Source organism: Entelurus aequoreus, linkage group LG02 (assembly GCF_033978785.1).
Source record: "Entelurus aequoreus isolate RoL-2023_Sb linkage group LG02, RoL_Eaeq_v1.1, whole genome shotgun sequence".
Classification (NCBI taxonomy): Eukaryota; Metazoa; Chordata; class Actinopteri; order Syngnathiformes; family Syngnathidae; genus Entelurus; species Entelurus aequoreus.
The window spans coordinates 25,314,267-25,439,200 of NC_084732.1; the positions used below are offsets into that span (position 1 = coordinate 25,314,267).

Below are 124,934 nucleotides of genomic sequence, written 5' to 3' on the forward strand. Positions count from 1 at the left end.
TCTAAACATACTACAACTCATAAATTTACAATAAAACATGTATTTATTTCGTCAAAGTATAATTTTGCTGCAGTTTTTCCCTGGCCAGCAGGCACTCTAACACGCACCCGGCGGTGCAATAAACATTAAAAAAATGCACAGAAACAACCCAAACTTACTCACTTACTAACTTATTTATAACCCTCATTTTGCCACCATCTTCATTAGCACAGGACCAACACTCACGGAGAAATTGTGACTTTTGTGTGAAGTATGTCAACTGCGGTGGCTGCCTCCAATGTATTTGTAATCACTGTATGTATCACTTATTATGTATTATTCAAAATGATGTTAATTATTTTGTAACATGCTAAGTGAATAAGGGGACTTTTGTAGTTATTTCCCCATATTTCTGGACAATAACTCAGGTATGGTTACACTGGCGAGCAGTAGAGAATATGTACCGTACTATAAAGCGCACTTAAAATCCTTTTTTACCCTCAAAACTCGACAGTGCGCTAAGCTTAATGTACGGAATAATCTTGGTTTTGCTTACCGACATTGAAGCTATTTTATTTGGTACATGGTGTAATGATAAATTTGACCAGTAGATGGCAGTCAAACATAAGAGATATGTGTAGACAGCACTATGATTGCAATATGACTCAAGTAAACAACACCAACATTTTATAAGTCCATCGATTTTCTACCGCTTGTATGTTCCATTGAAAATATCATCATAGGCGGTCACTCGAACGAGTATGACGATCCTCCTGGTAGGGGGGGTATCCCTTTATGGAGGATACCTGTGCATGACTTTGTTTAACGTGGGGAGACTGGTGCACAGACAGTCACCACACGATCCTTGACAGAATCGGGTCAGGGTCCAGTGGCATGGAGTCCAAGACGACTGGGGACCCTTTTCTGCTGCAGCCTTCATCCGCCATCGCAGCCGTTGTGGTAGTTCTTAAATCTACCGTCTTCCGCCTGCTCTGCCGATGAGGTCTTCACCGTATCCCTGGCTAGGGGGCAGTCAGGTACTAGGCCTTTGCCAAGGGCCACCTGGGGTAACAGTAGTAAAGGGGTTAACCTCCTAGTGCCCCAAGACCTCATAGAGGAGCCTCCACTGCCGGATGCACTTTAACGTCATGCCCAGGACACATTGAAAATATAGACCATTTCACACAACGCTAAAAAATCTATCAACATGTTTTAGTACGACTTTAGTAAGGTATGAAGCCGCACCGCTTGATGGATTGTCGGCGCAATAAACCTACGAGTATTATTATGGTGTGTGTATAAGGTAAGACATATTATCTGGCGTTTTGTTTCGCCATATTATGCAGAAGCAACTTTTCTTACCTTCTGGTACCTGCTGATCTGTATTTGGGATCTGCATAAATCCTGAAAAATTGCGCGGGTCAGCCTTTGTAGACACTGTGGTCAATAAGCTTCTTCTTTTTCTCTATCTTCTTGTTGTTGGACATTCATTCTCCGCTGTTGCCATTTCTAATAAAAAGTAGTGTAAAGTTCTTACTTATATCTGTCAGTAAACTCGTCATGAAAGCGCTAAAACATACCGGTGTAGTGAGTTTTTAAATCATTCACTAAAGGAACTTTAGTTATTAGAGAGTTCCGGTCGGACGGACACATTTCCGGTGTTGTTGTTGTTTCCGGATGAGGAGATGCTGCTCCGTTATTGATTTAAGTAAAGTCTGAATGTCATTAAAACAGTTAGCGCCATCTTTTGACACTTTCATTTTACTTTATTTTTGGTATTATTCTTAACTTTTCTTGCCTTTTTTTAATCTCTTACCTTCCATAAACCACTAATTATTGTTCTTGGGCGCTTTTGTGTGTTTTCGTAACTTTTCTTTTTCTTTTCGGGCCGTTTTGTGTTTGGCTTTGATCAGCGGAGCAGCAGACCTTTTGTTTACACCCGCGAGGAGCTGTTTGCGCTCTCCTTACCAGTGCTATGGGGAACGCGGCCGGACCTTCCCGTGGAAATACGGAAAAAGCGCAGGGGACGCCGTGCCGGCCTAAAGATGAAGGAGCGCAGAAGGAAATTTAAGCCTGCAATCCCCTCTGTCCTCATGGGGAACGTGCGGTCTTTGGCGAACAAAATGGACGAATTGTTTGGGCTCGTCCGAACTCAAAAGGAGTACGCCGTGTGCAGCATCATGTGCTTTACGGAGACTTGGCTACACGCGGACTTCCCGGACCACAGCGCGTCTCTACCCGGCTTCACAACCTCACGGGCGGATAGAAGCACACTCCTTAGCGGTAAGAAAAAAGGCGGCGGGATTGCCATCTTTGTGAACGAGAGGTGGTGTAATCCTGCTCATATTACTGTAAAGGAGTGTGTTTGTACGCCGGACATTGAACTTCTGGCTGTTGGAATTCGGCCATATTATTTGCCAAGGGAATTTACTTCTGTAATCTTCATCGGAGTGTATGTTCCTCCTTCTGCTGACGAAACTGCTGCTTGTGACACCATTCACGCCGCTGTTGCTAAGCAACAGACCAAACATCCCGATGCCCTCATTCTCATTTCGGGTGACTTTAATCATGTTTCTCTGGACTCTATTTTACCCACTTTCCATCAATATGTACACTGTGCAACACGGGAAAATACAACTCTGGACCTACTGTATGCTAATTCAAAAGATGCAAACAGCGCCACTGCCCTGCCCCCCTTGGGACGGTCTGATCATAATCTGGTGCTTTTAACACCTCATTACGTTCCTGCTGTGAAGAGGAAGCCCATCTCAACTAAATCAGTGCAAATGAGAAGCATTGAGGCTGGCATAGCCTTACAAGACTGCTTTGAGACTACAGACTGGGAAGTACTGTGTAAGCCTCACGGGACAGATATCAACAAAATCACAGACTGCATCACTGAGTACATCAATTTCTGTGAGGACTCCATCATCCCGACAAAAACTGTCCACTGTTACCCAAATAACAAGCCCTGGATCACCAGCCAGCTAAAGGTGCTGCTAAATAAAAAGAAGCGAGCCTTCAGATCCGGTGATCGGGACGAGTTGAAGAGGATTCAGTGGCAGCTCAGAGTTAATCTTCAAGAAGGGAAATATGCCTATAGAAGGAAGCTTGAAGCTAAACTCCAACAAAACAACACTCGTGAGGTTTGGAAAGGTATGAAGGCCATCACAGGCTTCAACAATAAAGCCAAACTGCTGGATGGGGGTGCAGATAGAGCCAACGAGCTGAATTTGTTTTTCAACAGATTTAGCAACGCACCCCTTACTGGCCCTCCCCCCACTACTCCTGTTCTCACACCTCCACCTCCCCCTCCTTCTCTTTTACCTGCCACAGCCGTTCCCCCCCCCCCCCCTCTCCCCTCTCCCCTCCCCCACTTCCACCCCCACTGAGAAAGCCAGCCCGGTGTGTCTGACACCTGGACTTGTAAGACGGCAGCTGGAGAAAGTCAATCCAGCTAAGTCAGCAGGCCCTGACCGAGTCAACCCCTGGGTCCTGAAGACTTGCACTGCTCAGCTAACTGGGATCCTGCACTTCATCTTCAACCTGAGTCTGAAGCTAGAACGGATACCAGTGCTATGGAAAACATCCTGCATAGTGCCGGTGCCCAAGAAGCTTAGGTCATTCAATGTGTGCAGCAAGCTGTTGGAGATCTTTTATCAGTCTGTTGTGGCCAGTGCACTGTACTTCGCAGTGGTTTGTTGGGGGAGCAGCACCAGCAAAAGGGACTCAAACCGGATTGATAATCTGATCCGGAAAGCCGGCCAAACTATTGGCACGCAATTGGAGGCGTTTGTGTCAGTGAGGGACAGGAGGTCACTGGACAAACTGCTGGCCATCATGGACAATCCTTCCCACCCACTCCACCTGACAATTAAGGGACAGCGGAGTTCATACTCCAACAGGCTCCTTCAACTTCCTTCCCGCACTGTGCGATTCAAGAACTCCTTCATTCCACACTCCATCCAGCTGTATAATCACTCGCCATACAGCAATAGATGACATCTGCCTATTACCTGACACCTGACATGTTAGCTACTTCTATTTGTTTATAATGTCTATTTTCTATTTCCTGCTGGACCTACTCTCCATTTTATGCTGCTGCTGTCATATAGACTGTATATACTGTAATATTGTACATGGTCATTGGTTTATATTGTATATATGTTATAGACATAATATAATATATCTGTATATAAATTACTCTGTACACATATTATGTATATATTCGTATATATGTTAGATTTTTTATAGCCATATTAGTCTATTTATACCTGCATTGTCCTTTCCATCATATTAACTGAGCTATTGTGTTGAACAATTTCCCTTGTGGATCATTAACGTTTGTCTAAGTCTAAGTCTAAGTCTTTTTCCAATCCCATCCTTGCACGCTACACCGCTACAACAAAGATGACGGAGAGAAGACGCTGCCGAAGGTGAGCCACGTAAATAAGACCCGCCAACAAAACGGTGCATCCTGAAGCGACTGTCAGAAGCGGCTTGAAGATGATCTCTAAAACATAATCTATGCAAAATTTTGACCAAAGAACCACCATTACATGTTGGGTAGACCACAAGGAAGTGTTTTCAGGTTAAAAAAAAAATTATAATAATATGACTCTTTAATGCGCCCTATAATCCGGTGCGTCTTATATATGAAAACAAATCGAAAATAGACCATTCATCAGCAGTGCGCCTTATAATCTGGTGCGCCTTATGGTCCGGAAAATACGGTAGTGATTTTTTTGTCCACAACATATTTTGCTTTATTCATCATTGACATATTTCTTACGACTTTATGTTGTTTATTTTATATGAGATTCCCAGTTCATTTGATTGCCCACACAATTTGGTTTCTTTTACTCTTTCAATGTCCGTCTATTTATATTTGTGTTTGACTTTCTCTTCTACTGTTACTGAATTGGATTATTTTAGTTTCACTGAGATTCAAAGGTAGTCTGTTTTTTGTCTTTAATGTGTTAATTTCTTCTGTTATTATTTGTTTTAGCTTCTGTGTCTTCTTCACTTCTCATACTTGTCTTCTTTCTTGGTTTTTACACGTTGAACAACTAACGAGGAAGCAAACACATAGGATCAGCTCAAGGTTAGTAGCAGTCACATGAGTGCCTTTTGACCAATCAAAGAGGAGGTCACCTGACACGATGTTGCCCATCCTCTATTTATACACAGCTCTGAATATAGGAAGTCCCAGTAGCTGGTAATCAAAATTGGTACTTAACAGTACCAATTTTTGATACATTTGTGTGTGTTCATGTGTTGATAAATCGTTTACTATTACAATCTATTATCGCTATAAAATCGCTCATAATGATAAATTATACTTTTGTGTGTGTTCATGTGTTGATAAATCGTTTACTATTACAATCTATTATCCCTATAAAATCGCTCATAATGATAAATGTCATGTTTGGTTGTTTAATCTTGATTTCTTACACTTCTGAGTGTCATTTGCAAGTATTATATAAATAGTAGACATTATATGACAGTTTTGTCTCCTAGCCAGGTTGGAAGTAGCCTTTGCCAGTCAAGTCTTTGTTTTACCTCTACAAAGGGTTTAAACTGTACTGTACTTATTAGTAAGTAAGTAAGTCCATTTTATTTATAAAGATAAAATCGTAACGTGCTTTACAAAACATGGGTGAATTAAAACAACAATTCACCTAAAGCAGGGGTGTCCAAAGTGTGGCCCGGGGGCCATTTGCGGCCCGCAGCTCGTTTTTAATTGGCCCGCGACACCGACAAAATACAATTTGTGCTTAGGAATAATGGAACCAGACCAAATTCCCCCAAAATGGGACCTGAAAACCAAAATTGCTGTTGACCTGTGCGTCTTTTACATGGTGTTTGATGAACATATGTACACATTTCTTGCAAGATATGGTAAGATTTTGAGTTTGCGAAAGCAAAATTTTAATAATAATAATTAATGATAAAGACTAATTATAAGATGAATAATTGATTGAACTACATTGTACTGTTTTTTTGTTACGTTTCGTTTTATGTATGCACTCCGGGATGCAGAGACGGCAGGCAAGTGCAGAAAACAATGGTAATGGTAAGATTTTGAGTGTGCTCAGCCTTGTAATGTAATAATCATGCTAATATTGATAAATAATAGTAATAAGAATAATTGATTCAACTACATTGTATTAGTTTTTGTTACGTTAGGCACTCCGGGATGCAGAGACGGCAGGCAAGTGCAGTAAACAAGTCTTCTTTACCAGAGAAAGGCAGGTGCACAAATGGAAAAGAGACACATGAAGTGTAAAGGTACAACGTTGAGGTCGTGAAAAAGGACGTTGAACAAAAAATAAGAGCGCTGGACAGGAAATCATGCAAATAAAAAAAACCTAATAATAACTGGCATGTAAGAGGTTTTCGGGTTTTGAATGTACAAAAAAAGTACAAAGTGGCCCCGAGAGCCTTCAACTTTTCTGTATGCGGCCCTTGCTGGAAAAAGTTTGTACACCCCTGACCTAAAGCAACAGGAGCAACATCATAAAAAGGATAAAAAGTGGATTAAAAATTATAGTTAAAAGGTGCATTAACTAAAAAGCTTTACTAAAAAGAGAAGTCTTCAAATGTTTCTTAAAAGTGTCAACACAGTCAAGATCACGCAGGGACTGATGCAAGTTGTTCCAGAGTCTGGCAGCTAAAGCTTGGAATGCCAGGTCTTCACAGGCTTTAAAATGGGTTTTTGGGCCCTTTAGACTTAGACTTAGACTAAGACAAACTGCATTGATCCACAAGGGAAATTGTTCCACACAGTAGCTCAGTTACAAAGGATGGAAAGGGTAAGGATGGAAAGAATAATGCAGGCATAAAGTCGACTAAAAATGTACCATATTAGCAATATAAAATATAACATATATGTAATATGTACATATTATATATACAGTATATAATATATACTGATATATTATATTATATTTTTTATATAATGTATACAATATATAACTAATAATAATTACCATGTACAATATTACAGTATAGGTAACAGCTGGCCTGCGCCCTGAAGTGATAGGACATAACAAATCAGTGATGTACTGAGGGGCCCTACCACGCATCGCATGGAAAGTTCGGACTAAAATCTGTTATTACGCACCAGCTGTTTGATTGCAACGTGTGTCTTGGTTTTAGTCTTGATTGCCATATTTGAAGGTGTTAAAATCGCCATGTAAAATCGCTAATGCTATTCAGCAGCATGTATATGGCAAATCGACTGTAAATTACCACCAAGCTAGGGCATTTTAAAAAGCGGAGCCTTACTTTACGTCTGAGTTTTTTCCATCAAGCACCCTTGCTTTGTCGGTCGGCATGGAGAATTAAAAACATTACCTAGAGGCGGTATGCGTGTACATTCCGGTGGAGATTCTCCACAATTGTTTTTTTATTACAATGTTATACACTTCTTTAATATGTCATACTAGTGCGAACATTATTGTGATTTCACTTTTATTGTGTGAATGTGAGTGTGAATGTTGTCTGTCTATCTGTGTTGGCCCTGTGATGAGGTGGCGACTTGTCCAGGGTGTACCCCGCCTCCTGCCCGATTGTAGCTGAGATAGGCTCCAGCGCCCCCCGCGACCCCGAAGGGAATAAGCGGTAGAAAATGGATGGATGGATGCCACACTAAATCCGTAAAGGAGCAATATGACAGCTGTTAGGAATGAAGTGATACCATGCAAATCCAGCAGAGGGCGTTAATACAGCTGCTTGGTCAGCTGATCTCTTTTGCAGCCCAGAAAGTCTCTGGTGATGGTCCTGTGGGAGGAAGCAGTCAGCCTTTTTTTGTGTGCTATGTTAAGCATTGTCCTCCTAAGTCAGGGTTATCGAATGCAGACAATTGCAAGGGGGGTAAAAAAAATCTAACTTTATACTTTTAGCTTGTCTTTCAAGCCCATTTTGTTGTGATTAATTCAATGCTACTCAAGTCAACTCATTTTCTTGTATTAGCTGCAAAACCTGCATATTTTCCTCTCTCTGCAAACAACGTAGCTTCCTGTTTGATGAATGAAATGTAAAACAAAGTATGTGTTCGTTTGTGTGTGTGTGTTTGTGTGTGTGTGTCTCTGTGTGTGTGTGTGTGTGTGTGTGTGTGTGTGTGTGTGTGTGTGTGTGTGTGTGTGTGTGTGTGTCTGCAAAAAAAAGTTCTCCCCACTGGGACTTGAAATATTTCCTGGCTTTGCTTGCCTCACCCTGAATTCCTTCCATGAAGAACAATGTTATTAGGTGCAGTGACCACTCTGATGTCTTTGTCCTGGCTGCTCAGTCAACATGAATAAGAACACCAGAAGGTGATCTGCCTTTGATGTGAAGAGACTCCCCGCCAAAGCACAATCATCGATCTCCTTCATGTGAGTACAGAATGTTGTTTGCGTTTGACAGCGGTTCACTTCTTCTTACGCTTTAACGACAGTTTAGAATGTGAAGTGGGATTGTTCTAAATCTGAAGTGATTTCTTATCCGTTCCAGATGCCACACATGAAGATACAACATCAGGCATTGAACAGCTGTGGGGTGTGTTACAACAACAGAAAACGTAACACATCACGCACTTTTTGATTCTGTCCCAACACCATCACAGACTCTAGCCCTCAAAGCCCAAAATCACCTGAACAAATGTTATCTTACAAAATCAACTACATTTATCATTTAACCATAAAGATCACCATAGCAACAAGCAGGACACAAACACAGGCACCATGACAACTTTTATCCTGGGACTATTTTTTTTTTTTTACATTGTGTGATGAGCTAAGTATACTACTAAGAGCTAAATGTGATCTAGCAAATATAAAAAAAAACACATACCGTATTTTCCGGACTATAAGGCGCACTTAAAATAATTTTTTCCCCTCAAAACCCGACAGTGCGCCTTATAACCCGGTGCGCCTAATGTATGAAATAATTCTGGTTTTGCTTACCGACCTCGAATAAATGTTATTTGGTACATGGTGTAATGATAAGTGTGACCAGTAGAAGGCAGTCAAACATAAGAGATACATGTAGACTGCACTATGGTGGCAATACGACTCAAGCGACTGTCAGAAAGCGGCTTGATGATGGTCTGTAAAACATAACATATGCAACATTTTGACTAGGGATGTCCGATAATGGCTTTTTGCCGATATCCGATATTCCGATATTGTCCAACTCTTTAATTACCGATACCGATATCAACCGATACCGATATCAACCGATACCGAAATATACAGTCGTGGAGTTAACACATTATTATGCCTAATTTGGACAACCAGGTATGGTTAAAAATGAGATAAGATAAATTAAAAAGTAAAGTAAAACAATATAAAAACAGTTACATAGAAAGTAGTAATTAATGAAAATGAGTAAAATTAACTGTCAAAGGTTAGTACTATTAGTGGACCAGCAGCACGCACAATCATGTGTGCTTACGGACTGTATCCCTTGCAGACTGTATTGAAGAAACAACCCTTTTGTGTGAATGAGTGTAAATGGGGGAGGGAGGTTTTTTGGGTTGGTGCACTAATTGTAAGTGTATCTTGTGTTTTTTATGTTGATTTAAAAAAACAAAAAAACAAAAACAAAACAAAAAAAACGATACCGAAATTTTAAAAAACGATACCGATAATTTCCAATATTACATTTTTAAGCATTTATCGGCTGATAACATCGGCCTGCCATATTCATCTCTAATTTTGACTAAATAACCACCATTACATGTTATGTAGACCACAAGGAAGTGTTTTCAATTTTGAAAAAAATTATAATAATATGACTCCTTTTATGCGCCTTATAATCCGGTCCGCTTTATATATGAATTAAAAAAAAAAAATAGACCCACTCATCGGCAGTGCGCCCTATGGTTCGGAAAATACGGTACTCTGCACATTGAACTTGTGTTGTCAAATGATAAAAAATTTAAATCAGATTATTCACACTTTTGCATTTTAATTAATCACGGTTAATTGCTTGCGCGCATAATTTTAATTCATTTTAAAAGAGACCCCAATATTTTGACAAAAATTCAATTTCAATGTCAGAATGTCATAAATGATAATTTTTTTACCTGAATGCACATCATTTATTTGTTCAAAACTTGCTAACAGTTTTATCTAAAATCCCGTCAGGATGTATTTTGAAGTGCAACTGACCACCGAGCACACTAGTCCCAGTCTTCTTGTCAGGACCTGTTACCTCAAGCCTGACCATTTTTTATGTTTTTGTATTGTTTTTCCGAGTTTACTGTTTGGCGTTCTTATTTACGTTCCACTTCCTGTTCTGATTGGCAATCTGTGCACACTTGTTCCAGGTTGCCAATCAGGCGTCTTTATATGGTAGCCCTATAAATTATCTCTTCATTTACCACTCATGGTAATTGTTGCTGGTAAATGCTTTGCTAAACTTGCACAACTTTTCTTGTGCTTCCTGTGCACTTCCCTGCTGCACTCTCCTTGCGTTTTGAGAATTAAAGATATTATTAACTGCACATCGTCTCCTGTGTCCGGGTCTTGGGGTCACAGCTACTGCAACGATGCGTAATCGTAACACTTCTCTCCCGTATGCATTGACCTGCTTTGCCTTTCAGGTAGCCATTCGTGGTTAGGTAAAGGCGCATTATGGAAGTAGAATTGTCTCACATCAACTTATATATACTGTAACAATATGATATATGAATATGTATTAATAAATATATAAATACAAATGTGATATACAAATAAATAAATCATTTGTATAAATAAACGCGTATTTGTAAACATATTTTTGAGATTTGAAAATATATACAAATAAAATGTATACACTACCGTTCAAAAGTTTGGGGTCACCCAAACAATTTTGTGGAATAGCCTTCATTTCTAAGAACAAGAATAGACTGTCAAGTTTCAGATGAAAGTTCTCTTTTTCTGGCCATTTTGAGCGTTTAATTGACCCCACAAATGTGATGTTCCAGAAACTCAATCTGCTCAAAGGAAGGTCAGTTTTGTAGCTTCTGTAACGAGCTAAACTGTTTTCAGATGTGTGAACATCATTGCACAAGGGTTATCTAATCATCAATTAGCCTTCTGAGCCAATGAGAAAACACATTGTACCATTAGAACACTGGAGTGATAGTTGCTGGAAATGGGCCTCTATACACCTATGTAGATATTGCACCAAAAACCAGACATTTGCAGCTAGAATAGTCATTTACCACATTAGCAATGTATAGAGTGTATTTCTTTAAAGTTAAGACTAGTTTAAAGTTATCTTCATTGAAAAGTACAGTGCTTTTCCTTCAAAAATAAGGACATTTCAATGTGACCCCAAACTTTTGAACGGTAGTGTAAATATAAAAATGTGACGTACAAATAAATAAATCTTTTTTATAAATAAGCGTGTATTTGTAAATATATTTTTGAGATTTTAATATAAATATGCTTGATTTTATATTTGTATTTGTATAGAATTTGCATATGTGCATCGCTTCTTTGCTTTTGTGTCGATGAAAGCAGATGCACAAATAAATGTTATTTACATACTCCCCTGAACAACCAGCAGAGGGCACTGCAGCCAGAGCGGTCTGGGTCACAGAGCATTATATGCATTATATGCAAACTGACCGGAGTTCTCTGCACAAAAACAATCCCCGTCTTTACAGAGAGAACACACAACGGGCCTGAGCTAGCTAAGGTTAGCGTTGTATTAGCTAATAGTAATTTATCCAGTTAATCTGAAAGACCGTGTTAGCTGCTTATTTTATTGTATCGATGCCGTTTAATGACCGTGTCCCGATGTAGATATTGATCTCTTATCAGTGCAATGTGTGTCAAATTATACCAAAAGTCATGATGTAATATGACCCTCCCTAGTGTGCCTCTGATTGGCTCGCCAGTGTCTGACCATGTCTGTGACCCAGACCGCTCTGGCTGCAGTGCCCTCTGCTGGTTGTTCAGTGGAGTGTGTAGATCACATTTATTTGTGCATCTGGTTTGCGGTAGGAATGTCTCATCGACACAAAAGCAAAAAAGCGATCCACATAGGCAAATTCAATACAAATACAATATCAAGCATATTTATTTTCAAATCTCAAAAATATATTTACAAATACACGTTTATTTATACAAATTCTTGATTTATTTGTATGTCACATTTTTATATTTATACATTTTATTTGTATATATTTTCAAATCTCAAAAAATATATTTACAAATACGCATTTATTTATACAAATGATTTGTTTATTTGTATATCACATTTGTATTTGTATATTTAGTAATATATGCATATGTATTAATATCATATTGATATATAAGTTGATGTGAGACAATTCTACTTCCATAGCGCATGAGGGGTCCAAATAAATTATGCTATCAATCTGTGTTTATACTTGATTAAAACGATAATGTATTCTGATTGCATGCAAGAGTCAAAACTTTAACCAGTTAAAACACAATAAATGGCTATTTTACCAATCCGTGCCACATCCCAATTAGCGGAGCAAATACATGGGAGACGTGAAGAGTTTTGGAGTCGACTATCGGGACAGATTCACTTTTAACACAACTCAGACCACAGGACAATCATATCAGACAATCTAATAAGATGTTGAACTCGTTTTCATTGGGGGCCACATGGCAGTTATGGCTGCCCTTAGAGGTCCACTTGTCACAGTAATTGAATAATATATAAATATATCTGTATTCGGAATTACCTTATGATATCATTACACAATTGCCCATGCATTTGATTATTTGATTAAATAATCTGTAGATTTTGTGGTTAAAAAAACTGGTAGCTCAGTTGCCAGAATTTTAACATTAAATTTACTGTGTTTTCTAGCATTATATCCATCCATCCATCCATCCATTTTCTACCGCTTATTCCCTTTTGGGGTCGCGGGGGGCGCTGGAGCCTATCTCAGCTACAATCGGGCGGAAGGCGGGGTACACCCTGGACAAGTCGCCACCTCATACCTTACCACTGAATTTGACGGTAAAATCCTGACAACTGAGGTGCCTGTTTTTATCGTAAAAATCCATTGTCATTTTTCACAGTGTACAATTTAATGGATAACCTGCTGTGAAATCATAAGTCTGGCAGATATTTAAGATTTAAAACAATTTTTCGAATGTATGATATTTGTGGGATTATCAGAAAATATATACAGTATATGTTACATTACAGTACATGCCAAAAGTTTGGACACACTTTCTCCTCATTCAATGTGTTTTCTTTATTTTCATGACTATTTACATTGTAGATTGTCACTGAAGGCATCAAAACTATGAAGGAACACATGTGGAGTTATGTACTTAACAAAAAAAGGTGAAATAACTGAAAACATGTTTTATATTCTATTTTCTTCAAAATAGCCACCCTTTGCTTTCATTCCTGCTTTGCAGACTCTTGGCATTCTCTCGATGAGCTTCAAGCACACATGTGAAGTGAAAACCATGACTACCTCTGGAAGCTCATCGAGAGAATGCCAAGAGTGTGCGATAAAAGTAATCAGAGCAAATGGTGGCTATTTTGAAGAAACTAGAATATAAAACATGTTTTCGGTTATTTCACCTTTTTTTGTTAAGTTCATAAATCCACATGTGTTCATTCATAGTTTTGATGCCTTCAGTGACAATCTACAATGTAAATAATCATGAAAATAAAGAAAACATATTGAATGAGGAGGTGTGTCCAATATACATATATATAAAAGATATGTAAGTGTATGTAGTACATGTATTTTTTTTCGGTCAAAATGGAAAGAATTAATGCATTTAATAAGAAAAGATAAAGTACTTTATTGAGGCTTATTATTTCCAGACTTTTGCGTGTCACGTAAAATGATGTGGTGGGCCACATCTGGCCCCCCGGCTTTGAGTTTGACACCTGTGACATAAGATAATCAGACGTTTCCTCTCTTTAGTTGAAAGGGGGGAAACTGGGACAAAAGTAAATGTCTTCATGTGTGCACCCCGCTTTACTAAACCATTACCTGAACTGGATGGGTGCAAAGGCGGACGCCGATTATCTTTTCTTCAGTCCTGATTGACCTAATGAAGGCTGTAGTGGTGGCAGTCTGAACCTGGGATGAATAAATTCCATTTTCTTTAGTTACCGTAGGAAAAATGGGGTTCAAAATGTTCAAAATCAAACAGCGCCTCAGAACGGATTGTGTTCCAACACTTATAAAGGCGTCTATTTCAGGTGGGATGTTTATTTGTTTAAGAGAAGGACGCAGCCAGTGATGAATTGAGACATGTCGTTTATTAACGATAATGCCATTGCAACGTGATACCTAATCTACACGTACAACAATAAGTGGCTGTGACCAATGGTGTAACCTGATAAGTCACGCCTATCGGAGCTGCGTGCCTCGAAGGGACAAAGTGCTAGGGCAGTGGTTCTCAAATGGCGGTACGCGTAGCCCTGGGGGTACTTGAAGGTATGCCAAGGGGTACGTGAGATTGTTTTTAAATATTCTAAAAATAGCAACAATTCAAAAATCCTTTATAAATATATTTATTGAATAATAATTCAACAAAAAATGAATGTAAGTTCATAAACTGAACATCAAATCAAGTAGGCTATTCCATTCATTACCATAAATGCAGAGTTTCCCCCATGCCATGATGGTTTGACCCTCACTAAAATGTCTGTCAAAAAGAACTGTGAAAAGAAATGCAACAATGCAATATTCAGTGTTGACAGCTAGATTTTTTTGTGGACATTTTCCATAAATATTGATGTTAAAGATTTATTTTTTGTGAAGAAATGTTTAGAATGAAGTTCATGAATCCAGATGGATCTCTATTACAATCCCCAAAGAGGGCACTTTAAGTTGATGATTACTTCTATGTGTAGAAATCTTTATTTATAATTGAATCACCTGTTTATTTTTCAACAAGTTTTTAGTTATTTTTATATATTTTTTTCCAAATAGTTCAAGAAAGACCACTACAAATGAGCAATATTATTATTACAATTTAATAAATCAGAAACTGATGACATAGTGCTGTATTTTACTTCTTTATCTCTTTTTTTCAACCAAAAATGTTTTGCTCTGATTAGGGGGTACTTAAATAAATAAAAATTCACAGGGGGTACATCACTGAAAAAATGCTGAGAACCACTGTGCTAGGGTATTCCATTGTTGTAAACCGCATGCAAAAGTGCCTAAAGTGGGACCTGCGGACCAAATTTGGACCATTGAGTTGTATGGTTTGTCCCACCAAAAATAATACATATTCATACGGACCTCTTTCAAGCTCATACAATCATTGATGGCATGTCTGCAAGGCTAACTAGTTGCCATGTATTAGGGGTAGTGTTGTACCGATACCAATATTTTGGTACCGGTACCGGTACCAAAATGATGAATGAAGGTAAAATTCCCCCCAAAATTGACACAGTCGTGATTTTAGGCTTGTTAACGGGTTTCAGCACATTTTAGATCGCACACTTTTAGCTCCGAAATGTGGGTAGGCCTGCATCAGCCTGCTGACGTCACAGACTGGAGGCAATTTCATATTGTGTAGTATTTGTTTTGGTAGCATCTTCATCCTGAAACGTGATATTTTTTTGCAGAATTTGAAGGAATTATCAAATATGTCTAACAGATGCATTGTTGCAGGTTGTAGCAATACAACTAAAGAAGGGGTCAGCCTGCATGACGGGAATATGAAGAAAGTTTGCACCTCTTCAGTCCAATTGACGTACAAAGCGAGACGAGTCTAGTTTGCAGCAAAGGTTTTGACGATTTTGACTTTAAAAGAATAAAAAAGTGAAAATAAGTGTTTTGGTCGGATTTTAAATGCATACGATTTAAAAGACTCAAGCCAAATGCAATCAGAAAAATCAACAACACCCTTGAGGGAAGAAAGACTGAGTCCGAACCTTCAGAAAAAAAAAAAAAAAGAGCAGACTCAGCGTTCAAATTGAGATAAAAAGGTGAGCTGCAAGTATTCTATTTTTTGAGTACTCTTCTACTGATGTTTTCTTCAAGATGCTCGAAGAAATCGCTGAACGAGCACAAGGAAACACAGGCTACAGTGTCTATTGAAGAGCCACGAAGTTCGGAAATGGGGATTATTTTATATTTATTTTTTTACTCATAATGTTAACTGTATCAGGTTTGAAGTAATCATGGACCAGGGTCACAAAACAGGCAATCAAGTGATCAAAATTATAATTTTACATGTCTTTATCCACACTGTCTATGCGGGCAAATGTGCTCCAATTTTGTAGATGACGTCACACTAATAGTAGGAAACAAAGACTCTGGAGATGGAAGAGAGTATTCAAAGTGCAGTTAGTTATCTACAGATTACACAAAAACTGACCGCCAGATATGTGTTCAGGAGCAAAATAATAGCTAAAGATTTTGGTCATCTGGACGCTATGGCTCCTGGACAAGTCATTTTTGTCATGGCCTTGAGAGTACAACTGATTTGTAGACTTTCAGGTGCGTGTGAACGTTTTAAATACAGACTATACGGACTGACTACTCACGTTTGACTTTCTTCCGACACAAAGCAGAATATAAACACTTGATTGTGATCCAAAACATGATCAATACTGCTAAGACAACTCCAGCTAGGAACAGATACACGTCCACAGAGTAGTAGGTGTACCAGGGCATCTTGTAGGATTCGGTCCGCAGGTGAGCTGCACCTTTGTGTCTCATGACAAACTCGATCCAGAAGATGGCGTTGTCGAGCGGTGCAATGGGCTGATCTCTGTGCAACCTGGAGAGGCTCTGCATGTTCATCCTGTAAGACGAATTTGTAAGAACTTCCTGCATGGCCTCCAGGAAGTTGTTGTCTTTGTCCACTGAGGTTAACTGGAGTATGATGGCTGCTCCTCTTTCTGAGAGACGCAGCAAGTTGTCATACTGGTCGAAAAACAAAGGTATTCCCACAACGGGCACTCCGTGATACATAGCTTCCTGGACACCGTTTGTCCCGCCGTGAGCCACAAAGAGTTTCATCTTGGGATGTCCAAGGAGGTCGTTCTGTGGCATCCAGTCCACCAGGAGAGTGTTGTTGCCAAGAGTTGAAGGTTTAGCACCTTTATATTTCCAGATGACCTTCTGAGGCACCTTGGCAAATGATGTCGCTATCTCTTCGGTTAAGTCGGCAGGAAGTTCGCTCACAAAAGTCCCAAGAGACATGAGGATGACTCCATGTTCTCCAGAACTTTGCATGAACTCCTCCAGGTGGTCTGGTAGAGGCTTGGCAGGTTGACACTGGAATCCTCCTATGTAGATGACGTTGGGCATGGTGGGGCGAGGAAACTCAAACACGAAGTCCACTCTCATGAGCCAAAGGTCTGCAGACTGCAGTAAATGGTGCATATCGTTATCCGGCCCCAGATATTTGTCACATATTTTCTGGTAAATGTACTTAATCACCAAGTTATGTTGTGTGTAGCCAATCCAAAACACAATCACATTTTTGACTCTTTGAAAAAAGCTCATCTTGTTGGTGTTTCCCGTTCCTGTAAGAGGAATGTAAGATAGCGGCGAAGGAGCGATGGCGAAATGACCTTCAGTAGCAATAATCCAGCGAACGTTGTACACAAGAGGAAGGTTCAAATATTTGGCAACAATGACACCTCCACCCCAGCAGGGGTCAGTGAGCATTAGGTCAAAGTTGCTGTCTTTTAATCTCCTCATTAGGTCGTTGTCATCCAGCATCGCTGTGGTAAATTCACCCACATAATTGTGAGCTTTAAAGAAGACTCCGAACATGCCAACGGTTAAATGTAGAAAAGTCGTCAGGGGTAAGGAACCCCTCTCATACTCCATTATCTCAACAATCATGCTAGTGATGAACTCTTTGTCCAAGGTCTTTTCCACTGGGATGGTGACGGTGTGGTAATAGGAGGCGTTGTCCTTGATGTACCATGTCTTAAGGGGACGCACCATGGTAACATTGTGCCCCCGTGAGTGCAGCTCTCGGATGAGGATGTCCATGTTCACCCAGTGGCTGCCCTCGATCGGAAAGACCAAAATGTTGCCTCCCTGACAACCAGCAGGAAGGACGACGAGGAGCAGCAAGGCGCCGCAGAAACACATCAGTCTCATCTGAAATCAAACAATGTAAGACTCAGCAGACGTGCTGCAACATTGGAATGTATTCAATTGCCTGTTCCTTTTATACAAAACCCAGCAAGGCCGCGATCAGATAATAGATCTTTGAAGCTTGATACCAGAGCTTTAACAGGTATGCTGGCATCTTTATAAAGGGGAATGCCAAAAACCCAGCATATCCCAGCACTGCAGAATATATTTACTTACAGTAATGTGAAAAACTAGGCCACCCTATTAATTTATTTGTTCATGTAATCTAAGTAGGAATGTTCCAATCTGCTGATTCCGATCACATGAATTTACTGTCAATGTTTCAGTGTATTTATGATGAATGCTGTCAAGAGCACTCACCATAAATACATTCATATTGCTGTACATACCATTTAATAATCAATTCAACTTTTGTTTTTTTAACCTCAAAGTCCTCCTGTGTCCACAGGACTCTCTTAGTTTGTAAACATTAACAAAAACAAAAAGGATTATGAGAAAATAAAAATATCGACCTAATCACTTTAGTATCGATCATATACTGATACTACCCTTGGTATATACACCACAAACGTATGTATCTCCTTTTACATAATATGTACGGACTGACAATCCTGACACAGCATCAGTTGTTGTTATATTATATTCTCTCTAGACTTTTAATTTACTTGTTAGTTTCCTTTTAATAGCTGCTTTCTTTCGGCTGTAACGTGGTTCTATCCACACTTTTTTAACTTTGCTTAGCACTTATTTCTTCTGTTGCTTCAAACTAATTTAGAATATATAAGAAAATGGATGGATGGAAATTAACAATATACAATAAAATAATAATATACTATAAAATAATTATAATTATAGATGTATGACTACTCTTATTTATAATCAAAACATAGCCACAGAATCGTAATTCTAATCGTTTTACGAGCTGCCCAAAGATTTCTACCTTAACCTCCAGTGATAATGCTGCTTGATAATGATTGTTAAGATCAGATGTGGGTGTAGAGTAGCCAAAGATTGTACTCAAGTAAGAGTAGTAGTACCGTTACCTCAGAGTAATTTGACTCAAGTAAAAGTAAAAAGTAGTCAACCAGGTATTTACTTGAGTAAGAATAAGTAAGTATTCAGTAACTGCGTGACTGGTTACTAACTTCTGATTAATTTAGTGTCTAATTTTTAAATAGTACTTTCACTGTAACCATAGTTTGTGTGTGTATATATGCATGTGGGTGACTTGAGGCCTTACTACAACATGTACTACAATAGATATTACCGGTACATTTTACAGTCACCTATGACGTTATAACTGTAATAAAGCTTGCAACTGACTTGAACATAAAAAATAAAAAATGTTTTCTACAGTTGGAAGTTAGCTAAAATGTGAACTACTGACACACAGATGACAGCATATGATAAAACTGTTATTTTTCCTAGTTTGTGAGGTAAACATTGAAGAGTTGCGCTGCCTCGTCTGACGTCATGTCACTTTTCATATTGTATAGTTCGAGTGAGGTCATGTGACCACCAGGCTGTGTTTGATTGGTGAAATGGAGTCAAACTTCACAAGTGAAACAAAGTCACGTGACATATTGCTCGTTGAAAGAAATATCTCTAACAAGCCCATACTTGCCAACCCTCCCGAATTTTGCGGGAGACTCACGAAATTCAGCGCCTCTCCCGAAAACCTCCCGGGACAAATATTCTCCCGAAAATCTCCCGGTTTTCAGCCGGAGCTGGAGGCCACGCCCCCTCCAGCTCCATGCGGACCTGAGTGAGGACAGACTTTTTTCACGTCCGCTTTCCCACGTTATAAACAGCGTGCCTGCCCAATCACGTTATTCCATACGAGGCGTCTGGCATACCGCCGATGAGCATGGTGCAGATGGAGAAGATCTTCTCGGCGTCCGTGTTGGCGCACACATTTAAAGTTAAAGTTAAAGTTAAAGTTAAAGTACCAATGATTGTCACACACACACTAGGTGTGGTGAAATTTGTCCTCTGCATTTGACCCATCCCCTTGATCACCCCCTGGGAGGGGAGGGGAGCAGTGGGCAGCAGCGTAGCCGCGCCCGGGAATCATTTTTGGTGATTTAACCCCCAATTCCAACCCTTGATGCTGAGTGCCAAGCAGGGAGGTAATGGGTCCCATTTTTATAGTCCTTGGTATGACCCGGCCGGGGTTTGAACTCACAACCTACCGATCTCAGGGCGGACACTCTAACCACTAGGCCACTGAGTAGGTTATCAGTAGGTCAGCAGCCTGACCAGCCGACGCTGGTCAGGCTGCTGAGGGTGAAGTAGAGGGCGGCGATGTACGAGCTGCGCACCGACGGGCCGCAGACTGTGTTGTTGACGTAAGGCCGATTACCGGTCCGTGGATCGATTGGTACCGGGCCGCACCAGAAAAACATTTTTTTATTTTTTTTAAAAAATTAAATCAACATAAAAAACACAAGATACACTTACAATTAGTGCACCAACCCAAAAAACCTCCCTCTCCCATTCACACTCATTCACACAAAAGGGTTGTTTCTTTCTGTTATTAATATTTCTGGTTCCTACATTATATATCAATATAGATCAATACAGTCTGCAGGCATACAGTCCGTAAGCACACATGATTGTATTTTTTTATTAACCTCCGTCTGACAAAATTTCAAGCGTTGACCGGTCCGCAGTTACAAAAAGATTGGGGACCACTGACGTAGGGCATCTCCAGGCGTTTGCCCAGCTCATGGAGCCATCCTTGGGGAAGAGACAGGAGGACAACAGGGTGACAAGAACTAAATCATCCAGACTAGAGATAAATTGTATTATTATGTTTATCTTACCTAAAAATAAATATATACAGTATATGTATTTTTTTTAAAAACTAAAAACATTTTTACTATATTTTGCTAAAAACATCAAAATTAATTGTATTTTTATTTGTATTTTTTCTGACTCCTTATTACATCCAGCCATACAATTATACATTAAAATAAACATATTTGAAGTAATTAATTTTAAATGATCATAATAATTAATTTAAAATGACCATATTTAATTATTAAAATAATTGCTTGTTTATCAACAACTTTAGCATTTTATTCATTACATTTTGAAGCTCTCAGAAGCCAAGTTATGTTATATTCCTTAAGATTTATTTATGCAAGTTTGAAGTATCAATTATCTAAACACAGTTTTGATTGCATATTTTCAGGATGTATATATATGTATATATATCTACATATATATATGAAATACTTGACTTGGTGAATTCTAGCTGTAAATATACTCCTCCCTTCTTAACCACGCCCCCACTCCACCCCCGACCACAACCCCACCCCCCACCTCCCGAAATCGGAGGTCTCAAGGTTGGCAAGTATGAACAAGCCTAAAATACGTTTTTGCAAACAGTCATCAATAGATTATGAATAAACATAATGCCAGTATAAATCAATGTTATGCATGGAATGAAAGACAACGTAACAGAATAAAAGTAGTGTTTCTTCTTTTTCACAAAAATACTCCAGTAAAAGTAAAAAGTATGTTGCATTAAACCTACTTTGACAAAAACAAATTATCCAAAAAGTTTATTGAATAAATGTTACAGAGAAAAATGTAGCACGTTACAACCTACCTCTTATTGCTGGGGTGCAATCACGTGACCAAGAGGTACTTTCAGGTTTTTAAAAAGATAGAGGCAAATGTATAAAACGATCATGAAAAAAATATTTAAAATGGGATGAAGTGAATTTCTACACTGTTAAGAAAAATATTTTTTGAAAGATTTAAACCATTCATCATCACCAAGACGTTATTGCTCGCGTCGACCTCACTTCATTTGACACTCATTGATTGATTGATTGATTGAGACTTTTACTAGTAGGTTGCACGGTGAAGTACATATTCCGTACAATTGACCACTAAATGGTAACACTCGAATACGTTTTTCAACTTGTTTAAGTCGGGGTCCACTTAAATTGATTCATGATACAGATATATACTATCATATATACTATCATCATAATACAGTCATCACACAAGATAATCACATTGAATTATTTACATTATTTACAATCCGGGGTGTGTGTGTGTGTGTGTGTGTGGGGGGGGGGGGGGGGGGGGGGTTTGGTTGTCTATAAAAGTCTAGTCTATAAAATCCGCTACACCTCCCTGATACCGAAGTACATGTCAAACTACTTCCTTAACGTAAATGACCGCCATAACCACAACACCAGGGGGAGCTCCACTAACCACGTTAAACCCAGATTCCGAACTAACAAAGGTCTTAACTCATTCTCTTTCTATGCCACATCAATGTGGAATGCGCTCCCAACAAGTATAAAAGAAAGGGCATCTCTATCCTCCTTCAAAACCGCAATAAAAGTTCACCTCCAGGCAGCTACAACCCTAAACTAACACCCTCCCCGGATTGCTAATAATCAAATGTAAACAATCAAATGCAGATACTTTTTCTTATGCCTTCTGATCTCTCTCTCTCTCTCTCTCTCTCTCTCTCTCTCTCTCTCTCTCTCTCTCTCTCTCTCTCTCTCTCTCTCTATGTCCACTACTTGATGTCCATATCCTACCCCCCCCCTCCACACCCCTGATTGTAAATAATGTAAATAATTCATTGTGATTATCTTGTGCGATGACTGTATTATGATGATAGTATATATGATAGTATATACATCTGTATTATGAATCAATTTAAGTGGACCCCGACTTAAACAAGTTGAAAAACTTATTTGGGTGTTACCATTTAGTGGTCAATTATACGGAATATGTACTTCACTGTGCAACCTACTAATAAAAGTCTCAATCAATCAATCAATCAATGTTATCATCAGTCATCAACAATTGAGAACAGAAATCCTCACACGGATTTAGAGAAGAAAATGGCTCTTTCGCAATATTAAACACTGATTAGTTTGTCCAAGTAAAAAAAAGATGAAATATTTAATTCTACTGTACGATGATAACACTTCTTAAATTGGATAATTTTGTTGCCATACTGCTTCCAGAGCTGTCACCATCAACAACACAACATGATTGCCCTAATCAGACATATTCAAATGGGTCCAAAGTACAGTACCGTTCAATCACAAATGACATATACAGAAATATTAAATAGTACAGTAGGCTACAGTATAAAATCACATTAATAGTTCTACACAGATCCACAGTAAAACTGTGACATTTTTTCATGCTCCAATCCTGGTTAGTACACGTTTCCGTGTTTCTGTGGCATACTTTACATCGACACAAAACCAAATCAATACAGCAATATAATGAACACAATGCAGAGCGTGCAAAATTAATTTTAGGTGCGTGTTGCTTACTTACGGTGCAACTGTGTTGTTTTTTCACATGGAAACAACTCGCCGACTTGTTAAGTCGCGTCTCTCTGTCGTGTGGCGTTCAGGGGCGGTGAAGCAGCGTGGGAGAGGCCACATTTCCGCTAATCTGTGTTCCAGAGTTCAGTAAATTATATGTGGACAGTACACGCAAGTTAATCGTTACACACCTCGAATGGAGTGCTAATATTACTACTGTCTTGCCTTTATTTCTTTACGACTCTGTTCGAATTATGTAGGGTTAATTTACACTCGGCTCCGTGAATTTTCCGACCGTCTGTAAAGTACACCTACTTTACTGTAAACAACTGTTGTTTCAAACTCAAAGAACATATGCAACTAATTTGTAGGAAGGGAACTGGCTTGGCCCTGAAATGTAATTTGTTTTTATTATTTTCACATTGATGTTTTGTATTTAATTAACTCGAATTGAGACACTCGCTCGCAGACTGTTGTCGAAGTGAAGCGCGAGTCCAAGCCCAGGATGCTAATGCAGATAATTACCGGGATGAGGCTACTTGCTGGAGTGGCACTGTAAGTAACTATTAACTATTTAAAGCGACCATTGTTTATCTGGTAGTAGACAAACTCCTATCTATTTTCGGAATAATAAAAATAGGACTAGAAAAAAAACTTTCCAGTAAATTAAGCTGTATTAATGACTACTATTTAGGTATTGTATTATATTGTTGACAATTGACACATTTTTAAACAAGACAAAAGTGTAAGTCGCTAATGTTAGCATATTAGCGTTAGTCTTTGCCTTTTATCAATTATAAAGAATACCTAAAACATTATTCAATGATTATTAAATGAATATAGAGGTTGAATATTAAATTACTCAAGACTGTTTGATGGTATATACCAGGGGTCGGCAACCTTTACCACTCAAAGAGCCATTTTGGAAAGTTTCACAAATTAAAGAAAATAAATGGGAGCCACAAAAAATTTTTGAAAATTTAAAATGAAAAACACCGCATACAAAGCTTAAATTGCTTTGCGCTATGTTAACCAGGGGTCTCTGACACACGCACCGGCACGCATAAGGAAATTTAATGTTAGTGCGGCCCGCGACTTTTAATTGAATGGCGCTTGATAGCGTCTTTCTTGCCAACCCTCTCAATTTTCCGGGAGACTCCTAAATTTCAGGACGTGCTGGCACTGCTTTTAGCGCCCTCTACAGCCTGCCCAAACAGCGTACCTGCTTGGCCACATGTAGAATGTAGCTTTTACTTGCTCAAGAAGTGCCAGCAAGGCATACTTGTTCAACAGCCACACAGCTTACACTGACGGTAGCCGTACAAAAACAACTTTAACACTGTTACGTTACAAATATGCGCCACACTTTGAACCCACACCAAAAAAGAATGACAAACACATTTCTGGAGAACATCTGCACTGTAACACAACATAAACACAACACAACAAATACCCAGAATCCCATGCAGCCCTAACTCTTACGCTCAACCGACGCACGGAGAGGGGGGGGGGGGTGGTATGTGTGGGAGGGTTTGGTGGTAGCGGGGGTGTATAATGTAGACCGGAAGAGTTAGGGCTGCATGGGATTCTGGGTATTTGTTGTGTTGTGTTACGGTGCGGATGTTCTCCAGAATTGTTTTTGTCATTCTTTTTTGGTGTGGGTTCACAGCGTGGCGCATATTTGTAACGTAACAGTGTTAAAGTTGTTTTATACGGGCACCGTCAGTGTAAGCTGTGTGGCTGTTGAGCAAGTATGCCTTGCTGTCGCCTACGTGTGCAAATAAAAGCAACATATAACATGTGGCCGGGCTGGCACGCTGTTTGTAAATGCTATAAAGGTCAATTAATGCAGTGCCATTAGGGCACGCCCTTGATTAAGTAATTAGAGTGAAAATAGGATAATATTTGCCCTTGGAGATTTCTAGGAGAGGCAGTCTCCTGGGAAAATCGGGGGGGTCGGCAAGTATGCAGCTGAGCCGCATCAGAGTGGTCAAAGAGCCGCATGTGGCTCCGGAGCCGCGGGTTGCCGACCCCTGGTATATACACTACCGTTCAAAAGTTTGGGGTCACATTGAAATGTACTTATTTTTGAAGGAAAAGCACTGTACTTTTCAATGAAGATAACTTTAAACTAGTCTTAACTTTAAAGAAATACACTCTATACATTGCTAATGTGGTAAATGACTATTCTAGCTGCAAATGTCTGGTTTTTGGTGCAAAATCTACATAGTGTATAGAGGCCCATTTCCAGCAACTATCACTCCAGTGTTCTAATGGTACAATGTGTTTGCTCATTGGCTCAGAAGGCTAATTGATGATTAGAAAACCCTTGTGCAATCATGTTCACACATCTGAAAACAGTTTAGCTCATTACAGAAGCTACAAAACTGACCTTCCTTTGAGCAGATTGAGTTTCTGGAGCATCACATTTGTGGGGTCAATTAAATGCTCAAAATGGCCAAAAAAAAGAGAACTTTCATCTGAAACTCGACAGTCTATTCTTGTTCTTAGAAATGAAGGCTATTCCACAAAATTGTTTGGGTGACCCCAAACTTTTGAACGGTAGTGTACATATTTACATTACTTTGCTGAAGTCCGGAGCCATTAAATGTGTTGTTTTAACAATGCTATAATGTGTAGGCTATCTATGAATCGGGTGCTATTTAGTTAATTACCATGATGCCTTTATCTGTATTTTTTTACATTTTGATGAGGGCGTTTTATTTATTTATATATTTTTATATTTTAACTTTTTTTTTTTAAGTTATGTACATTTATATGTATATCTAGGAGTGACGTGCGGTGAGGTTCATGGCTGGTGAGGCACTGACTTCATCACAGTCAGATTTACAAACATATGAACCCTAAAGAGTATCTTATTCACCATTTGATTGGCAGCAGTTAACGGGTTATGTTTAAAAGCTCATACCAGCATTCTTCCCTGCTTGGCACTCAGCATCAAGGGTTGGAATTAGGGGTTAAATCACCAAAAATGATTCCCGGGCTCGGCGCCGCTGCTGCCCACTGCTCCCCTCACCTCCCAGGGGGTGAAAAAGGGGATGGGTCAAATGCAGAGGACACATTTCACCACACCTAGTGTGTGTGACAATCATTGGTACTTTAACTTAACTTTAACTTTACACATACAAACTAGCACACAAAAAAGCACATTTAATAAAACAACGTTATTATGGTCTTACCTTTATGTAATATATTGGGTTGGAGGCAATAACCAGGCGAGGTGATGAAGTACGTCTCTGTATTGTAGACTTCTCTTTACTGTAGACATCAGAACAGACTCAACACACTTGACATCAGGTGCGCAACACCACGTAAATCGTTGGCCAACCAAAAAGTAAACCCAGTACGCTATAGCCAACATTAACCAGGTGATGGCAACAGACAAACATAGATCCCTCTATTACATCCCTCCCCTTTTAGAAATGTAGAAATTACTCAAAAGAAAAACAACCCAACCAAAAAATGCAGCAGCTCAATAAGAAGCCAAAAAGTGCAAAAATAATGTTCGTGTTGGAGGAGTTGTGAATAAATGAAATATGAAATCTGTGCTGCAGTCTGCAGGTGTACCTAATGTTGTGGCCCTGTCATTCACAACTCCTCCAACACGAACATTATTGTTTTTGCACTTTTTGGCTTGTTATAAATACATTTTTTAAATAGATTCAATCTTGCACGTGGAAAGTTTAAGTGTGGGCTTTAGTTGATACAACACTCCCGTCAGGGGGTGCATTCTCCACCAGGAGGCGGGATTACTGCGAGCCTCACACAGTGCGTCTTCGCAGCAGTTTTATGATTGCTCAGCACAATAAATACTTACACACATACAGTTGTTGACAAAATACACTGTACATGATATACCTCAGCTAACTAAATTATGGAAATGTATAATATAGTTAATATAGCAATACGGTCTCACTGCACAGCAGGCCAGCAGTTAGCCGAGTCATTGCGCAATCCATGTTGCGGCACAACGCAGTGACGTGCCTCAACTGGCTGCTGATCACAGCAAGTCTCTTCTCAGTATTTGAACGGCAAATGTGAAAATTCAGCGATTTTGAATAAAAATAATCTAAAACTGGTGAAGTTAAATGGAAAATAACTTTATAGTATAATCACTGGATACATATAACAATTTAATTATTTTTTTTTCTTTTTACAATTTTTTCTTTCCATGATGGCAGGTGAGGCTGGGCCTCACCTGCCTCTAGTGACTGCACGTCACTGAGATATAACCATGTTACAACAGAAATTAACCAGCTAATAAAGAGGGAACTGCACTTTTTTTTGTAATTTTGCCAATCATTCACAATTCCTGTGTGAGATAACAACACATAGGTTTTCCTCTTTTTTATGCATTCTAATTATAAAACTTTTATTAGTAACTATTTAACTAATTAAAGTCATCCATTCCGCTTAAAAAGCCCTCTAAAAATATCCAAAAGCCAGCAACAGTACTACATTTGCATGTCGTGAAATGCATATTAACCAAGTTTTAGCAACATTGTTATTACAAGAGCTAACACGGAGGAACTACTTTTAGGGGTGCCTTGATCACAGAGAGGTAACTAACTTCTGCAGTAACGACATATTGATTCAATAAGGTGCTGCATTGCCTCTGAGTTGGTAAAAGTGTGTGCTAGAATATAAATCCTGTCTCTTACTTGTATACTAGAAGGTTATGGCCATAAACCTGGAAGTTGGTCAACTTTGACATGGCAAAATTCCAAATAAATTGCATTTTCTCTTTTCAGAGTAAATTACCAAGACGATCAATAATAGTTTTGATAAAATACTACAACCTGAAAAGACCCAATATGTTACTGCATACGTCAGCAGCCAAATTAGGAGTCTTTATAACATATTTTGAAATGGTTCTATTATTTTTTACATGTCAAATAATATATTGTAATATATATCGTTATCACAAGAGGCTGAAATATATCCCGCAATATTGTTTTTCGACCATATCGCCCATCCTTAGCACTAATAAGGAGGGAGCGCTTGGAAATATGATGAATAGCTAGATAACACAGTCATTAATTGGCAGGATACCCCATTGTAGCCTTGTTCACATCCATCGACGCCAGATAACAGAAATGTGTTTCTGCGGTACATCACCAACCACGTTTGCTGTCCAAAATTTGAGTTTTGAAGACAGTAGTAGTGGTTCAAAATGCTGTTGATTTGCTTCATTAAAAAAGCTTCATTAAGTGGGATAGTGAGACCTCCAAACCTATAGAGCTTGTTGCTGAAAGATATCATAAATTGAAAGACTGTTGTCATAGTGACAGATTATTTTTTGAAGTTTTCAGGTTTCCATGCAGATATCCAAACTGGGTCAAAGTGAATGTGCAATAGCATCGTATTTCATCCTTTTGTCTTCCTCAGGTGTTCCTAAACTTTACTCCTATGAAAAAGCGGAAGACAAGCTGTTCATGCTGTCATTGGCCGTCTACTTGTTGATCATTACCCAAAGTATTAGCAATTAATAGGCATGCCACTCCCACTTTAAGCAGATATTGGTCAGTAATAATGTCAATATCAGTCCCATCACCTGTTTTCTGTAGCATACGTTGCTTGACTGGCCCCTCTAATGCTGACAACAATATAGGGCTGGGCGATATTTCCTTTTTTTAATATCTCAATATTTTTAGGCCATATCGCGATACACGATATACACTGTATATCTCGATATTTTGCCTTAGCCTTGAATTAACACTTGATACATATAATCACACCGGTATGATGATTCTATGTGTCTACATTAAAACATTCTTGTTCATACTGCATTAATATATGCTCATTTTAAACTTTCAGGCAGAGAAGGAAATCACAACTAAGTAAATTTACCAAAACTATATTTATTAAACAGTTATTAAACAATGGCACAAACATTCATGTCATTTCCAAAACAGAAAGTGCAAGATTGTCAGAGACATTTTAAAACAAGCTATTAGTTCACTTTTGTGCATGACGTCACTAAGATGACTTATCAAAACAACACTAAATTAAAGTGCACTTTTTGTACAGAACGCCACTACAATAGTTTAACAACATGATGTCACACAAGATATTTCAATAAGTGTCAAATAAAAATGAGCTGCATAATAAGAAATCAAATAGTGTACGTCTTTGCTATGTGGTAGGTTCCTGCGGACATTATCTCCTTTTCTCGTGGACTCTTTTTTTCATACGGTGTTGATCTGGAAATGTTTGCCTCAGCATTTTGATGGTGTGGGCGTGTGGCACCGAACGGAGATGTTGACATGCGGAGTAAGCACTCTTGATTCTCTAGCAGGCGACTTTTCAAATGATGCTACATATTAGCAGTAATGCTACTTTTTGTAGCAACACTTTTGCGCCACACTTGACAAATTACGGTTGTCTGTTCGACATATTCCCACTTGAAGCCAAACCACCGCCAGACGATGGACCCCCTGCTGTTTTTCTTGGGAATTAATTCTTCCTTCATTTGTTACCAGATTCGCACCTTCTTTATCTCGTATTACCGCTCGCATCACAGCTAACTTTAGCCATGCTGCCACGTCTCTGCGCCGCGATGGCGTGTACGTATGTGACGTATGACGTGAAAGTATGTGACATATGTAAGAATGTGCGCTTGCTGTCTGTGAGAAGGAGACACAAGAAAGAGTGGGAAGAGCCTGTCGTGTAATGCCAGCAGCTAAAAGCAACTGCGTGAGAACGTATACTCCGATATCACGATATAATCATTTTCTATATCGCACAGAGACAAACCCGCGATATATCGCGTATATTGATATATCGGCCAGCCCTACAACAATAGCACTTATTTCCTATTTCATTCTAAAAATGCCATAGCATACCAACTTTAATAATGTCTACAGGTAAAATTCCCCCTAAAATAGACACAGTAGTGATTTTTTTCTTACGAGTCTCTGCACATATTGGAACACCCACTTTTAGCTCTGAAATGTGGGCGGGTCTGCATCAGCTTACTAATGTTACTACAGAAGACTGAAGGCAATTTTATATTGAGTAGTATTTGTAGTATCTTTATCCCAAATAACGATATTTACATGCAGAATTTAAAGGAATGATCAAATATGTATAGATGAATTGTTGCAGGTTATAGCAACACGACTAAAGAAGGGGGCAGCATGCATACATTTCCAAATGATGGGAATATGAGGAAAGTACGGACCTCTCAAGTCAAATTGACAAACGTAAAATAGGATGGACCATGCGAGAGGAGTGTAATTTGCAGCAATTAAATGATTCTGACTTCCAAGAAGAAGGGTTTGGTCAGAGTTGCGATTCTAAAAATCAGGAACACTCTCTAGGGGCGAAATACTGTGTCAGATGCTGCAGAAAAACAGAAAAAAGAGCAGACTCTGCACTCAAAAATGAAGAAAAAAAAGGTAATCTGCAATTTTTCTATTTTGCGTGTTCTTTTACCAATGTTTTCCTCAAGATGCTAAAAACTGTATCACAATATAAGTGTTTTATGACGGTTGATATCGATATTTATTGATATTATTTATGACCCATTGAAAATAAGGAAGAGGAGGAAAATATATTAAATGTTGACATTTTTATTGAAAATATAATAGTCCCCTCATTATACTTTCCGCTATCAAAGTAGAAAGGAAAGGAAATGTCAACACAACCATGTAAAACATTCAAACAATCAATGTAAACACAATTTTTAAATCTCATTGAACACTTAACAATAACCTCCTCAGGGGGAGCTGCACTTTTTTAGGATTTTTGCTTATCATTCACAATCCTTATGAGACAAGAACGCATGTATTTAATTTTTTTTGCATTCAAATTTGTCAGAAATGGCTGGTTGGAGGTGGCTAGCAATGGCGCTAATGGGAATAATCTATGTTGCCTCTAAATAACTCTAAAAATACATTTAAAAAAAACACCAACACCAACAATAGTTAATTTAGATCTTGTGATGTGAATATTAACCAAGTATTAGTGTTATTATAAGCATTATTTTTTTAGCCGTGCCGTGATCACACAAGACTAACTTGTGAAGCCACAGTGTTGACATACTGAGCTGCTGCTTATGATCATCTGTTAGATGGTTAACACATATTTTTGGGATATTGATTACATGTCTATCGCTGTATACATTGATAACGTTTTATCATCCAGCCCTAGTTCCAAATACAGTTAGTCATCGACCAGTTACACAAAAACAAATATAAATTATGGTAAATAACTGACAGCTTCATCTTCAGGAGCAAAAATACATGAAGAAAACTTTCGGCCATTTGGACGCTATGGGTCCCAGGTTTGTTATGGCCCTCAGAGAACCCAGGTTTTAAAATGACATTAAAGTACAACTGATTTCTGGATTTTCAAGTGTTTGTTGACTTTTTAAAAAGACTGACTATTCGCGTTTGACTTTCTTCCGACACAAAGCAGAACATAAACACTTGATTGTGATCCAAAACATGATCAACCCTGTTACAACAACTCCAGCTAGGAACAGATACACATCCACAGAGTAGTAGGTGTACCAGGGCATCTTGTAGGATTCGGTCCGCAGGTGAGCTGCACCTTTGTGTCTAATGACAAAATCGATCCAGAAGATGGCGTTGTCGAGCGGTGCGATGGGCTGATCTCTGTGCAGCCTGGAGAGTCTCTGGATGTTCTTCTTGTAGGATGAATTTGTAAGAACTTCCTGCATGGCCTCCACAAAGTTATCTTTGCTTAGTGAGGAAAACTCGAGTATGATGGCCGCTCCTCTTTCTGAGAGACGCACCAAGTTGTCATACTGGTCGAAAAACAAAGGTATTCCCACAACGGGCACTCCGTGATACAACGCTTCCTGAACACCGTTTGTCCCGCCGTGAGCCACAAAGAGTTTCATCTTGGGATGTCCAAGGAGGTCGTTCTGTGGCATCCAGTCCACCAGGAGAGTGTTGTTGCCAAGAGTTAAAGGTTTAGCACCTTTATATCTCCAGATGACCTTCTGAGGCAGCTTGGCAAATGCTGTCGCTATCTCTTCGGCTAAGTCGGCAGGAAGTTTGCTCACAAAAGTGCCAAGAGACATGAGGATGACTCCATGTTCTCCAGAACTTTGCATGAACTCCTCCAGGTGGTCTGGTAGAGGCTTGGCAGGTTGACACTGGAATCCTCCTATGTAGATGACGTTGGGCATGGTGGGGCGAGGAAACTCAAACACGAAGTCCACTCTCATGAGCCAAAGGTCTGCAGACTGCAGTAATTGGTGCATATCGTTATCCGGCCCCAGATATTTGTCACATATTTTCTGGTAAATGTACTTAATTACCAGGTTATGTTGTGTGTAGCCAATCCAAAACGCAATCAAGTTGTTAAATCTTTGAAAAAAATTCATCTTGTTGGTGTAGCCCGTTCCCGTAATGGGGATATAAGATAGTGGCGAAGGAGCGATTGCAAAATGACCTTCAGTAGCGATTAGCCAGCGAACGTTGTACACGAGAGGAAGGTTCAAATATTTGGCTACAATTGCACCACCACCCCCGCAGGGGTCTGTGAGCAGTAAGTCAAATTTGCTGTCTTTCAATCTCCTCATCAGGTCGTCGTCTTTAAGCAATTCGCCCACCACATTGTGAGCGTCAAGGAACATTTCGAACATTCTCACGGTTAGGTTGAGTAAAGTCGTCAGGGGTAAGGACCCCCTCTTAAACTTCATGATCTCAAATGTCATGCTGGTGATGAAGTCTTTGTCCAAGGTCTTCTCCATTGGAATGGTGACAGTGTGGTAATAGGAGGTGTTGTTCTTGATGTACCACGTCTTGCTGGGACACACGATGGTCACATTGTGCCCCCGTGAGTGCAGCTCTCGGATGAGGATCTCCATGTTCACCCAGTGGCTGCCCTCGATCGGAATAACCAAAATGTTGCCTCCCTGACAACCAGCAGGAAGGACGACGAGGAGCAGCAAGGCGCCGCAGAAACACATCAGTCTCATCTGAAATCAAACAATGTAAGACTCAGCAGACGTGCTGCAACATTGGAATGTATTCAATTGCCTGTTCCTTTTATACAGAACCCTGCAAAGACGCGATCAGATAATTGATCTTTGAAGCTTGATATCAGAACTGTAACAGGCTGGCATAGTTATAAAAGGGAATGCCAAAAATCCGGCCTATCCCAGCATTGCAGAATATATTTACCTACAGTAATGTGAAAATAGACCACCATATTAATTTATTTGTTCATGTAATCTGAGTAGGAATGTACCAATCAGGGTTTTATGCTGTGGCTTCCATCCATCCATCCATCCATCCGTTTTCTACCGCTTGTCCCTCTCAAAGGTCGCGGGGGTGGCTGGAGTCTATCCCAGCTGTATTCGGGCGAAGGCGGGTTACACCCTGGACAAGTCTCCACCTCATCGCAGAGCCAACACAGATATACATTCACACTCAAAATCACACACTGGTGCCAATTTAATGTTGCCAATCAGCCTATCTTCAGGTGCATGTCTTTGGAGGTGGGAGCTAGCCGGAGTACCCACGCGAGCACGGGGGAGAACATGCAAACTCCACACAGAAAGACCTTCTTATTGTGAGGCACACACACTAACCCCTGTTTCACCGTGCTGTGTTGTGGCTTCCAATTACATTAATTAACTGTAACTTTGAAATATATTTATGATAAATGTTGTCAACAGCACTCACCACAAATATTTTTATACTACTGTACATATCATTTACTAATCATTTAAAGGCCTACTGAAACCCACTACTACCGACCATGCAGTCTGATAGTTTTTATATCAATGATGAAATCTTAACATTGCAACACATGCCAATACGACCGGGTTAACTTATAAAGTGCAATTTTAAATTTCCCGCGAAACTTCCGGTTGAAAACGTCTATGTATGATGACGTTTGCGCGTGACGTCGATGGTTGAAACGGAAGTATTCAGACACATTGTATCCCAATACAAACAGCTCTGTTTTCATCGCAAAATTCCACAGTATTCTGGACATCTGTGTTGGTGAATCTTATGCAATTTGTTTAATGAACAATGGAGACTGCAAAGAAGAAAGCTGTAGGTGGGATCGGTGTTATAGCGGCTGGCTACAGCAACACAACCAGGAGGACTTTGACTTGGATAGCAGACGCGCTATCCGACGCTAGCCGCCAACCGCATCGATGATCGGGTGAAGTCCTTCTTCGCGCCGTCGATCGCTGGAACGCAGGTGAGCACGGGTGTTGATGAGCAGATGAGAGCTGGCGTAGGTGGAGCACTAATGTTTTTATCATAGCTCTGACGAGGTCCCGTAGCTAAGTTAGCTTCAATGGCGTCGGTAGCAACAGCATTGCTAGGCTTCGACAGGCGGCACAGCATTAACCGTGTAGTTACAGGTCCAGTGTTTGGTTCGGTGTCTCCTGATAGTAGTATTGTTGATTTTCTGTCTATCCTTCCAGTCAGGGGCTTATTTCTTTTGTTTCTATCTGCATTTAAGCACGATGCTATCACGTTAGCTCCGTAGCTAAAGTGCTTCACCGATGTAATGTTGTGGAGATTAAAGTCACTGTGAATGTCCATTTCGCGTTCTCGACTCTCATTTTCAAGAGGATATAGTATCCGAGGTGGTTTAAAATACAAATCCGTGATCCACAATAGAAAAAGGAGAAAGTGTGGAATCCAATGAGCCCTTTTACCTAAGTTACAGTCAGAGCGAAAAAAGATACGTCCTGCACTGCACTCTAGTCCTTCACTCTCACGTTCCTCATCCACGAATCTTTCATCCTCGCTCAAATTAATGGGGTAATAGTCGCTTTCTCGGTCCAAATAGCTCTCGCTGCTGGTGTAAACAATGGGGAAATGTGAGGAGCCCTTTAACCTGCGACATCACGCTACTTCCGGTACATGCAAGGCTTTTTTTTATCAGCGACCAAAAGTTGCGAACTTTATCGTCAATGTTCTCTACTAAATCCTTTCAGCAAAAATATGGCAATATCGCGAAATGATCAAGTATGACACATAGAATGGATCTGCTATCCCCGTTTAAATAAAAAAAAAACATTTCAGTAGGCCTTTAAATCCTTTGCTTTTTGCCTTTAAAGTCATCCTGTGTCCAGGTGATTCCCTATGTTTGTAAAAATTACCAAAAACAACAACAAAAAAGGATTTTGAGAAAATAAAAATATTGACTTAATCACTCCAGTATCAATCATATACGGATACTACCCTTGGTATTGACACCATCCATTTATAGTTTGATCCGCCCTCCTTTTACATAACGTACTGTACTGACTGTGACAAAGCTGACACATGACAGCAACAGTTATTATACCTTATCCTCTCGTTAGACTCTTGTTAATTTCCTGTTAATAGCTGCTTAATCTCTGCTGTAACACGGTTTCATTTACACTTCTTGAAGTTTATTAATCACTTATTTCTTGTGTTGTTTCAAACTAATTTAGTGGCTAGCCTAGCAATTACAATGCAGCTGCTGGCAGTCTCTTGATGTGTAACATGTTTAGTCTCGTTCTCCAGTGATAATGCTACATGATAATGATACTCAAGATCAGAGGTGGGTAGAGTAGCCAAAAATTGTACTCACTACTTTAGAGCGGTGTTGTATGTGACCTCGGGGAACATGCTTTTTTTTGCCGTACCAGAATATGATAAAGCGTATGTTGCACTTGGCTTTACTGTAACCACGGTGGGAGACGAGGAACGGCCGTGTGTTGTTTCTTTTAATGTTAATAGGCTTACAATGTTATGCAGAGGTATAGTTATAGCAATTTTATAGACAAATTATCCAATTTATAGTCATGGTGGAGAGTGGTCGCAGAATATTTTCTTCTTCCAAGGAGGGGAGTGACAGAAAATAATTGAGAAGCACTGCTTTAGAGTAATCAGTACTGTGATTTTAGTCAAAGTAAAAAGTGACAACCAAATGATTAGTTGAGTAAGAATATGTAAGTTTTCAATAATAAAAAAATACTCAACTAACTGGTATGAAACTTTTGATTTATTTAGGTTTATTTTATTTTCTCTTAGTAGTACTTTCATGAAAACCGTAGTTGGTGTGTGTGTGCGTCTGTCTGTGTGTATACAGTATTTGTGAGAGACTTGTACAGTCACAGTCACTTCTGATGTTATAAAAGGGATAATGCTAGCATCTGCACGGCTTAAGCATAAAAAAAAACATCTACAAATTACCGCAAAATGTTTTCTATTGTTGGAAGTGGAATTCTTGTAGGATGAAGTGTGAACATTTCTACTGACAATGTGTGATAAAGCTGTTACGTCGTCTAGTTAGTAAAGTAAACATCGAAGAGTCTTGCTGTCTGGTCTGACGTCATGTCATTTTTATAGTGTTTAGTTTGGGTGGGGGTCATATGACCGCCACGCTCTGTTTGATTGGTGATATGAACAAACTTCACTAGTGCTTACGTTGGATTGGTGAAACAAAGTCATGTGACATTGCACGGTGGAAGCAGTCTCTTTAACCAGCCAAAAGAATGTCTTTGCAAGCAATAATCAATAGATTATAGATAAATATAATCCATCCATCCATTCATTTTCTACCGCTTGGCCCTTTCGGGGTCGCGGGGGGTGCTGGAGCCTATCTCAGCTGCATTCGGGCGGAAGGCAGGGTACACCCTGGACAAGTCGCCACCTCATCACAGGGCCAACACAGATAGACAGACAACCTTCACACTCACATTCACACACCAGGGCCAATTTAGTGTTGCCAATCAACCTATCCCCAGTTGCATGTCTTTGGCGGTGGGAGGAGGCCGGACGATATATAAATAAATGCAACGATTGGAATGAAACTCAATGTAACGGAGTAAAAGTAGTATTTCTTCTTTAAAAAAATACTCAAGTAAAAGTAAAAAATATTTGGCATTAAATCTATTCTGACAAGTACAATTTACCCAAAAAGTTACTTATGTAAATGTAACGGAGTAATAATGTAAATGTACGGCGTTACTCACCTTTGCTTAAAGGGGAACTGCACTTTTTGGGGAATTTTGCCTATCATTCGCAATCCTTATGCGAGACGAGAACACATATGGCTTCCTTTTCTTTCTTTAAGCAATCCAACTCGTAAATAATCGTATATAAAAGTCATCTAACAAGGGAGGCAATTGGAGTCGCTCTCTTCCGCATATAAAGCACTCTAAAAACATCCCAACACCTCTATCAAGGTTTTATATACATGCTGCCTGTACGTATATATGTATTGTAGTAACAGGCACATTTTTAACATGTAATATGTATGTATTTTGCTAATTTTAATCATATGGCGGAAAATTAATTTCATAGACATATCCTTGAACAACTACTACTAATCATGACAGGCAACAAATATAATACAATAAATACTTACTGTACAATGGCTGCTCTCACTAGGATGCTGACTTAAAGGCCTACTGAAACCCACTACTACCGACCACGCAGTCTGATAGTTTATATATCAATGATGAAATCTTAACATTGCAACACATGCCAAAACGGGCGGGTTAACTTATAAAGTGCAATTTTTAATTTCCCGCCACACTTCCGGTTGAAAACGACTAAATATGATGACGTATGCGCGTGACGTTAACGGTTGATATGGAAGTATTCGGACCCATTGAATCCAATACAAAAAAGCTCTGTTTTCATTTCATAATTCCACAGTATTCTGAATCTTTTGCAATTTGTTTAATGAACAATGGAGACTGCAAAGAAGAAAGTTGTAGGTGGGATCGGTGTATTAGCGGCTGGCTGTAGCAACACAACAAGGAGGACTTACTTGGATAGCAGACGCGCTAGCCAACGCTAGCCGCCAACCGCATCTGTGATCGGGTGAAGTCCTTCATCGCGCCGTCGATCGCTGGAACGCAGGTGAGCACGGGTGTTGATGAGCAGATGAGGGCTGGCTGGCGTAGGTGGAGCGCTAATGTTTTATCATAGCTCTGTGAGGTCCGGTTGCTAAGTTAGCTTCAGCGTCGTTAGCAACAGCATTGTTAAGCTTTGCCAGGCTGAGAATTATTAACCGTGTAGTTACATGTACCTGGTTTAATAGTATTGTTGATCAGCTGTCTATCCTTCCAGTCAGGGATTTATTTATTTTGTTTCTATCTGCATTTGAGCCAGATGCTTTTACGTTAGCTCAGTAGCTAAAGAGCTTCGCCGATGTATTGTCGTGGAGATAAAAGTCACTGTGAATGTCCATTTCGCGTTCTCGACTCTCATTTTCAAGAGGATATAGTATCCGAGGTGGTTTAAAATACAAATCCGTGAGCCACAATAGAAAAAGGAGAGAGTATGGAATCCAATGAGCCAGCTTGTACCTAAGTTACGGTCAGAGCGAAAAAAGATATGTTTGCACTGCATTCTAGTCCGTCACTCTAACGTTCCTCATCCACGAATCTTTCATCCTCGCTCAAATTAATGGGGTAATCGTTGCTTTCTCGGTCCGAATCGCTCTAGTTGCGTTGAAAACAATAGGAAAATATGAGGAAGCGAACAACCGACTACGTCACGCTACTTCCGGTAGGGGCAAGGCTTTTTTTTTATCAGAGACCAAAAGTTGCGAACTTTATCGTCGTTGTTCTATACTAAATCCTTTCAGCAAAAATATGGCAATATCGCGAAATGATCAAGTATGACACATAGAATGGATCTGCTATCCCCGTTTGAATAAAAACAATTCATTTCAGTAGGCCTTTATGGGTTATTCATATCTTCCCTTTTAGATGAAGAATTAATCTTAATCCTCATGAAGGGCTAAAAAAAGACGGTTTCGCAGACGTGCGTCTTTTTGTGTCTGTCTCGCTATCTACGGGTCCAGTGTTGGATGTCACTGATGACAAACTTCTCGGTTTATGGTGATCATGAGCAGAAGCTGAATATGTTTTTTCTGCGTAAACGCTTATAATAACAATGTTTTTATTTTGTGGTTAATATTCAGATCAGAAGATGTAAATTGGGTGTTGTTGGCACTTTTTTCCAAGATGGTGCCACTGTAGTGGCTGCTGTTGGCAGGAGCTCTGTGCTCTTGTGTCATCCTTTTGTGTTCCTGATGTTTCCCTCTAGTTTTCATGGGGTTTTTTTGCCTTTTGGTTCGGGGCCCTTTGGGACTGTGTGACACTGGGTGGCACTTTCGTGACTTCTGCGGTGATTTTTTGTGAACTTCTGGATCTGCCTCCCTGTAGCCTTTTGGCCATGGAGACCAGCTGCTGGGTCTCTGCCACACCAGAGTCAGTGTGGAGAGACTTGAGGAGATGCGGATGTAGAGACAGGGTTTGCGGAGCTAGCGCTGAGCGCCGGGACGGACAAGCTTCACAGTGTCTTGGCTGAATGAGCAGGTATCGGACACCTCGGTCTCCTTGGACTTATCCTCGCTCATCCATGCAGACTGGACACTGGCCGAGAGTTGGTGGGCGGCCGAGGGTTGAGTCGGCTCTCTTGGTTGCTTTGTTGGGTCTGCTCCTGTCTCTGGCCATGCTCCCCCACCCCAGCAGACGATGGCGTGAAGCACTGCAGAGGCCACCACGGTGTATATGTTTTTATTTGTATTTTTGTTGTTGTTTTACTTTTGTAGCTGTGTGTAGAAGTGGCTGGTTGCATTAGCTCTGCTCGTTTAATGTCCTTTGTGTTCTTTGATGTTTCCCTATTACACACATGTTTATGTGTGCTATGGCTATGATTTTTTTTTCCCTTGCCCCCCTTCCCCAGTGTTTACCTGTTTCTCACCTTTTTTGTAAGGAGCGCCGGAAGTTCGCAGACCAGTCAGCAATTCTGTTCTGTCTCCCTGTAATGTTTGTCTGCTCTTGAATGAAGGATTGTTCTGAAAATCTTAATTTCCCCTCAGGGATTATTAAAGTATTTCTGATTCTGATTCTGTTTCTGATTTTTGGATGCATTTTAAGAGTGATTTAAGCGCACAATGGATTACTCCCATAGCACCATAACTAGCCACCTAAAAGGAGAAATAAATATTACAAATCATAATGCAAAAAAAACCCAACAACATATGTGTTCTTGTCTCATGAGGATTGTGAATGATAGGCAAAATACAAAAAAGGGCAGTTCTCCTTTAAGTTACAGAAATGCAGTTTATGTTCCATAATGGAAGTGATTATTATTAGCTAGGAGCCAGATGAGGTGGTTGGGGCATCTGGTCAGGATGCCACCCGAACACTTTCCTCGGGAGGTGTTTCGGGCAAGGCGGACTGGCTGGTAGGAGGCCACGGGGAAGACCCAGGACACGTTGGGAAGACTATGTCTCCCGGCTGGCCTGGGAACGCCTGGCGATCCCCCGGGAGGAGCTGGACGAAGTGGCTGGGGAGAGGAAAGTCTGGGCTTCCCTGCTTAGGCTGCTGCCCCCGCGACCTGACCTCTGATAAGCGGAAGAAGATGGATGGATGGGTGGGAGTGTTTTCACACTGCATTGAGACACTTAATTAGCTGCAGCCAAAAGGGATCAGCGTTTGTGATCAGCATTAAAATGCATTAATCGGCAATGGCGAGCACATTCTTTTTCACAAAAATCCGCTGATACTTATCGGTGGCCGATCGATTGGTACATCCCGAAATATAACTGTTGTTCTGTGTGAAAAAGGCTATTATTAAACACTTTGTCCTGGTTAAAAAGTTCAAATATTTAATCTGTACTATGATTAGACTTCTTAAATTGGATCATGTTGTTGCCGTGCTGGCTACAGAGCAGTCACTATGAACATTACAACATCATGGCAGCTCCCGCCATCAGTGTGTGAATGTGTGTGTGAATGGGTAAATGTGGAAATACTGTCAAAGCGCTTTGAGTACCTTGAAGGTAGAAAAGCGCTATACAAGTACAACCCATTTATCATTTATCATTTATTAGACAAATGGAAAGACAGGTCCAAAGTACAGCACAATCATAAATGACATACAGTATGCAGACATATTCAACGTGCAGCTTTGTCTCGCATTTCCACAGGTTGTAGTGTAGTATAATAGTAGTTCTGCAGACCCACAGTAAGATTAGGTGACATTGTTTCATGTTGTAATCCTGTAAGTACACTTTTACAGTAAATCTTCAGTACATGCTTACTTTGTGACAAACTTTGCATCGACCCAAAACCGAACTGATACACAAAGCAATACAACGAACTTATTGGAAAGCGTGCATGTTGCATTTTAGGCGTGTGTTGCTTACTTACGGTGCAATTGTGTTGTTTTTTCTCATGGAAACATCTCTCCGGCTTGTTTTGAGTCACTTCCGTCGTGTGGCGTTCGGGAGCGGTGCAGCAGCGTGGGAGAGGCCATGTTTCTGCCAACCTTTGTACGAGAGTTGACTGAGTACACGCAAGTTAATCATTACAACCCCTCAAATGAAGTTCTAATATTACTATTGTCTTGCCTTTATCTCTTTACGGCTCTGTTCAAATTATGTAGGGTTGTTTTACGCTTGGCTCCTGGAAATGTCCGACGGTCTTTAAAGTACACATACTTAACTGTAACTAAGAGAGGGACAAGCGGTGAAAAATGGATGGATGGAAGAACCTGTTGCCTATTGCTCCAAATTCAAACAAAATATGCCACATATGTTAAGTAAGGGGGCTGGCCTGGCCTTGAAATGTTAATTTTTTTTGACTATTTGACATTCACATTGTAGTTTTACATTAAATTGACTAGAAACGAGACACTAGCTAGCTGGCTGTTGTCGAAGGCAAGTGCAAGCCCACTTTGCATGTAGATCCTTAAGTGGATACGGCTACTTGCTGGAGTGGTACTGTAAATATTCATCCAACCATCCCATCCATTTTCTACCGCTTATCCCTTTCGGGGGGTGGGGCGGGGGGTGGAACCTATCTCAGCTACAATCGGGCGGAAGGCAGGGTACACCCTGGACAAGTCGCAACCATTCACATGTTAAAGCGACGCCTGGGCGAGACATTGTTTTTCAGGAAGTAACACATCCCTTTCTATTTTTGGAAGATGCCACCGTTAATAAAATATGACTGGGGGGAAAAAAACTTCCGGTAAATTAAGCTCAGTTAATGACTACTATTTAGTTACGGTATTGTATTGTAAACAATTAACATGTTTTATTTAACACAAGACCATAACTTCAGGAGCTAATGTTAGCATATTAGCCTTAGTTAACATCCATCCATCCATTTTTACCGCTTGTCCCTTTTGGTCGCGGGGGGTGCCATTTATTGATTTAAAAACATGCAATATTTCTGAACTATATATGATTAAATACGGTTGAATTTAAAACCACTGAAGACTGTTTGGATGATATGTATGTATTATACTACTACTTTGCAAAAGTCCTGAGCCATTTAATTTGCTGTTTTAGCAATGCTATAATTGCTAATTATAAGTATTATTACTAATTATAAGTATAGATTCAATTTAGTAAAATATGATTCAATATTATTGTTTAATTTGTCCTAATATGCCTGCAACCCTGTGATGAGGTGGCGACTTGTCCAGGGTGTACCCCGCCTACCGGCCGAAAGCAGTTGAGATAAGCTCCAGCACCCCCCGACCCAGAAAGGGACAAGCGGTACAAAATGGATGGATGGATGGATGCCTGCAACCTCTATGCTGATGAAATGGTGAAGAGGAGGAGGAGACTGTTATTGGTAAGATTGCCCTTGGTCTTGATGAGATGCTGCAGGGAGGATGCTGAATGAGCGCAAGGAGGAGAGCATCCTCTCTTGTGATGCTTGACCTCAAGAACTGCATGGAGCTACAATAGGGGGCTTTCGCTGGGGTGGAGAAAACGGGGCAGTGCTTTCCAGAGGCGAGGAGGAGGAGGAGGCTATTTGTCAAAGGCAGGAGGAGAGAGCGACGCCAGCATCTGCGAGCATCACTTCTCTGCATGGACGACACTCAGAGCAGGTATGTGCACACACAGGCTTTGTGGTGGATTAAATCAGAGTTTATTATTATGGTCCTGTTTCCAGTGAGTCAACATGGTGATTTAGCTCAGTATACAGGAAGCCTAAAGCAGTACGATAAAATGTCTTCCAGCTTTGTGATGCCCGAGGGACCCTTTGTTGCGTGGTGATGCGATGCCGAGAGTTGGGGGGGCAGCCGCTTCTCTCGCACTGCTGCTGTTGTTGCCGCTGCTGCGTTGTTGCCACCTGTGCCACTCACTGCGTAAGTTGCCCCACCTCAACAACCTCAGGCATGACATGAGCCTATAGCAGCCAGGGGTACAAACAGCAGCCACGTCGTAAAGACATTGCTGATAACAACCTTGGTTTGATTCAACTGACATGGTCTTAGAGAATCTAGCACATGGGAGGGTACCCTGTGCTGAATATGGAGATATATATATATATATATATATATATATATATATATATATATATATATATATATATATATATATATATATATATATATATATATATATATATATATGTATATATATATATATATATATATATATATATATATATATATATATATATATATATATATATATATATATATATATTTTTTTTTTTATTTTGTTTTGACATGCCTGTTACATATATATGTATATATATATATATATATATATATATATATATATATATATATATATATATATATATATATATATATATATATATATATATATATATATATATATATATATATATATATATATATATATATATATATATATATATATATATATATATATATATATATATGGAGAATTAGTTTTGGACCACCATGCAATTCTGAAGATAAAACATCAGCAGAACTGATCTAAAAAGATCAAAACATTTAACACCATAAAGGGGAACAGGCATGTCAAAACAAAATAAAGGTATTATACGGTATTTCATCATATAGTAAAAAAGAGCGTTTTTCTTACGACAACACCTCTTTTTAAAGAACCATCCATCCATTTTCTACCACTTGTCCCTCTTGGGGTCCCTGGGGTGGCTGGAGCCTGTCATAGCTGCATTTGGGCGGAAGGTGATGTACACCCTGGACAAGTCGCCACCTCATGACAGGGCCAATACAGACACTCACATTCTCACACTTGGGCCAATTTAGTGTTGCCAATTCTATTTTTGAAAAAGATTTCGAAATACAACAAAAATCATGTTCTCTATATTGAATTATTGATGAGCTTCTGGTTCATTGATCATTGATTACCATTACTGTATCTTAAAATTTGAATCAAAACTCCTCCTCTGTCATTTGCTAACTTACTCGATATTTAAGCACATTCTTTTTAAGTGGGTCTTTATGTTGCTGCATCTTTCCAAGTCACTGGTGTGTGTGTGTGTACTGTGTAGTGTGTGAATGACAGGAAAAAAAGCTCTGACTTGCTCCTGGAGATGTCGTTTGGCGCCACCTGTTGGTGTGCATGTGCTATTCGCAAGACCCAAATTACAGCGTAAGACGATGTCAAGTCTTTTTTAAACTTGTTCCAAGGAAATTGGGTACATTGCAGTATTCACGATTCAAACTCCCGAATGCTCTTGAAATTCTACTGTAAAGGTCAGTTTCACGAATGCAGTGTTTACTTGTGTTAAATAGCTACACATTTTGCTATCAGTAATAGCAAAGGCAAAACTTCACATATTAAAGTCCCTGATATTTTGTAAGGCCTGATCATGTTTCAAAGCCAGAGTTTCACTTGACCGGCTAAGGTTTGTTGCTTTATGGACCTCATAAATTGGATCAATGTTATGTGCATTTGGCTGCTACTAGCAATATGTCACCATTAAGCTGGACTGCAGTGAGATCACCCTCTGGCTGCCTCTGGCCAACATCGATTTCTCTACAGCGCTGCAAGGCAGAATGGTGCTAATAAGGAGAGGAAGCTTGGAAAGATGATGAATAGGTGGATAACACAGTCATTAATTGGTAAGGGGCCCTGTTGCAGCCTTGTTCACATCCATTGACACCAGACAACAGAAATGTGTTACTGCGGTACATCACCAACCACGTTTGCTGTCCATAATTTGAGTTTTGAAGACATTAGCAAGAGTTCAAAATGCAGTTTATCTGCTTCGTAAAGAAGGCTTCATAATATGACACAGTGAGACTTCCCTCAGAGAGTGGCTGGGACCTCCAAACCTATGGAGCTTAAAGCTATGTTGCTGAAATATATCATAAAATGAAAGACTGTCGTCATGGTGACAGATTGTCTTATGTTTTTATTGATTTCCATGCAGATAGCCAAACTGGGTCAAAGTGAATGTGCAATAGCATCTTATTTCATCCTTTTGTCTTCTTCAGGTGTTCCCAAACTTTCCTCCTATGCAAAAGCGGAAGACAAGCTGTTCAAATACCTCTTTGGGAACTACCAGAAATGGGTTCGCCCCGTGGAATATCTGAATCAGACCATATGCGTGAAGTTTGGACTGGCCATCTCCCAGCTAGTGGATGTGGTGAGACTTAACATTGTGTTAATGTGAATAGCATAAATGGCGTTCTTCAAAATAAAAGCTTGTGTGTGCATCTACCATCCAGGATGAAAAGAACCAGTTGATGACTACTAATGTGTGGATGAAACAGGCAAGTAGCAACTATTACACATTGTTTCAGTGATGGGTCGTCATGTCACGCCTACTTCATGCTGACATTGATACTATGGCTAATGACCGACGTGATGTAGTTAGACCGAGAGCTGGGCGATATGCATGAAAAAGTATATCTCGATATATTTTTACTTAAACTCGATATTCGATATATATCTTGATATATCTTCTGGTGAAAGTATACATATAAAGATATTCATTTTTGAGCGAGATTCACTGAAATTGAAGTGAATGACAAGTGTACTGTAAACAGTCAGTGGCACTTTTATTAACCCAGTTAGTCAAGATAGGTATTAACAGCACAGAAAAGAAACTGTTTAAGTAGCACAGAATTACATAACATAAATAAAACAGAAACATATTCTTTCTACGTAAAATAAATAACATAGCTGTGCAAATAATACAAAATGTATAAAACTCAGATAAAAAATACAGTTGTAGGCAGGCACTTTTTAATTCCCAGTCGACGATGTAATGACTGTCACACGCGTACGGTTCTGGTCAGCGCCAAGTCAGTGACTTGACTTAATTGTGCGCCTATGATCTTCCTCACTTTGGCATACATTTTTGGCAGCATTTCTCGTGCGAAATGGCAACTCGAGAACCGTTTTGATTTGGGCTTACATAGTAAACAACTCAAATTAATATTTTATCCAGACATTTGTCCAAATGTGGCCAAGTAGACACATTGTGGGTTTCCTGGACGTCGTCTACATCGCTAAAGGAAAAATATAAACAAGAAAATCCCTCTGCCATGTTCGACTAGTTTTTTTAATATATTCATCGCCTGTTTGAAAATGTCCTCTTCTCTTCTACAACTCTCTCGTCGTCATTTGGGATATCTGTTGTGATTTCACTTCCTGGTTCCATGACCCGCCCTATCCTGCCTCTGATTGGCCTGTCCCTAATAGTTTGCTCTAATCTTAACCAATCGTGACTCATCATAGTAAACAACCAACCAATCATGGATGTTCTTATACGTGCAAGCATGTCTTGGAAGGAGGAAGGGGAAGGGTTTAGTAGGCCATGAAGTGTTGAGAGGGAGTGGGGAGCAAAGGAAAATCAACAAATAAGCGGTGTTTGGTCATTTTAACGTGAAATAAATTATATCGATATTACGATATTTTCTTAATTCATATTTTGTTTAAAAATATAGCAATATATCTTACAAACTCCATATATCGCCCAGCCCTAGTTTGACCATTGGTTGATCAGTGTGACCCTCCCACTTCCAGCAGACATTGGCCAGTCCACATGTCAATCATTATACATTGTACATTGTACAAGTGATTAGTCAGTGTGTCAGTCACCCTAAAAGCAGACATTGGCCAGTCTTCATGTCAATCATTACCATACTACTAGCAATTGACCGCCATCTTATTCCAACTTTAAGCAGATATTGGCCAGTATAGTAATAATGTCTTCATTACTCCCCTCACCGGTTTACTGTAGCATACAGTGATTGACTGACCCATCCCCAGTTACCATTTAATGCTGACAACAATAGCACTTATTTTATAATTCTGGACACTAAAAATACTATAGCATACCAACTTTAATAATGTCTACAGGTAAAATTCCCCCTAAAATAAACACAGTACTAATTTTAAGCTTGTTTTCTAACAAGTCTTAGCACATATTGGAACACCCACTTACAGTGCATCCGGGAAGTATTCACAGCGCTACCTCAAAATAACAATGTGAACAGATTTTTTTGTTTTTTGGGGGAGAAATTTATTAAAACAAAAAAAAACAAAAAATCACACATTTGTATGTATTCACGGCCTTTGCTCAATACTGTTTACCTTTGGCAGCAATTACGATGCCACAAGCTTGACGCACCTTTTACAGTTTTGCCCATTCCTTTTTGCAGCACCTCTCAAGCTCCATCAGGTTAGATGGGAAGTTTTGTTTTTCATCCAGGATGACAAAACATTGCTGCATTCATCTTAGTCTAGTCAGGGAGGTGACTGAGAACCCAATGGTTACTCTGTCAGAGCTACATCATTCTTCTGTGAAGAGAGGAGAACCTTCCAGAAGGACAACCATCTCTGCAGCAATCTACCAGTCAGGTCTGTATGGTAGAGTGGCCAGACGGAAGCCATTTCTTGGGAAAAAAAAGTTTTCCAATATGCACCTGAAATACTCTCAAACCATGAGAAACAAAATTCTCTGGTCTGATGGGATAATAACTGAACTCTTTGATGTGAATGTCAGGCATCATGTTTGGAGAAAGCCAGGTACTGCTCATCACCAGGCCAATACCATCCCTACAGTGAAGCATGGTGGTGGCAGCATAATGCTGTGGGGATGTTCTTCAGCGGCATGAACTGGGAGGAGACTAGTCAGGATGGAGGGGAAGATGAATGCAGCAATGTACAGAAACATAATGGATGAAAACCAAAGCTTACCATCCAACCTGATAGAGCTTAAGAGATGCTGCAAAGACGAATGGGCAAAACTGCCAAAAAATATGTCTGCCAATCTTGTGGCATCGTATTCAAAAAGACTTAAGACTTAATTGCTGCCAAAGGTGCATCAACAAAGTGTTGAACACAGGCTAGATAATAATGTACATGTGATTTTTTTTGTTTTGAAATTTTTTATACATTTTAATAAACAAAAACTCAAAACATTTTCACCTTGTCATTATGAGGTACTGTCCGTAGAATTTGGGGACACAAATGAAAATGATTCCAGTTTGGAATAAGGATGTAACATAACAAAATGTGAAAAAAATGAAGCACTCCGAATACTTTCCAAATGTACTGTAGAGCTCCAAAATTTGGGCTGGCCTGCATCAGCCTGCTGACATCACCTACAGAAGACTGGAAGCAATTTCATATTGCGTATTATGACCCACTCGACATCCGTTGCTTTCAGTCTCCCCTAGAGGGGGGGGGAGGGGGGGTTACCCACATATGCGGTCCTCTCCAAGGTTTCTCATAGTCATTCACCGACGTCCCACTGGGGTGAGTTTTTCCTTGCCCGTATGTGGGCTCTGTACCGAGGATGTCGTTGTGGCTTGTACAGCCCTTTGAGACACTTGTGATTTAGGGCTATATAAATAAACATTGATTGATAAACATTGATTATGTATTTTAGTAGCATCGTCATCCCAAATCACGATATGTTTGTGCAGAATTTGTAGGAAATAGCAGATGCATTGTTGCAGGTTGTAGCAATACAACTACATACATTTGCATACATTTGTAAATAATGGGAATATGAGAAAAGTATAAACCTCTGCAGTCAAACTGATTCGCGTAAAATGGGACGGACTAAAGAGACGAGTGTAATTTGCAGCGATCATTTTAATGTTTAAAAGACACAAGCCAAATATGATCCCGAAAATCAGGAGCACCCTCGATGGTAGAAAGACTAAGTCAGAACCTGCCGAAAAAACCCCAAAAAAGAAGAACAGAAGATGGCCCTCAAGTGTTCTATTTTGCATCCTCTTCGACTGATGTTTCCATCAAGATGCTGTAGGAAATGCTAAAATAGCACAAGTAAACACTGGTTCTGGTGTCTATAGAAGAGGAGATGACTGTTATATTTTTTTTTTGCTCATAATGTTAACCAAATCTGTTTTGAGGTAATCATGGACAAGGGCACAAAAACATGCAATTAAGTGATCAAAATTATAGTTTTATATGCCTTTATCCACACTGACTATGTGGGGAAATGGGCTCCAGTTCTGTGGATGACGTCCTTTAAAGGGTGAACACTTTTGTGTTAATTTTAATTGGACCAAATTTTGCAAATACGATTTAAAATACCTTGTGCAAAAGGCATTTGCTGGAAGTCTCTATGCAGTGTTTCCCATAAACTGCCAAGATACCTGTGGCGGTGGGGGCGTGGCTATGGGCGTGGTCACCATGACATCATCGAGTAATTTGCATAATTTACTACAATGATTTGATTTTCTTTAAAAAGGCTCAAAAAAGTTATACTTACTAATTAATAATAACAGTTTTGTTTTAAACGTCCATCCATCCATCCATTTTACAATATAATTACAACACTTTATGTACATATTTATATACAGATTTGAACAATAAGTTATTCACTGAAATATATTTATTAATTGTGGGTCTTACAAAAAATATATCTTATAAAATACAAAAGCTAAAATGTCTCAAAGCTCTGCCCCTTTAATTAGTGCATACTAAATAATTTAACTTTAGCCTACTACTACAACCATATTTTTTTTACCAGCAACATAAAGTGAAACAGAGGCAGAGGTGTCCTGCCACAGTCAGTAACAAATAAACAGAAAACAGTAGTGGTGGTAGATAGACACAGAGCTTCATCAAACATCTGATCCACTGAACAAAGAGCTCCAAAAATCTTGAACTTTAGACTGCCATCAGTTTTACTCCCTACACTTAACCATGTGTTTCCTACTGCCTGCAGACTTTGCACCCTTTGTTATATACACATGTTGTGTTTCTAATATAAATACATTTAATAAAGTCAAATACAAATAAGGCAACAAGAGAAGTATCCTACACTTCTCTTTTGTAAAGTAAATCTGAACAGTCGATATGGGCATCTACATCAACTATATAATTTGCCTGAGAAGCTGGAGAGGACCAAAAAAAAAAAAAAAGAAAATTGAATTGAATTTTTTTATTTTAATTTTATTTGTGGCGGACGTAATTCTTTCGTGGCGGGCCGCCACAAATAAATGAATGTGTGGGAAACCCTGCTATGCAAACCACCTACCAAATGCATGACATACAGTAGGTGGACTACCATGCATCCCAGTATATTATGACCGGTGGCATTTACCTGACACTTCTCATCAAGAGTCCTCTCAGCACTATGCCTGCTTCCACTCCCACCAGCCTCCTCCCCACTATTGCAGGCCTCATTCATGATCCTTTGTGTCACGTATCATAGGAACAAAGACATGAACATCCGCCCCCTCCACTACAATGAATTATGTTGCACACACATGGAAAAGGATACATTGATAATCCTATCGGTCTTATAAGCTGTTTTGTAAATGTTTGTCATTTTTGTCCCATATATACATATAACATATATTCACTCAAGCTGTGCCAGGTTGTTGGCATATTATCATTTAAATGTTTGGCAGATGTTCAACAGTTACTGATTTTTGCTTATGTTTGTTTTTAGAGCAAAGTACATTTTTTTTTTATATTTAAAATATAAATATGTTGTTAATTTTCCATGTAGGAGTGGACTGACATGAAGCTAAGATGGGACCCTGATGACTATTTGGGCATCACAGCGATACGAGTGCCCTCTGACAGGATTTGGCTCCCAGATGTTGTACTGTATGATAAGTAAGTGGTATTATGGATCAATTTTATACTTGCATAAAATGATCTTGATTGATCAATTGGGGGGGGCGGTATAGCTCGGTTGGTAGAGCGGCCGTGCCAGCAACTTGAAGGTTCCAGGTTCGATTCCGACTTCCGCCGTCCTAGTCACTGCCGTTGTGTCCTTGGGCAAGACACTTTACCCACCTGCTCCCATTGCCACCCACACTGGTTTAAATGTAACTTAGATATTGGGATTCACTATGTAAAGCACTTTGAGTCACTAGAGAAAAGCGCTATATAAATATAATTCACTTCACCTCACACATCAATTAATTGATTTATAGCTATGTCTTAACACCTATTATGCACCTCTTGTATTGTGCAAATGTGTCAGGAAACAACAATGAGACACAACTTTTATTTTGAAAGTCATCAGTTGATGCTTTTCTTCATACAGTTCGGATGGTCGTTTCGAGGGTACTGTCACCAAAGTGGTGGTCAAATACGACGGAACCATAACGTGGACGCCACCTGCTAATTACAAATCTGCGTGCACCATCGACGTCACCTTCTTCCCGTTTGACCTGCAGAACTGTTCCATGAAATTTGGCTCATGGACCTACGATGGGTCACAGGTTGTTTACATTGCATCAATGTCGATCATACCTGAGCACAACATGACTTTACTCTTTATTTGACAGGTGGACATCATTTTGGAGGACTTCCATGTAGACAGGCAGGACTATTTTGACAATGGCGAGTGGGAGATTGTTAAGGCCACGGGCAGCCGCGGTATAAGGATGGATGGCAGCGCTTCATATCCCACCATTAGCTATTTCTTCATCATCCGCAGGCTGCCTCTTTTCTACACCCTCTTCCTCATCATCCCTTGCATTGGTCTGTCCTTCCTTACCATCCTCGTCTTCTATCTACCCTCCAACTGCGGCGAGAAGATCTCCCTCTGCACCTCCGTGCTGGTGTCGCTCACCGTCTTCCTTTTGGTCATCGAGGAAATCATCCCCTCCTCCTCCAAAGCCATCCCGCTCATCGGCGAGTACTTAGTCTTCACCATGATCTTTGTCACGCTCTCTATCGTCATCACCGTCTTTGCCATTAACGTCCACCATCGCTCGTCGTCAACACATCACGGCATGGCGCCCTGGGTCAGGAAGATTTTCCTGCATCAGCTGCCGAAGCTTCTGTGCATGCGCAGCCATGTGGATCGCTACGGCACGGCGGAAACAACACGCACGGGAAGAACCCTGGGAATGGGAATGATGAAGGACTCTGCAGCTGAGGTCAACTCTCACTCCCATACCAGGCACAACATCCAAGCTGCACTGGATTCTATTCGCTACATAACAATGCATGTGGTGAAGGAAAATAAGGTCAGGGAGGTGAGTCTGTTACTTTGAGCTATATCATTTTCTCCTTATTTATACTACTTAACCTGTTTAAGGTTAAGGGCTTAGTTTTGAAGTCGTTTTGGAAATGTTATGCCCCCAGAGGTAGTATAAGAGCCAAAACAGAGGCTGGATGACACATGTGTGAAAGGAAAAAGCAAAAAAAATCCAGACCAGGATCATGTTAAGTTTTACACTCACCTTTCCCACCTTGTTGTATTTAAAAGATCCCACCTCACTCCTACCCACTTCTCTAAAGTGGGCTGGCTCAAGGTGGAGGACAGAGTTCAACAACTTGCACTGAGCCTAGTCTATAAAATCCGCTACACCTCCCTGATACCGAAGTACATGTCAAACTACTTCCTTAACATAAATGACCGCCATAACCACAACACCAGGGGGAGCTCCACTAACCACGTTAAACCCAGATTCCGAACTAACAAAGGTCTTAACTCATTCTCTTTCTATGCCACATCAATGTGGAATGCGCTCCCAACAAGTATAAAAGAAAGGGCATCTCTATCCTCCTTCAAAACCGCAATAAAAGTTCACCTCCAGGCAGCTACAACCCTAAACTAACACCCTCCCCGGATTGCTAATAATCAAATGTAAACAATCAAATGCAGATACTTTTTCTTATGCCTTCTGATCGCTCTCTCTCTCTCTCTCTCTCTCTCTCTCTCTCTCTCTCTCTCTCTCTCTCTCTCTCTCTCTCTATGTCCACTACTTCATGTCCATATCCTACCCCCCCCCCCTCCACACCCCTGATTGTAAATAATGTAAATAATTCATTGTGATTATCTTGTGTGATGACTGTATTATGATGATAGTATATATGATAGTATATATCTGTATCATGAATCAATTTAAGTGGACCCCGACTTAAACAAGTTGAAAAACTTATTCGGGTGTTACCATTTAGTGGTCAATTGTACGGAATATGTACTTCACTGTGCAACCTACTAATAAAAGTCTCAATCAATCAATCAATCAATCAATCAATCAATCAAAACAACAGTCACAATACCAAACGCTGCCACTGATGTCATGCATCTTAATACTGTAATGCAGGATGTAATGTCACTTTGTATAAGTTCACAGTTAAATATTTTATATATAAAAGGCTTCGCTGATACAGCTCTAATGTGAAAATAAACTGCTCTGACAAACGGTTTTTTTGTTTCACTTTTTTTTTTGACCCAGGTGGTACAGGACTGGAAGTTTGTCGCCCAGGTTCTGGATCGAATATTTCTTTGGGCGTTCTTGCTAGTGTCCATCCTGGGATCAGCTCTCCTATTCATCCCGGTTATCTACAGATGGGCCAGCATCATCGTCCCTAACTATGTCGGAGGTACCCTCTGAAGGTTACCTGATATGGAGGTGAGGCGTATCAGCAGCTAAGGTCCACATTTTGATAGGAAAATCTCCCATAAATAATTTGTCTATTCATGTATCCTATTTTAAAATACTATACAATGGACATCATATAAAAAAACTTTAAAACAAAAATGTAACCAAAGTATAACAGTCCTACATTAAAAGGTAAACCACAACACAAGCATGTTTTGATGCATACTTTCCATGAATGATAAAGCAAAAAAATTCCCTTGAGGCCTTACAAAAAACAGGCCTCAGGTTTGCCATTTATATTCATCATTATGCTAATCCCCTCCCTACAGGCAACAAAGTCGGTTGAGTGTGCAGCCATGAGCATGCAGTTAATCACAAATCCGCATTGTGCAGCAAGTATAAACATGTTTCTTGAAGCAACTGGAACACTTAATAAAGAGACATTCACACTACTGGACACTCTAAGACAGGGGTGTTCAAACTTTTTCCTCCACGGGATGCATACTGAAAATTCAGCGTATGCAGGGGCCATTTTGAAATTATTTTTTTGGTAAAAAAGAAAACCAGGCACATATTTTTAAAGACAAAACTTTGTCAGATTTGTGTTATCAGTGACAAAGTATAATATAAATAATTAATATTAACAAAATGTAAATTTTATTAAATATTTTTGCTCTTTTTTTCTTACATTTTTATAGCTTGTTTTCCCTACAATAGCCCCCTCCTGTAAGAATAGAATAATAACAATGGTATTACAATTGTATAACTGCATAGCATAGTGTGTCAAAAATTATGTCCATAAAAGTTGTAAACAGAATCGGTGATAGGCGGGGTCCAACCTTCACTGTAAACAGGTCTGACTTACTGCGGGCAATGTGGACCAAGTTCTGACACTGATCATACAGGGAGCGGACTGCCACAATCAGTCAGTTCGATACCCCATACTCTCTGAGCACTCGCCACTGGACTTCCCGAGGGACACGGTTGAATGCCTTCTCCAAGTCCACAAAACACATGTAAACTGGTTGGGCAAACATCCAGGCACACTCAAGGATCCTGCCGAGAGTTTAGAGTTGGTACACAGTTCAACGACGAGGACAAAAACCACACTGCTCCTTCTGAATCCGAGGTTCGACAATCTGGCGTAGCGTCCTCTCCAGTACACCTGAGGAGCTTCTTCACTACCTCTGCAACCTCAGCCCCAGGAATAGGAGAGCCCACCACAGAGTCCCCAGGCACTGCTTTCTCATTGGAAGACGTGTAGGTGGGATTGAGGAGGTCTTCAAAGTATTCCCTCCACCAATCCACAACATCCCAGTCGACGTCAGCAGCACACAGTCTACACTATACACAGTGTTGACAGTGCACTGCTTCCCCCTCCTGAGGCGGCTGATGGTGACAGCATCCCTCACCATTGGTGTCCACCAGCGGGTTCTGGGATTACTGCCACGTCAGGCATCGACCACCTTGCGGCCACAGCTCCTATCAGCAACCTCGACAATGGAGGCACGGAACATGGTCCACTCCAACTCAGTATCCAGCGCCTTTCTTCGTAACATGTCCGAAACTCTCCCGGAAGTGGGAATTGAAACTCTCTCTGACGGGCGACTCTGCCAGACGTTCCCAGCATACCCTCACTATGCGATGGGCCTGCCAGATCTGTCTGGCATTCTCCCCCACCACCGGAGTCGATTTATCAGCAGGTGGTGATCGATTGAAAGCTCCGCCCCTGTCTTCACCTGAGTGTCCAAAACATGAGACCGCAAATCCGATGACAAAGTCAATCATCGAACTGCAGCCTCGGGTGTCCTGGTGCCAAGTGCACATATGGACACCCTTATGTTTGAACATGGTGTTTGTTATGGACAATCTGTGACGAGCATAAAAGTCCAATAACAAAACACCACTCTGGTTCAGATTAGGGCAGCCGTTCCTCCCAATCACGCCTCTCCAGGTGTCACTGTCGTTGCCAACGTGAGCGATGAAATCCCCCAGTAGAACAAGAGAATCACCAGAGGGAGCACTCTCCATTACTCCTTCTTGGGACTCCACTGCTGTTTGGTGCGTAAGCACAAACACCAGTCCAGACCCGTCCGCCCCGGAGGCGGACAGAAGCTACCCTTTCGTCTCCAATGTACAGGCTCTGAGCTGCGGGGCTGGAAGAGAATCCAGCCCATCTCAAGAGGACTGGTTCCAGAGCCCTTGCTGTGCGCCGAAGTGAGACAGACTAGATCCAGCCGGAACTTCTCCATCTTGTGCTCCAGCTCAGGCTCCTTTCCCCCCCAGCGAGGTGACGTTCCATGTCTCAAGAGCTAGATTCTGTAGCCGAGGATCTGACCTTACTGCTGTCCAACTCACAAAGCATCCGACTTCTATGCCCGCTCCTATGGGTGGGGAGCCCGTTTGAAGGGGGGGGGGGACACGTAGCCTCTTCGGGCTGTGCCTGGCTGGGCCCAATGGGGGCAGGCCCGGACAACAGGCGCTCGCCATCAAGCCCCACCTGCGGCCTGGCTCCAAATAGGGGCCCCGGTGACCCGCATGCGGGCGTGAAACACCTTGGTCCTTGATTTTGATTATTCATAGAAGTCTTTGAGCTGCTCGTTGTCTGGTTCCTCACCTAGGACCTGTTTGTCATGGGAGACCCTATCAGGGGCATAGAAGCCCTGGACAACATAGCTCCTAGGATCATTGGGACACACAAACTCCTCCACCACAGTAAGGTAGCAGTCAGAGTTCATTCTTGTTGTAATTTTTTTTAATTAATTAATAATTAGTTAATAGTAATTTTTAAAATATATATATATATATTAGGGCTGTGAATCTTTGGGTGTCCAACGATTTGATTCAATATTGATTCTTGGGGTCACGATTCGATTCAAAATCGATTTTTTTTTCAATTCAACACGATTCTCGATTCAAAAACGATTTTTTCCCAATTCAAAACGATTCTCTATTCATTCAATACATAGGATTTCAGCAGGATCTACCCCAGTCTGCTGACATGCAAGCAGAGTAGTAGATTTTTGTAAAAAGCTTTTATAATTGTAAAGGACAATGTTTTATCAACTGATTGCAATAATGTAAATTTGTTTTAACTATTAAATGAACCAAAAATATGACTTATTTTATCTTTGTGAAAATATTGGACACAGTGTGTTGTCAAGCTTATGAGATGCGATGCAAGTGTAAGCCACTGTGACACTATTGTTCTTTTTTTTTCTTTTTTATAAATGTCTAATGATAATGTCAATGAGGGATTTTTAATCACTGCTATGTTGAAATTGTTACTAATATTGATACTGTTGTTGATAATATTCATTTTTGTTTGACTACTTTTGGTTTGTTCTGTGTCGTGTTTGTGTCTCCTCTCAATTTCTCTGTTTATTGCAGTTCTGAGTGTTGCTGGGTCGGATTTGGTTTTGGAATTGGATTGCATTGTTATGGTATTGCTGTGTATTGTTTTCTTGGATTGATTAAGTTAACAAAATAAAAATGTAATTAATTAATAATAAAAAAATAAAAATCGATTTAAAAAAAAAGAGAATCGATTCTGAATCGCACAACGTGAGAATCGTGATTCGATTTCGAATCGATTTTTTCCCACACCCCTAATATATATGTATATATATATATATATATATATATATATATATATATATATATATATATATATATATATATATATATATATATATATATATATATATATATATATATATATATATATATATATATATATATATTTATATATATATATATATATATATATGTTAGGGGTGTGGGAAAAAATCGATTCGAATATATATATATACATATATACAGTATATATATATATATATATATATATATATATATATATATATATATATATATATATATATATATATATATATATGTATATATATATATATATATATATATATATATATATATATATATATATATATATATATATATATATATATATATATATATTAGGGTGTGGGAAAAAATCGATTCGAAATCGAATCGCGATTCTCACGTTGTGCGATTCAGAATCGATTCTCATTTTCAAAAAATCGTTTTTTGGGGTTTTTTTTCAATTTATTTTAATGTTTTTATTTTTATTTTCAATTTTTATTTTTTTAAAATTAATCAATCCAACAAAACAATACACAGCAATACCAAAGCAATGCAATCCAATTCCAAAACCAAACCCGACCCAGCAACACTCAGAACTGCAATAAACAGAGCAATTGAGAGGAGACACAAACACGACACAGAACAAACCAAAAGTAGTGAAACAAAAATGAATATTATCAATATTAGTTACAATTTCAACATAGCAGTGATTAAAAATCCCTCATTGACATTATCATTAGACATTTATAAAAATGAAAAAAATGAACAATAGTGTCACAGTGGCTTACACTTGCATCGCATCTCATAAGCTTGACAACACACTGTCCAATATTTTCACAAAGATAAAATAAGTCATATTATTGGTTAATTTAATAGTTAAAACAAATTTACATTATTGAAATCAGTTGATAAAACATTGTCCTTTACAATTATAAAAGCTTTTTACAAAAATCTACTACTCTGCTTGCATGTCAGCAGACTGGGGTAGATCCTGCTGAAATCCTATGTATTGAATGAATAGAGAATCGTTTTGAATCGGGAAAAAAATCGTTTTTGAATCGAGAATCGTGTTGAATTGAAAAAAAAATCGATTTTTCGAATCGTGGGACACCCAAAGATTCACAGCCCTAATATATATATATATATATACACTACCGTTCAAAAGTTTGGGGTCACCCAAACAATTTTGTGGAATAGCCTTCATTTCTAAGAACAAGAATAGACTGTCGCATTTCAGATGAAAGTTCTTTTTTTCTGGCCATTTTGAGCGTTTAATTGACCCCACAAATGTGATGCTCAAGAAACTCAATCTGCTCAAAGGAAGGTCAGTTTTGTAGCTTCTGTAACGAGCTAAACTGTTTTCAGATGTGTGAACATGATTGCACAAGGGTTTTCTAATCATCAATTAGCCTTCTGAGCCAATGAGCAAACACATTGTACCATTAGAACACTGGAGTGATAGTTGCTGGAAATGGGCCTCTATACACCTATGTAGATATTGCACCAAAAACCAGACATTTGCAGCTAGAATAGTCATTTACCACATTAGCAATGTATAGAGTATACTTCTTTAAAGTTAAGACTAGTTTAAAGTTATCTTCATTGAAAAATAAGGACATTTTAACGTGACCCCAAACTTTTGAACGGTAGTGTATATATATATATATATATATATATATATATATATATATATATATATATATATATATATATATATATATATATATATATATATATTGTAAATTCACTACTTCGTTCGTATGTTTATTTTATTTTATTTCAAGAGCTGCTAATATATTATAGATCGGGGTGTCCAAACTTTTTCCATTAATGTTTATGGTTTGAGTTTTATTTCGAACATGCATACACAGTATATATATATATATATATATATATATATATATATATATATATATATATATATATATATATATATATATATATATATATATATATATATATATATATATATATATATATATATATATGTATATATATATATATATTTATACATATATATATATTGTAAATTCACTACTTCGTTCGTATATTTATTTAATTTTATTTCAAGAGCTGCTAATATTTTAGATCGGGGTGTCCAAACTTTTTCCATTAATGGTTATGGTTTAAGTTTATTTCGAACATGCATACAATTAGAACATGATACATCACAATTTCCAGTTTCTCTTTTCAACATGTTCGAAAAGGAATAGGAAGAAGAAGCGCCTATGTATTCTGACCCCTTTTCCATTACATAGTAATTGCTGACACTTTTGTTCACTTCCTGTTCTCAATTTATTCACAATATACTCCATAAATAATAACATTTAAAAAATGAATAATAAGTAGTGAAGTAAGTTGTATTTTATATAGTGTACTGAAAAGTCAAAGTATTTTCAGATTTTTCGCCACATATTGCTATTGTATCAAAAGTTTATGGTATTTTTTCAGTTTTTACTGTTGTTAGGTTTTTTTCTACACAATATGCTGTGGGCCAACAAATCTTTCAGTAAATGCCCCCTGGGCCGCGTTTTCAACACACCAGCACCAAGACACTTCATTGTAATCCACACAAAGAACACTAAAAAAACCCTGAACTTTAGTCAGTCAGTCCAGGCACATCATTTTATTGTTCAATAAACACACCCACAAACAGACATATTTAATATACAGGAGCTGAACTCAGTCAATATTTTAAAGTATATGATCAAATGGAAAATTTTTAGTTACACTTAACGTCTTGAAAATGGGAAAACAAAGAGAAAAGAGGCTCTGGAGGGAAAACATTTCAAATAAAACACTATCATGGGCAACCTAAACAGAAATCAGAAAAATCACCAATTGAAGAAATGATCTGAAAACCTACCCTAAATAAGCTGTGAAACCGTCAAAGTGGAGAAAGGGTTAAAGAGAAAACACTGATCAAGAGGTTATCAATATAGCACACACGCGGTTATGTAAGCTTTGCTGGGCTTTGAAGTTATCTGTCCGCTCTGTATTTTACCCCTGCGACTGAGGAATACAATACTGAATGAGTGATCGCAGCTGCTCTACCTCGATAAGGTACGTCATGAATATGTTTCTTGGAAATAAAACCATAGGAACACGTCATGGACTTGACTGATCTAGCTGAATTTCTTTGCTTGTGTGTTTAGGTTAAAATGCCTTTGCGTGGAAGCTCAATTTTCCTCCTGTTATGCATTGCTCTGTTGTCATCATGGAGAGCTTGCGAAGGTGGCAAGATTTTAGTAGTCCCTTTCGAGGGTAGCCACTGGGTCAATATGGACATCATGATCAGAGCTCTCCATGCTCAAGGACACTCTGTTGATGTGATTCGCACTGACACGAGCTGGTACATCAAAGAGAACTTACTGCACTACAACTCCATCACCGTATCGGGCAGCAAAGGGCTTGACAGTGACTTTGTCAACCCAGTCCTTGCAAAGATTTTAGCCATCGAGAGGGGACAGAGCTCTGTTATGATGTTTGCTAGTCTGACGTATGAGTCGTTCCAGGTGGGTTTTAGCTTGCATGCGCTCATGAGCGACATGGCGAGGAATTTACTAAAAGATGAAGATTTAATGGCCCGTCTGAAGGAGCATCAGTATGACCTGGTCCTTACTGACCCAGCGGGGGGTGCAGGCATCATTTTGGCTCATGCGCTAAAGCTACCTTTAGTCTACAATGTGCGCTGGGTGACAAGCGGGGAGGGGCATCTGTTCATTGCACCATCTCCTTTGTCTTACATTCCCATGACCGGCTCTGGGTTGTCTGATAAAATGACTTTCTTTGAGAGGGTAAAGAATCTTGTCTTCTTTAGCCTTTGGAAGGCTCAGTTTGCATTTTTTATCAAACCCCATTATCAAGCAGTTTGCACTGAATTCTTTGACTCAAAGGTTGATTACAATGACTTAGTACAAGCAGCAGACCTTTGGCTCATGAGAGTGGACTATGTGTTCGAGTTTCCTCGCCCCACCATGCCCAACGTCATCTATATTGGAGGATTCCAGTGTAAACCTGCCAAGCCTCTACCAGAACACCTGGAGGAGTTCATGCAAAGTTCTGGAGAACATGGAGTCATCTTCATGTCCCTTGGGACTTTTGTGAGCGAACTACCTGCCGACTTAGCCGATAAGATAGCAGCGGCTTTTGCCAAGTTGCCTCAGACGGTCATCTGGAGGTATAAAGGTGCCAAACCTTCAACTCTTGGCAACAACACTGTCCTGGTGGACTGGGTGCCACAGAACGACCTCCTTGGACATCCCAAGATGAAACTTTTTGTGGCTCACGGCGGGACAAACGGTGTCCAGGAAGCTATGTATCACGGCGTGCCCGTTGTGGGAATACCTTTGTTTTTCGACCAGTATGACAATTTGAGGCGTCTCACGGACAGAGGGGCAGCAGTGTTGATCACATTAGCCTCAGTGGACAAAGACAACAAATTCCTGAAGGCCCTGCAGGAAGTTCTTACAAATTCATCCTACAGGACAAACATGCAGAGACTCTCCAGGCTGCACAGAGATCAGCCAATCACATCGTCCGACAGCGCCATCTTCTGGATCGAGTTTATCATAAGACACAAAGGTGCAGCTCACCTGAGGACCAAATCCTACAAGCTGCCCTGGTACGCCTACTACTCTGTGGACGTGTTCTTTACTTTATTTTCAACTGTCGCAATGATGATTCTTCTCCCACTTATGTTTTTGAGGAAATATGTAACAAACAAACAGAAAATAAAGTTAAATTGATGACCATTCACTGTGTATTATCTCTGCTAGTTGATAACACGTAAAACTGTCTTGTAATCTGTCAACTATGTTTCAAGCCCCAACCATTAAAATAGTAGCTCCCAGATTATCTTCTACTAACTTGTTTATGATCATGTTTGACCCATTTGTTCCATAGTTCTTGTTTCATACTACAAAACTGAAAGTTTCTTCTGGGCCCTAGAGATCTGATTGCTCATAAATATGACAAAAGGTACTCTTGGGCTATGTCCACACAAACACATATGTTTTTTGTTTTGTTGTTAAACGCACGCCTCATTCCGGTTTGAAAAAAAAAGAAAAAAATTCACTCATAACTTAAGTTAAAAGTTAAAGTTAAAGTTCCAAAGATTGTCACACACACACTAGGTGTGGTGAAATTATCATTTGACCCATCACCCTTGATCACCCCCTGGGAGGTGAGGGGAGCAGTAAGCAGCAGCGGTGGCCGCGCCCGGGAATCATTTTGGTGATTTAACCCCCAATTCCAACCCTTGATGCTGAGTGCCAAGCAGGGAGGTAATGGGTCCCATTTTTATAGTCTTTGGTATGACTCAGCCGGGGTTTGAACTCACGACCCACCGATCTCAAGTCGGACACTCTAAACACAAGGCCACTGATACGATGCCTCTTTGTATCAATGTTGTGAAATAATAGATGAACAATTAAGTGTGAGTTATCTTTAAAAGCTGTGCACACTTCCAAATAGCTAGGGAAGCATGTTTTCAGCCACACATGTGCGTCCATCACTATATGCTCTATTTGCTCAATCAGCTCACGGCACAAAGTGGCAAAAAGGAAGGGAAGAACACTGAAACAGAAATAAACGCTGGAAAAGCAATATTCCAAAGTCTGACCTGTCTAGTCAGGTCATGACACTCAGCTCTTACCGCAGTTCTCCAAAAAGCTACATTTTCAAGGAGGCGCAAGTAAACCAACAAAGTATCTTGAAACTGAAATGTTTCCTCTTATTACTACTAGGCTGCAACAATTTTGAGAACAACCCTTATAGAGGAGAGCAATAGATTAAGAACTAGTAAGCATCATGAGAAATGGTTTACATGTTACAATCCAATTACTTAGGAATTTAAACAACAACAACACAAAAACATCTTGCTGGAGTATGTTTCTCATTTCAGCTGAAAGAGCAACATTATTTCTAAATCCATCTGTACTGGTCTAAGTCATATTACAATGTGCGCAAATTGTCTTTAGGCTTTTCAGATTTCCTATGATGTCCTCCAAAAATAAAACAGAATGGACATGTAAAAAAACAACTATTGAGTCTTGTTCTGAAAAGGATTATGTATTATTCATATGATCTTTGATAACCCCTATTAAAAAACGGGCAAATCAGAAAAAAGTCATTTTTCGAGACTCATTTCCATTTACAAATGCGGTCCCTATTAACATTCACTCTCGCAAAGGCAAACATTTACAATTTAATGGAGTAGGTCATGATATGAACATAAGTTATTCATCTGTGACGATGTGTGACTTCCATCTGATGGATTTTTACCACCTGGTTGCAGAAAATATGCCTCTTTCTGCAAGGAAGTGGGTCTCAATGGAGAAAAGCAAGGAGTCCTTTATCACTTGCTCCCAATATTGATTGTCCTATCAAATGACATTGCTCTGAGGGAGCCCAGAAGATGTGGAACAGAGTGATAAATTGAGCCTTGGAGGCCTGTTTTTTTAGGTCTTCACTTCAAAGGCATTCGCAGACATTTAATTTACTTCCAAACAGATTAAGGAAGTCAAACTAGTCTGGAAATACTTATACCGTGTACCTTATTTGCTATGTCATTTTTGGTGCATCTTTGGATAGCCTCCCAAATTTTACATTTTAAAACTGGTTTCTGTAGGGAGATGTAGTAGCGCTGTATTACCACAGAGTGTCGCTCTTTGATAATCTTTTTAGAGACTAAACCATTGGTCAAACAGTTCATGCTCTTCTCGAGGACAAATAATACAGTGCAGTGCATATATACAGTTGTATTATTATTTACATTGTCATTTAGTAAAAATGACTTGACATTGTCCTCTTGGTAAACTGTCCTCCAAAATGATGTGCATCTTTTTTTTTACACTAAACTGTGTTTTAAAAGTTTGTTCAAATTCAATCAATCAATCAAAGTTTACTTATATAGCCCTAAATCACTAGTGTCTCAAAGGGCTGCACAAGCCACAACGACATCCTCGGCTCAGATCCCACATCAGGACAAGAAAAAAACTCAACCCAATGGGATGCCCAAAATATACTTCAAACATATTTATATGTCATCCCCAAGTAGAAAAGGCTAGAGGAAAAAGCCAGCGGTTCAGAGGATACACACTAGGACAAAAATCCACAGGAAGATGCGGTCAATCACCATGGCAACATATTTCCAATCATCTTGAACCTATAAGAGGTTAAAAAAACAACAACAATGTATTCAAGGCATGGACTGTTGGTTAAATCATGTGATTATACTGCCTCCTACTGACATTTTGAGCTCACACTCAAGTTACCAAATATTGTTCCTCAAGTTTTCACTCCTATTAGTTGGTTGCAGCAGCATATTCCACACGTACAAAAAACAGCTGATTTCCCAATAAACGTGGAAGTGTGACGTTCATGTTCACATTGGAAACCCTGCCACAGATAGGCCTTGGCTTCCAATGACTGTGGGAAATGGATAGATAGCTTTTCCAAGTGTACCTCATGACACAGATCCTCCCGTGTGCTTTGGTGAGCTCTCACCTCTTTTGCCTCGTTCTGCAGTCTCATATTCTCTGCGATGTATTTGACGCTCTCGATGGCTTCCTTCACCTCTGTGGAGATTGATAGCAGAGACATAGCTCCAACATCCAGCAACTCCCAGCTGGGCATTGACTCCTACCGCCAGGCACACCGCCTCCAGTCAAGGCCCCGAGGCTGCCCAGGCCTCCGCCGACTCCTCTTCGTCCACAGGGAGTTTTCCAGACCTCTGGTGCCAGCACAACGAGCCCGATCCGGCGCGTTTGGTCACCTCGCTTCTGCTGAAGTTGTTAAGATTGGAGAGCTCTGTGTTGTTGAGAACCCTCTGGTGGTTGGTCAGGCTGGACACCACGCTGGAGGCCAGAGCTTCAGCCTTGTGCTTTTTCTGCTTGGAGGAGTGGACACCGCAAGGCCTTGACTGGATCATCTGATTGGCGTTGTTGATCTTTTCTGGATCCTTCTCAGGTCGGGTTATTAACATGATTTTAGGCAGCAACCCCAAGAAGACCCTACTTACATATTAGGGTATTGTGTGGATGTTGGGGTGCGGTAATGGACGTTCATAAAGAAGACTGTCATAATGTCGACATATCTTTTTTTGATAAATTATAGGGCTGTATTCCATTGAGTAGTTAGATTTTTTTGCTCGTCTCTGCTTTTTGCAGGAAGATTTAGACCCTTTGCGCACTCAGATAGTTTGCGATTCTTGCTGCACAACAGCAATCTTAACTTGGTTTGGTTGACCACCACTGTTTTTCACTTCCGGGAAAAAGTAACGTCACGGAATACAAGCAATAGCATCTTATTTCATCCTTTCGTCTTCATCGGGTGTTCCCAAACTTTCTTCTCATGCAAAAGCCGAAGACAAGCTGTTCAAATACCTTTTTGGGAACTTCCAGAACTGGGTTTGCCCAGTGGAATATCTCAATCAGACCATATGCGTTTGGACTGGCCATCTTCCAGCTTGTTAAAGTGGTGAAACTTAGCATGGCCTTAAAGAGGAACTGCAACTATTTTGAAACTTTGCACATCGTTCACAATCATTGTGAAAGACATGACGACGGAAAGATTTTTTTTAATGCATTCTAACTTGTAAATAAAAGTCCACTTACAGCGAAGCCAATTGGAGGTCCTCTATTTCGCCCACACAATCCAATAAATAACCATCCAAAAACAGCCAACAATACTCTATTTACATTTCGTGATTTTAATATTAACCAAGTATTAGTGGTATTGTTATTATAAGCGCTAATGCATGACAAACTATTTATAGCGGCGCTGTGATCACAAGCATGTGTACAATTTTGACTGACGAGGGGTTTCCTTGCTTCCTTGCTCTCTGAAAGTTTTTTGTAGATCATAAATCAAGCATCTCACCTGGACAGAAGTCTGAGGACATATTCCGACAAGTTGGTACACTTTGAATGCCATTAAGAACCTGGAAATGGCAAGAACAACACCAAAAGACGCTTAGTCCCCCCCACCCTGTTTCTTCGCGAATATTATGAGACATTCCGCATCTAAATGGGAATATATGAACATCTGAGCAGTCGGCATCCTAATGACAGGAGACCATCTACAGTAAGTGACGTTTTATTATGTTTGTTGGCTCTCATGAAGTGTGCAGTGAGTAATATTAAGTGATGAAGAAAAAAAAGCAAACGTAATATGTTTTGGAAATTAATGTGCCATGTATGCTTAAAATTATTAAAATACGTAATTTAAACATTTTTTATTATAAATGTGCCCATTACGACATTACATATACTGTATACTTACATTGAGTGTATAAAACCTTGATGGAGGTTTTTTGATGTTTTTTCAAGGGCTTTATAGGCGGAATAGAGCGGCTCCCATAGGCTCCATTGTAAGCAGACTTTTTATTGCATTTATTTAATAATTAGAATGCAAAAAAATAATAACATCCATCGTTGTCATGTTTTACATTTCCCCTATTTGCATTTTTATGTCTGCCTTTTCCTGTAGGTGTTTCACTCTCTCTCTCTCTCTCTCTCTCTCTTGAGTTGATTACAGACTTGGTTGCAGCTACGCAATTTGGCACCCCTGTTTCATGTTTGTCTTGTTGCTATTTAAGCTGAGGGGAACAGGCAACTCGTAGCTGGTTTTCTCACTTTGTCACCTTTTCCTGTGAAACCTGCCAGCACTCCACTGTTTCCAGTTTCTCCTTTGTTACTTTTTGCTATTTAATATTTGCTCAGTTGTCCGTAGCTTTCCAAATGACTACTTTTGTTATAGATTTAGTCCAAAAAATATTTTTTGTTTCACTTGCTGTTCCGCCTCTGCATCTGGGGTCCAGACCTAACTGAGACGTTACAGAAAGAACCAGCCATACGAACAATGGACCTTGCTGAAGCGGATTCACTGAAGCAGGTTCCCCGCCACCAAGGGCAGTGCCTGAGCAGACAGGAGAAGCAGTTTGGCTCTTTTGGAGCAAGCCTAAAGGAATTTGGTGATTGACAGGATGCCCACATGGAGGTATTAAAATCTAAACTAAATGCCCTGTTATTATTAGGGCAGGCCGATCCCTCCGGGCCAACTAATGTGCCGTGCAGCTGACTGACAACGACATTCCCTCCTCCATGAACACTGACTCACCTGCTCTGTGCTCCGTACTCTCTCGGCCAGAACGCTTCTCTGGAGACTCGGAAGACGTCCGCTATTTCCTCACTCAATTTGAACTTTATTTTGAACAGCAAGCGTCAGCTTTCCGCTCCGAGCGAGCACGGTTGGCTTCTGACATTTCCCACTTCTCTGGGCGAGCGGTGACATGGGCTACAGCGCAGTGAAACCGCCGTTCAGCCATTTGTTCCTCCTACTCCGCATTTGCCAAAACAATGGAACAAGTTTTTGAGCGCAATTCACCTGGCCGAGGAGAGGCAGCGAGGTCTCTATTCAAGATCCGCCAGTGCACGCGTAGTATTTCCGACTACGCCATAAACTTCTTCAAGCTTGCGGCAGAGAGTGACTGAAACACCTCCACTTTGCTTGACGCATTCTTCCGGGGTTTGGCGAACCATATTCGTTGCCAGATGGTTTCCCTGGACAACCCTAATGACCTTGACGACTCAATCTCCCTGGCCATTCGTATTGAGAAGAGACTCATCGACCTTTAGGAGGACAAGGCACCGCAGCGTGCACTTGCCACGCCCATCGGCTGTGTTGTCCCCGGGGAGCACTTGTTTTGGGTCACCCCGCTATCTCACAGCGACTTCAGCAGAGTTGGTGACAGAGGAGCCGATGCAGTTGGGAGGGAGCCGCCATCTTCGCCTGGTCTGTGCATCTATTGCGGGGAAGCCGGTCATCTTTTCACCCGCTGTTCTCGACGCCCAGACCGACCACACACTCAAGGTGCTCATCAATCACGTCGGGGATCAACATTGTAACACCTGTATCAGCTGACCTGCCAGCTAACCAGATGATCAACTGAATTCGACTGCAAGGTACGCTCTCTTGGGCCAATAAGAACATTGATTTTGAGGTACTAGTCGACACTGGATCGGACGATTGTTTTTAGATGAGACTTTTGCATTACGTCATGTCATTTCTCTGTTGAAACTACCTCAATGTAAGGTTGTTCGTTCGCTAGACGGACGTCTCCTCGCCAATATTACATATCAGACTGATCTCCTTTCGCTCCAGTTATCTTCGTCATAGTCTTTCCCGAGCTGCTTTGGTGGTGTTAGGGCTAACTTGGCTTAATCAACACAATCATCATTTAGACTGGATGAAATGTGCTCTTGTTAATTGAAGTGTGTTTTGTCACACCTGGGTCTGTGCGGCCACACCCAGCCGTCAAATGTGTCTCCCCTCAGATAATCGATTTGTCTTTAGTCCCTTCCACTTATTATATTCGGGAGGTTTTTAGCAAGGACAGCTTATTTATCTCTCCCTTTGCACCGCCCATATGATTGTAGTATTGATCTTCTCCCGGGTGCTATATAATATTTCCAAACCTGAGAGTCATTGGAAGACCACATTACATCTTCCCTTGCCTGTGGCATTATTTGCTCATCTTGTTCAGCAGTGGCTACCTTTTTTTTTCTTAGTAAAGTGCATAAACTACCGTGCACTAAATAATATAACGGCAAATAATAAATATGCTCTCACTTTATATCGCCCCAACATTTTTTACCAAGCCCAACCGCCGCAATGCTTACCATCTTGTTCAGATCTGAGAGGGGGATGAGTGGAAGAATGTTTTTAATACCCCACTCTGCCATTTTGAATATCTGGTTATGCCTTTTGGACTTACAAATGCCCCTGCTTAGACTTAACCCTTAGATTTAGTCAAATATATATATATATATTTTTCCACTGCTGTTCTACCTCTGCATCTAAGGTCCAGACCTAGCTGAGAGGTTACACATCCTTATGTTTCTCATAATGATTATAAACTTTAGGCAAAATGAACGAAAAAGTTCAGTTCCCCTTTAGATAGATAGATAGATAGATAGATAGATAGATAGATAGATAGATAGATAGATAGATAGATAGATAGATAGATAGATAGATAGATAGATAGATAGATAGATAGATAGATAGATAGATAGATAGATAGATAGATAGATAGATAGATAGATAGATAGATAGATAGATAGATAGATAGATAGGTAGTACTTTATTGATTCCTTCTGGAGAGTTCCCTCAGGAAAATTTAAATTCCAGCAGCAGTGTACAGAATTTAGAACACATTTAAAAAGTAAATAATGGGGGTATAAATGGAAATAAAATAGAAAGTATAACAAAAAGAATAAAAATAAAAAGCAATAAGAATACAAAAATAACAGTAAAAATATGAATATAACAAGAGAAACTAAGCAGTCGTGACCATGTTATGAAAATGTATTGCACTTTAAAAAAAAAAATGTGAATAGCAAAAATGGTGTTCTTCAAAATTAAGCTTGTGCTGTGCTTTTACTATCCAGTTGATGACTACTAGGGATGATGAATGTCGAAACCGGTTCACCCGATTTTTCGATAAGAAAAGAACCGATTCCATGGGTTCTAATCTCTTTTTGAGAACCGGTTCCCGTTATCGAAGCCGTATTTTCGAGACCATAGGGCGCACCGTATTGAAAAGCGCCGTGTCAGTTACGGGTGCTATTTTTGTATTTAACGCATAAATAAGGCGCAGCGTATTTTTGGGCGCAGGCATGGTTAAACATACGCTATCTTAAAACATACGCTAGCATGCATGGACACTGTTTTAAAAAGGCAGCAGGAGCAAAGCTGAGTTTGGTTGTACTTTATTGAAGTATATATCAATGTACTCACATTATTTTTTGATCAATCCTCATCCACAAATCCATCAAAGTCCTCATCTTCTGTGTCCGAAATGAACAGCTGGGCAAGTTCTCCATCAAACACGCCAGATTCCCTCTCCTCATTTTCAAAGTCAGTCTCGTTATCCATTAGCATAGCAAGCTAGCACAACAGTAAAAGCCGACTTCTCTTGCCCCGTTGTGCGTATGGATTCGCTACCTTACTGGTCCCCTTCTTCTCCAGTGTGCTTCACCGGGATGTTGAAAGTGAGCTGCACCTCATCCATGTTGGTGATGTGTTTGTCGGCAATTTTTTTTATTTACAACGCACATAGCAGCACTATATGCTCACTGGGGGCGTGCCTTTAGCGTCCTTTCTCACCTGAAACCTTCACCCTATAACGGCCGCATACTGTCCTCAGTCATGTCCGCTTTTCCTCCATTAAAACAGCGTGCCGGCCCAGTCATATAACATCTATGGCTTTTGGAACTCAGTGCACACACAACAACCTATCTGGATTCGATAAGAGATTCGATAAGGAATCGGTTCGATAAGAGGATTCGATAATGGGCTCGAACTCGATAATTTCTTAACGAACATCATCCCTCATGACTACTAATGTCAGCATGAAACAGGCAAGTAGCAAATAAGTGTGTGGTATTTTGCTGACTAAATTCTGTCATTGGCTAGTCTTCATGCCAACTATTAAATATTGTTTCAGTGATGGATCTGCATGTCACTCCTACTTCATGCTGACATTGATACTTTGGGTAATGCCTGACGTGATGAAGTTTGATCCGTGTGACCCTTCCACTTCCTGCACACATTGGCCAGACTTGATGTCAATCATTATACATTGTACAAGTGATTAGTCAGTGTGTCAGTCAACCTTTAAGCAGACATTGGCCAGTCGTCATGTCAATCATTACCCATACTACTAGCAATTTACCGGCATGTTACTCCAACTTTAAGCAGATATTGGTCAATAATAATAATGTCAATATTACTCCCCTCACCTGTGTACTGTAGCATATGATGATTGACTGACCCCTCTAATGCTGACAACAATAGCACTTATTTCATAGTTCTGGATCTAAAAATACCACACCATACCAACTTTAATGTCTACAGGTAAATTCCCCCTATCATAAACACAGTAGTGATTTCAGGCCTGTTTTCTAATGAGTCTCAGCACATATTGGAACGCCCACTTACAGTGCATCCGGAAAGTATTCACTACGCTACCCCATAATAACAATGTGAAAGTTTTTTTGTTTTTTTTTTATCGGGGGGAATTTATTAAAACTAAAAAAAAATCAAACGTACGTAAATATTTACAGCCTTTGCTCAATACTTTGTTGATGGACCTTTGGCAGCAATTACAGCCTCAAGTTTGAATACAATGTCACAAGCTTGGCGCACCAGTTTTGGCAGTTTCACTCATTCCTCTTTGCAGCACCTCTTAAAGGCCTACTGAAACCCACCACTACCGACCACGCAGTCTGATATTTTATGTATCAATGATGAAATCTTAACATTGCAACACATGCCAATACGGCCGCGTTAACTTATAAAGTGCAATTTTAAATTTCCCGTGAAACTTCCGGTTGAAAACGTCTATGTATGATGACGTATGCGCGTGACGTCAATCGGTGAAACGGAAGTATTCGTACCCCTTGGAATCCAATACGAAAAGCTCTGTTTTCATCTCAAAATTCCACAGTATTCTGGACATCTGTGTTGGTAAATCTTTTGCAATTTGTTTAATGAACAATGAAGACTGCAAAGAAGAAAGTTGTAGGTGGGATCGGTGTATTAGCGGCGGACTACAGCAACACAACCAGGAGGACTTTGAGATGGATAGCAGACGCGCTAGCCGCCGACCTCACCTTGACTTCCTCCGTCTCCGGGCCACCGACCGCATCTATGATCGGGTGAAGTCCTTCGTCGCTCCGTCGATCGCTGGAACGCAGGTGAGCACGGGTGTTGATGAGCAGATGAGAGCTGGCGTAGGTGGATAGCTAATGTTTTTAGCATAGCTCTGTGAGGTCCCGTTGCTAAGTTAGCTTCAATGGCATCGTTAGCAACAGCATTGTTAATCTTCGACAGCCTGGAAAGCATTAACCGTTTAGTTACATGTCCATGGTTTAATGGTATTGTTGATTTTCTGTCTATCCTTCCAGTCAGGGGTTTATTCCTTTTGTTTCTATCTGCATTTAAGCCCGATGCTATCACGTTAGCTCCGTAGCTAAAGAGCTTCGCCGATGTATTGTCATGGAGATAAAAGTCACTGTGAATGTCCATTTCGCGTTCTCGACTCTCATTTTCAAGAGGATATAGTATCCGAGGTGGTTTAAAATACAAATCCGTGATCCACAATAGAAAAAGGAGAAAGTGTGGAATCCAATGAACCCTTGTACCTAAGTTACGGTCAGAGCGAAAAAAGATACGTCCTGCACTGCACTCTGGTCCTTCACTCTTACGTTCCTCATCCACGAATCTTTCATCCTTGCTCAAATTAATGGGGTATTCGTCGCTTTCTCGGTCCGAATCGCTCTCGCTGCATTGTAAACAATGGGGAAATGTGAGGAGCCTTTCAACCTGTGACGTCACGCTACTTCCGGTACAGGCGAGGCTTTTTTTATCAGCGACCAAAAGTTGCGAACTTTATCGTCGATGTTCTCTACTAAATCCTTTCAGCAAAAATATGGCAATATCACAAAATAATCAAGTACGACACATAGAATGGATCTGCTATCCCCGTTTAAATAAAAAAATATATAATTTCAGTAGGCCTTTAAGCTCTATCAGGTTGGATGTGAAGCGTTGGTTTTCATCCAGGATGTCTCTGTACTTGCTGCATTCATCTTAGTCTAGTCAGGGAGGTGACCGAGAACCCGGTGGTCACTCTGTCAGAGGTACAGCATTCTTCTGTAAAAAGTGGAGAACCTTCCAGAAGGACAACCCAGAACAACCCAGAAGGTCTCTGCAGCAATCTACCAATCAGGCCTCTGGTGTAGTGGTCAGACGTATGCCATTTCTTATAAAAAGGTTTTCCACAATGCACCTGAAATACTGTCAGACCATGAGAAACAACATTTTATGGTCTGATGAGACAAAAATGTAACCCTTTGGTAGGAATGTCAGGCATCATGTTTGGAGGAGGGGCAGCACGGTGAAACAGGGGTTAGTGCATCTGCCTCACAATACGAAGGTCCCAGGTTTGATCCTGCGCTCGGGATCTTTCTGTGTGGAGTTTGCATGTTCTCCCCGTGACTGCGTGGGTTCCCTCCGGGTACTCCGGCTTCCTCCCACCTACAAAGACATGCACCCGGGGATAGGTTGATTGCCAACACTAAATTGGCCCTAGTGTATGAATGTGAGTGTAAATGTTGTCTGTCTATTAGTGTTTGCCCTGCGATGAGGTGGCGACTTGTCCAGGGTGTACCTCGCCTACCGCCCGAATGTAGCTGAGATAGGCTCCAGCGACCCCCCGCTACCCCGAAAGGGATAAGCGGTAGAAAATGGATGGATGGATGGATATTTGGAGGAAACCAGACAGCGCTCATTACCAGGCCAATACCATCCCTACAGTGAAGCATGGCGGTGGCAGCAGAATGCTGTAGGGTTGGTTTTGCGGCAGAAACTGGGAGACTAGTCAGGATAGAGGGAAAGATTAATGGAAGCAACGTACACAAACATCCTGGATGAAAACAAACGCTTCCAATGCAACTTGATACAGCTTGAGAGATGCTGCAAAGAGGAATTATTTGGCATGGTATTGAAAAAAAAAGTTGCTGGCAGAGATGCATCAACAAAGTATTGAGCAAAGGCTGTGAATACTTATGTACATGCATTTTATTTTTATTTTTTTAATACATTTGCAAAATTTTATATATATATATATATATATATATATATATATATATATATATATATATATATATATATATATATATATATATATATATATATATATATATATATATAAAGATTTACATTGTCATTATGCAATAGTGTCTGTAGAATTTTGAGGACAAAAATGAAAATTATTCCACTTTGGAATAAGGCTGTAACAATAAAATATGGAAAAAGTGTAGCACTCTGAATACTTTCCGGATGTACTGTAGAGCTCCAAAATGTGGCGGGCCTGCATCCGCCTGCTGACATCACCTACAGAAGACTGGAGGCAATTTCATATTGCATATTATGTGTTTTGGTAGCATCTTCATCCCAAATCACAATATTTTCATGCATAATTTGAAGGAATTAGCAGATGCATTGTTGCAGATTGTAGCAAAACAACTAAATAAGGGGTTAGCCTGCATGCATTTCTAAATAATGGGAATATGACAAAAGTATGGACCTCTGCAGTCACACTGACTCGCGTAAAATGGGACGGACTAAAGGGACAAGTGTAATTTGCAGTGCTCATTTTAATGTTTCAAGAAAAGGGTTGTTTGGAGTTGTCTAAAAAAAATTTAAACGACTCAAGCCAAATGTGATCCCAAAAATCAGGAGCACTCTTGAGGCTAGAAAGACTAAGTCAAAACCTGCAGAAAAATAAAGAAATAAGAGCAGACCTGGCACCCAAAAAGAAAGAAAAAAAAGGTAGTCTGCTAGTATTATATTTTACATCCTTTTCTGCTGATGTTTTCCTAAAGATGCTTGAGGAAATGGTAAAAGAGCATGAGTAAACACTGGTTATGGTGTCTATAGAAGAGGAGATGAGTTATATTTATTTTTTGCTCATGTTAACCAAATCTGTTTTGAGATAATCATGGACAAGGGCACAAAAACATGCAATGAAGTGATCAAAATGATAGTTTTGTATGCCTTTATCCACACTGACTATGTGGGGAAATGGGCTCCAGTTCAGTGGATGACATCTTTAAAGGGTAAATACTTTTGTGTTAATTTTAATTGGACCACATTTTACAAATACGATTTAGAATAACTTGTGCAAAATGCATCTGCTGCAAGTCTCTATACAAACGACCTACCAAGTGCATGGCATACCGTTGGTGGACTACCATGCATTCCAGTATATTATGACACAGACAGCCAGCTCCTCTACCAATCATGTGAGCTTTAGGGGATTCTCATTTTACCTTGTTATCCAGTACTAAAACAAACAAAGACGGGCATGTCCAGACATGTGAGGTCAATTCAGTATAGAGTTGGTGACTTGCAAAGTGCACATCTCCAATTTGCAGCATGCAAAAATGAAAATAGATTTACAGTGAGAAGTTCTGGATAATATTTTTGGTGAAAGTGAGGGAGAGGATACAGAGCAGCATAGTGATACGGATGAACAGGTTTCTGAGGAGGAAGACAATGTGGAGTATCATCCAGAAGACACAGACACATCTGATGAGTCTGATGAGGAGGTCATACCAAAGACTATAAAAATGGGACCCATTACTTCCCTGCTTGGCACTTAACATCAAGGGTTGGAATTGGGCGTTAACTCACCAAAAATGATTCCCGGGCGTGGCACCGCTGCTGCCCACTGCTCCCCACTGCCCCCCACTGCTCCCCACTGCTCCCCTCACCTCCCAGGGGGTGAACAAGGGGATGGGTCAAATGCAGAGGACAAATTTCACCACACCTAGTGTGTGTGTGACAATCATTGGTACTTTAGATCGGTAGGTTGTGAGTTCGAACCCCGGCCGAGTCATACCAAAGACTATAAAAAAGGGACCCATTACCTCCCTGCTTGGCACTCAGCATCAAGGGTTGGAATTGGGGGTTAAATCACCAAAAATGATTCCCGGGCGTGGCCACCGCTGCTGCTTACTGCTCCCCTCGCCTTCCAGGGGGTGATCAAGGGTGATGGGTCAAATGCAGAGAATAATTTTGCCGCACCTCGTGTGTGTGTGACAATCATTGGTACTTTAACTTTAACTTTAACTTAACTTAACTTGATTTGCTTGATTGGTTGTTGTTTGTTTGACCTTGCAAATCTATATTCTGTGTTATGACTTGTTCTGCTTTTCATTTTGTGTTTGTATTAAAGTTATGTTGCTGAAAAAAATACTTTTTTAGCCTTTTTCTTGAAGTAAATTTATATGGGTCGAAATTGACCCGTGTCACCATAGATCTTACTATAGTTAAAATTATTAAAATGAAAAAATAAATGAAACAAATGTATTCAAGAGATGTGTTCTAATACCCCTCAGTAATAGTCAGGTAACACAACAACCTTTTATTTATTTATACGATTCTCTTGAGGTTAATTTTAAAATTTTTAAAATTGAAATCGAGAGGTATACTGACAAAACAAAAGGCCCAATGGCCCACACCAAAAATATTAAAACCAATATTTTCATGGATAAGGGAGCCTAACAAGGTAACCAAGAGATGAAAAACAAATTGGATGATAGATAATTGTTTTTAGTGTATTTTACAGCTGATTTAAGACATGGGTCAAAACCGACCCGTTAACATAAGAGATGGTAACAGAAAGCTAACACAAGAGGAAGGTTAATTAGTGTATTTTCCGAGTTTTTTCCTGATGTTGTGACACACGCAAATAATATATTTATAATGGGGGATTTTAATATCCATATGAATATGCCATCAGACCCCGTGCGTGGCGCTCCATACTATAATTGATAGCTGTGGTCTTACACAAAATATAAATGAACCCACGCATCGCAACGGTAATATGATAGCTCTAGTCCACCTCCAAAGTTATGGTACTTCCGTACACTAATGTAATGTCCGATCATTACTTTATAAAATGTGAAGTTCTGAGTCATTGTCAACAAGCTACTAATAACCAATGCTTTAGCAGTCGCAACATTAATGCTGCCACAACTACAACTCTTGCTGGCCTACTGCCTTCGGTAATGGCACCATTCCCAAATTATGTGGGCTCTGTCTGTGGGGCGGTATAGCTCGGTTGGTAGAGCGGCCGTGCCAGCAACTTGAGGGTTGCAGGTTCGATCCCCGCTTCCGCCATCCTAGTCACTGCCGTTGTGTCCTTGGGCAAGACACTTTACCCACCTGCTCCCAGTGCCACCCACACTGGTTTGAATGTAACTTAGATATTGGGTTTCACTATGTAAAGCGCTTTGAGTCACTTGAGAAAAAGCGCTATATAAATGTAATTCACTTCACTTCACATAACCTAACAACTTTAACGATGCCCTGAGCAATGGTATTGATAGCATAGCACCGCTAAAGCTAAAAAAAAAAAAAAGCCCCTAAAAGGCTTACTTGACCCACTTCCTGGGAAACTTATCAAGGAGCTGTTTGGAATATTAGGACCATCAGTGCTAAATATTATTAACTTATCACTTTTTTCTGGTACTGTTCCCTAGCATTCAAAACAGTGGTTGCTCACAGGTCACAGGTTCTTGGCATTGCATCAATGTCGATCATACCTGAGCACGACATGACTTTACTCTTTATTTGACAAGTGGACATAATCTTGGAGGACTTCCATGTAGACAGACAGGACAATTTCGACAATGGCGAGTGGGAGATTGGGAAGGCTACGGGCAGCCGCGGTATAAGGATGGATGGCAGCGCTTCATATCCCACCATTACCTATTTCTTCATCATCCGCAGGCTGCCGCTTTTCTACACCCTCTTTCTCATCATCCCCTGCATTGGCCTGTCCTTTCTCACCATCCTCGTCTTCTATCTACCCTCCAACTGCTGCAAGAAGATCTCCCTCTGCATCTCTGCGGCTGTCTTTTGGGGGGGTTTTTTGGCCCGCGACATATCTTGAAAATTTAATTATTATTTTATAAGGTATATTATTATTATAGTATACTATACTATTATTCATACTATTAAGGACAATGTAATTGACATTGTGCCATCTTCTTGTCTTGAGAGCAGTTCTGAGTTAAATAGTTTTGGGTTGATGTCGTTAGTCTTTCTATTTCCCAAAAATTATCCGATATGAGTTATTTTCTTTCCAGGAGGTCTTGATCTGCTATTGAACAGCACCTGGCATTCCATATTGTGTCGTTCAGTGCCACAAGCCAAACAAAAGCTGAACCAAACACACACTGAGTAAAGAAAGTCTGGTACACTACAGGTAAACTATCACTGCTATGTACAATATATTCTTGAAAGGGAACTGCATTTTTTTGGAATTTTGCCTATCATTCACCATCATTATGAGAGACAAGAACACAAAAGTTTTGGTGTTTTTTTCCCGCTTTTTAAATATATAAAAATCTACTCGTTCTCGGTGGCTAGCAATGCAGCTAATAGGAGCAATCTATTCTACCTCTAAATCACTTTAAAAAGCATTCAAAAACCATCAACAATACTTCACTTATGTTCCATAACCTGTATAATAACCAAGCTGTAGCGACATTGTTATTGTAAGAACGAACACTGAGGGACTCTTTTTCTATCGTAGTAACACTACGTGCTTCAGTATTAGCCGTAAAAGCTAACTATGGCAAGAGATTAGCTAGCTTCTACAACAACACAAAATGTGTTTGGGTTTGTAATGCACAACACTGCGATACAACACCAATTTGTACTGACTGAAAAACATGAAAAATCATATTACAGTATCTGTAAAGTATTAGCCCACATTTAATATTTTGTTTGTAAACAGCTGAGCTTGCCAGAAAGCGTATGTATTGTAGTTGTACTAACACGCATGGTGTGCTGCCTATGTCATGATCGATATACAAGTGACTCACTCGATGGACAGTTGTTCGTCTGCCTCCACCACTTTAATATGAGTTTTTTAAAATCATTTTCTGCAAATAGCATGTGTTAAGAAGCCTACCATAAATAAATCGCGCAACATTCATATCGACTTTCTTTTCAGACGAATCAACACCATTAAAACCGGCAACAAATCCTGGTTCAATCAGACAGTTACCTGGGATTCCAAACGTCACATCCGTATAGATCCTCGCACTCCATTGAGGGTACGCTAGTTTTGTATTTTCATTTTTTCCGATACAATTTCTTGACCAGGAATATTAAAACCATTATTTTTTTTCGACTTTAGGCATGCAACTTGACAAGTTTGAGAGCCATAAGTACCTAACACACAATTAGTTTACCGATACATAATGTATCAAATCTAGAATGAACAATCACAAATGTCCCCGTAGTCTTGGAAGTTTACACGTCCTGTGTGATGATGAGGATGGATGACTTGGAGGCCACGGTGAAATCCCTAAATGCAGGAAAACCGCACGTCACTTGAGCCTCCTCAGCAGGTAGATTACTTCACCATGCAGAACTCCAGCTGAACTGGAGGAGCTCGACAGGATTCTGGCACAACCTGAGAAGAGGAATGCAATGGTAATTAAGTGGGCATAATCCATCATTAATTACAATCTCATAACTGAACTGATTTATCTTACAAATTAGATTTTATAAGTATGTCACATTCATCTCCTTTGCATAATTGTGTTTTTACAGCATCATTTCCTTGAAACAAGGGGAGGGGCAAACAAAGCGGCAGCTACTGGCCATATCCTATGCTGCGTGGCCACAAATTATCTGCTTGCACACTATAGCCTGCAGGGCTGAAGTTCTAAGAAGGAAAAACCGGATCCTCTGCAAAATCCTTGCGGGCAAGTAGTAAAATATTGGTCACATCAGTTTTATGCCAAGCTTGATTGACGAGGCTTTGATGAATAACTTTACTTCATTTTGACTTCTACCTTAGCTGCTTGTCTCAAGAACCTCCACAGAAGCAAACTTTGAGTAGTCCATTAGGCACACTCTCAAGTTCGCCCCACACAGACGATAAATTTGAAAATCCTATTTCTCTTGTTTCGAGTGTGTTCACAATAAATAGATACATTTGAGGTGATCAGGAAGTTAATGGTTGGTGGTACTTGAATTTGTTATCCTTTGAAAATTTGTTGGCAATCTTCTTGTTACAATTATGTGTTTTATTATTTTTTAGGACAGTGGAGGAAAAAATGGGCAGCAGAACACTCTAAACAACTGTTTACACCTTGTCATTGCATTTGTATATACTTGTATTCATCTTATTTACAATTTACATAGCTGTTTCCTCTAATTTATGTAGTTTGTTTTATAATAAAATTTACAAGATGTCCTGCCAAATGTGCCTCTTAATTTATTACTGACAATATGCTCATGTACAGTAAGTTATAAGTATTACATTTATAATACCAAAACATTTTTAAAGGTTGTGGGGGTCAATACAACCAAGAAACAACACTCAGAGAACGTAATATGTAACATTCCGAGAACCAAAAACTACCCAAAAGCTACCATTTGGGAACGTTATTTATGGGTCAGGGGAACATTAGGTAACGTTAAAAGAACGTCAAATGTAACGGTCCGGGAAGTGTAAAGTGTTTCCGTTCGAATCAAAATGGAACCAAAAATAACCCAAAATGCAACCGTTAGCGAATGTTAATTGCCCAAAGTTTAACGTTGTCACAATATTCTGGGAACCAAAAATGGTTAGGTGGGACTCTTCCCACCTTGTTGTGTTTAAAACAATAGTCACAATACCAAACGCTGCCACTCATGTCATTCATTTTATTATCTTAATGCAAGATGTAAATTAGATGTGTTCAAGTTCACAGTTAAATATTTCATGCATACAATGCTTCAATGTTACAGCTCTGATGCAGAAATAATCCACTCTGACAAATTGTTGGTGTATTGACTTCTTTTTTTTTTGGTGGGGGTAGGAGGGCAGGTGGTACAGGACTGGAGGTTTGTCACCCAGGTTCTGGATCAAATATTTCTGTGGGCGGGCTTGCTGGTGTCCATCCTGGGATCAGCTCTCCTATTCATCCCAGTTATCTACAAATGGGCCAGCATCATCGTCCCTAACTATGTCGGAGGTACCCTCTGAAGGTTACCTGATATGGAGGTGAGGCATCAGCATCTTAGGTCCACATTTTGGTAAGAAAATCTCCCATATACGTTTGTCTATTCATGTATCCTATTTTAAGATACTATACAATGGACATCATATAAAAAAAAAACTTTTGAAAAAATGTAACAAGGTAATTACAGTCCTACAATAAACGGTACATCATAACACAAGCATGTTTTGATGCATACTTTCCATGAATGATAAAGCAAATAAATGCCCTGAGGCCTTACAAAAACAGGCCTCAGGTTTTACTTGTTCTATTCACCATTAAGATCATTTTGACACTTTTGTTCACTTTCTGATCTCAATGTATTCACAATATTCTCCATGAATAATAACATTCAAAAAATACATGAATAAATAATATATCAATCAATGTTTTCTTAATCACAAATGTCTCAAACGGCTGCACAAGCCACAACGACATCCTCGGCTCAGATCCCACATCAGGGCAAGAAAAAACTTAACCCAATGGAAACAACGAGGAACCTTGGAAGTTATCACAGATGTGGTTGACCGGTGCAACGAATGCCGAGTGGATTCAGGTAATAATGTGAGAGTAAAGACCATAGTGGGTCCAGCAGGGGATCCTCTTGCATGTAGGCACGTCTGGGTGCAGAGACGTCACAGACTGATGCATAAGGAGTGGTCCATCCTGGGTTCCGACTTGGAACAGCTTGTGCCTCCTTCGTGGAGGTTGATCTGTGGTCACCTGATAACCTCTCCATGCAGAAAAGGGGGGCAGAGCAGAAAACATAGACAGCAGATCAACTGGTCTAAAAAGGGGTCTATTTAAAGGCTAGAGTAAAAAAAATACTTTTAAGATGGGACTTAAAAGCTTCTCCTGAAGTAGCTTTTCTAACTGTTACCGGTAGGGCATTCCAGAGTACTGGAGCCCGAATAGAAATAGCTCTAAAGCCCGCAGACTTTTTTTGGGCTGTGGTGAAGTAAGTTGTATTTCATATAGTGAGATGAATAACATTTCCAATAAGTGTACTGAAAAGTCAAAGTATTTTCAGATTTTTGGCCAGATATTACTATTGCATCTAAATGTCAGCTTTTTGTTTTACGGTATTTTCTTTACGGTTGTTTTTTTTCTCCACAATATGCTGTGGGGTGACAAAACTTTCAGCAAATGGCCCATTGGCTGCACTTTGGACACACCGGCATCAAGACATGTTATTGTAATCCACAAAAAGAACACTAAAAAGACACTGAACTTTAGTCAATCAGTCATAATTGTATTGTTCAATAAACACACCCACAATATGCAAATTAAAGATACAGGAGCTGAACTAAGTCAATATTTAAAAGTATATCATCAAATAAAATGTTTTTTAATTACACTGAATGTCATGAAAATGGGAAGTCATAGAGAAAAGAGGCTCTGGATGAAAAACACTTCAAATACAACACTACCAAGGACAACCTAAAGAGAAATCAGGAAAAACACCAACTGAAGAAACGATCTGAAAACCTGCCCAAATCGTCTGTGAAACAGTCATAGTGGAGAAAGGGTTAAAGAGACCACATTGATCAAGAGGTTATCAACATAGCACACACACGGTTATGTAAACTTTGCTGGGCTTTGAAGTTATGTGTCCGCTCCGTATTTTACCCCTGCGACTGAGGAATACGATACTGTATGAGTGATCGCAGCTGCTCTACCTCGATAAGGTATGTCCTGAATATGTTTCTTGGAAATAAAACCATAGGAACACGTCATGGACTTGACTGATCTAGCTGAATTTCTTTACTTGTGTGTTTAGGTTAAAATGCCTTTGCGTGGAAGCTCAATGTTCCTCCTGTTATGCATTGCTCTGTTGTCATCATGGGGAGCTTGCGAAGGTGGCAAGATTTTAGTAGTCCCTTTTGAGGGTAGCCACTGGGTCAATATGGACATCATGATCAGAGCTCTCCATGCTCAAGGACACTCTGTTGATGTGATTCGCACTGACACGAGCTGGTACATCAAGGAGAACTTACTGCACTACAACTCCATCACCGTATCGGGCAGCAAAGGGCTTGACAGTGACTTTGTCAACCCAATCATAGAGAATATTTTAGCTATAGAGAGGGGACAGAGCTCTGTTATGATGTTTGCTAGTCTGGCGGTTGTGTCGTTCCAGGTGGGTTTTAGCTTTGCTGTCCTCATGAGCGACATGGCGAGGAATTTACTAAAAGATGAAGATTTAATGGCTCGTCTGAAGGAGCATCAGTATGACCTGGTCCTTACTGACCCAGCGGGGGGTGCAGGCACCATTTTGGCTCATGCGCTAAAGCTACCTTTAGTCTACAATGTGCGCTGGGTGACAAGCGGGGAGGGGCATCTGTTCATTGCACCGTCTCCTTTGTCTTACATTCCCATGACCGGCTCTGGGTTGTCTGATACAATTACTTTCTTTGAGAGGGTAAAGAATCTTGTCTACTTTAGCCTTTGGAAGGCTCAGTTTGCATTTTTTATCAAACCCCATTATCAAGCAGTTTGCACTGAATTCTTTGACTCAAAGGTTGATTACAATGACTTAGTACAAGCAGCAGACCTTTGGCTCATGAGAGTGGACTATGTGTTCGAGTTTCCTCGCCCCACCATGCCCAACGTCATCTATATTGGAGGATTCCAGTGTCAACCTGCCAAGCCTCTACCAGAACACCTGGAGGAGTTCATGCAAAGTTCTGGAGAACATGGAGTCATCCTCATGTCCCTTGGGACTTTTGTGAGTGAACTACCTGCCGACGTAGCCGATAAGATAGCGGCGGCTTTTGCCAAGCTGCCTCAGAAGGTCATCTGGAGGTATAAAGGTGCCAAACCTTCAACTCTTGGCAACAACACTCTCCTGGTGGACTGGATTCCACAGAACGACGTCCTTGGACATCCCAAGATTAAACTTTTTGTGGCTCACGGCGGGACAAACGGTGTCCAGGAAGCTATGTATCACGGCGTGCCCGTTGTGGGAATACCTTTGTTTTTCGACCAGTATGACAATTTGAGGCGTCTCACAGACAGAGGGGCAGCAGTTTTTGTCACATTAGCTTCAGTGGACAAAGACAACAAATTCCTAAAGGCCCTGCAGGAAGTTCTTACAAATTCATCCTACAGGACAAACATGCAGAGACTCTCCAGGCTGCACAGAGATCAGCCAATCACATCGCTCGACAACGCCATCTTCTGGATCGAGTTTGTCATGAGACACAAAGGTGCAGCTCACCTGAGGACCAAATCCTACAAGCTGCCCTGGTACGCCTACTACTCTGTGGACGTGTTCTTTACTTTATTTTCAGCTGTAGCAGTGATGATTCTTCTCCCACTTATGTTTTTGAGGAAATATGTAACAAACAAACAGAAAATAAACCTAAAATGATGACCAATCACTGTGCATTATCTCTGCTAGTTGTTGACATCACATAAAACTGTCTTGTTGACCATGTTTTAAACCCCAACCATTAAATTAATATCTCCCAGATTCTCTACTACTTATAATTTTTTACCCATTTGTTCCATAGTTCTTGTTTGATACTACCTAACTAAAAGTTTCTTCTGCACCCTGGAAACCTCATAGCTGATAAATATGACAAACAGGACTCTTGGGCTATATCCACACAAACACAGATGTTTTTTAAAAACGCACCCCTGACTCCGGTGTAAAAAAAACCAACTCACTCATAATGCCTGTTTGTATCAATATAGTGAAATAATAAATGAACAATGAAGTGTACTCTATCTTTAAAATCAGTGCACACCTCCAAAGAGCTCGGGAAGCATGTTATAAGCCGCACTTGTGCGTCCATCACTATATGAAATAAAACCAACAATGTTTATGTTTAAAAACATGAGATAATGTAACATTTAATTTTGACACAAACCAAAAAGGCCAGTCATACCCATTCACAAAAACTGAGTTTTTAAAAATGCTCAATTTTAGAAACCCTCAATTTCACAGTTGGGGTTTGGCATTGTTGGCGTGATCCCAGAATGGAGATAAGGTAGGGAAAATGCAAGCAGAAGGTCCCTAATTAGGTACCAGGAAATAGTCAGAAAATAGGAAGGACAGACATGGCTGAAGCGGCAGTCCATGGGTGAAAAACAGAAAGCCTACGTTTAAGCATCTTGCAAATGGCACTGTGAGAAAAAAGAAATAAACAATGAACCAGCATCAGAAGGCAGGCAACACTGGTACATAAACCCTTTTAATTAGTCCTCCTGGCAGGTAAGTCTCCTAATCACCGCACTGTGTGCTCAATCAGCTCACAGCATGAAGTGGCAAAAAGGAAGGAAATAACAGAAATAAACGCTGGAAAAGCATTATACAAAGTCTGACCTGTCATGGCAGGTCATGACACTCAGCTCTGACCGCAGCTCTCCGTTAAGCTACATTTTCAAGGACAATTAGGAGGCACAAGTAAACTAACAAAGTGTCTGGAAACTGAAATGTTTTCTCTTATTACTACTAGGCTGCAGCATTTTTGGAAACAACACTCATAGAAGAGAACCATAGGTTCAGAACTCGTAAGCAACATAAGAAATGTTTACACATTACTTGGGAATTACGAATTTACACAAAAAAAAACATTTTCTTAGAGTATGTTTCTCAATTCAGCTGAAATAGCAACATTATCCACCTCTACTGGTCTAAATCATATTACAATGTGCACAAATAGTCTTTAGGCTTGTCAGATTTCATGTTTCTCCTCCAAAAATAAAACAGATTGGACATGTAAAAAAACAACTATTGAGTCTTGTTCTGAAAAGTATTATGTACTATTCATATAATCAGTTTTCAAGATTAATTTTCATTTACAAATGCAGTCCGTATTAACATTCACTCTCGCAAAGGCAAACATTTACAATTTAATGTAGTAGGTCATGATATGAACATAAGTTATTCATCTGTGACGATGTGCCACTTCCATCTGATGGATTTTTACCACCTGGTTGCAGAAAATATGCCTTTTTCTGCAAGGATGTGGGTCTTAATGGAGAAAAGCAAGGAGTCCTTTATCACTTGCTCCCAATATTGATTGTCCTATCAAATGACATTGCTCTGAGGGAGCCCAGAAGATGTGGAACAGAGTGATAAATTGAGCCTCGGAGGCCTGTTTTTTAAGGTCTTCAGTTCAAAGGTATTAGCAGACATCTGATTTACTTACAAATTGATTAAGTAAGTAAAACTGGTCTTGAATCACTTAAACTTGTTACTTTATTTGTCATGTCACTTTTGGTGCATCTTTGGATAGCCTCCCAAATCTTACATTTTAAAACGGGTTTCTGTAGGCAGATGTAGTAGCGCTGTATCACCACAGAGTGTCGCTCTTTGATAATCTTTTAGATACTAAACTATTGGTGAGACAGTTCATGCTCTTCTGGAGGACATCCATCCATCCATTTTCTACCACTTGTCCCTTTTGGGGTTGCGGGGGGTGTTGGGGCCTATCTCAGCTGCATTCGGGCGGAAGGCGGGGTACACCCTGGACAAGTCGCCACCTCATCGCAGGGCCAACACAGATAGACAGACAACATTCACACTCACATTCACACACTAGGGCCAATTTAGTGTTGCCAATCAACCTATCCCCAGGACAAATAATACATTATATGTGCAGTGTTTGTATACAGTTGCATTATTATTTACATTGTCATTTAGTAAAAATGACTTGACATTGTCGTCTTGGTAAACTGTCCTCTAAAATAAATTGCATCTTTTTTTTACACTGAACTGTTTTTTTTTTAGTTTGTTGAAATTGCCCATAATATACTTCAAACATATTTATATGTCATCCCCAAGTAGAAGAGGCTGGAGGAAAAGGCCAGCGGTTCCAAGGATACAAACTAGGACAAAAACCCACAGGAAGATGCGGTCAATCACCATGGCAACATATTTCCAGTCATCTTGAACCTATAAGAGGATGAAAAAACAATGAATACAAGGTATGTACTGTATTTAAAAACATAACAGTGAATGACATTCCACTGTGTTATGCTAACTGATTGATTAAATCATGTGGTTATACTGCCTCCTAGTGACATTGTGAGCTCACACCCATGTTACCAAATATAGTTCCTCAAGTTTTCACTCCTATTAGTTGGTTGTAGCAGCATATTCAACATGCACAAAAAAACAGCTGATTTCCCAAGATACGTGTAAATTTGACGTTCATGTTCACATTAGAAACTCTGCCACATAATTCAGACAGCAACAATGGTATGATCCCACCGTGATAGGCTTTGGCTTCCTATGACTGTGGGAAATGGATGGATAGCTTGTCCAAGTGTACCTCATGACACAGATCCTCCCGTGTGCTTTAGTGAACTCTCACCTCTTTCGCCTCGTTCTGTAGTCTCATATTCTCTGCGATGTATTTGACGCTCTCTATGGCTTCCTTCATTTCTGTGGAGATCGGTAGCAAAGATATAGCTCCAACATCCAGCGACTCCGAGCTGGAGCATTGACTCCCACCGCCAGTCGCACCGCCTCCAGTCAAGGCTCCGAGGCTGCCAAGGCCTCCGCCGCCTCCACTTCCTGAGTCCGCAGGGAGTTTTCCAGACTTTTGGTGCCAGCAACTGTTGCAGTGACCCTCGCAGCACAGTGAGCCTGATCCGCCGCGTTTGGCCAGCTCGCTTCCACTAAAGTTGTTAAGATTGGAGAGCTCTGTGTTGTTGAGAACCCTCTGGCGGTTGGTCAGGCTGGACACCACGCTAGAGGCCAGAGCTTCAGGCTTGTGCTTTTTTTGCTGGTAGGAGTGCACACCGCAATGCCTTGACTGGCTCATCTGAATGGCGTCAGTGATCTTTTCTGGATCCCTCTCAGGTCGGGTCATGAACATGATTTTAGGCAGCAGCCCCAGGAAGACCCTGCGCACCCATTGGGGCATTGTGTGGGTCTTTGGGGTGCGGTAATGGACGTTTAACACAAACACTGTGATGACTATGGAGAGAGTGACGAAGATCATGGTGAACAGCAGGTACTCGCCGATGAGGGGGATGACCAGCGATGTGGAAGGAATGGTCTCGGTAATGACAAGGAGGAAGACAGTCAAGGAGAGCAGCACGGAAATACACAGCGTGATTTTTTCACCACAGTCTGATGGCAAGTAGAAGACGAGCACAGTAAGGAAGGAGATGAGGAGGCAAGGGATGATCATGTTGACGGTGTAGAACAGCGGCAGGCGGCGGATGTACAGCGAGTACGTGATGTCCGTGTAGATCTCCTCACAGCAGTTGTACTTAATGTCGTGCTTGTAGCCGGGGGCATCGATGATCATCCACTCGCCGCTTTCCCAGAAGTCCTTGAGGTTGATGGTGGAGCCGATCAGCACCAGGTCGATCTTGGCCTTGTCGTAGGTCCACGAGCCAAACTTCATTGTGCAGTTCTGGTAGTCGAAGGGGAAGTAGGTGACATCAATCTTGCAGGAGCTCTTGAATATGGCGGGAGGTATCCAAGTGACTTCGCCGTTATACCGGAGCAGGGCCTTCGTCTTGTCGTCAACCTGGAAGTCTCCGACTGCACTGTGGAGATGGAGGAACGCAGGTTGGAAGGAACACTTTACACTCTCCAAGATGGTTCATCATTTGAAATGGTTTTATTTACTGGAATCAGTCCTTATGCTGGTCGACTAGTCCATGATCACCCAAGGCTACAAATGCTGCTACAGGACATCATTCACTGGTTCTCACATATTTTTGTGCTTATATTGCAGATTCATTTGGAGCACCCATCAGGTCCCCTTTAGATCCGATAGGATCTCAGAACTCTTTAACGTTTGGTCTATCTCATTATCTTTCAACACACAGAACTAACATACTGTAATTTCCGGGCTGTGTGGCACACTTAATTATAAGCTTCATTACCTAATTTTTAGACAAATTTTATTTTGTACATATTGACCGCACACATGTATAACATGTGTACCTCCATGGTTGTTCCTTCGTCTTCGGCCACGGCAGTCCTTTCGGTAGCCGAGTGGTGGTGGATTTCTGTTCGGTGCGGCAGCTATGTTTCCTTTTTCGATGGCAGGGTCAATCGCCTTTTGCGTTGGAACGGCGTTGTGTCTTGATGAGGGAGTGAATGAGTGTGAGTGCTTTAGATTTACTGTGAACATTTTTATTGGTCCACCGTGACCCGTTTGGTGTTTGGATGGGAGGAGGCCGAATTTATTGGCCGCATGTGAAGCTCGTAAACCCGGAAAAATCCATAAGTTGGCCACATAATAGTATAAAGCGCGGGGTTCAAAGTGTGGGGAAAAAACTATCAGGTTATAGACCGGAAATTACTGTTCACTCCTGAGGGGCAAATCAAACTGAATGCTTTGGTTCCGCATGTACCAACTAACACTTAATCAGACCTGAAGTAAACCAAGATGATTCACATTTTTGTTCACTTATATTTTCATAGAACAAAAGCACATGGACGTACTTGCGAGTTAAGCTCTAATTGGTTAGATTTTAAGACAAAATTGTATGTACAAATATTTGCATGGTGCAATATCATTCCCCTTTAAACAAACATACTCACTTGTTATAAAGCACAATGTCGGGCTTCCATATCCTGTTGGATGGCACGCGTATAAACTCAACACCACCAAATTCTTTTGGATTCCACTTGAGTTTGTAGTCATTCCAGATCTAACACGAAAGAAAAGACGACAACTCTGTTGAAAATAGGCAATACAGCAATTTGAATAATATATACAAAGTAATTATTGTATTTTAAGACAAGAAACACACACGGTGGACTCCCTCTTCGTGCATACTGTCCAGAAACGTGCTCACTCATTTCATTTAAATTTACATGCGGAGAGAGTGATAAATTGAGCCAATTTGACAGCTCAGTGGTGGATACAAACATAAAGATTTTACTGCCTGGGATAAGTTAAATTTGAATAAAAAAAGGCCATAAACGGCACTATATAATGCAAAATTAAACATAGCGGATAATTTGCACATTTCATTTTCAACTTATTCTCCGGCAAAAGTACCCGCCAACGCTTTCCTCCTATAGAGACCGTAAAAACACGCAACTTCTTCCATTTGAAAAGGAAATAAAACGCACCACAGTGTGTTTAATGGGGCCTTTATGCGAGTGTTTTTGCTTCGCTACAGCTGGCAATCCACGCAAGAGTTTTAAGAGACAATAGTGGGGCAGCCTGTGGGTGCTGTAAAACTTTCACTTAATTAAAAAACAGTAGATGTCAAGTTGAAGGAGGATGCGAGCCATCGATCGCCTCCCTCCACTGTGAAACTATGCAGAGTGGAATATGTGACTACTGTATGAACTCAGTGGTTAGCATGTTGGCTGGGAGATGCTAAGGTCGAAGGTTAGTGTGGAGTTTGCATGTTCTCCCTGGTTCTTCCGGCTTCCTCACACATTCAAATATATGGACATTTTGTAAGTGTGTGCTAATTTTGAGGATCACATACACGTCATTGCACATCTAATATATCACTGCACTGATTCATAGAGGTGTTTTGTGTCAGTCATCTGTGGTGTGGTTGCTTATTTTAGCTTGAACAAAATGTGCAAGTGTGGACCTTTTTTTTTTTACATTTCACATGTGCATATGGACTTTTGTTTTACCCTTATGTGGAGGAAATGTGCATTCCTGCTTGAAGAGTTCTGTTTTCTGACATTCTAAGAGTCCTTAAATGTGTCCTGACTAGGGTTGGGTATCATTTGAATTCGAACGATTCCGATTCCGATTCCGATTCTTTGTTTCGATTCCGATTCCTGTCGATTCTCGGTTCCGATTCTTCTTGTACCATGCCGGGATCAATGTGTTTGACAGGTAGTCCCTGGAAGGTGGTATGTATTTTGGGTTGAGAGTTTTCACCATATCCCTGCAAACATAAACAAACATGTAATGTTGCTGTTACAGTTTAGCCCAGTATCAATTAGCTTAGCTCTAACGTTATTGCTTAACTAACCTAAATGTTGGAGATTCCACCTCTGAAAAGGGATGCAGTCTTTTGACTATGTGTGCAGTGACCTTTCTGTGGCACTCTTCCGTCTGTGGCACCGACATCTTCCCCATTGCCGCTACGGTGAACGGAGTACGCTGAGCACATCGCGGAGCCTGGCTAGCAGGTTGTAAATTGTCTATGAAAAAATATGCGGGCTAATTTGTTAGCTGCCTCGACGTTGGCGCAAAACACATTATTTATTGCATATATATTGTTTTACTTACCGGATCCGGACTGCAATGCAATCACCGAGGTGCCAGGCTGGGCGTCGAAGCCAGAGGAAGAGGCACAGGAGGACGGTCGGCGCAGCGCGTTGAAGACGGGACACGCATTTCTTTGTACTCGGAGGTGCTTCATCATGTTCGACGTGCACCCTCCTAAGCACGAAACAGTCCTGTCGCACGTGTTACATTTCGCCGATATTTCATTTTTTTAAGTAAAATAAAGCCACACTTCGACCTCCGACGCCCGCTATCCATGCTTGACTGACTCGCTCGGCTACATAGGCTCTTCCGGCGGTGGGCGCTTCTTCGTTGGTGTTTAGCGGCTTCTTCTTCCGGTCGGCGGACTTATTCTTTTTTTCCGGTCGGCGGACTGGGTATCGAAACTAGGAATCGAAATTTAAACTTTTGAACGATTCCGGGAGAATCGGAAAGTTAGTCCCGGTTCCAATCGATACTCGATACCCAACCCTAGTCCTGACTGATGATTAGATGAACGAGGGGAAGACAAGGGAAGGGGAGAGTGAGAGAAGCATGCCGCCGTGTGCGATTTAAGAGGGATAACTAGATATTCTTTGCCGTGGTTGTTCATTTTTAGAGGGGACCTACAATGCAAACCAACTTTTGATACCTGCTGTTGTGTATTTGGGATTTGCAAAAGTCCTGAAATTGTGAAATCAAACCATGGAGGCAACAATCTTGCCATTCTTCATATGTTCGGGAAACGAGTCGTTTGGAATTTGCCCAGTTGGTGACGTTTTTCCCAAGTTTGATTATCCATATGCAGTAAAAATATACCCAAAGGGTTTTGTGCGGGTCCACCATTGTCGTCCAACAGTGTAGTCAATAGGCTCCTTCTTTTTCTTAATCATAATGTTGTGGGGCAGACTGGCTCGTACATGGACATGCATCCTCCGCTGTTGCCATTTCTAAAATAAAGTAACATACGGTTTAAACTTAATCTGGCATAAGACTCACTGTGGAAGCGCTAAAAACTACGCCAAAGATGGCGGGGAGAAAACGCTGTCGAAGTGGAGCCACGTAAACACTCAAGTATTAGTGTGTGAATGTGTGTGTGAATGGGTGAATATGATGTATAACGTAAAGTGCTTTGAGTATCATTACGGGTATAGCAAAGCGCTGTATAAGATTATTGACAATTTACCATTTCAATAAACAAAACGGCGCATCCTGAGGAGAAGGTCAGAAAAGTGGCTTAAAAATGGTCTGTAAAACATAATCTATGCAACATTTTGACCCAAGAACCACCTTAACATGTTATGTAGACCACAAGGAAATGTTTTACATGTAGGAAAGTTAAATTAAGTATAAGTGAAATTACTGCCAAAACTCCACTAACACACAACAATGTATTTACTTATGCCCAACGATTTGCAAGTAAAGCAAACAATTTTCTTCAATTAAAAAAAGAATCGCAAGTATAAAAATAATTTTCTACAAGTTAAAAAACGATTCACAAGTATGAAAACAATTTTCTTCAAGTTAAAACTTTTGGCAGTAATATTCCGCCCTACCATATCCTTGTTTTTCTTTTAACATCCAGGCTAAATATTCAATATTTTATATGCACACACAAACAGCAGAATGCGGGAGATTTGTAACTCGGTAGGCAAGGGAAACTTCCTAAAGTCTTCTGCAGAAACTGACAGAGTTGTCAGGTCTGAGGCGGAGGCGTTTCCCAGCATGCTTTGTTGTGGTTACGGTCAGAGTGGTGTATAAAGAAAATGGCCAGCGAAACAACAGGCGCCATGATTGCTACCACGGACATGTGCGGCATTGCTGTCATTTTTCTGACGAAATAAACTAAAATAATGTGTCTACATAGTTCTAAACATACTTCAGCTCATAAACTCACAATAAAATATATTATTTTGTGAAAGTATAATTTCTCTGCTGCTACATTCCTGCAGTGTATCGTGACCAGCAGGCACTCTAACGGTGCACAAAACGTAAACAAATACACAGAACAAGCAAAAAACAACTTATCACCCTCATTTTGCCAACATTTTCATTAGCTTTGGACCAACAATCACAAAGTTGTGACTTTTGTGTGAAATATGTCAATTGTTGTGGCTGCCTCCAATGTATTTGTAATCACTGTATGTATCACACATTATGTATTATTACAACTGATCTTACTTTTTTTTTAAAAATTCAAATAGCTTTATTTGTCATACCCGTACATATTTGTAACATAGTAAGTAAATAAGTGTGCTTTTGTAGTTATTTCCCCATATTTCTGCACAATTACTCAGATATGGTCACACTGGCAAGCAGTAGAGAATAATGAGTGCTTTTTGGTCTGGAACATATTTTGCTTTAATCATTATTGACGTATTTTTTGCCACTTTATGTTGTATATTTTTATATGAGATTTACAGTTAATTTTATCCTCTATTACACACAATGTGGTTTCTTTTACACTTCAATGTCCGTCTATTTGCATTTGTGTTTGACTTTCTCTTCAACTGTTACCGAATTGCATTATTTTAATTTCAATGAGATTTAAAGAGTCTGTTTTTGTCAAACCATCCCTTTAATTCATACATTTCTTCTGTTATTATTTGTGTTACTTCTGTGTGTTCTCTCCTGAACAAAACGCAGATGTTGTGTCATGTGTTTACCTTGCACAAGACGCTGTAATTGGTGAGTCTCCTGTGTTGTTCGCAAACATTCACTTCTCATATACTTGTCTTCTTTCCGGGTTGTGGGGGAAAGCGATATAAAAGCTTCCCACAATTTTCGCGGGTAGGTCAACCCCATGCTGCACAACAGGGCATTTGAGCATCTGCTCAAAGTTAGTAGCAGCCATGGCGCCCTGTAGTCAAGTGAGTGTCTTCTCACCAATTATTGAGGAGATCGCCTGAAACCGGGTTGGCCATACTCTCTTTATACTCAACTGTGGTTACAGTTATGATGTTTGACTGTGTTTGACGGGAGCCGAGGAACCATATGGGACCTTAAAGCAGTGAAGCCTTAATGTGTGTTAAGTTATACATGACAGCAGTTGCTCTCTGAGAATTAAAAAAAAAAAGCCAAAACATTCCGAACATATATTTTTTTGTTTGCTAAACTGAGGTTGAGACAAGTTTTAGGCACTATTTTTGCTGAATTCTTTGGGCGAATTCCAAATCATGCAACTTTCGAGGTTCTGCTGTAGTTGTTGTTGATCCACCTCTCCCTCTGTAAAGGTCGACGATTACATCGGTCACAGTCTTTTAATTTAAAATCCATCCCCTCCCTTGTACTCATATCAGTAGGGCCTGGACTCTACTTGTTATGATGCATATCGGTTAAGAACACAGGGCTACAAAGATCAATGTGCTTAAATGCCCCCCTTCCGTCTGTCGGTTGGATCCACACATTTGACGATTTGTGTGGTGAACTTACATGTCTCAGCCACAGATTGGTCGCCATGATCTGATTGACTTCATCCTAAAAACAGAGCACAGAGTATTTCAGGACAAGACAAACTTTGAATATTTTAGCATCACATCGTCTGACTGGCCGCTCGCGTGTTCCTCTGCATCAGTCCTCCAGCTGAGTCCTCCATACCTGCAACCAGGACCGGAGCGGCAGCCTGGCTGCAGCATTTGCTCCTATTCTGACAAAATACGTTTAGTGGGGGAAGCACATCTGTGGGGGGTGTATGGCCATGTTTGGGACTTAGACCGTGAAGGAATCAATCTCCAGTGTTTTTTTTTTACATGACACATTCAATGCCACTAGAGCTTGAAAGGGAAACTCCCAGTGTCTTTACACAGGCTAGTGAACATAGGTTGGGGATTGGAAGTGGCAAAACCCAAGCAAGGACTGTGTAGACCACATCTTTATACAACTGTTTAGATTTATAATGAATCGCAAATTATCTGATTCATAATGGGGTTGAATGAATTTACTGCTGCTCATTTCAGTAACAGGCTTCCAGTCTTTTTGCTGACCTAATTCAATTGGGTTTTGGCAGGAGTTTTAAGTTGTGAATCGTCTCAAACAACAAGTCAATACCACCGAGATTGGGTCCATTGCCATAATGAGGTGACCATCCCCTCATAGAGATGCCTGACCGTAATATTCTATGCCAGTACGATGAGCTGTCGACACTCACAATTGGTTAAGGCTCATCCACGCCAATTGCATTAGGATGTGAGGGGCAGCAGGTGCAGGAATGGAATTACAGTCATTCATCAGCATAGACAGCAAGACGGCTTGCTCTTGTCAAGAGCAAATCTGCCATGTAGCATAATGTAAACAGATGTTGCAAATTCATTTTCTTTGCAAATGAAAGTTTTATTACAATATCCCTTTTTGTACCTGTGATAATTCAAGCTAAATCAAATGTGTCAGCAGAGTGGCATGATCTTGTTCACGTTATGCATTTGTCCATCCCAGAAATGTGTAGCACGGATCAAGGAGGAAAACAACTCATTGTTGTCCGTATGTGGATAGTAGGCCCAGGATTTTGGTGTATCATTTAGTATACTGAAGCTGAGCTGAAGATTGGGGAGATTCCAGTCTTGAGTCATACAGGATGCAGTGAAGGTATACGCATGTTAGCTTTATATGTATTTACAGTAAGTAACTCCACATGTCGCAATACATGCCAGCCTCAACAAAGAGATTAGCGCCAGGAACTGCAAGGCCAGCCAAGTCTCCGTGCCCGTGTCGTCTACCAGCACAACATCAGAATGTCCGCCAAGCTGAATGTTTACAGCAGGGGTGCTCACACTTTTTCTGCAGGCGAGCTACTTTTCAATTGATCAAGTCGTGGGGATCTACCTCATTCATATATATAATTTATATTTACTTATTTATGAAATATATGTTTTGTTAACAAGTTAAAGGTGTTTAATGATAATGCAAGCATGTTTAACACATATAGTTAATATTGTTAATAAATTAAAGGTGTTTAATGATAATACAAGAATGTTTAATACATATAGTTAATATTGTTAACATGTTAAAGGTGTTTAAAGATAATGCAAGCATGTTTAACACATATACTTAATATTGTTAACAAGTTAAAGGTGTTTAATGATAATACAAGCATGTTTAACACATATAGTTAATATTATTAACAAGTTAAAGGTGTTTAAAGATAATACAAGCATGTTTAACACATATAGTTAATATTGTTAACAAGTTAAAGGTGTTTAATGATAATACAGGCATGTTTAACACATATAGATTCCTTTCTTTCATGAAGACAAGAATATAAGTTGGTGTATTACCTGATTCTGATGACTTGCTTTGATTGGAATCAGACAGTGGTGCTGATAACGTCCGCATTTTCAAATGGAGGAGAAGAAAAGTCCTCCTTTCTGTCCAATACCACATGAAAGTGGTTGGTTTTTGTCATCTTATTTGTCTAGCTTCCATACTCCTTTGTATACACTTTACAAGAAATACATTGGCGGCAAACTCCGTAGCTTGCTAGCTTGTGCACGCCAGCTTTCTGAGACTCTTAGCGCAGGCAGGATGAAGCAGAGCTTTTATTGTGAAGGCAGGAACTGTGCAGTCGGTCTTTGGAGTTTTGACGACAGGTACGGCGCCAGAGTCTGTTGAAATAAAAAGTGTTTCTCGCCTTCTTGTCCGTAATTTTTTCTTAATAATGAGCTGGCAGCAGCCAGCGTCATCTCAGAAGACCCTCGGGTGCCGTGAATGTCAATCAAGTGACGAAAGTGACGTCATAGTGAAGATTTATGATCGCTCATTTTTAGGATTATTTTTTTAATGCCTGGCTGGCGAACGACTGACACAACCTGCGCGATCGACCGGTAGATCGCGATCGACCGGTAGATCGCGATCGACCGGTAGATCGCGATCGACCGGTAGATCGCGATCAACATAATGAGCACCCCTGGTTTACAGGGTTGTGGTTCTTACCAACTTTCTCTACGGATATGAGTCTTCGACCCTGTACAGACGATACCTGGAGCGACTGTTGCGTTTCCACACGCGCAGCAGCGATCCTGTACATTCGATGGCAAGACCGAGTCTCAAACATCTAAGTGCTTGACAGAGCTGGAACCATCAGCATCGAGTCTGTGATAAGGAAAAGCCAGACATGAGAGTGGCATGTTGTCCCACGATTGACTACCGCCTCCCCAAACAACTACTTTTTGGTAAACTGAGCACTGGCAGAGAAAACCAAGGCAGGCCACGAAATGGGTTTAAAGACGGCGTGAATGCCAACCTCTCCCATATGCTGGCAGGCCCATGAACACTTTGAAGAGCAGCTCAAAGATTGGCCTGCAAGGCCAGATTTGAGCCCACAGCAAAATGGACAGACAACGTAGAACTCCACACATACAAAGTGTGTCAGAAAAGTTCCAGCACTGATGTCACAAACGATATATTTCAAATCCAAACTACAAGGTTTCTGAACTAATCCCCCTGGAGTCCAAACCACTCTTACAGCCGTCTTTGCCAAACTAAAACCATTCAGTATCTCTGTTAGCATATAGCAAGGACATTTGCCATGACCAGAGTAGAACAATTATTGCAATTATTCTTGACTTCTGACATATTGCACTTTAAATGAACCCTCTCCTGTCAATGAGAAAGGACGCAAAGAAGAAAAGCTCCGCTTCTGCTACCGGAGTTTTTGTTAAGTCTGAAGATTTTGACCACTGATTTGACCACTGATTTGCGATCACAGCCACAGGAGAGTCACCTGGCATCTTCGATCTGATTTTGGTCAGTTGAGAGGCACTGATACGCTGAAATAAGGCGAGTGGAAGAGCCGTTAGCCTCAAGCCAAAGGCGCCTCCCGCAGTTCAAAGCGGTTGCCTAGCAACCAAAAGTTACGGCGAGTTTACAGCTGTTGTAAAGTGATCCCGACGTCGCAGAGTGATATAAGTTGACAGGCTGACACCTCAAATTGCTCTCTGAACGGCGCAGGGTACGAAATTGTTGAAAAAACAAGTTAAAAGTGCCGCAAGTCGCTAAAGAAGTAACTGCCCTTAAGACATAAGAGGCGCTGACGTCAGTAACTGCCGCGATGCCAAAAGTTAAAGGATTGACTGGAAAGACTGATTTGAAGCTGGGCACAGGACATGATGGGATTCAAGAAGGGATACTACAAAAAATACTCCAGGAATTTAAAGAAGAAATGATAGAAAAATTGGAAGAATTGATGGATGGATGGAAAGAGGATATGAAAGAAATGAAAGAAGAAATTAAAGAAATGAAAAAAGACAACAACTCCAGAAATAAAGAAGCCACTGAAATGAGCAAACAAATGAAGATCCTTCAAGAAGACAACAACATGCTGAGGAACATCATAGATGAAATGGATCAGGATAAACGAATGAATGATATCATCAAGACAGGGCACCGAATTAAACCAAGATCCTATGCGAAAGCTGTGAATAATGAAGGTGAACCAGATGAAATGGATATGGTCTCAGCAGAACAGCAAGTGGTCAACTTTCTGCAATCAAAAGAAATTGAAATTGACATTAATACCATCGAAACATGCATCCCACTGAACGGAAGAAACAACAACGCCACTCCAGTCGTGCTCGTGAAACTCGTAAACAGAAAATCTAAAATGGCATTGCTGAGACAGGGAAAGAAGCTGAAGGGAACAAATGTGTACATGAATGAGCATCTCACAAAACGTAATGCTGGAATCGCCAAGAAAGCACGCGACTTGAGAAGGCAGGGAAAAATCCAGGGAACTTGGAGCGCCAACTGTAAAATCTACATCAAGCTGAATGGAGGTCCAGAAGCAAGAGTAATTGTTGACCATGACATCAAGGACCTGGACAATTTTTAAAGTTTACACAGCTACCACAACAACGATGATAATGGACTCTGACAGAAAACAAGCACCTAAATTCAGCATCGGCACTACTATGTTCCAAGGGACGACTAAACAAGAGGACCTAGATTCAGGATTGCATCCACCTACACTTATAGAGATTATTGAAACAACATCAAAGTTTGTTGAACAAGAAAATATGGAACTAAAAAATTTCTGCAACAAAGATCACAAAAACCAGGATTTGGAAAATGATATAGATCCAGATACAAATTTTTTCTCCCACATCAGTAATAGTTGTTTTTATTATACAGATGATCAATATAATAGCAACATTGAATGTGATAACAAATTGTCAATTATTCATTTTAATAGTAGAAGCTTGTATGCAAATTACAACAACATTAAGAACTTTTTGGAACACATCAACGAACCCTTCAAAGTGATTGCTGTCACAGAAACATGGATTGATGATAAAAAAGGAATAGATTTTGATCTGGAGGGATATGAACTAAACTACATCAACAGAACCAACAAAAATGGAGGAGGAGTAGCTGTGTACGTGATGAAGAACCTGAACTACAAAGTGGTAAAAAACATGTCATTTGCCATAGATAATATCTTAGAACGTATAACCATTGAAATATGTCAGGAAAAAAGCAAAAACATAGTCATCAGTTGTATATATAGATCACCTAAGTCAAGTATAGAAACATTTGAAGAATGGATCAAGGCAACTTACATGGACAATGGTCAAAGAATAATGTTCTTATGTGGTGACTTTAATATTGACTTATTGAACCCCAACAAGCAAAAGTCTATTGATGACTTCATTGATACAATGTACAGCATCAGTCTATATCCTAAAATCACAAAGCCAAGCAGAATCACAGGACAATGTGCCACGCTTATTGATAATATTTTTACCAATGATTTTGATAATAACACTACAAGTGGTCTACTTATAAGCGACGTTAGTGATCATCTGCCAGTTTTTACAATATATGATGGAAACTACAAGAAGAACATGGATGACAAAAGGACATTTCGAAGACTATGCACAGAGAAGAGGATGACTGCCTTCAAAATTGAGCTACAAAAGCAAGATTGGGACAATGTGTATAATGAAAAAGAGGTTGATGAAGCATATGAACATTTCTTAAACAAGTTCATAATACTTTATGACAAATATTGTCCACGGATACAACTCAGTAACAAGCAGAGAAAGAATAATCAACCATGGATGACAAAAGGATTAAAAAATGCTTGTAAGAAGAAGAATACACTATATGGAAAATTTATAGCACAAAGACCTATAGAGGCAGAAATTAAGTACAAAAAGTATAAAAACAAGTTAACAGACATACTACGATCATGTAGAAAATAATATTACAGTGAATTATTGGACAGGAACAAAAATAATATGAGAGCAACATGGGGCATCCTCAATAGCATTATTAAAAATGGAACTAAGAGGGACTACCCTCAATACTTCTTAGATGAAAATAAAAAAAATGACAACATAAAGGAAGTAGTTGAAAGCTTCAATAATTATTTTGTAAATATTGGACCAAAATTGGAAGAAAGGATTCCAGACCCAGTTCCAATTGAGGACTATAATGATACCATAGAGCGAAATCCCAACTCCATGTTCCTCAGTAATGTGACACAGGAGGAAATAGTTACAATCGTGAAAAAATGTAAATCTAAGACTTCAACTGATTGTAACGGAATTGATATGGAAACGATAAAAAAGGTTATTGAAGAGATCTCAGGACCATTAATGTATATTAGTAATCTATCATTTCAAACAGGTACATTTCCAAACAAAATGAAAATAGCTAAAGTTGCACCAATTTATAAGACTGGAGACAAACATCAATTTACAAATTATAGACCTGTTTCTCTACTTCCACAATTTTCTAAAATCATTGAAAAACTGTTCAATAACAGATTAGAAAGTTTCATAAATAAAAATAGAATACTCGAAGAGAACCAATATGGATACAGAGCTAATGTTTCAACTTCAGTGGCTTTAATTGAAATTACAGAAGAAATTACCAATGCAATTATTAGTAAAAAATGTATGGATCTAACTAAAGCATTTGACACAATTAATCACAATATTTTAATCAAAAAACTAGAACGATATGGCATCAGAGGGTTAGTCTTAAACTGGATAAGAAGTTATCTAACGAACAGGAAACAATACGTGAAGCTAGGCGAACACATGTCTACAACGCTAAATATATCCTGTGGTGTACCTCAGGGATCAATACTAGGACCTAAATTATTCAATCTCTATATAAATGACATTTGTAAAGTTACAAAAGATTTAAAGTTAGTATTATTTGCGGATGATACAACAGCGTTTTGTTCAGGAGAGAACACACAGGAGATAATACAAATAATAACAGAAGAAATTAACAAATTAAAAAGATGGTTTGACAAAAACAGACTATCGTTGAATCTTAGTAAAACTAAAATAATGCTATTTGGTAATAGTAGAAGAGAAAGTCAAACACAAATACAAATAGACGGAATAGAAATTGAAAGAGTAAACGAAACCAAATTTCTAGGTATAATGATTGATGATAAATTGAACTGGAAATGGCGTGGCGAAGTTGGTAGAGTGGCTGTGCCAGCAATCGGAGTGTTGCTGGTTACTGGGGTTCAATTCCCACCTTCTACCTTCCTAGTCACGTCCGTTGTGTCCTTGGGCAAGACACTTCACCCTTTGCCTCTGATGGCTGCTGGTTAGCGCCTTGCATGGCAGCGCCCGCCATCAGTGTGTGAATGTGTGTGTGAATGGGTAAATGTGGAAATACTGTCAAAGCGCTTTGAGTACCTTGAAGGTAGAAAAGCGCTATACAAGTACAACCCATTTATCATTTATTTATTTATCACGTAAAAAATATACAACATAAAGTTGCAAGAAACACGTCAATAATGAATAAAGCAAAACATGTTCTAAACCAAAAATCCCTTCATATTCTCTACTGCTCACTAGTGTTACCATATCTGAGCTACTGTGTAGAAATATGGGGAAATAATTACAAAAGTACACTTCATTCATTAACGGTGTTACAAAAAAGATCAGTTAGAATAATACATAATGTTGGATATAGAGAACATACAAACCCTTTATTTATTGAATCAAAAATACTGAAATTCCACGACATAGTGAATTTGCAAACAGCTAAAATTATGCACAAAGCAAACTATAACCTGCTACCCAAGAATATACAACAATTCTTCTCAAAAAAAGAGGAGAAATATAATCTTAGAGAAAAACGTAATTTAAAACATTTGTTTGCACGTACAACACTTAAGACCTTCAGTATATCAATATGTGGAATTACATTATAGAATGGATTAAGCAAAGCAATCAAACAATGTACAAATATGATCCACTTCAACAAACTCTTCAAACTTAAAGTGTTTACAAAGTACAAAGAAGAAGAACCATGACAAACATTCTCAATTTATTTCATCCATCCATTCATTCATTCTTAAAGTAATCTTACTTATTATTATTATTAGCCTTTATTTAACCAGGTAAAATCCCATTGAGATCAAAGATCTCTTTTCCAAGGGAGACCTGGCCAAGAGGGCAGCCGCAAGGTTACATTAAAAACAGTCAACAAATACATAAAACATCACATTTACGACATTAAAACTTGCTCACATAACACATGTGCATACAGACAAGGTAGACTGCAGTCCTTTCACAGAAGCTTTAAACTCATTCAACGTAACAAGGGTTTGAAGTTTAATATTTGATTGTAGGTTATTCCAAGCCTTCGCTGCTGAAAACCTAAATGCTTTCTTGCCCAGTTCAGTTCTTACTTTGGGGACGACAAATTGCAGAACATTCATTGAACGAAGATTGTGACTTCCTTGTTTCTTTGTTAAAAGACAAGACAGATAAGATGGAGTGATACCCAGAATGGTTTTGTAGATGAACACATACCAATGATTGAGGCGTCGAGCTTCAACTTATCTCATCATATGAAATATAACTTACTTCACCAATTATTATTATTAAATTCTTACTATTATTTATTTATTTATTTTTATTGTGATTACTTATGGAGTTTATTGTGAAAAAATTGTGAACCGGAAGTGAACAAAACGTTTTGCAACTGTTATGTAAAGAAAAGGGGTAGGATTAAATAAGCTCTGCTTCTTCCTACTCCTTTTCGAACATGTTGAAAAGAAACTGGAAATTGTGATGTATCATGTTGTATGCTTGCATGTTCGAAATAAACTCAAACTCAAACTCAAACTCAAACCTTCTTAAAATGAGATTATTTTTATAAAATCGTATCTGTCGTTGTTGTTGAGGACTTTTTCACCAAGTGACATTCAAATGGTTAAACAAGACCTTTACGATTAGAGCACAATAACTGTTACTTCACTGCAATAACTTTTTCAGTTTCTCAGTTTTTAAATAACTGCAATAAGAATGTTCTGTTACAAGTTTTTTACTTCCAATATGATACCAATATTATTAATTATTTATTAATATTGATCCAATATCAGCATGAATAATACATACTTTTTTGTTATTTTGTAGTGAAATGTTGGAATGGGCTCTGCATGCTGGTTCCTGGCACTGCTGGATAGACCGCATAGTATTTAGTTGTTATAACTTGTTTTCTTGTACTCTTCTGAGTCTCATTTGAATGTATAATTTCCGTTTATACAAGGTATGTTGCCGTGGTCGGGAAGTAGTGTTTGCCTTTGAGTTGAATGTGCCAGTCTTGTAGTTTGTTGAGCCCTACAAAGTGTTGGTATTGTAAGTAACACCAGCTGATTGTAATGTGCATCTTACTTGTAGTTTTGATTGCCAAATTTGGAGGTGTTGAAATTGCCATGTAACCTTGCTGATACTAATTAGTGGCATGTATATGGCGAAACCATTGTAAATTAGCATCAAGCTAGCACATGTGTTTAATGCATTTTTTTAATGTTGGAATGTCACAGAGAAGTTAACAGTTATATTGACATGATTTGATTCTAAATAGACTCTTAAAAGGCTCTCAAATGAAGAAAACCTGTATTGAAGTTCTTGTAGCAGACCTTATAGATCAGGGGTCCCCAAACTTTTTGACTCCGGGGCCGCATTGGGGTAAAACAATTTGGCTGGGGGCCGCGCTATATATATATATATATATATATATATATATATATATATATATATATATATATATATATATATATATATATATATATATATATATATATATATATATATATATATATATATATATATATTATATGTAAATGTGTGTGTGTGTGTATATATGTATATGTAAATGTGTACATATGTGTGTGTATATATGTATATGTATATGTCCATGTATATATATATATGTATATGTGTATATAAGTATATATACTGTATATGTATATGTGTATATATGTATATATATATATATATGTGTATATATGTATGTGTCTATATGTGTGTATATATGTATATATATATATATATATAAGAATAACAAATAAAAATAAAAATATATATAAAGAGTGCACTTGCTGCATGTCACGTTATCGATGGTAAAATGCATTTTTAGACAATATGATTTGCCTGAGTGGCTAGGAGACGGTAGAAAATGGACTAGTAAGGACAAATGAAAATTAAAAAAATAATACAAAAAAAACCAAACATTTATTTATTTATTTTTTTAACTTGGGACTTCCCGCGGGCCGGATTTTGGACGCTGGGGGGCCGTATCCGGTTTTCTCTATGCTTTTTTAACCTGTAAAGCACTTTGGTTCAATTTAAAAGCTGTCGTAAAAGTGCTATATAAATAAAGTTGACTTGACTTGACTTGACTATAATAATTTGTTTGCTAATATTGGACCGATGTCTGATATTGATCTATGAATCGGGACACTCCTAACTGCATCGTCACAGAACAAGGCTCAAACGCAAAAAAGACACACGTTACTTTGTTGTTGGCCTTGTTTTTAGCATCAGCATTCCAAGTAAAAAAACAAACCAAGTGAAGGTATATTTTTCCTGAGTCCACCAATTGTCACCTGTTGCCCTCCTGCAAAATCCAATCCAAATTGTGTCAAGTTGTCAAGCTGCCTCATTGTGCTGTTGGCCATGCAGGCTGATTAAGCGGCGTGATGCACGTTTGTATGTCAGAGGACTGTAGTGACGGAGATTCATAAATTGCACAGCTATAGGCATTCATCTATCAGTCAGCCTAACGACTCACCACTTTAACAAGCTGCGACATGGACACCTCGAACTGTACGATGACCGGCTCAGTCACGTTCTGCACTGGTCGTATGAACTGGTTGTAGTTGGAGAAGATGATGGAGAAGAGCTTGTGCTCGGCTTCCGAACATGTGACCCCTATGTCAGAAAGCAGGTTTAGGTCATAAAAAGTAGGATTGATCAGTAGCAGATTGTATGAATTAACATTTCACTTTTTAAATAATGATAACATAATTTATAATTGCCTGAAAATGCATTGTTATTAATTAATTATTTTTTTTTTGCAACCAAAATTAAACTAATGAATAAACAAATTATGAAATACATGTATTTAATTGAATAACAACAGTGTGCTCTTTCAACTTTTTTTTTTAACAAAGCTATATTAGAATTACTTGGAATTTTTTTTTGTAATTTCAGAGTATTACATGTGAAAATTATATATAACCTATAATGCAAAGCCTTATTTGCATTATAGATTTGCGCTTCATTAAGCAAAATCTGTTAACCTATGCTGTTGTTTAAAATAGACACATGTAATATGTCGTACCCAATCAATGAACACTTAAATCCTAATTAAAAAGCAGTATGTAGCGTTTTATTGTTTATAATCGTATCTTCTTTCAATGCACTCCAAACTGAGTGCTCCGTAAGATGCATTTTACCATGTTAAAACATGCTGCTTATACGGTGTAAACGATCTGCCTTTAACTTAACTCTACATCATCAACATGTTAAGTAACAGTAGCTCTCACACTCACCCCACAGATGCAACTGAAGGAAGGAACAGGTGGAAACAAAAAGGAGATAAAAAGTGGTTTTCATCTTCCTGGACGACTGATGGACCCACAGGAGCAGGAGAAAGTGGAGTAAAAGCGTGTCCGCGGATGCCGAGAGGGAAGGAGAGCGAGCGCAGGGAGGGAAGGGGGCAGGCTGAGCCAACCTCTGATGGGATGCTGATCGCCACGGCAACCGATATGGTAAGCTGATCTGATCCAACGAGGATCTGCAAAAAGTGTGTAATATATTATATTATATTATAGATCAGCGTTATAATCAGTGTATCCTGATCCTTATGCTCTGATTTACATTTAATTTACAACATGTAATGTCTGCAATTAACCCCATCGGTTTATTAGCACACTCACACCACTAGGGGGAGCCATTAGGGAAATGTAATGGTTAGTTTGCCTGCTCCAATAATTACAGCTAGCTATTAGGAGAAAAAACTAACTCTTGCAACGCAACAACAGAACAACATAAAATTAAGATTAATGTTTTTTTCCATTAACTGCATTATAAATGTTTTTTTCATATTGTTCCTCTAATTTGCACTCAAAAGTAACATTAGGCTTGTGTGTGGAAGTCGAGGGCGTGGCTCACTGGCTGGTCTTCTGGTCACAATGTTGCCAAAATAATGTTTGCGGAGACATTTTTACACCATGACTTTCTAATTTGTACACTATTGAATCTATAACCTGTTTCAAGTTTTTAATGTAAGATTAATATCATTATTCCTTATAATCCGACTATAAAGGCTTAGACTTAGACAAACTTTATTGAGCCACAAGAGAAATTGTTCAAAAATTAGAGAGCCTCTTCTAGTACTCTGACCCGCCACACTGTGAGAAGTGGAGATGCATGTTGCTACCATGTTTTATCAGCGAGGAAACCAGCGTTTGTGGGGGATTTTGTCGAATACAAGACCGATGAATAAGTCAATGAATGAATGAACCAATCGATATGGAGGATTATTTATCCAAGATCAAATACTTCTCTAAACTAGACTTACAGTCAAAACAGAGGTGATCATACAAAGTACATTTTCATGGATGATTTTGCATGTACTTATGATACAAATACCGTAGACCAGTGATTATCAAACTGTGGTACTTGTACCACTAGTGGTACGCAGGCTTCATCTAGTGGCATGCCAAAGAATCACTTATTAAATATTCAAAGTAACACAGTTTTACTGTTCTAACTGTGCAAACTGTCAAAATATTAAATATACTTGTTAAATAAAACCTCTGCCTTGTTTTTAAAGAATATTTAGGCCTACCATGCTATTGTATTTTAATGTTGGTCATTGTGGTGATACTTGGAGAGCCAAGTGTTTTCTGAGGTGTTACTTTCCTGAAAAAAGTTTTGAGAACCTTTTATTTTATCAAATTAAATGAATGTGACCAATAAGTATTAGATGACAACATTTTCATGACAGTAAATGACTCAATTCTTTTATCATCTCAATGAGCTACAGTGATTGGAACATATACATTTAATAAAAAAGAAAGCATGAAACTCCAGAGGTTTTAAAAAGCTTTTTCCTACCAAAAGTTCCAGTTCCTGGAACTAAAGGTAGAAGGTAGAAGTTTGAGGTTTGTGTTTGTTCCGCATTTCAGAGTTCAGGGTAGTTTATACAAATCAGGCTGATGATGAATAGATGAGTGGTATAGTATATTTTTACACTGATACCGTGTAAATAAACAGACATATATGTTAGGCCACCGAATTTTACATAAAAAGTCAAGCTTTTGTCCACAGAGTCCAACATCTGAAAGTCATCCCCTCAGTAGAAGATTAATTCATGAGGGTTAGGCGAGTCCTTATGGTCCATTTCAGCTGTATCTCCCGGCAACAATATATACGCATCAGATTTAGCATTAGCTTGTCAGCATTCAGTTCACTCGGGTTGAGACGAATGTAAAGTAAATAGTGAATATTTCATGTCATTTACCTTCGTTCCACTCGTCCTTACTTTCACTTTCATCTTCAAACTACAAGGTCGGAGTCCCAGTGAGCAGATCGCCTCGCCGCTTCAAGTCCGAATACTTTGAATGAATACCTGATAATCCTCTGTAAATACGTTAAAAAAAAAAGTGCTTAATTTCTCGCAGCTTCTCGTATTGAAATGAAGTTTGTAAAAATGAATAAACAACATTAAACTGCATACTAGTTTAAAGACTACGGCTTGCAGGATAGTTCCACTAATCAGCGTTGTTCAGCACAACGATGCCACGCAGTTCTTACATGTCGAAAGTTTTTTTTCGTTCTTCTTTTTTTCTGTGATAGAAATACACAAAAAAAAGAAACAAGCATATGTAAATGTAAAGTTTTAGAAATGCCCCAACTGTGTCCAACCAATCAGCCAATCACCCATCTAAGGTTCCCAGGAACTTCAGAAAGTCCCACCTTGCTACTAGGAACCAAAAATAGTTCCTGAAGAACTAAAGTGGTTGGTGGAAACACAGGGGGGTACTTTATTTACATGGGAAAGTTCCTGTCAAGGTTTCTGTGGTGGAAAAAGGCCTCTTGCCTCAGCTGGTCTTAATGTGTCACTGGGAAACAGAGGATGAGGTGATTGAGGTATTGAGGTTAGGCATTCATTTTCTTCCACAGACTTCATTATTTTGAGCCACAACCTCAAAGTCCTGCTGAATGTTTTATTAAATAGTCTATCGACTTCACATATCACAATGAACATTTTATGACTGAATTAAAATGTTTGCAGGCATAAACATGGCCTAAACATGGCGACTGCAAGTGTGTTCCACCAATCAGCATTGAAAGTTCCTGAAAAAAGATTGCCTGAAACCTTCCTGGCCACTAGAGGGACCTTTTAACACAGCTAGTTTTTTGGGGGGGTGGAAATGCAGTGGGTGTTTAAAAATACCAGGGTAAATAGGAAAGATAAAAGGCAGCCAGCCACACCAAGCCCTGTCAATTAACTGAGGAATGGCGTTTACAGTGTGTTTATTTAAGGCACTGCTTTTCAATTATTTGCTGTTATGCCCCCCACAGATAGAAGAAAACATTTCACAACACCCCCACTCTCCGTAGCATAATTTGTCTATACAATTGTTAGAAGTACACCTCTGCATAAAATTGTATCCTCGTTAACATTAAAGAAAAGACAAAAAGAAAGAAAGAAATATCAACTAACAGCAAAAAAAACTATTAACATTGTTTTTAATCTGTAACAGAAAATATTTAAAGTGCATCAATTTGCCTGAAATCAAATTTAAAAAATCCTATATAAACTGTAAAAATGTTTTGACCGACTTGAACCATTTGATACTAAAAATTCAAATTAAATGAACTCAATAATGATAAAGTCAAATTAATCAGCAACATTAACTCAGAGCACAATACATAAAAAACTTAAACCTACAATACAAAAATGAATGCAACAATTTATGCTGCTTTTTTTCTAATAATTGAAAATGAGGATGTCAAGATTATTGGCTACAATGAGCTCGTTTTGCAGTGCACAGCTTTTTCCGAAGCAAGGCTTGAAACATCATATTGCATGATACTGATAAAGCGTGTTCCTCGGGGGTCACACATGCACTCCACTATTTGAAAAAGACAGATTTATTTCAGGGGAATAGTTGAGGAACAGTGTCTGTTAGAATCCAGACCACTATTAGCAGGTACACAAAAGTAAAAGTGAACAATTGCTTTTGTCAAGCAATTTAGGTCCACACCCTTTCATAAAAGAGGCGTTTATTTGACTAGAGCACTTTATTTGTTCACAGAGGCGGTCCTGGCTAAATGTACGTCCTGGGAGAATCAATACAACAATATATTATATCATATGCATTATTTTATTATATAATACAAAATACAAAAATGTGACAAGAACATAGAAAAACAAGATAAATAAAATAAGTATAAATGAAATACAGTATATAAAACCTTCATCATAAAACAAATCCTTCATCACAGGATCTAATAACCATGCTTGACAAATCCCTGAAGAAAGCTAACAAAAAAAAACTCCTATGGAGCATAAAAAATATTTCTGCAGTAGACTGTTTCATGTTTTACATATGAGTTTTGTTTTGCATCATCATAATAACATCTGAACAGTTCCAGTTATGATACCACACCAGTTTTATACACACTGTAGAGATACACACGAGACTAAGTTGCCTATGGGTGAGAAATAGTTGCATGACATGATGCCATAATTCTTAAAATTCAGAAAAACTAAAAAACAAATACAGTCGTCTTCTGTGGCTAACAGCAAAATATTAGCAAGAGGCTAATTAATAGCCTTATCCTACTGTCTCTCACGTCAACTCATAGAAATCTGCATACCGTATTTTTCGGACCATAGGGCGCACCGGATTATAAGGCGCACTGCTGATTAATTTTTTTCATATATAAGGCGCACCGGATTATAGGGCGCATTAAAGGAGTCATATTATTATTATTATTATTTTCTAAATTGACAACACTTCCTTGTGGTCTACATAACATGTAATGGTGGTTCTTTGGTCAAAATTTTGCATAGATTGTTTTACCGATCGTCTTCAAGCCGCTTTCTGACAGTTGCTTCCGGATGCACCATTTAGTGGGCGGTCTTATTTACATGGCTCACCTTCAGCAGCGTCTTCCTCCCGTCATCTTTGTTGTAGCGGTGTAGCGTGCAAGGACGAGAGTGGACGAAGTGTCAAAAGATGGATCTAACTGTTTTAATGACATTCAGACTTTACTTAAATCAATAACGGAGCAGCATCTCCTCATCCGGAAACAACAACACCGCAGTGTGTCCCGTGAAAAACTGTCCGACTGGAACTCTCTAATAACTAAAGTTCCTTGGGTGAATAATGTAAACTCACTACACCTGTATGTTTTAGCGCTTTCATGGCAAGTTTACTGATAGATATAAGTAAGAACTTTACACTACTTTATATTAGAAATGGCAAAAGCGGAGGATGAATGTCACATAACAAGAAGATAGAGAAAAAGAAGAAGCGTATCGACTACGTAGTCGGCACGGACTACAAAGGCGGACATGCGCAATTTTTCAGGATTTATGCAGAGCCCAAATACAGATCAGCAGGGACCAGAAGGTAAGAAAAGTTTGTTTATTTTGAATAATATTGCCAAACAAAACGCCAGATAATATGTCTTACCTTATACACACACCATAATAATACTTCCAGAGACAATTACTCGATGCCTGGACATCTTTCTGGCGAGATCACAAGTCCTGGCTATGTTTCTCTTTGTAATCTCTGACTGTCTCATTCTAGTGTCATTGGAGCCAACGTGTACAACTATATTCGCATAATTAGTGGTGCGATTAGCCTGTCGTACGTGTTTACTAGGCCTGTTGCGAGTTAGCTCCCTAAGATTAGCTTCAATGTCAGGTGCTCTGGCCCCGGGGATACACTTTACTGTGGCTGGTTTGCTAAGCTGTATGTTTCGGGTGATGGAGTCCCCTATGACTAAGGTGTGGTGCCCGTTAGACTGGGGTGTAGGACTAGCTAAAGAGCTAAATCTATTATGCGTCTCAACCGGTACACCGTAGCTTGTAGGCCGCTTAGGACTGCTACAAGCTGGGCTAGTTAGCTCGCTACAGCTAACGCTAGCAGATGTGTCCGCAACATCTAAAGTTACGACATTACTCTGCTCTAACTGGCGGACACGGCCCTCTAGCAGAGCCAACCTCTCCGTGAGTATGGTGCAAGACGCGCGGGAAGCCATTACTCACAGTGTTTTCTGTCACCGAGTGAAGTTCCTGCTGTCCTCAGGGAAGTGGTCGCGGTCTGCGGGAGTAGCTTCCTACTTACCTTCTGACCGGCGCTGCCTTTCTCCGCGCTAGCTTAGCAGCTAGCTAGCTGAGGAAAGGGTGGTGGGACAGAGATCGGGTGATTTGCAAGTTAAATAGTACCACTAAATATGTTTGAGAAGTGATAAAGAAAGCTGTAGAACAATTAAAAGCACACAGATAGAGCGATACTTAGCCTTTTTCGCAACAGCGAACAGACGGCGAGCAGACACGCACGGTGAACCGGAACCGGAAGTCGCTGCACTTGAACTTGTTTCTCATTATCTTCCCTTTCCTTCTAAACCGAAAACCTAATGGCTTCTTTAGTCTTTTACTTTGTTCCTGTGGTGGATTGTCCAGAGCTTAAACAGCAACAAAAGTGAATTTAGTACAAAAGTTTATTTACCCATTATCAAGTCAGATTGAGCTGTCCATGCAGACACACAACGTCCTCCGGAGGACACACAAAAGCAATCTCTCTCGAGTCCCGGTCTCCTGCCATTTTTATCTGTTGGTTCGTGCGTCACAGTTCTTTCTCGTGCGTCATTTGTTTTTGCAACATCCTTGGATTCCTTAATCATACTTCAACAATCAAAACATTCTGTAGACAGGTTGGCACGACTTAATATTCACTTTTGTCCCACACCTGGGGACACAGAATAGAAGAGAAATTAAGTTAAAGTTAAAAGTTAAAGTACCAATGATTGTCACACACACACTAGGTGTGGTGAAATTTGTCCTCTGCATTTGACCCATCCCCTTGATCACCCCCTGGGAGGTGAGGGGAGCAGTGGGCAGCAGCGTAGCCGCGCCCGGGAATCATTTTTGGTGATTTAACCCCCAATTCCAACCCTTGATGCTGAGTGCCAAGCATACATTCTTGACAGACATGAAATATAGGTCAAAGGTCAGAAATTCTACTACATTCCAAGAAGACTCAACATCATGAACTTTTTCGTTACCTTTTACCAACACCGTCCATTCGCCCGTCAATCAACCACACTCACATGAATCACAAAGATGACTGCTAAGACTTTTGATTTATATTCATTTTTCGCATAATCCAATTAATTACATGTAAATTCATGGGTGTATTTTGATTTTAGGAATGAAAGACAGTTTATTTGGAAGCACTTTGTGTTGTGTGGCCTCACTGGCCTGGGATCAGTGTATCCCCCGCCCCCGTCCACCTTGCCTCTTCTGACACACACGACCTGAATCACACTCAGCAGCACGTTGAGGGGTCAGTAGCTAGCTAGCGGCTAAAGTCCAGCCCCAGTCGGCTACTTCTAAATCACTAATCCTCGTCTCCATGGCGACAAATAAGGTACGTTTCTTACAAGTATCATCCCTGCAGGACGAGGAATAGCTAAACATGCTTCACTACACACCGTAGCTCACCGGCGTCAAAATGTAAACAAACGCCATTGGTGGATCTACACCTGACATCCCCTGTAATGATACCAAGTACAGGAGCGTATCTAGTCGATACTACTATGATTACGTCAATATTTTTTAGCATCACAACATCTTTCGTTTTTTTTAAATGTATATTATGTTTATAAACTCAGGAAATATGTCCCTGGACACATGAGGACTTTGAATATGACCAATGTATGATCCTAACGTAAGGACTTGGTATCGGATTGATACCCAAATTTGTGGTATCATCCAAAACTAATGTAAAGTATCTAACAACAAAAGAATAAGTGATTATTACATTTTAACAGAAGTGTAGATAGAACATGTTAAAAGAGAAAGTAAGCAGATATTAACAGTAAATGAACAAGTAGATTAATAATTCATTTTCTACCACTTGTCCTTAATAACGTCAGCAGATAAATTAGGAGCTTTTGTTTGCTTACTTACTAATAGAAGACAAGTTGTCTTGTATGTTCACTATTTTATTTAAGGACAAACTTGCAATAATAAATATATGTTTAATGCACCCTAAGATTGTTGGTTAAAATAAAGCCTATGACGCAATTTTTTGTGGTCCCCTTTATTTAGAAAAGTACCGAAAAGTATCAAAATATTTTTGGTGCCAGTACCAAAATATTGGTATCCGGACAACACTATCACGTTCTATACGAAACCTAGGCAGAAATGTGGGTGAGATGGGCTGAGGTGTTAATGACCTGCACCAGAGGCGATGTTTTGGAAAATGAGCAATATTACGCCTCTGTTTTAAAAAGGGCCACTTGAAGAAATGAGCGGCGGTCGTCTCGAAAACTGGAGAGTTTTGTTTTGATTTTTCTTTTTCGTGTATGTGCCCTCACAATTATTGCTGCCACAGCAAAAACCGGCCCTGTTTGTTCATATGAACGATGCACCCACTGGCCAGGCACCCTCGTGGCTTGCTTTTCCTCCTATCGTCCTTCAGTTAGATGAATGCACAGTCAGCCTCCAGTCCTTAAATGACATATAAATTTAGGAAGGCATCCACAGACATAAAGTGCCATATGAGCCCCATTACTGACACTCGGCCCAAGGAAAAATATTAGGCCTCAATCCCGTATAAATGGTTTGTGTAGTCTGGTGTAATGTGTTTGCTCGGTGCAGGCCACACACCTCATCTAGAAGGCTTGTAATCGGACCTTTGTGGTATCCTATCTATCACATGCAAGATGATTAAAAAGAAATGGTCTGTGTTTGCTCAAGAGGCAGATAAATCCTCATACATCTCATCCTGGCAGCTAATGACACCAAACTGCTGACATGCAGTTTGAGATTAACGACACATCCCATCCTGCTGTTGAACGGAGCCGCCTGACCCGAAAAAAGAAGGCCATGAATTGTCCGGCAGGAAGAAGGAACATGTAGAAAAGATCAGGTTAGTGGTGATCTTTAAAAAAAAAAAAAGAGATTAAAGTCGAAGAAATTCGAGAAGAAAAAAAAAAGACTATGTCGTTAACACGGAGGCTGATTGCTGTTTCTTTATAAAGGTTTGGCAAAATGGCCAATAGTCTGCAGAATCTCTTAACGAGCCACCTCAGCACAATTTAATGAGCAGTAAATGCTGTGTGAGGGAAGTGCCACTTCGCGTATGTGTGTTTTCTTAAACCACAGGACTAAAGTTGTAGGGGGGGAAATACATGAAGTATTAAGCGTTGATAGGATAAATTACAATTGTTTTAAATGAATGAATATTCATATTTTATAAAAAGCACTTTTGACTTTTCCTAGTCAGAGATCGTCGCAGCTCGTCACACGCGGGACATTTTGTCTTAGTTTTTACACAGAATGTCCTTCCTGACGCAACCCTGGCCGGTAATTGAAACCGTACTGCACCCTCTGCCATGACTCGTGTACCATGACCAACACCAGGAGTTCTAAAATAATATTGATTTATATTATTAATATGTATGCAAATATTTGGACCAATAATGGTGCATAGGTAGATTCAATACTTACAGTAGATCCCCACCTATTAGCCCACTTATTCAGTGATTTCTTTTCTCTACATTGAATGTTTTTTTATGGTAACTTGACTAAAAAAGTGGTTTGATGGCACTAACTACTGGGAGGAAAGAGTTTTGCAGCTATGGATCAAGCAGAGGACGCTGTATCACGAGTAATTTCACCCAACCTTTTCTAGCACAAAGATGCTTTGAGGAGACCTAATGTAGTGTTACTGCAAGTTTTGCAAGTACAATACTGTATACTGTATGCCTGTAATTGCTTTCCAACGTGGAAACCTGAATTTAACATGCATGAAAACTTGCCAATTTTTCAGGCGCATTAGGTCCAGTGAAAAATGTTATATTTTTGGGGGCCTGAACATGACATTTTAAAATTTGACTCAGTAGCGCCCCCTTAAAATTTTGAAAAAATTACCCTGTGCTACCAGATTTACGTATCATCACAAAAATCAATGGACACGTCTATCATGAGAGGACCCACATAAAAGTCTTATGAAGCCATATTTGAAAATAAACAAGAAGTCGGACATCTTGGTTTCTGTCGGCCAGTTTTAGGCTAAAAACAGGGGTCTACTTTTACGAACTCCTTAAAGGTAGTTTGACCAAATGAACCGCTGTTAAAATGAAAGATACAAGACAGAGGGGCGATGATAAATCTAATGGCTCGCCACAAAACAACGCAAAACTTACAAAACCCAAAACCAGTGAAGTTGGCACGTTGTGTAAATTGTAAATAAAAACAGAATACAAAGATTTGCAAATCCTTTTCAACCTATATTCAATTAAATAGACTGCAAAGACAAGATACTTTACGTTCGAACTGGAAACTTTGTTATTTTTTGCAAATATTAGCTCATTTGGAATTTGATGCCTGCAATATGTTTTTAAAAAAAACTGACACAAGTGGCAAAAAAGACTGAGAAAGTTCAGGATTCAGGATGCTTTATTGTTGTCCATTCTTTAACATGTAAAAGACACATAAGAACTGAAATTACATTTTCGGCACAGTCCCACTAAGAGCAGACATACGTTACAGGGGGACAAGACGGGACCGCCAACGGATCAGCCACTTACGGCGCTCCTTAAAAAGGTGGGACAAAGGTGATATTGGGAAAGGGGGGAAGAGTAAAAAATATCAGTCAAAGGCTGGACCCTCGGGAGGGGGTCCAGACTGAGTCCAAGGGAAAAAACCTCATTTGCCATAGCACACATAAACAAACACACAAACAGACATCAGTCATTTTCAAGAATTGATATGTTCTTTGTTCCTAAGGCAATTGTAGAAAACGTGCAGGCTAAAATTCACCCAATAATTATTTCTCATCATAGTCAATCAATCAATCAATCAATCAATGTTTATTTATATAGCCCTAAATCACAAGTGTCTCAAAGGGCTGCACAAGCCACAACGACATCCTTGGTACAGAGCCCACATACGGGCAAGGAAAATATGTGGGTAACCCCCCCCCCCCCCTCTAGAGGAGACCGAAAGCAATGGATGTCGAGTGGGTCTGACATAATATTGTGAAAGTCCAGTCCACAGTGGATCCAACACATCAGCGAGAGTCCAGTCCATAGTGGGGCCAGCAGGAAACCGTCCTGAGCGAGTCCAATTCAAATCGACGTAAGCTTTCCGCCTGTCGCTTTCCAATTTAAACAATGGAAAATTAATATTTCTTTATTAGATAGTGAGGAAAATAAATTACGAATTAAAGAATTGATTTCAGATTTTATTAAAAATAACCAGGATTCTGTCTCTAACATTTCCACAATATGGGAAGCACTTAAATGTTGTGTAAGAGGAGAACTTATTAGGATTGCAAGCTCTAAGAATAAAAAACAACATGATGAAGAAAATGAATTATTGAATGGAATCAAACAATTGCAGGACACATTGTCCAAACAGTATAATCAGGAAACATGGATCAAACTTTGCAAACAAAGAATGGAATATGATAATGTAATAAAGCAGAATGTTGAATATAAAATTAATAGGGCAAAATTAAAGTTTCATGAATACGGCGAGCAAGCTGGAAAGCTCCTTGCGTTAAGATTAAAGAAGCAGATGACTAGAAATCATATATGTAATATTAAACTTTCAGATGGTAGTATTTCTGTTGATCCCAAGCAAATCAATGAAACGTTTAGAAAATTGTATACAAATGTATACAAGCCTGAGAAAGATTGTTGCATAGAAGCTATGCAGTCATATTTAAACGCAATACAACTGCCATCCTTATCAGAGCATGACAAAAAATCTCTGGAGGAACCTATACAATTAATGGAAATTCAAAAAGCTATAAATTCATTTGCAAAAAATAAATCTCCTGGCTCTGATGGCTACAATACAGAATTGTATCAAATATTCAGTGAAGATTTGTCTCCTCTATTATTACAAATGTACCAATCTTCATTTAATAAACAATTGTTTTCTCCAACCTTCAATTTTTTCTCATATCTCTTTGATACATAAAAAGGATAAAGACCCATTGAATTGCAGTAATTATCGTCCTTTATCCCTAGCCAATATGGACAATAAAATCTTTGAAAAAATCTTAGCCACACGATTATCAAATGTAATAGGAAAATGAATTCATAATGACCAAACTGGCTTCATGGTAGGTCGACAATCTTCAGACAATACAAGAAAATTGTTTAATGTTATTTACTATGCTATAAGTCTCCCTTATCCCACAGCAGTATGTACTGTTGATGCGGAGAAGGCATTCGACCGCATAAACTGGTCATTTATGTTTTGCGCACTACGTAAATTTGGATTTGGAGATAATTTTATACAATGGATTAAGATGCACATGGCCCATGGCATCAGTCAAAACCAATAATCATATTTCAGAACCTTTTTCGTTAAAAAGAGGAGTAAAACAGGCATGTCCTGCATCTGGATTATTATTTAATTTGGTTATTGAACCCTTAGCTGCAAAAATAAGAAGTGAAAATGATATTCATGGTATAAAAATTGGCTCTCAGTATAATAAGCTATCGATGTATTGTGACGACATAATTCTCTACCTGTCAAATGTTAACTCCTCTCTTCACTATATCAATAATGTCATCACTGAATATGGCTGTTTATCAGGGTATAAAGTCAATTGGGACAAATGTGAAATATTACCACTTAATAAACACTGCAAGAAATCACAAGTTCAGAACTCCAAAATTAAATGGAAAGAGGCAGAAATCATATACCTAGGACTACATATTACACCAAACCTTTATGCAAGTCGAGATCTAAATCTTAAACATTTAAAAAATAAGATAGAATCCAAAATGGAACGCTAGTCACGTCTCCAAATATCACTTTGGGGTCGGGTGAACGTAGTTAAAATGAGTATACTGCCAGCATTTAATTATATACTGAAAATGATGCCTGTCCTAATTGATAAAAGTTGGTTTAAGAAAATACATACAATGATATCACATTTTATATGGTGTGGAAAGAAGGCCAGATGTTCATACTTAAGGTTGTCTTGTACACAAGATAAAGGAGGACTACAATTACCAAACTTCTTACATTATTATATCTCCTTCGGTTGTGAACAAGCAAGCCACTTATTCCATTCTTCTGCAGATAAGGACTGGATCAACATAGAAAAAAATATGTTAATGAATTTGGACATTGATGTGGGGAGCTTATATTATATTAAAAAAAACACCTAATGAATTTAGGCAGAGCCCAATAGAAGCCACCTTTAACATTCTAAAACTGTGCCAGAAAATACTAGGAATCAACCCAATGACATCTGTAAATCAACTGCTTTGGTACAATCCTAATATTATCATTAATAAAAATGTGGTTAAATGGACAACATGGAAAGACAGAGGTATTACTAAACCTCATCATATTATTAATAAAAACTCTTTTAAACCATTCAATGATTTAGTTGATCAATATAATGTACCCAGAAATAATTTTTTACATTGTATCTCTTTAAAACACACTGTAAATAAATGCATATCCTTTGAAAGTATGTCCTTAAATAGCCATGAACTGGAAGATGCACTTTTTAATCAAGATACAATGAAGAAATTAATTAAACTATTTTATGGAATAATAAATGACCAACACACTAGAAATGCAAATGATGCATGTGTTCGGAAATGGATGATGCACTTAAACATTTTAGATGAAAGAGACAAATCATGGAATGATATTTGGAAAAATGCCAATAAGCCCTTTAGAAGCATTAAAGATAAACTGACTCAATTTAAGATATTGAATAGATTGTATTTTACATATTCTCAGCTGTTTAAAATTGGTGTAGTAGATAGCAAGTTATGTATGACGTGTCGGGCAGCTGAGGGAACTCTTGTTCATTTATTGTGGGAATGTCAGAGAATAAAAGAGTTATGGTTGAAAACAACAAAAGAAGCAATCACATTCCTTAATATAAACATTCCAATGACACTGCAAACTTATATTCTTGGGGATCTACATCAATTTAGTAACGTGTCATCAAAGACTAAAAATGCTTTTCTTTCAATATGCATAATAACAAAAAGGGTAATATTTAAAAAATGGATAGCTGTTGATAGTCCAACTCATACTGACTGGTACACACAAGCTATGGAGATGATATAAGTAGAACAAACTGCATTTAGTTTAGATAATAATGAGTCATATATTGGAATATGGGATCCATTATTTAAATTTGTTTAAACTATTAAATGAACCATAATATGACTTATTATATATTTGTGGAAAATATTGGACACATTGTGTTGTCAAGCTTGTGAGATGTGATGCAAGTGTAAGCCACTATGACACTATTGTTCATTTCTAATTTTTTTATTATTTTTTTATTAATGTTTTTAATGATAATATCAATGAGTTTTTTTTTTAATCACTGCTATTTTAAAATTATTACTAATATTGATGCTGTTGTCGATAATGTTCATTTTTGTTTCAGTACATTTGGATTGTTCCGTGTCATGTTTGTGTGTCCTCAATTGCTCTCAATTGCTCTGTTTGTTGTTGTTCTTAATGTTGCTGGGACGGGTTTGGTTTTGGAATTGGATTGCATTATTGTGGTTATTGTTGTGTATTGTTTTTTTGATTGATTAATAAATTCATTTTTAAAAAAAATAAATAATAATAATAATAAAAAAAACAAAAAAAACAATACAAAAATAAATAAACATGTTACATATAATCACAACAACTCGCAACAGAGGGGCCCTAGAGGCCGGCCTGCTGCTATAAAGCGCTACTCAGCCATCCATCACCCTGAAGGGGAATAAAGCGGTGGTGAAGGCGTGGGGTGGGGGTGAGGAGAGTGTTTGTGTATATGCCCATTGTCTTTGGGTGTAGTGGTGTTGTGTTCATAGGCCCAGGGCCGTTCTGCATGCAATGCACGCAAAGTTCAACTTCCAAGTGTTGTTGAGGATGGAGTGAGGTCAAAAGCGTCCATCTTTGAAAGTCCTCAGGGGATGTTTACAGAACAGCCTGTTCTTGTCCTCAAGGCCATTCGGGGGAGTCAAATCGTAGATAAGGATTTTTGTTTATCCTCGAGCAGACATTACAATGGCTTGCCTGTTCTATCCGTCCATGTTAGATCTCATATCCAATGTTTCCTTTTCAGCAAGCTTCTCCATGATGTGATCCATCTTGCGATTCAGTTCAGAAATCGCCCCAGACTGTGATCCCACAGCCTGGCCCAAACCTTCCATTGTGACGAACAGCCTTTGGGCTCCTTGAGTGGCTGCCATCGTCTTATGAATTTTAGGATACACCAGAGCAATGCCCAGCCCAATCAGCAGGTGCCCCGCAATCATGGTTCCAAATAGGTAGATGTCTTCCACGTCCTCGATGGAAAGGACTGAGAGGCACATGATTCTCCATTTATCCCAGGAATCTCTCACGTACCCCGCAGCAATGGTTCCATCAGGGCAGCCAGGCTCCCCAGAACCTCTTTTCCTCGTCGAAAAGATTTTGTCAATTGAGTCGAGATTTCAGCTAATCAATTCCATATCTGATGTTTAGATTTGAAGGACAGCGCAAAGAAAGAGGCTTCAAAAAAAGTTTAGACAAGACAAGACAAAGAGAGCAAGCAGGGAGAAGACGGGAGGAGAAAAAAATGTGACCGCCCTCACCAGAGGCAAGACAGAAAAGGTTGAGGAATGCTCATCAAACACTTATTTGGAACATCTCACAGATGAACAGGCTAATTGGGAACAGGTGGGTGCCATGATTGGGTACAAAAGCAGCTTCCATGAAATGCTCAGTCATTCACAAACAAGGATGGGGCGAGGGTCACCACTTTGTGAACAAATGCGTGAGCAAATTGTCCAACAGTTTAGAACAACATTTCTCAACAAGAAATTGCAGGGAATTTAGGGATTTCACCCTCTACGGTCCGTAATATCATCAAAAGGTTCAGAGAATCTGGAGAAATCACTGCACGTAAGCAATGATATCACGGACCTTCGATCCCTCAGGCGGTACTGCATGAAAAAGTGACATCAGTGTGTAAAAGATATCACCACATGGGCGGCTCAGGAACACTTCAGAAAACATCTGTCAGTAACTACAGTTTGTCGCTACATGTGCATGTGCAAGTTAAAACTCTACTATGCAAAGCGAAAGCCATTTATCAACAACACACAGAAACGCCGCCGGCTTCGCTGGGCCAGAGCTCATCTAAGATGGACTGATGCAAAGTGAAAAAGTGTTCTGTGGTCTGACAAGTCCACATTTCAAATTGTTTTTGGGAATTGTGGACGTCGTGTCCAAGGCATGGGTAACTTACACATCAGTGAAAGCACTATTAATGGTGAGAGGTACATACAGGTTTTGGAGCAACATATGTTGCCATCCAAGCAACATCTTTTTCATGGATGTCCCTGCTTATTTCAGCAAGACTATGCCAAGCCACATTCTGCACGTGTTACAACAGCGTGGCTTCGTAGTAAACGAGTGCGGGTACTAGACTGCCCTGCCTGTAGTACAGACCTGTCTCCCATCTAAAATGGGAGACAACTTAAGCTGTACATCAAGCAAGAATGGGTAAGAATTCCACCTGAAAAGCTTAAAAAAATGGTCTTCTCAGTTCCCAAATGTTTACTGAGTGTTGTTAAAAAGAAATGCCATGTAACACAGTGGTAAAAATGCCCCTGTACAAACTTTTTTGCAATGTGTTGCTGCCATTAAATTCTAAGTTAATGATTCTTTGAAAAAAAAAATTAGTTTCTCAGTTCGAACATTAAATATCTTGTCTTTGCAGTTTATTTAATTGAATATAAGTTAAATAGGATTTGCAAATCATTATATTCTGTTTTTATTTACCATTTACACAATGTGCCAACTCCACTGGTTTTGAGTTTTGTGGATGGCTGTTAGCAAAGTAATTAAAAGTTCAAGGACGCACTGTTACTGCCAAAATGACTGTCAGACATGATATAAGCAGACCCTCTCTAGATAGGTGGAAATATAGGTGGGCAGTATTTAGAGACAGCTATACACAAGGATTCTTTGAATCATGGTACGGTTTAAAGGTCAAACCTAGATTGCAGAAGAGTACAAGGATGGCCGCTGTGAACCCATCATGCATTGCTACGAATAAATAAAAGTGAATACCATAAGTTACAATGGTAGGCTGAATAGTGACGTCCCTGGCCCAAAGGATTTGTATCTGCGTTCGTCAATATCATCCAATTTATAGAGCTCTTCTCAACACTCATTGAAAACATCTACAGTGTCGAATGAATAGGATTATGATTGGTTATATTGTTACATGGAGTTAAAGTTACTGTGCAGTGACTTACTTGTACCACTAGGAGGGCAAATCTCTAGTATCATCTTTATATGTTACTGAATGGTAATACACAGGTCAACACTTTTTGGTTTGCTATGCTGATCTGGTATGGCTTCTGTTAAAAAAAATTAATCCAGTTATTTAATAGACAACTAGATTGCTTGAAATAATGTAATTACAAGTTCATGGTCATGCCATTACTGCCAAAATGGTGCCTTAACCTGAGCGGAGCAGGAAAGTTGTTATTGGGGGTGCGGCTCTGTGTGTGAAGCGGTTATCCGGAAACTTGAGAGTTCCTGGTTCAAATCCAGAATGTCTGTGTCCTTGGGCAAGACACTTCACTCACCTTGTTCCCAGTGCCACCCACACTCGTGTAAATGTAAGTCACCGCCACCAAGCTTCAATGTATGAGTTTCTCTATGTAAAGCGTGAAGAGACAATTGTTAAATAGCACTATATAAATATTGTTCACCACTTCTCATTTTAATAACATAAGGCAGGGAAGTGCTGCTTCGGCCTTTTTTTCTTAATATTGTATATATGCCAACTGTTAATATGCTAGCTTTTTAGCCGTATGGCTCAGAGTCATATGCCTTGGTTCCTGACGCATTTTAACTGTTAGCATCCTATCGTTAGCATTTATGTTCGGCTTATCAACACCAATATCGCCCCCTTACCAGTCATAACTACTCGATATTCCTGAAAGTTTGGTGGTGGGCCAGGGCATTGAGAAGGACGTGACTGCACTGCGTGAGCCCAAAGTTGCAAGGAGGGATTTACAAAACCCAACACCAGAGAAGATGGCACGTTGTGTAAATTGTAAATAAAAACAGAATACAATGATTTGCAAATCCTTTTCAACTTATATTCAATTCAATAGACTGCAAAGACAAGATACTTAATGTTCGAACTGAGAAACTACATTTTTTTTTGCAGATCATGAACTTAGAATTTAATGCTAGCAACACATTGCAAAAAAGTTGGCACAGGGGCATTTTTACCACTGGCATTTCCTTTTAACAACACTCAGTAAACATTTGGGAACTGAGGAGACCATTTTTTAAAGCTTTTCAGGTGGAATTATTTCCCATTCTTGCTTGATGTACAGCTTAAGTTGTTCAACAGTCCGGGGGTCTCCGTTGTGGTATTTTAGGCTTCATAATGCGCCACACATTTTCAATGGGAGACAGGTCTGGACTACAGGCAGGCCAGTCTAGTACCCACATTTTTTTACTATGAAGCCACTTTGATGTAACACGTGGCTTGGCATTGTCTTGCTGAAATAAGCTAATATTTGCAAAAAATAACAAAGTTTTCCAGGTCAAACGTTAAGTATCTTGTCTTTGCAGTATATTCAATTGAATATAGGTTGAAAAGGATTAGCAAATCCTTGTATTCTGTTTTTATTTACGATTTACACAACGTGCCAACTTCACTGGTTTTGGGTTGTACATTGGATTTGCCATAGACATGCTACTGTTTAGAATTAGCGATTTTACATGCCGATTTCAACACCTCTAACTTTGGTCATTAAAACTACAACTAAGATGCATAAAAGGGCTGCACGATTAATCGAATCGACATTGCGATTTTAATTAGTGCGACAAATAACCGCAAGAGGCAAAGTTGTTTTTTCTTTCTCCATCGTCACCAGCATTTGAGTGACAGACATGTTCACCAATCAGAAATCATTGAGCTGCAGGTCCTTTGCCTCCTGGAAACTCAGAAGTGTTTAAGGAAACAGCACATTTCTGTGCGCTGCAGTGAAGGCAGTCAG

At 39.5% G+C, this 124,934-nt stretch overlaps 6 protein-coding genes across 8 annotated transcripts; 3 read left to right on the forward strand and 3 right to left on the reverse strand.

The window, feature by feature from the left end:
- Positions 1–14,174: 14,174 nt before the first annotated feature.
- On the reverse strand, positions 14,175–23,436 carry LOC133631882 (UDP-glucuronosyltransferase 2C1-like). The gene is made up of 2 exons (XM_062024058.1): positions 23,369–23,436; positions 14,175–18,046 (listed from the first exon to the last, which is right to left on the reverse strand). Exon 2 carries the CDS (start codon positions 18,044–18,046, stop codon positions 16,463–16,465), a length of 1,584 nt encoding a protein of 527 aa, XP_061880042.1. The 5' UTR covers positions 23,369–23,436; the 3' UTR covers positions 14,175–16,462.
- A 272-nt stretch (positions 23,437–23,708) lies between these two features.
- On the forward strand, positions 23,709–54,857 carry chrna5 (cholinergic receptor, nicotinic, alpha 5). Of its 3 annotated transcripts, XM_062024107.1 has the most exons (10): positions 23,709–23,913; positions 42,800–42,967; positions 43,063–43,226; positions 43,359–43,487; positions 45,579–45,730; positions 45,813–45,857; positions 51,086–51,195; positions 51,632–51,809; positions 51,876–52,571; positions 53,781–54,857. In XM_062024107.1, exons 4-10 carry the CDS (start codon positions 43,400–43,402, stop codon positions 53,937–53,939), a joined length of 1,428 nt encoding a protein of 475 aa, XP_061880091.1. In that variant the 5' UTR covers positions 23,709–23,913; positions 42,800–42,967; positions 43,063–43,226; positions 43,359–43,399; the 3' UTR covers positions 53,940–54,857. The 3 variants fall into 3 exon arrangements, with proteins under 3 accessions (XP_061880091.1, XP_061880074.1, XP_061880083.1); XM_062024090.1 differs by having other exon boundaries at positions 42,800–43,226; XM_062024099.1 differs by lacking the exon at positions 23,709–23,913 and having other exon boundaries at positions 42,203–43,226.
- LOC133631897 (UDP-glucuronosyltransferase 2C1-like) lies at positions 29,184–41,610 on the reverse strand. Its single transcript, XM_062024080.1, has 2 exons — positions 41,534–41,610; positions 29,184–33,334 (listed from the first exon to the last, which is right to left on the reverse strand). The coding sequence occupies exon 2, from the start codon at positions 33,332–33,334 to the stop codon at positions 31,766–31,768; it is 1,569 nt and encodes a 522-aa protein (XP_061880064.1). The 5' UTR covers positions 41,534–41,610; the 3' UTR covers positions 29,184–31,765.
- Positions 54,858–59,659: 4,802 nt separating the features above from the next.
- LOC133641874 (UDP-glucuronosyltransferase 2B14-like) lies at positions 59,660–62,296 on the forward strand. Its single transcript, XM_062035968.1, has 2 exons — positions 59,660–60,611; positions 60,704–62,296. Exon 2 carries the CDS (start codon positions 60,710–60,712, stop codon positions 62,294–62,296), a length of 1,587 nt encoding a protein of 528 aa, XP_061891952.1. The 5' UTR covers positions 59,660–60,611; positions 60,704–60,709.
- Positions 62,297–82,791: 20,495 nt separating this feature from the next.
- Positions 82,792–84,597, forward strand: LOC133631873 (UDP-glucuronosyltransferase 2B1-like). Its single transcript, XM_062024046.1, has 2 exons — positions 82,792–82,875; positions 82,968–84,597. The coding sequence occupies exon 2, from the start codon at positions 82,974–82,976 to the stop codon at positions 84,558–84,560; it is 1,587 nt and encodes a 528-aa protein (XP_061880030.1). The 5' UTR covers positions 82,792–82,875; positions 82,968–82,973; the 3' UTR covers positions 84,561–84,597.
- A 2,366-nt stretch (positions 84,598–86,963) lies between these two features.
- Positions 86,964–106,226, reverse strand: chrna3 (cholinergic receptor, nicotinic, alpha 3). The gene is made up of 6 exons (XM_062024071.1): positions 106,163–106,226; positions 105,400–105,539; positions 94,786–94,830; positions 89,709–89,818; positions 87,514–88,702; positions 86,964–87,092 (listed from the first exon to the last, which is right to left on the reverse strand). The coding sequence occupies exons 1-6, from the start codon at positions 106,224–106,226 to the stop codon at positions 86,964–86,966; spliced, it is 1,677 nt and encodes a 558-aa protein (XP_061880055.1).
- Positions 106,227–124,934: the final 18,708 nt, after the last annotated feature.

What these genes read in the sequence shown, in the direction of transcription:
- LOC133631882 (XM_062024058.1), bottom strand. Translation starts at nt 18,046, where the DNA reads ATGAGACTGATGTGTTTCTGCGGCGCCTTGCTGCTCCTCGTCGTCCTT.
- LOC133631897 (XM_062024080.1), bottom strand. Translation starts at nt 33,334, where the DNA reads ATGAGACTGATGTGTTTCTGCGGCGCCTTGCTGCTCCTCGTCGTCCTT.
- chrna5 (XM_062024090.1), top strand. Translation starts at nt 43,400, where the DNA reads ATGCCGAGAGTTGGGGGGGCAGCCGCTTCTCTCGCACTGCTGCTGTTG. An exon ending in CTAATGTGTGGATGAAACAG is followed by an intron (nt 45,858 to 51,085) that starts GCAAGTAGCAAC and finishes TTTTCCATGTAG; the next exon opens with GAGTGGACTGACATGAAGCT. An exon ending in GGACCTACGATGGGTCACAG is followed by an intron (nt 51,810 to 51,875) that starts GTTGTTTACATT and finishes TTTATTTGACAG; the next exon opens with GTGGACATCATTTTGGAGGA.
- LOC133641874 (XM_062035968.1), top strand. Translation starts at nt 60,710, where the DNA reads ATGCCTTTGCGTGGAAGCTCAATTTTCCTCCTGTTATGCATTGCTCTG.
- LOC133631873 (XM_062024046.1), top strand. Translation starts at nt 82,974, where the DNA reads ATGCCTTTGCGTGGAAGCTCAATGTTCCTCCTGTTATGCATTGCTCTG.
- chrna3 (XM_062024071.1), bottom strand. Translation starts at nt 106,226, where the DNA reads ATGAAAACCACTTTTTATCTCCTTTTTGTTTCCACCTGTTCCTTCCTT. An exon ending in TGTCGCAGCTTGTTAAAGTG is followed by an intron (nt 94,831 to 105,399) that starts GTGAGTCGTTAG and finishes CTCTGTTTTTAG; the next exon opens with GATGAAGTCAATCAGATCAT. An exon ending in TACAGAACGAGGCGAAAGAG is followed by an intron (nt 87,093 to 87,513) that starts GTGAGAGTTCAC and finishes ATCCTCTTATAG; the next exon opens with GTTCAAGATGACTGGAAATA.